Below are 111,554 nucleotides of genomic sequence, written 5' to 3'. Positions count from 1 at the left end.
GATGAGTGAATGAATGAATGAATGAATGAGCAATTGAAAGTGAACTTCAAAAGTAATTTATTTCTGGGGCCGGAGCAATAGCACAGCCGGTAGGGCATTTGCCTTGCACGCGGCCGACCTGGGTTCAATCCCCGGCATCCCATATGGTTCCCCCAAGCACCGCCAGGAGGAATTCCTGAGTGCAGAGCCAGGAGGAACCCCTGAGCATTGCTGGGTGTGACCCAAAAAGCAAAATTTAAAAAAAGTAATTTATTTCTTAAAGATTAATTCCACTTATTCTGCTTGTAAAGTGTTACATATAAATATTTTAAATATCTAACTTATATATTCCAACTTAATCATTAAAATCTGCTTCCAAACCTTCTAGCTATAATGCCTTTTTGTTACAGAATTATCCATAATTGCCTCTCCATTTTGAGTCTGGGAAGATACAATTCACATTTCATGTCTTGTGTTGTAATCACACACACATGCGCACGCATGCACACACACACATACACACATGCTTGCACGCACACATGCCTTCTTTCACCTTACACACATTATTGTGACTCCAAGTTAACAAACTAAAACCTTTACCAAAGTACTAGCCACATTCTAACATTTATAGGCATTAGTTCCGCTCCTTGTTGCACTATTATCATGCCACCCTGTTGCATGGTCAAGTATAATTCTCTGTCACCAGGATAGTGATCTGTCGGGAACAATTTTTTTTATGGTACTGTCTGGCTAAGGAATGGAAGAAAATGGAGAAGAAGATGATTCTGGAAACCAAAAAAAAAAAAAGCTAATTAGAAGGTAATTAAACAATATGAACATGTAATACCAAGAGTAATGGGTATTGGGTATCATAAAAATGGCAGTAAAACCTGGACAGGAGGGGTTGGAGTGATAGCACAGCGAGTAGGGCGTTTGCATTGCATGCAGCCGACCCAGATTCAATTCCCAGCACCCCATATGGTCCCCTGGGCACCGCCAGGATTAATTCCTTAGTGCAGAGCCAGGAGTAATCCCTGTGCATCACCGGTGTGACCCCCCCCCCCCAAAAAAAAAAGAAACCTGGGCAGGACTCTTGTATCTCAGTTTTCTAAGCAATAAAATGAAATAATGGTATCTGCTTCATTTTCTGGCTGGAAAACTTAACTGAGAAAGTGTATGTAAATTCTTAGACTTCTATAGACCAAAAAGATAATCTTCAAGGCCCCAAATCACAATGCAAAAAGATATTTGCACTCCTATATTCATTGCAGCACTATATACAAGAGCCAAAATAGGCCACACACAGATGACTGAATATAGAAACGATGGTACATATACACAATGGTATATACTCGGGCTACAAGAAAAGATAAGGTCATGCAATTTACTGCAACATGGATAGATTTGGAGAGTATCACACTAAGTGAAATCAGTCAGAGGCAAAGGAACACAATCAGAACGTTCTTTCTCATATGTGGAATATTAAGAAACTTTGTAGGGGAATATCAAATGCCCGATGGCAACACAAACAGAGAGCAGGAGACCTGGTCATGGTAGGAATCTTGCCACTAGGGAAGAAGTGAGGAATAAGTTAGGGAAGGGGACACTAGGACAATCGGGTGGAGGGGGCCACGTGCCTGCCACAGAGGCAGGCTGAGGGGAGGAAGGGAAACTGGGGACATTGACAGAGAGAAGTGGATACTGATAAAGAGATTAATGTTGGAACATTGTATGCTTGAAACCCAATCATAAATATCTTTGTAATTCACAGTGATTCAATTTTTTTTAAAGATAATCTTCAAGATCCTGACCCCAATATACACACACCTACCTTCACTTATTCAATCAAGTACTAATAAGCAACTAGTAAAAATGAGATGATTTTGCACATGAAATAAAGGTCCCAAATAAGTTGACACAGTAAAAGAAAACTGTCTAGGCAAGTTTGATATAATCAGAGGGGAAAAAAAGAGAGGGTTTTTCCTGGCTAGCCTAAATTTCAGAGATCAAACAGATCTAAGTTGAATAAGCTTGAAGGCAGATTTTCCCCCAGAGCACCTGCAAAAGAACTCAGCCTACCTCATACTTGATTTTAACCTTCTGATACCTGATGTACAGAGCAGAGAATACAATCACACCATGACACATTTGGGGCGCCACACCCTGAGGTGCTCAGAGCTTAATTCTGGCTCTGCACTCAGGGATCAGTCTCTGTGGTGCTCAGGAAACCATATGTGTGCCAGGAATCACACCTGGATCAGCCACAACCAAGGCAGGTGCCTTACGTACTGGGCTATGTTGCTGGCCCTATGATAGATGTCTGATCCAGTAATCTCTGAGCTAATAAATAGGTGACATTTGTTCATCATTAAATTGACAGTACTTTCTTATGTATCAATAATAAGCTAGTATACCATATATATGAGTTTATATATACATGCATATGTATATATATTTACATATGTTATTGAGGAATGGAAGAAATGTCAACATGGAATCATGGATTAGCTATAGGGGTGAGAGAGAAGAAAAAGCCAAAGTGGTCTCCAAAAGTCAGAGGGGATTCTGGCAGTAAGAGAGCATAATAAACTGCAATGAAACAAGGTGCCAAGAAAGCAAGAAGTGGACAGTGGATATCATTGCTCATAAGAGTCATTAAAAGAACTAGTTAAAGAACAATGCTACGTGGTTTTCACCCTTGGAGGGATTTCGATTCCACGGGTTGTTTATGATCTGACTCTGTCCTGATGACTCTAAACTCATGTACAGATCCCTAACTTTTTAAAACAGAAGTCACCAATGTAAGACAAAATTTTTTAGATTTCCTCCCTTCCTTTGTCATAGTTGCAATAATGAGGGCGGGAGTCTGCAACCTGTTTGTGGTGCTCGTTGGGGATCCCACTCTTTTAGTAGTGATACTGCTGCACATTCTGGTTATAGTGCCCATGGAAGGTAGCACTACTCAATGTGTAGTTCCATGTGGATGACACCAAAAATGAAACTCCCAGTCTCACACTTGCAAGGCAGGAACTTTTTATGGCACTGAACCATTTAGAGTTACTCAGATTTTTAAGTCTGATGAGACAAAACCTTGACACACCCACCATGGAGATTTAACAATATTGTACAAGTTGTGAGTCAGACCATCCCCTAAGGACTGTGGTTCAATGTGACTTTCATATTCTCTACTCTTCAAGCTTAAGTATGTTTTTTGGGTTTTTTGTTGTTGTTGTTGTTTTGGGGGGTGGGGAAGGAGGCTTTTTGGGTCACACCTGGCGATGTACAGAGGTTACTCCTGGCCTATGCACTCAGGGATTACTCCTGGTAGTGCTCGGTGGACCATATGGGATGCTGGGAACTCGGGTCAGCCTCATGCAAGGCAAACGCTCTAACCACTGTGCTATCATACCAGCCCCATGTCAAGTTTAAGTATGTTGCAGGATAAATATTTAGTGGCATTTGAGACTTCGCCCAACTCATTAATTCCAGTACTTTGAAGTGCCAAATACCAAAAGAAAGATGGTTTTGATCATGCAATATTCTATCGACATTGAAACAACTAGATATGACTTCTGGTTTAAAAGATTAGTGGGGCCTGGAGCCATAGTACAGCATATAGGGAGTTCGCCTTGCACATGGCCAACCTGGTTTTTTATCCCCAGCATCCCATATAGTCCCCTCTGCTCCACCATGAGTGATTCCTAAGAACAGAGTCAGGAGTAACCCAGAGTACTGCTGGGCGTGACTTGATAGCCAAAAGAAAAGATTAGAGCAAGAAGGCCGGTTTGAGTTGAAAAAAGGGAAGCCCTGCAGATAAAAAGGATGGACATGTTGCAATAACAGAGGGCTTCTCAGGGTTCCACATCAGGTTTTTTGACTTCCTACCTGTTTCTCTTACCTGCAATCCTGCTTTTTCACCCAAATCTAGGATTATGGGCCTGATCCTGGCATACACCAACTACAATTCTTCAGCCCATCTCAGGCCACTGATAGGACAATTAGGGGTCGGTCTCACTTCTGATTCCCTTCCTGACAGTTTAAGTTCTGGACATTCCTCAAGGACCTCTTCTCTTTCATTGTCAAAGAAATGAGATTCAATTTTCACCTCAAAAAATTATAATTTTTTTTACCTTCCAGGGAACCAACACAGAGTCCAAAGATTAACTCCAGTGTTAGTGGAGCAATTATACCCATAGCAATTATACCTATGCTGAGGGTTAAGAAAAATTTAAAAAATAGGGTGAAAACATCAGCATTAAAAAATATCATCACAGGGGCTGGAGTGATAGCACAGCGGGTAGGGTGTTTGCCTTGCACGCAGCCAACATGGCCGACCCAGGTTCGATTCCCAGCATCCCATATGGTCCCCCGAGCACGGCCAGGAGTGATTCCTGAGTGCATGAGCCAGGAGTAACCCCTGAGCATCGCCGGGTGTGACCCCAAAAGAAAAAAATATATCATCACAATTTGTTCCTAAAACAGAAAATGTAAAAATCAACTTACAAAAAGAAGAAAAAGAAAGTAGTGGGGAAGTGGGGAGAAGGGGGGTAAGGGACGTGACAGGGAGAAAAGAGAGGGGAAGGGAGTGTGACAAAGAAAAGGAGGGAAAAACAGGGAGGGAAGCAGGAGATGGAAAAGAAGGGGAGGGAGCATGAGGGAGAAAAAGGAGGAGGACGGGAAGAAGAAAGGGAGTGAGGAAGAGCAAAAGAGCAAGAGAGAGATGTGTAGAATTTTTTTAAGCATTACCACTAGGTCTCCCAGCTAGACACGTACAAGGAGTGAGATGCCAGGGGCAGGACTCACTTCCTGATATTGCACAGAGAACTGCCTACTCCTGGTGCTAACAGAGGATTCTGGGAACCAGGCCCTCAGACCACCAACACACAGAAGCCCAAAGACTCAGAGTGAGACAATAGTCAGCAGCACTGAGCCAGAACAGAGCAAAATGTAAGACAAAAGCCTTTGGTGGACAAGGACAGTCTGTGAGCCAAGGTTGGAGCAGGGTGCCTGTATGGGTTCCCTCTCTCAGAGGGCTAACAAAGGCAACAGTGATTATTGTGCTCGCCTACACATTGCCTCTCTTATTTTCCCAACAGAGCCAGATGACTGACACTGGTTTGCCTGTAAAAACTAAAATCATATTAAGCTTTTGTCCTTACTGCTGATGATTACTTTATATATTTTTGTTTCACTCATCTCTGAAAGTCTTTTTTCCCTCCCTCCATCCCTCCCTCCCTTCTTTACACTTTTTACTGGATTATAAAATATACAGAGAAAAGCACACAAATTATTGAGTAGGGTTTGGTGAATTTCAGCAAACTACATGAATCCTTTTAACCAGATCCGTAAAGGAAACATGACCATCTCGAAGCAGATGCCCTCATGCCACCCCAGGCTCCCCAAGACATCACCGGCAAATGGCACCTATCTACTATGGAAAGAGATGGGGGAGGGGAGAAGCAAAAAAAAAAAAAAGGATCTACCCCAGTTTGCCACTCAATGCCTCTTTTGCAGACCACAACACCCAAAAGGAGAGAGAGAACACAAGGGATTGCCCTGCCACAGAGGCAGGGTGGGATGGGGGGGATGGGGTGGGAGGGATACTGGAACCCGTGGTGGTGGAAAATGGGCACTGGTGGAGGGATGGGTATTTGATCATTGTATAATCGAAACCCAAGCACAAAAAATTGTAAATCTACAACTGTAACTCATGGTGTTTCACTAATAATAATTTAAAAAATGTAAAGAATAAAAAAAAAAAAAGGATCTACCCCAGACCCAATAGAGTTCAGGAACTAACTTGCAAATTGCCAGGAACATGGTTCCTGTACATTATAATCCCCAAACCAACTCTGAAATTGGAGGTTCAAAGGAAATTTTATTTAGTGGCAAAAAAAGAGAGCATTTGGTTTCAAGCTAGACTGATTTATTTGTGGATTACACCTTTCATCTAAAATTAGAGTCAGACTTTCTAACCTGTTTGACTGCATTTTCTTATCTAAATGTCTTTAAAAAAATAAAAAAAATGTCTTTAAAGAGTCTGATTGGTTTTCTCCAGGTATTAACCACAAGGAAATATTTTGATTCCATCTGCAATGAGGGCATTCATGATGTAATCACTCCCAGCCTGTCTATATATGAAAGCCTTATATGGAAACTCTCATTTAGCAATAGATGCCAGTGAGAGCCCAGAAATAAGTCCAAATAAGGATAATTAACAACAAATGAGTCAAGATCAGATACTGGAAAGAGCATAGCCTCTTCAATAAATGTTGTTTAAAAAAAACCTGAAAAAACCACCACAAACAATTAAACCAGTTCATAATCTCACACCACACATGAGCCTTCATTCAAAACGCACTAAAGACATGACCTGAGCCATAACATACAGAGAAGAAAGTATGGGACATGCATTCCCTAACAATGGTCTAAGTGATTGCTTTGCAGATTTGACACCAATACCACACTATATTACTGTGTCACTGTCATACCATTATCGATTTACTGGAGCGGGTGCCAGTAACATCTCTATTAGTCCCAGCCCTGAGATTTTAGCAGACTCTCTTTACTTGTCTTTCCCAACAACTGGAGGCTCTTCCAGGGTCAAGGGAATGAGACCTGTTATAGTTACTGTTTTTGGCATATCAAATACACCATGGGAGCTTACCAGGCTCTGCACTTGTGGGTGGGATACTCTTGGTAGCTTACCGGTCTCTCCGAGAGGCATATATATATATATATATATATATATATATATATATATATATATTTCTCTCTATGATTTGTTGCCTACTGTCTGAACTCCATCAAACATGGTGCAGTAATTATGGAAAATGGGTAGGAAGTATTTGCAGCCACCAGGGTCCAGAAAGCGGCCTGGAGCATGGCGGCGGTTGGGTAGTGGAGATTGGCTACCTGGGATGGTCCCTTGGGGCGGGGAGAGCTCTCACCTGTCCCCCTCTAGGGCGCCCCGAGTGAAAACAGACTGGTGTGGAGTCCGGTGGGATGGTTATGGGAACCTCATTTTATGTTCTCTTCCGGGAGAAGCAGCCGTGAGTTCTGGAGGTGGCTGATGAGAAGATTATCTGGTGCTGGCAGGGAGTGGCTTAAGGGTGTGACTCCTGGGTTGCTGGAGACTGGGGGAAGCAGGCAGAGGATCTCTGCTCCTTCAAACCTGTTGGGCCCAGAGTTCAAGGTCACAACGTTCCGCATTACCTGGGTTCCGTGGAACTTCATTCATGCGTGAGACTCAGTCAGAGTGTCTGGAAAGTGGCCTGGATTGTGGCAGCAGTTGGGTAGTGGTTGGCACCAATACCAAAGGGGAAAAAAGCAAAAATAAAGAACTTGGATTATATAAAACTAAAAATATTCTGCACAGCAGAAGAAACCACCTTCAAAATTAAAAGACAACCTACTGAATGGAGGAAATATTTGCACATCACAAAAGTGGCTGATACTCAATATATATATATATGTGTATATATATAAAGACTCATACTACTCAACATAACAATAAATCTGATTAATAATAAAAATAAAGGATCTGAATAGATATGTCTCCAAAGAAAGCATGCGAATAATCAGAGGAACATCAAAAGATGTTGATAATCACTTATAGTGAGATGTAAATCAAAGCACAACAATAAGATCTCTTCACAACTGTTGGAATGGCTATGATCAAAAAGACAACAACATGGCAAGTGCTGGCAAGGATGTAAGTCTCACTCCTAGTGAGATTGTAAACTTAAGCAAAGACTTGGAAAACAGTATGACACAGCTAGCCCACTTCCGGGTATTTATCCACAGAGTATAAAAGATACATCCACCCCTATGCTCATTACATCATTATTTACAATAGTCAAGTTATAGAAACAAGCTAATGCTCATCAACAGGTAATTAAATAAACAAGTATGGCATATATAAACAACAAATACTACTCAGTTATAATTTTTTTAAAAAGATGCAATCTTGGCATTTGCAACAACATGAATGGACTGGAGGATATTATGGTGAGTGAAATCAGTCTGAGAATGACAAATACCCATGACTTCACATATGTGAAATGTACTGAAACAAAGCAAACGAACAAAAGGAAACGTACTCTTGGATATAGACAATAAACAGGTAGCTACCAGGGGGGAAGATGGGTGATGTGTGGAATAAAAGAGAGGAAATGGGTTCTTTGTATAATGGTGGGTGGTGAAACTTGTGATTCAGTGTAGTGTATAGATTCCTTATTATGATGATGCCACACAGCTGAAATTTATATATGTCAAAACCCAATGTTACCTCAATAAAAATTTATTATTTCAATTAAAAAATAAACCCTGGGGGAAAAGCTCAAAGGGCTGGAGTTCATGCTTGCATGTGCTACTTCCCCGGTTTAATACCTGGTACCACATGAACTATGGGACCCTACCTGTTCCCCTTAGCACTTTGAGGCACAGCCATTGTGACCCCCAGAAGCATCAAATAATCAGCGCCAGCAGAGAACCATCAGGCTGTACTTGCTAAGATGCATATAGTCAGAAGTAGCCCTAAGGTGCCCTGTACACTGCTTTGAATTACCCAACCCCCACAAAAGTAAATTAAGATTTAAAAGATGCCAGGCCAGGCTCCAGGTCTCTGAAAGTAGCTCCACTGGGAAGCAGGGACACCAACGAAGTAGCTCCACAAGCATCCTTATTATCTGATCCCGTTAGGAAGCAAGCAGAGGTGGGTCTGCAGGGCCTACCAGGAAGTATCCTCAGAAGAAGAGCAACAACTGAAGAGTAAATACTTCTTGTTGGTTCTGTGCTTGCAACTGAACTTTCCAGTAATATCCGAAAGGAATGTTAGGAAAAAACAATGAGAGATGGCAGTTCTGCCATCTGGCTCAGAAAAAATACGAAGCTCAAGGACATATGAATAGAGGAAGTAGAGGGAAACAGAAGGGTCTAGGCAAAGCCTGGAGTAACTATGGAGCTGCAGTACAAACAACCAGAATCATAAGTTTTGTGTTTTATTTTAAGTTTTTGCAGTGCTGGGGATGAAGCCAGACCCTCACAAATGTGATGAATATGCTTTACCAGTGAGCCACATCCCCAGGACCTCGGAGAGTTTTTCAGTGACAGGGACTATAAATCTATTTTCTGAAAATTCTACCTAAAATCTTGAGCCTAGAGCTGACTTCATTGTTTTAATTCAATTATGAGTTCCCAAGAGATGCAGAGAATAAACCACCCTGAGGAACGGAAAATAGCAAAACCGGCATGTAGATTTCAGAAGTGACTATTTGTGTACAACTGCAATGAAGGAGGAGAGTTATAGGTAGCTGAGGAACCTGTAAGGACTGAAAAAGAAAAACCAACTGATCACCATATACAGGCATTATTTGCATCATGATTCTGTGTAAGATGATGAAACTATAAAATAATGAAAACTGAAACTTTTAAAAATGTAAAAAATTATAAATGATCACATTTAAAAATTATTAAATTTTAATGATTATTAAATTATTAGGTTTGGAAAATTATACTTATCTTTTTAAGACCTCTTAATCTTTTAGGGCAGAGATTTTAGAACTTTAGTATCAGAATCACCTGGACAACTTGATAAAACACAGATAACTGGGCCCAATACCCAGAGTTTCTACTTATGCCAGACGCTACATAAAAGTTTTCAACAAGCTGGGTGATAATGGGTATAGGAAGATTATTATTATTCTGTCTACTACTGTTAGGTTTGAAAATATATTATTAAAGGATGTGCCGCCAGCAGGTCAACATGTGCCCACAGAGTGAGTGCATCAACAGCCTGATGGTGCCTTCACAGGCTTCCTGATACCCCCAAATTTCTGCTGTGCCTCTGACTGGACTCCAACAACTCAGAACCAAGTTTCTGGAGAAATTAAATGGCCAAAAGTTAGGTATGTGGGAACTACGCCCACAAACCACCTCCAGCTCAGCTATACAAGCTCATTTATGGGCCTTGCTTCAGAGACTCATAAATAAATCTCGAAAGAGATCAAAAGCCGCAGTTAATCTCAGACCTGCACAAGGCTGAACAGACCAGGGTAAATCTGAGGGAGATTGGTCAGCCTGGTGTCCGCCCAAGGCGAGTCCCCTGCAGCTACTTGCTCCCACAGTCTAAAATCTCTGCCATGCCCCTGGCTGGATTCCACCATCTCAGTACAGACCTCACGAAGATACTAACCTGTTGAAAATTCAAATATGTGCATTTTGTGACTGAAATCTCCAGGTTTTTGGGGGGTCAGGAGAGGTTATTCTCCCCACCTCTTTGTACTTCTGGAAATCTTGGCAGTCATGTCCTTACCCCAAAGCTGTCACCCATTTAAAAAAGTTACTCTTGAGGCTGGAGAGATAGCACAGAGGGTAGGGCGTTTGCCTTGCACGCGGCTGACCTGGGTTTGATTCCCAGCATCCCATATGGTCCCCTGAGCACCGCCAGGAGTAACTCCTGAGCACAGTGTCAGGAGTAACCCCGGTGCATCGCCAGGTGTGATCCGAAAAGCAAAAAAAAAAAAAAAAAGTTACTCTAGCCTATCTTCCCGATAAAAATACTGAATGCCCTGAACAAATACTATCCCCTCTTTCTACCAATATTGCAAACCATAATAGCACAGCGGTAGGGCGTTTGCCTTGCACGCAGCCAACATGGCCCACCCGAGTTCGATTCCTCCACCCCTCTTAGAGAGCCTGGCAAGCTACCAAGAGTATCTCGCCCACACAGCAGAGCCTGGCAAGCTACCCATGACGTATTCGATATGCCAAACACAGTAACAACAAAGTCTCCAATGGAGACATTACTGGGCCCGCTCGAGCAATGCACAAAAGGAGAGAGGGAGAGAAGGAAGGGTGCCTGCCATAGAGGCAGGCTGGGGGTGAGGTTGGGTAGAGGAATGGTGGGAGGGATACAGGGGGGACATTTGTGATAGGAGGTGTGCACTAGTGGAGGAATGGGTGTTGGAACATTGTGTGTGAAACCAAATCATGAACAGCTTTATTTATATTGTTTCACAGATATTCTTTATTTATAATTGTTTCACAGATATTCTCTAAAAATTTCAAAAATTAATATATATATATATTCCAAAATTTAGGTGAGGGAAAAGTGGATGGGGGAGATAGCTCAAGGGGCTGGAGCACATACTTTGCCCAGAAGACCTGGGCAAATACCCCAGCACCACATGGTCTCTTTACAGTGCAAGGAAATACCCTTCAAGCAACTGGCCAGGAATAAATAGCTCTCAGGAACTGCTGGCTATGACTCAAAAAAACAAAAAGAAAAAGATAAGGGAAAGAAAAAAATATATAAAAACATTTCAAAATATCCAACATTCACTCCAGATTTTAAAAAATAATAAACCCTAATAAATTTGGTAATAAAATAGAGGTTCCTCAACTTATTAATGAGAAATTATGAAAACCCTACGCTAAACTAACTTTGTTAAAGTAAAAACAAAAAACTGAATGTATTCTACGATCTAAGTGAAAAACAAAACACTGAATGTATTCTAAGATCAGACTAGAGATCTTATCAGCTCTTGTCATTCCTAGCTAACATTTTACTGGAGGTTGTAGCAAGACAAATAAGGTAAGAAAAAGTGTCCACTTTGCAAAAAATAAGACAAATAACTTTTATTGCAATATGCAAGAAAACTATGCAAACAGATATGCAAACAACTGTCTATATGCAAACAATTATGATCTATGTGAAAAACCAACTATTAGAATAAATGAGAAAATCTTGCAATAATAGGGCCCAGGATAACTACTCCAGCAAGGTAGGACTGAATGGGAGTCGGGACAAAGCTCGAAGTGTATGTTTCCCTTCTGAGCTTGCATCCTGTCAGAACCTAGTGATCTCTGTTTCTGCTGTTGCTTTTCTTCCTGCTAGAAATGGGAGTGTGACTACTTATTCCTTACTTAATCCTATTTTCACATGAAAACTTCTTAGCAGATCAGATCTCAAGTGTGTGTACACAATGGAATCACTTGAGAACTCAGATTTCACCTCCACAGACGGTGATTTTAGAGTTTGGGGAAATGGCCTCGACATGTGATCTTCTCACTCCAGCCTGAGAACTGCTACCCTCGAGGAATCTATCTGGCCTTATAATGTCTCTGCCCAGTGAGTTTAGGAGGGAAAGTACATAAACATGACTCAAGTCTCACAGGACTTTCTGTGGATCAACCTATTTACCAATTCTGCTCACCCAGAGTCATAAATTTTACTATGACAGGCACTGTGGTAAGAGTTGGAGGGGAAGGAGGTGGGAAAAATTGGCTCTGCCCAGGCTTGGCTACGACAAACTATCTAACCTACGTATGAGGAAGTATTACCAGTCAGTCAACAGGCCTAAATGTCATCTTCTTCCAATCACTTACTTTATTTGGAAAAATTTCAAGCCTCCAAACATATTTCCAAAAGTCCAGAGACATCAATATACTTTCCGCCTACTTTACTATCTAATTAATATTGTACTCATTTGCTATCTCTATTTCTTTTCCCTGCTTTACTCTTTCGTCAAGCTAACGAGAGTATTTCTCCCACATGGCAAAGCCTGGCAAGCTACCTATGATGTATTCGATATGCCAAACACAATAACAAGTGTCACAATGGAGACATGAGTGGGCCCACTCGAGCAAATCGATCGATGAACAACGGGAAGACAGTGACAGTGACAGTGACTCTTTTGTCACACACACACACACACACACACACACACACACACACACTTGTATCTTCCACCCATGAACATGTATTTTCATAGGTATCATCTAAGAAAACAAAATTTTTTCAGCTAACTCACAATACCATGCTACCATCAGAAAGTGTAACATTGATAGATCAATAATACATCATTTAAAATCTTCAAATTTTCCCAATTTACCTCAGATTTTTCTGGATAGAGCCAGAGAGCTAGCTCCACAGGAAAGGATTGCATGCTCAAAGTCCTATCCTGTCCCACATGGTCCCCAGGCAGCCCAGGAGCCAACCCTCAGCTGAGTAGCCTGAGCACTGTGGGGTGTGGTCCCCAAACCAAACAAATGAAATCAATATAAATTGTTTTCTGGTGTAGCTATTTTAAGGGTCACACATTGCATTTTGTTGCCAACTCCTTATTTTCCACACATCAGAATAATCCCCCTCCTTTCCCTAAGCACTGACAAATTGGAAAAGTCCAGCCTACATCTTAGAACGTCCAACTGAGACTTGCTTAGAATTCACTCCGGCTTTAATAGTCAGGAATAAAACTTGGCTGTTGTGTGTTTCTAATTACACCACTCAGGGTGAGAGGACATGCTCCAGGATTGAGCCTTGCGAGCTAAATTCATAAATTCTCTCCCTAGGACGCAGGGAGAGGAAAGACTCTCACCATGCAATTGTAAACACAAAAGGCTCTCTCTGTGTGAGTAAATCAAAGGACTCCTCTGTACAGAGAAGCACAGCAGACCGCTTCAAAACAGCCTCAGCAACTTGCTCCACGGCAGCGTCCAACCGCCCAGAGAAGACGTTTTGCTGGGATGACTAAGCTTGTAGCATGTTTTTCTTGCACAAGCTTGTCTGCTTCTTTATGTAACCACCTGCCTTGTTTTGCATAGATAAACCCTCTCCCCCTCCCTCTGTTCTTAGGCACGGAGACCTATATCCTTCTCTCCCTTGAAGAGTCATCTCTTATTTCATCATGGTATCTTATCAATTATTAGTATCTTATCAAGTATCTTATCTTACCTTATTTCATCCATGCTATCTTATCAATTTCCCATCTGGCTTAATTTCTCACCTCTTTATCAGGAAAACCTGAATATCAGTTCATCTATCATCTCTGGTACTCAGTTTATTCCCTTGATCAAGACAGTGCCCACGTCTCTTCATTTGATTTACTTTTATTTTTTTTTCTTTATTGAAACACCATGAAATAAAGCATAACAAAGCTAGTCATGACTGGGTTTCAGTCATACAAAGTTCCAATGGGGCCAGAGTGATAGTACAAGGGGTAGGGCATTTGCCTTGCACGCAATCTACCTGGGTTTGATTCTAGTCATCCCATTCCTGAGCACCATCAGGAATAATTCCTGAGTACAGAGCCAGGAGTAACCCCTGAGCATTACTGGGTAGAGCCCAAAAAGGGAAAAAACAATGCTGGGATATGTACATTGGTGGACGGGCGGGTGTTGGAACATCTCTTCATTTTAAAGATGTCTTCTTCCTTTGTGTTCTCCAACAAACTAATATTACAGGCCTTTCACACTGGCTTATGATCTTCACATTTGTCAGTCATCACAATAGTGCTTGCAAATGATAACTCTGAGTAGCATTCTTTTACAAAGTAGTGACTTCCTCTCTTCCCCTCCATGGTTTGCTCCATTTCTTAAGGATTTTTTTAAAAAATTATTATTGGGGCTGGAGTGATAGCACAACGGGTAGGGCATTTGCCTTGCATGCAGCCAACCCAGGTTTGATTCCCAGCATCCCATATGGTCCCCCGAGCACTGTCAGGAGTAATTCCTGAGTGCATGAACCAGGAGTAACCCCTGTGCATCCCTGGGTGTGACCCAAAAAGAAAAAAATTATTATTAAGGAAACTTCCTGTTTAAAAAAAAAAAGCGGGGGGGCTGGAGTAATAGCACAGCTAGTAGGGCATTTGTCTTAGCACACAGCTGACCCAGGCTCTATCCCCAGCACCACATATGGTCCCCTAAGTCCACCAGGAGTGATTCCTGAACCAAACCCAGAAATAAGCCCTTGGGCATCACTGATTGTGATCCCCAAACCAAAAATAAATGAACAAATAAATTATAAACTGCCTTTAAAAATTATTGTGAATGCATGAGTTCTTTGTTTAATGAATTACGTCCATTATCATCGCCTTCTTAAAACCACTTTGGTGTTCTTTCAATATATTAGTCTTTCAGTAGTGTCTTAATTTCTACAACAGGGCGTTTCAAACTCATCTTGTGAATTTTCTTCTGCTTATTTCAAATCAACCATTCCTCGCAAGAGCCCCCATTTCCTCTTAGTAGAAGGCCCTTTTCCTTCTTTTTCAGTAGGTGTCACCCTCAGTGGTGCTGGGCTGGGGAGCATGTCAGCCAGGGCTCTAATGCAGGCTGCTGACAAGGCTAGGACGATGTCCACCTCTGGAGCTAACTTCTGACTCCATGGTGAAGCTTTTACCTTTACTTGCCTGGCTCCTGCATCTACCTCCCAAGTTCATTCCAAGCTTGGGTAAAGAAAAATCAACCTGCTATGAACCAACCTGCTATGAACCAGAGCCTGACACCTCAAAACCTGACCCAGTGTGACACAGAACAGATTCCTATCTTATCTTGACATTCTGATATTGGTTCAACCAATAGTTTTGGGTGCTTATGAAATAGAGGGTTATGCCAAACTCCCAGGACAAAATTTAAAGACAAGCATATACAGTTCTGGTATTCACGAAGCTTATGGTCTAGTGAGGAGAGCAAACCTAAATTATATAAACTCATAAAAATTTAGCCAATGGTGTTTTTTTTTAAAAAAATAGGCCCTCTAAAAGAGAGAGAGTAAGAGCGAGAGCGAGAGAGAGAAAGAGAGAGGGGGAGGGAGGGAGAGAAAGAGAGAGAGAGAGAGAGAGAGAGAGAGAGAGAGAGAGAGAAGAGAGAGAGAAGAAAAGTGTCTGCTATAGGGCAGGTTGGGTGGCGGTGGAGTTTGGCGGGATGAAAACTGGGGACATTGGTGGTGGGAAATGTACACTGGTGAAGGAATGGGTGTTGGAACACTGTATGACTGAAACCCAAACATCAAACATAAACAACTTTGTAACTGTAAATCTATATCTCATGGTGATCCAATTGGAAAAAAAAAAAAAAGGTCCACTCAGTTGCGAGCATACAACAGGGAGTGTGAACCTCTCTGGGTAGTTGGGAAGGTTTTCATAAAATTATGAACTCAGAGTTCATAACTGAAAAAATCAGTGAAAACTCCTCTATTTCAGAATTCTGGGGGCTTGTTGGGATCATGGTGGTGAAGGTTAAAGAGGGGAGTAGCATCCTGCAAGTTCCAAACAGAAACAAGAACACTTAATACATTTGGGAACTAAATGAATGTTGTTGTCCTTACTCAGCCGTATTGTGATGGAAAGAAGTTGGGGCAGATGCTGACTCCTTCCAGCCCGAAGGGCAGTTTAAATGATTTTAGTTTTTATCTCCTAAGTAATGGTAGCTTGTTTAAAGGGCTTAAGCACCAGACAGACAGAATTAAATCTATATTTTAAATAAACGGTGGTTAATACAGAAAAGATTGGCCGTTGCATGGGTGCATATGAACTTCCTAGCTGGAAGGTTCTGTGCGGTGGAGTATTAAGAACTGGCAAGTAACACTTTCTGGGCGGTGACTTCCTGTCACTGAAGCAGGCACACACCCTTTTGTGGCTCTCTAAAGATTTCTACAGACAATGCACTTGATGAGTTCCTCCCTAATCCCTCTCCCAACCTCCCCACTCCCTTTTGTGTTCCCTTTCTATTTTTTTTTATATAACTGGCAGAGAAAAAGTGAGATTGGAATTGAAAATGAAGGTCTCTGGAGAAAAGGAAAGAAATGGGATCGGAGCTGAACCTTGGCTTGGATCATTTGGCAGCAGAAAGAAATAAGAATGAGAGGGAAATGGCAGGATATACCTACACTCTTCCTTAACTGCAGAGATGCTGCTCTTTTGCCTCCCTAGGATATGACACCAGCGCACTCTGGCCTGTCCCAATCCTGGGAACAGTGTGAAACAGAGACAAGGGGTCTTGCTAAATGTACAGCAGGAACAACTATGGTCTGAAGTAGGGGTAAGTAACAGGTGAGAGATGGAGACTTTTAGCAGACAGGAAAGGAGTCCAGAGAATAACCCAGTTACTTTTTTTAAAACTATGCACACATCAAATAGTATGTGAGTTGTTTACACAGAGATATTCAAAGAATCATTTTCCAACTCTTTCTACAGTGCCAACATAACAAGCACCATGTCTGAAAGGCACAGTGAATGCAGAGGCAGGAGTAACTTACAAAACATCACCTTGCCATTGGCAAGTGTACATTGAAGCAATGTTAAGTACAACCTCATTGTGCAACCAATCTCCAGAACTCTTTTCATCTTGCAAAACTGAAACTCTCTACCCACAAAATAATAACTCCTCACTCCTCCCTTCCTCCAGGCCCTTGCAACCAGCCTTATATTTTCTGTCTCTAAGAATTTGACAGCAGGCACCCCATAAGAATGGAATCATGCAATATTTGTCTTTTTCTGAGTGTCTTATCTTATTTAGCAAAATGTCCTCAAGATTCAGCTATATTTGTGTCTGAAGTTCCTTTTTAAGGCTGAATATAAAGCCTTTGTGTGTATTCCACATTTTGCTTATCCATTTATTTTTATTTGCATATATATATTCAAATATATATATAAGTGTGTGGCGGGGGGGGAGGGGGCACCTGAGCTCCCAAATCCCAGGACCTCACCCAATTGTCCAGTGCTGAGCTACATCTCTAGAATATTTATCCATTTATCTGCTAATAAAAATCTTTGGGCTGCTTTTACCTTTGGCTATCATGAATATCGCTGCTATGAGCATGCACACTTTTTTTTTAATCAGCCATTCTTATTTTATTTTTTTGCTTTTTTTTTGGCTAAAACCCGGCAATGCACAGGGGTTACTCCTGACTCATGCACTCAGGAATTATTCCTGGCGGTGTTCAGGGGACCGTATGGAATACTGGGAATCGAACCCGGGTTGGTCGCATGTAAGGCAAATGCCCTACCCACTGTGCCCCAGCACATACTCTTTCAAGTCTCTTCTTTCGATTGATTTGGTTATATTCCCCAAAGCAAACTTATTAAAACATGATAAAATCTATTTAAAAAATATTTTTAAGAAACTCCATACTGTTTTTTTTTGAGGAAGCACAATTTCCTACCTGTAACTGAGTGCACACAAATTCCTGTTTTTTTTCACACCCTCCCCACTTATTTTATGCTTTGTTTTTGTCTTGTTTTTAAATAGTAACTATTCTAATGTGTGAGTGTTTGGGGGCTTGTTCTTAATTGTAACACCATCTATTTGTTGTGCAAATCAAAGCTATAGAAAAATAAAAACATATGAAGGATCAAAGTAAAATGTTAAGCACTATTCAGTATTCACTTTTAAATAAAAAATCAGGGCCAGGGGTGCAGATTATTGGTGCAGCTCATGTCTGACATGAGGGCTTGGGTCAATTCTTAATACCACCAAAATAATCAATATAATTATGATAATATTAATAATAATAGTCAAAAATTGCTATAGAAACAGAACAAAAGCCTTTGCTTGAAAAATGCAAAGACAAGATAAATTAAAATAAGGGGGGATAAGACTGAAGTGGCTCTAGTGACCCAGCAACCTACTAAAGCAATTGAAAATCTAAATTGATAATCTCTACCTCTAAATTCTCAGAGGTGACAAAAACAAAAACACCAAGGACAACTAACCACGGCCATCCAGGGAGGAGTTCAGCTCCAGTGTTCATTGGCTTTTTTACTTCTGCACGTTGTTTCAGTGGCATCCCTGTCCTGACCATGAATGGCTTCAGCCTCTTCTAGTTTGGGAAGCCTCATTTGGAAAGAACTTTAATATGTCTCAGTTCATCCCCTAACAGACATCAAGAGAAAAATGGACTGAGGACAGGTACAGAAAAGATAGCCAGAGATGAAAGAGAAGAGGTCAGTACTTATGGAAAGGGCTGGAATAGGCTTTGGAGAGAAGGGAAGTCCACGTCTCTGCCTACTTGCAGCCAGAAGGCTGAGAAAGGGAAGGGCCTCTTGAGGCTCTCCAGCTAAGGGGTGTCAAATGATTTCATTGATGCTCTGCAAAGACCATAACCCCAATCATCTTGTTTATTTAATGCAAGGAAAAGGATGTTGGGCGGCCAGAGGCAACATTTCTCTCCCTGATATGGAAGGGAACTGAGCACTTAATTCTAATACCACAAATGAGAGAGAGCCATTTGAAACAAATATTTTTGTTTCAGAGAAAGAATGCTGGAGCTATTTTGGCAAAGCAGTGGGAAGATTAAAGTGCCTGCTCAGACGACAATGCAAACAAAGATTGGATTGCACACAAGATAACCAAGCGCTGAGAGCACAGCATCCCACTGGCGAATCCTACAGTTGAACAATTTCCAATGAAATCTGAAGCTACTGAGGTTACATTATGGTTTTAGAAGCTCTTCAAGTCCTTTCAAACATCTCCTGTTTAGATGCAGGCTCTGGTTCATCTCCTACTGGGAATTCAATGGACCTGGGACTGTACCCCTCAACAGAGCACAATAGAAGTGAGGCGCTGTCACTTCTAAAATGAAAACATGAAAGTCTTGTAGTTTCTGCCAATTTTCTTGAATTGAACTGGGAGCAGCTACATGCAAAGCAAGTGCCTTAATCACTCTAGTCCTGACGGAAATGTTTTTATGGGTGAAAATAATAATGGGATTGGGAAATGAATCATTCTTGAATGTATATCCAATTTCCCCCAGTCATCAAAGTGCCTGCGTTTTATGAGGATTTTGCCAGAGTACTTAATAACAAAGAGGGGGTCTTGTAGGAATCCCCCAGGTATAGAGGTTATCTGATCCTAGAGGCTCCCTTAGACAGTAGCTCGGAAGAGATAATGCCTCCTTAAGTCCCTTGGATGGAGTGGCAGAGGGAGTGCAGTGAGGTCAGGGACACAGATCCACTCTAATGCTGTCACTACTGAGAGGTGATCTCTTGGTGTTTAGCAGAAGAACGGATGGGCTGGTTTCAGTGCCACCAAAACCCTGGGATTCTGTAGGTGGCAAACAGGGAAGATGAAGATGGCATCCTGGGTGGGATAGAGAGGCTCATTGGGTGATTCTGAAACACCTTTCACATATTTGTCTAGGTGTATTACTGGAAGCACATGAACCAAAATATACATCAGGAGTATAAATAAAAACTGATGGCTCACTGGAAGGGTATGAAAACTAGATCATGTCCATGAAGGATAAGAGGGAAGTTTATGACTGAACATCATCTACTACCATATATTACTACTATTATTATTGCTACAGCACTAGCCAGATCTTGAAGGACTGGTATTAAAGAATATTGATGGTTAAAACACTATTCCAGTTACAAATTGAAATTGTCGTGTAACTTTTTATTTACTATAATGGGGGGTTAGGGACCCTACTTGGTGCTGTTCGGCGGCTGTTCCTGGCACTGTGCTGAATACTCAGGGGAACACATACAATGTTGGGAATTGAATAAGGATCAGCCAAAATGGCCACGCATAAGGCAAGTGCTGTACCATCTCTCTGGTCTAATTTTTTAATTACATACGAGAGGAGAGAACAGTGTAACAACCACACAGTTTCAAAAATGATTTACTACTGGCCAACGTTGCTTCTCCTATGGCACTTTCCACTTTTCTCACCCCAATTTATACATGCAACATACCATTTCACTGGGAAACAACAGTCCTCTTCAGCTCTTCAATCTCTCCATCTGGAGTCACAAAATAAAAATCTTTGTAGATCTCTCAGCCCAGTCCTGTTGCTTGGATCAAAACCCCCGGTTAGTCCAACCAACCCACTGATTCCTGAATGGAAAAATAAATATTTGTTTTTATAAATTACTGAGATTTGGAGGTTGATTGTTATGGAGTATTCTTTCACAAGTGTTATCTGAAACTTAAAATATTAGCAGTGGCTCTCTTAGGATGGGGCAAAATAGTAGGTTTTTAATTTTTCACTTATGTTTTTAGATTTTCTGCTATTAGCTTATGTTATCTCTTACACTGGGGTGGTAAAATATAATTTTAAAAGAGGATTAGAAGAAAATTAAAACAGTGAAATTCTTCGAGATACAAAAACTTAGAATGAAATTGTTTACTTTCAGTAGTGCATGCAAAGTTATAATCATTCAAGTATTACGAGTTTTTGCATTGCAAACAGCATACTTTTGTACTTTTTATTTTATTATTATTATTATTATTACTTTTTGCTTTTATGGTTGCACCCGGCGATGCACAGGGGTAACTCCTGACTCTGTACTCAGGAATCACTTCTGGCAGTGCTGGAGGACCATATGGGATGCTGGGAATCAAACCCGGGTTGGCTGCGTGCCAGGCAAACACCCTACCTGCTGTACTATCACTCCAGCCCCTTTTGTACTTTTTAAAAACTTTTTATTGATTGAGGTTCTGTGATTTACAATACCATTAATGTTGGTTTCCCATGCACATAATTCCTAAACAGTATATATATATATTTTTTTTTTTAAATAGGGGCAGGGCAGATGTTTCAGAAGGCTGGAACACATATTTTGCATGTAGGAGTCTAGGAATTGATCCTGGGCACTGCCTGGTACCCCACCAGGCAGGGAGCTTTTCTCTCACCTAGCATCACACAGAGAGTAGACCCAGCCACTGTTGGTGTGGTTCCAAAACCAACAAAAAAATAGTGTGTGATCCTAATCATACAGTCATTGAATGTTTGACTTGGTTACAGGAGTCCTTTGCTTTGAAGGCTTTCCTAATGAGAAAGATTAACAGCTTCTTTTGCCGTCCTTCTCCTCCTCTAAACATGTAAATCATGTGTTTTTGCCTTATACTACAAACACCTGCCCTTTGTTTACATTATAAAAATAAGGGAAGGGGAAATAGTGAAGGTACAATATGTATTTCAAACATCAACTCATTAGGGGAAAAGAACTGTAGTTCTTGCAATATTGAAGAATCCCACCCTTCTGTCTGCTTTCTTTTTTAACTGGGGTGTGTTGGGGTGGGTGGGGGGGGGGGTAAAACTCAGGCCTCACACAAGCAAGGCAAATGCTCTATCACTGAGTTGTGGCCCTACTTTTTACTTGTCTGTTTATAGACGAGGCTCTGTTGTATTTCTTCACACATCAGAGTAAAAAGTTATTTATATCCATACAGTTCATATCTTTTTCCATTTGACCTATCTCTGATAATCAGAATAACTATCTAACACATGTTTGCCAACAGGGTGTATAAAGCTATAAAAGCATTTCCTTTAGGAAACATCTTAAAAATTAATGTATCAAAGAACATTCATTCTGCAAGCTGACGCTACTAAAACGTTTTAGAGTAGCAGAACTTGTGTTCTTCAATTTACGCTTCTTATATACAAGAGACATTAATTTTTATTAAAAGTTCCTAACAGTGTAGCCAAAGTACTTAAATATATCTGCAGTGTGTATTTGATAATACTAGAATTTCAAAGAAACTCGATGAAAAAAAATACGGATATTGTTTACTGCATCATACCCTGTTAAAGGAAAAAAAAACACATACACACACAAAGTAGACACTAATGTTTTAAAAGAGAGAATCAGCTTACTTTGAAAAATAACAATTTGATTATATGAATCGGATTAGATTCCAAGAGGAATCTTCATGATTAGCTTATAGCAGTAGTAGGAGTTCAGAAGAAAGGACACAATTGTTTAAGTACAGAAGGTCACTAAAAAAGAAAAACAATCATACACTATACAAACCTCACCAAGACCATCCTCCCCACCATCACCATGACCACAATTACTACTACTATCAATTTCATCGCCAACACACCTACCATGATGGCCATCATCAGCACCATGTCTGTCACCTTTACCACCACCACAATCACCATTACTACTCCCATCACCACAATCTTCAACAACACTCTGACCACCATGAGAAGCACCGTATCTGCCACCATCACCCTCACCACCACCAATACTTACCACTATCATCACCAACACATCTGCCGTTATGACTTTTATCACCACACATCTGCCACCATCACCACTACCACCATTATTACCATTACCATCATTACCACCACGAACACAACTACTACCACAGCCATCACCACCGTATCTGCCACCATCACTCTCACCACCACCACCATCATCATCACTATTACTTCCCACATCATATCAACCACTAAATCACCACTATTGCTACCACCTTCACCATCATTTTCCACACATCAATTATGATTATCACCTGGCATCAGCACTCAGCTACGGATTCTGAGCACTGATCTACTTTCCCTTCTCCCCTTTAATTAGGGGGAATTAGCCGCTACAACAAATCTTAATAAGTCCTTTGTTTGACTAAATAAAAACATATTGTATTTTTAATGCAAAAGTGTTCTTCAGTGAAATAAAATGACAAAGGGTCAGGCTTCAAATGAGAGACTGCTGTGCTGGGCTACATTGCCTATAAATATGAAACGGATATATAGTCTTAAAATCACTGTCCCAAAGCTGCTTTCTAGGCAACTGCGATTACTCTTAAATGATAGTAGGATTATGGCAAACATTTCTCTTGATTTATTTCACCATTCGTTCGTGGAATAAAACTGGAGAGTTACTTATACAATACACAGGTGCAAAATACATAATAATAAATAGCATAATGTAAAAAGTGACATTTAACATTTTACTCTGTGTGACAACACAGAGCTATCAATTGAAACTAAAATAAACTGCATCAATTTGTGAATCAGAACTGAATGCTAATTCAGTGACCTCCAAGATATGAGATCCCTGAGTAGTTGGTTTCAATTCGTGGAGAGAATAACAGCAACTTCTCTGTTAGGATTACAGGCAATTTTACCTCCACATGTCAAGTATGCATCTTAGTTCACAAACTCATCACTCCAAGAAGATAACTTAACATTTTTATAATCCAAATTATTTCCCATTTCTGACCATTATTCTGACTGACTTGGTTCTATTTAATTCATTGACTCCTGTGGGCTCTGGCAAGTACATAGATATATTTACCTGTTAGAGGAACACGACTTCTTTTAGGTGCTTATTGTTGCAGTTTGTAGGGATTATTGGGTCATATGTTCACAACAGCCTACCCTGAACCAGCTGTCAACAAAATCCATAGCCCCCTAATAGTAAGAGTCCTTTAGTCTCTCTGGGGCAGCCTGGCATGCACCACAAGCTGTGCAAAAAGCCTGTTCCTTCCTAGATGCCTGCATGTGTTGGAAACAGGGATGTCTGCCCTCAAGTTTCCTCCCCCAAAATCACAGACCTCATTCCACCTGAGGCTGCCAAAGATGCACCTTCCTGATTACACAACTCAAATTTAGTTAATCTACATTCTCTGTGCCTATGTGTTTTATATTTTTACCAATTACTGTAAAGGGCTTTTAAATATATGGTCTCATTTAAGTCCTGCAATAAGCCAGCAAGGAGGACCTATACTATTATTTTACCAGTAAAGAAACAAGCTGAGAGAGGGTAACTGGCTTGTCCAAATTGGCAATGAACACACATGCTCAGAGCTTCAGGTTGAGGCTATTTTCATACCATCACACTGCTTCTCAGAAGCCTCTGACACCATCCATCCTTGATCAATCAGCTGTCAGACCCCAGTCTCCCACTGAAGGCTCTCACACACTCTGGCTCTCTTCACTTCACCCTAAGTCAACTAATTCTGTTTCAGGACCACAACTCACTAACTATAAGACTATTTAAGATACCATATGCAGTTTCTTCTCTCTCAGCAGAATGTTCTCTGTGCCTGGAGAATTAAGTACTGAGGCTGGAGTAGCAGGTCCCCAAGATCAGAGCCCTCCTTCCTTACTGACCTACTATCCACTGACAGAAAGCTTCAATCTTATTTGGTCCACTGATCATTCTCCAATATTTCTAAAACTTTCTTCCTGTAGGTGTTGCCTTTTAAAAACTTTCTACTGAGTATCTTGTCAACACTCTACCACTGATTTTGATATTCTGTGTAAAGACTCCTCAAAGTTAAATATCTTCATGAATCCTTCCTTGAAGCAATAGGACTTTCATATACATGGCACCTATAATGCATAATATCCTTTATTCTTTTTGTGTTATTGGGAGGAGGGCATACATGACAGTGCTCAGGGGAACTCCTGTTTGCTCAGGGCACAAAGGTCATTTAGGGCAATGTCTAGGGAACATATATGTCAGGGATTGAGTGAGTGTCAGCCACATGCAAGGCAAGTGTTTTAACTTCTATGCAATCTCTCTGTTCCCCTACATCCTTTAACATCATTCAGTTCCAGGAGTCATAGGCATCTTTGCATTGCTTTACTTTCCAGCACAGTGCCCAGGACATAGCAAATGGACAACAAAAGTGTAAACTACTTAAGTTAAATGCATATTCAGGTGAAAAACCATCTACCCATACAAACGTTTGCAGTTCGATTCCAAAAGAAAAGATACACACGTATATTTGACACCACAAGTTTATTTTATTTATTTTTTGTTTCGGGGCCACATTCAAGGGCTCTTAGGACTTACTTCAGGCTCTGCACTCAGGGATTACTCCTCGTGGGCTTGGGGACCATAATGGATGCTGCGGATAGAACTTGGGTTGGTCATGTTCAAGGCAAGTGCCCTATCTCCTGTACTACACGTTGGCCTCATGACAAAACAAATTTATTATGATACACAAATAAAAACAAACTCAAGCTCTGGCGGTATCGATGGCATTTTGCAGTTCTTAATTTTTGAACACAGTAATTGAGGGAATGTAACTTCAGGGTTTTGTAATTTATATGGCAACATCATCTACTCCATAAAATGGGAATGACCTATAAGTATTTAAATTTTTAATATGTGATTTATTCAGGCTGGAGCGATAGCATAGCGGGTAAGGCGTTTTCCTTGCACGCGGCCAACTCGGCCAACCAGAGTTCGATTCCTCTGCTCTTCTTGGAGAGCCCGGCAAAATACAGAGAGTATCTCGCCTGCAAGGCAAAGCCTGGCAGGCTACTCATGAAGTATTTGATTTGATATGCCAAACACAGTAACAACAGGTCTCACAAATGTTACTGGGCCTGCTCAAGCAAATCGATGAACAACAGGAGGACAGTGACAGTGACAGTGATTTATTCATAGCGTAGACATAAATTCTCAAGGATTTAAAAATCACTTGTCATAAACTAGATTTTATTGACTAAACAAATTCAAAGGCAATAAAGTCCTGAAAAGCAGGGTGAGATCCCAAGTGAAACTGTCCAGTCATAATCATGATGCGCTACTAAGTTACATGGAGGATACTTCTTTTCATGTAACATCCAAGTTCTCCACTTCTAATCATGTCATATCATCTGTGGTTCCATCACACGTTGCTACTTATTCACAAACTTATTTGGATGGGGTGGAGCAGGGGTCTGGACCATACCTGGTGGACTCAGGGATCCCTCCTTATGGTGCTCTATGAAGAATATATGGTTCCAGGTGATTGAACCGGAATTGGCATGTGTAGGGTGAATGTCTTAACCCTGTACTGTGTCTAGACTTCAAGTCAAAGTTGGTGGCAAGTTAGGAGAGGTGGTTTGATGCAAACTGAAAATTATGCAAAGGAAGGGAGGGAGGAAGGGAGGGAGGAAGGAAGGAAGGAAGGAAGGAAGGAAGGAAGGAAGGAAGGAAGGAAAAGAAAAGCAAGCAAACTCCTTTGTCTTCTTTCACTTTTACTTCCTTTTGGTCTTTACCCTGCTTGGATTTTTGGGAATGCTATGCTTGTTTAACAACATCTATCCCATTTTCTCATTTTAGCAAAGACTAGATTTAAAGACCCTCCTCTCTCCACAAAGAAAATTCTTGGGAACCATGCAAACCTCACAAAACAATAAGACAAAGCTGCTTTTTAACTTTGCTCTTCTGTTCTTTTTTCCTTTATTTAAATAACCATGAAATTCCCCTTATTTATCAAGCTTCATCTTCTCACAATGCAAGCAAGTAAAATCAGTAATGGCAACATAAAGGCAAATAATTACAAATCTGGTAAGTGTGAAGAGAGGGGTTGTGGTACAGATGAGCAAACTGGGAGGCACAAAATTAAAGGATGTGACAGCAAATAAAGCCACGTGATTTGCTGGACAAGAAGCATCATTGTGTGTTACATAACTGAGGTCCATAAGAACTCATTACTGAGTCAGATGAGCATGACAGGTCTTAAAAGCTGAGTATAAATATCCACGGTCCACGGTCCTCCCGTTGTTCATCTATTTGCTTGAGCGGGCCCAGTAACGTCTCCATCGTGAGACTTCTTGTTACTGTGTTTGGCATATCGAATACCTCACGGGGAGCTTGCCAGGCTCTGCCATGCCGGCGAGATACTCTCGGTAGCTTGCCGGGCTCTCCGAGAGGGGCTAAGGAATCGAACTCGGGTCAGCCATGTTGGCTGAGTGCAAGGCAAACGCCCTACCGCTGTGCTATTGCTCCAGCCCGAGTATAAATATAACAAGAAAATTTTTACAAAAAAGTTAGAATGGTTCAAATAGTGTTCTTTCTTGGACAAAATTGTATTAACCAGCAGTTTTTGTTCTCCAACAAGAACTATAAAAACAAAATATTATAAAATAATTTTTAAGAACGAAACCCTTTCTAAGATAAATTTTAGTACTTTATTAATGAAAAAATTTAGGCTGTCAATTCATATTTCTGGAATAATTTTTTTACATAGTGCATCTGAAACAACTATGATGTAGTACCCTTCTCTCTGTTTGGGGCCAAACCCGGCAGTGCTAAGAGGTTGGTAATTAGTCCTGGTCTGGTGCTCAGGGGCTTCTGGTAATGTTGGGGCAGGGGATGCCACACTGGGCCAGGGATCAACCCTGGGTCTGACATGCAAAGTATGTGCTTTCAATTCCCTGACCCTTTCTTTCTCTTTGTAAAGAGATCTTTATATAAACGAATATTCCCTAGATAATCCCCATACCACCTGTGCCTGCAATCCATTTCACAAACTACTCTTCCAACCCATCTCTGCATACCAGATGATTGAAAATCATTTACGACATTAGGGTTCATGCAGCATGCTAATGATATGAATATCTTCATATCTAACAACATATATGTATTATATAACCAAGATGATTCTTTATACCAGGACAAATCCAAGACATTACAGCAGACAACGTAGATTCACCACTGAACAACAGAGTTCTTTTCCATTGACAGATTCACCTCTTTCCAGAAACAGACAGGAAGTTACAAAACACAATTAACAAAGTGTTCATAAATCATCAGAACAAATCATCTTGTTTTCACAATATTACCTTAACTTTTGTGTCAAGTGCATTAAGTATTAGCTCAAGTGCTAACTGGAAGGGGTGTCACTTTTAAGTTTATACAACAAAAGTGTTACGAGAAAGTCTTAACAGCAGGACTAGTGGCAGCTACTCAAGAGATTATTAAAAATTATTGCTGGGGGCCAGGGAAACAGTTCAGAGGACAGTGCATGCCTCACAATCATGAGGAACTGTGATCAATTCCTGGTATCGCCTCACAGAATTGTTATTAGTGATTTTACATGACAGCTTATTGGAAATTTACTTGTTGCTCATCTGTGTTAGATCTTGGAAGGAAATTTAACTTGACCACAGTCAATGAGCAGCAAAGCCAAAGCTCACAGCTCGAGGTTATCAGACCCAGTGGAAGGAATCTACTGTACTTAGATCTCTGTCCGTGATCAAAATATCTACTGATATTTCTCATCTAGACCGGACTTCTTTGAAGAGTACTATACTTCTCACATCTTCCTTCAGTGTAACAAAATGTACTGAACAAAACCTCTGTAAGTAGACTTATAAAGCAGCTGAAAAACTGGCTGCTTCAGGCTCAAATTATCAGAAGATTCTGTTATCTGGGAGCTTCGGACTCTCAGAAACCCTAATGACTGATCATAAAAATACAAGCATTTGGTTTTGAAAAATATACAAAAAGCACTGCACATGGAAATACCTGTTGATTGTCAAGGATGACAAAATAGCAGTCTAATTCATGGATTCATGTGTTTGGACTTCAGTGATCTTTGCTTTTGTAGACTCCATTTTTCACAGTTTTGGGCAGCCTCTGACCTTTGGTGTAGGCACGATACCAAAAATGGAGAAAGAGGAGCAGAAAGATACATCCATAGCTCATAATGACGTACAGAAAGATGGGGTACTGGTACTTGCAATCCTCCATGAAAAAGAACTGGCCTATGTGGATGGTGACAATAATGAACTGGACCTAAAAGATGAAAGTTTTTTTTAAGTTCATATTTGAAAGCTCACAATGAAGCAATTCTCTAATGCATTCTTCAACGCCTTGTTCAAGCCCCCTCCAGTTACAAGCAGCTACTGTGGGCAGCGAATTTGATCTTTCAGTCTAGTCTCTCCCTATGGGAGTTAGAGTGGGAGGAACAGGGTCAGAATCCAGATGGGAATTTGGAAACGCCATTTAGCCTGGCCCTCCTGCCAGTTCTGCGACTCCCCATTTCAGTCAGTGGTTTCAGAACCATAATACTGCCACTCCCAGGGCACCCACAGAGACCCTAACTGGTGAGATCTCATAGGACTACTATGTTTAGGCTACATTTTCCATGATCATTCCAATTTCAGATATTCTGACTTGTTGGTAGGCCAGGTATTTCACTTTCAAATTATAGCCCCTGTAGCTTGACAGGAACCAAAGCATCTTTGAGTCATCCTATCTATCCCTTGTCTACCGTTTTCAGAGGTAAAAGTTCACCAGAGGTCACAGAGGACCTGGAGAAGGGAGACGGCATGAGTGATCACTTGGTGACAGCCATGAGCTCTGTACAGTATTACTCAGGCTGACACTTTCCAAGCGTACTTAGAGATTTTTCTAAGCTGCACTATTTGGGGCAATATCTTTTCTCCTTCTGACTTAAAGGCAACATGTGGACATTTTAGATTGGTAAAAATAAATTAAGATGTTAATTACTCACAAATGATCAATAAGCTATAACTATAGTTAAGATTTTCACACTTTTCTTTCATTATCATCAGTACCTTTCCTGGCCTTGTCTTAGGAACTTTCATGACATGTCCTGTGCAATAGCTATGCTTATTCTTCTCATCTTTTAGATGAGAAAATGGAACCACAGAAAAGCTAAACAACAACCTCAATAATGAGCGAAGTATGTTTTTGTTTCATTGAAATGATCTGCATTTTTCCACATCATTATACTTTTTAGCAACATTTAAAAGTAGTAATAGTGTGTTACTTAAATAATAAATTATATCAGAAATGAATCACTAAAAAAGAATAAAATAAACTAAGTTGTTCTTATTTGCTTAAAGAAAAAAAAGAATTTTAAAGTCCTGACACAGGGGCTAGGGAGACAGTTGATTGGTAGCGCACATGCTCTCAGCAATACCAGATTTGGCTCTTATGTTATTTATCATTTTTTGTTTCTTTTAGGACCACACCTGGCTTTGCTTGAGGCTTAATCCTCGCTCTGTTCTCAAGGAACACTCCTAGCAGGGCTCGGGGGACCATGTGGAGTTCCAGGGATTGAACTTGGGTCAGCAACATGCAAGTTAAACATCTTACCCACTGTACTATATTACTCTTGCCCCATCGATCATATATTTAAAAGCCTAATACAAAATTGTGTTATACAATACAAATCATGCAAAAGATACATACATTGGTGCACAAAAGAGAAAAACCATGTGAGAATAAAATTAAAATATCCATACTGATTGTCCATGAGTCATGGGATTTTTATTTCGTTTTCTTTCTCTTAAATCAATGTTCTGATTCCTATGCAACAAACTTGTTTTATTTCACAATCAGAAAAAAAATACTTGGACAGCAACTGAAATTTCCCTTGCTTCCTTCTCTTTCACAGCATGCACTAAAATAGAGGCTGGAGAGCTATCTTTTTCCTTGCACGTGGCCAACCAGGGTTCAATCCCCTGCATGCCATATGGTCCCTTGAGCACCGCCAGGAATAACCCTGAGTATAGAGTCAGGAGTAATCCTGATCATTGCCAGGTGTGGCCACAAAACAATGAAACAATTGAATTAAAATAATTTATTTTACCATTTTCTAGGATTAATCAGGGTATTGTCAATTTTTTATACAATTATTAACTATAAGGGTGTCAGGAGAGAGTATGAGGTTAAGGTGTTTACCCTGGCCAACCCTGATTCAATCCCTGGCACCATACGGCTGATCACCTGACATCTTCCAAGTGTAACCCTGGAGGCTGCTGGTTATCACTGGATATGACTCTGGTGGTCCCTAACAAGGCTAGGTTTGACCTGGTAGTCTCCATCACCACAGGGTCCTTGCACTGAACCACTGACCTAATAGGTCAAGAAGGCTGGGAAGGGTCCCAGAGCTTTCTGAGCACTGCTGGGGAGAGCACCACCCCTGACACCAAAAAAAAAAAAAAACCATACCCAAAACCCAAGAGAATATCCTTCTGATATGAGTGGATATCCTCACAGTCTAATATATCAATCCCTCACGTTGGAGAGAATGCATTATATACACATACCAAATTTTACTTCAGCTATAATATTTTCTGAAATGAAACTATTTTTTCATTTATCTTATTTCAAAAAATAAAAATATTTTCAGAAATAAAACTCAGTAGGCTGTCTACTAGATTTATATTCTCCATAGGATTAAGGCAGAATGTGGCACCAAGTTATACATTCTAAAAAATGAAGATCACAGAATTCTTTTTTAACAAAAAGAATACAACCTAAAGAAAGTTATCATATCAAACATAAGGTTGACTCTAAAAATAAAGCCATATATTTTATGATTAATGCTTGGAAAATATTATTAAACCTGTCTCAATAAAAACCTGTTCTTTTGAAAATTATTTACTAGAGGACAGAATTCAAATTTACATAGCAATTTGTGTACAGATGTACACATCTATAAGTATTTTGGTTTGCCAATATATACATATTCCATAGTAGTTTGGCTAAGTAAGGAAGAACATACTACTATATATTAGCACTAGAAAAATAGGCACCCATGAAGCTCAAGATCATAGGCACTCAAGATCATTGAGTGTATAGGAAATTATGAACTACAGAAAAATAGAATAGGACCATATGAATTTCTCAGTAATGATTTAAAATATATCTGGTGAGGTTTGCAAATCTTTGAGGGTTATTTTGTTCACATATATAAATGAAAAATACATATGTGCATACATATATATGCATATATATACAAATATAAAATATACATCTGTATCTATCTATATCTGTCTATATCTATATTTATATAGATATATAAATATATCAGTGCTGGGGATCTCCATGCCTTACCATAGGTGCTAGAAGAGCAGCATGCAGTGCTGACTCAGAGCTACCTATCTTACATATCTATTTTAAGTGTATAAACTAGCATAAAGGTTGCATAGAAATATATATGCTGTTTTGTCCGAGTGTTTTAGCTATTCCATAAGTATTGCTTTCAATAAAACTCCCATGGAAGTCCAAATAATTTAGAAAGGATAATGATGGGATGCTAGGTGAGGCCAGACATTGTATGCCTTTCTTGTTTTCTAAACATGATCCTTTATTTAGTTAGTATCCTCAAACACAGGGAAGATAAAGGACTAAGTTTAGCTGATTATTACTTGGGGATGGGGGAGGGCTTCTGGGTGATACCCAGCAGTATTCAGAGGCTCTTGCTTCTAGGCTCTGTGCTCAGGAGTGATCCCTGGCAGTGCATGGGATGGCCACACGCAAGGCAAGTGCTTAACTCCTAGGCTATCCATTCAGCCTTCCAGTTAGGTTTGACATCTGGCAAGTGCCTTAACCCCTATGCGATCTATCCATTCACACCGCTCCCTCCCCCACCCAGTTAGGTTTTTCATGTGATTTCAAAGTCAGGTAATTACTCACAAGCTGTAATGTTGTCAAATATTTTTTCCACCACAGGTATTTCTGATAGGCCGGTCCCATCGCACTCAGTCCATAGTAAGAATACATGACCACATGTACTGCTGTATTCAGGAAGGCGTGGAACGTCCCCAAGCCACCTGCAAAATAAAATTATAGAAAAACATTCCTTATGGTTGAGCTAATATTTTTTTTTCTTTTTGGGTCACACCCAGCTATGCTCAGGGATTATTCCTGGCTCTGCACTCAGGAATTACTCCTGGCGGTGCTTGGGGGACTATATGGGATGCCGGGGATCGAACCCAGGTCAGCAGCATGCAAGGCAAACACCCTACCCTCTGTGCTATCGCTCCGGCCCCGAGCTAATATTTTTAACTGAAGTTTTAATACAATGATTTTTTTTAACTTTAGTAGAGAAGATGCATATAAAATATCAATTTTGGCATTTAAGTAGTCAAGAAATTAGAGAGGGTTTGATAAAACATTTAGTGAAACAGAAGAAACGAATCTGAGAAAATAAATCAGCATGTTTATTCTGTTATGATTTAACCCTGGCAATCTTGTGATGCAGGTTTATGTTAGCAAATTAACTTACTTTTTAAACATGATACACTGCTGACTAATGCTAATCAAATTCACTTTTTAGTGAGGGTTAATATAAAGTTCACAAATTACATTAATCTCAGATGGATGACTTAATTTTTGACAAATGTATATAACTACTACCAGGTTCAATCATTATTTCCAGCACCACATCATTAGGTAACAGCATTCCTTCCAGGAATATATATACTCCTCACACTATAAGTTTGATTCTTTTGAGGGTGGAGTGAACCCCAAGAGTGCCGGGGAGTCCAGAGGCCACTTACAGCAATATTCAGCCCAACTGTGAGGGATGGAAGCCTAGACTCAAGCCCAGCACATGATGCTACTTAGACCCCAAAATTCTGGGGCCACCAGGGTTCTCTGTCATGCTCAGGGGACTCTACAATGCAGGGGATCAAACTCTGGGCCTCTGCATCCAAAGCAAACTCCAGCTTTTTAAGCTGTTTCCTCAGTTCCTATGACCATTATTCTGACATTTAGCAACTATTCATTTTCCCTGTTGACCAACTTATGAATTACATGAGATATACTCTTTTGTGCTAAACTTCTTCAATCAACAGAATACTTTCAAATTTTATCCATGTCTTATAAATGTGTATATTAGAGCTTGCATTGCCTGATAAACCTAGTAAAGTTGATTTATAAGTTATATGTATTCTTCAAATGTACCATTTTCTTTATTCTTATATTATCCAACTCCAGCAATAAAGAAGAGATGGGTATTTGATCGTGGTATGACCGAGATCCAAGCACAAAAATTTGTAAATCTACAACTGTACCTCATGGTGTTTCACTAATAAAAAAATAAATAAATAAATAAAGAAGAGACTGCCTTTCCCGGCCCCTCCTTCCCCGCTCCCGTTGGCAAGGTGGCCGCAGTCTCAGAGCTTACTGGAAAGCCAGGTATAAGCCAGTGGTGATGGGGCAACTGCAGTCTCATGGGAAGGGGGACGGTACCAGCTCGTCCTTCACACCCTACCGAGGTCACGAGTTGCCCCCCAGAGCGGCTCTCCGGCATGGCTATGACTCCAGAGGCAAAAGGACTTAATCCAGAGCCCTGCAGCTTGCGGCAGAAAAGTGAATGGTCCATGCATTAAACTCCATGCCATGCCTCCCCGGGAGGGAAAGGGTGTGGCTCCCTTCCGCCTTCCCCCTGTAGTAAGGTGGCCAACGCGCCTCAGAGCTTATTGGAAAGCCGGGTATGAGCCAGCGGTGATGGGGCAACTGCAGTCTCATGGGAAGGGGGACGGTACTGCCTCATCCTTCACGCCCTACCAAGGTCACGAGTTGCCCCCCACGAGTGGCTCTCTGGCACAGCCATAACACCAGACGCACAGAAACCAATCTCGTAATTTTCTGGCTCTTTGCAGAAATCCAAAATTGTCAGCCACGCCACATTATATGATTCTCATACCAGCTACAGAAAACAAAGTATTTCACAATGCCTTTTCAGCAATTCTGATTGTTGGGGGGGAAATTCTAAACAATAATGGTGCATCTTTTGTCAAAACAATGAATGTTATCAACGTAGAGAGAGAGTTAAGTAGAAATCATCTGCCTCACAGGCATTGGGAGGGGTGGGAGGGGGGTATATTGGGGTTCTTAGTGGTGAAAAATGAGTACTGGTGAAGGGAGAGGTGTTTGATCATTGTATGACTGAGACTTAAACCTGAAAGCTTTGTAACTTTTCCCACAATGATTCAATAAATAAATATAAGAAGAAAAATTAAAAAAAAAGAGAGACTCACAAATCTTGACTAATTAGGGTAAAGGAAGAATGAAATCATATACACTATGAATTCAGAAAACTGAAAGAAAATATAAATTTAAAATCTTCATGTCTTCTAAAAACAAACGTCATAAGTATTGTTGCACAGTAGACACTATTTTTAATAATCATTCAGAAATGCACCAATTGTAGATACCTGGAGAAACAACCACTGCTAAAGTACCTCCCTAAAATAGCTTGTTTCAAGTAATCTAAATATTTCCCTAAGTCTCACTGAAGTTGCACTGTGCTTTATAAACTTCTCTCTCTGAAAGTAAATAAACTTTGAGTGTATCCTCCAGTTATCACAAATTTTAAAGAAGAAATTAAATTAATGAAGCTTGTAACAATCTCCCAGACTTTTTGTTTACATCTTATTAGTCTTATTTCCCAAAAGAAATGTATTTGAGCAAATACATTAAAGTGGTGGGAAAATGCCTTTTCTAGGTAATTTTAAAACAACAGTTGCCTGTTTTATCATAGAGGAATTAAAATGCTTACTGTGAACCCAAACTAAATATCACTTAAGTTCATTTGTGTCTCACTATTATATATATACTCTGTGAAATGAACTACACCACAGGCTTTCTTACTAAGACACCTCCACCTTATTTACTTATTTATTTTTTGTAGAAAGCATCTATTATCTGTTTGGAAACTTCTACCTTATAAATATTCCAAAATAAGAATTCTGTGGGTAGAATTTTGACAAAGCATTAGTGTGGCTGATAATGTTTATTTAGGAAGAGTCGCAAATCTAAATTAATTATCAAAATTGCCTTGCTAAGTTTTTATAGTTATTATTTTCTGATGCTCGTCTAATATTTGCTCACAACAATCATTTTAATCAGCAATATTTTCATATCTTCTTTGGTGGACTTTTCTAATAAGGCATTTTCTAAGATTGGTTTTTTCTTTATGAAACAAGTTTGGAAGAACAAACATTCAGAATCAATTACAAACAATACCATAAGATGTTATACCTTTGGTTTGGTTAAAAAAAAAAAAAGGAACCACCTGGGTAATTATCACGATTCTCTGTACCTTTGGAAGGGAGTTATACATAATTAATAAAACCTGCCACTAACATTTTTATTCTCAAAAGAAAAACTGGACTGCTTTTATCCCATAGAGGAGAAATACAATAGGCAAACAGGAAATTAAATATGATATTGAGATCAGCTGTACTCAAATGGTTGAAAGAACAGTTGAGAATGGGCAGTTTCAACCTAGGAACAGAAATGCAGGAACCAAATTTCTAGAAGCGCTCAGATCTTGCTGCTCTCTAAGCAAAGACCAGGTGTGCTGACACGCACCCACCAGATCCCACAGGAAAGATGAACCAAAAGGTGAATGCATAGGACAAAGGAGAGAAAAACATTTTTTCCTGTTACTTTATGTTTCATGCTACATGACAAAACCTGGCAAGCTCCCCGTGACGTATTCGATATGCCAAACACAGTAACAAGTGTCACAATGGAGAGGTTACTGGGCCTGCTTGAGCAAATCGATGACCAACGGGAGGACAGTGCAGTGAAGTTTATGTTTCATAAAACAAAATATGAAGGTTCGGATGATGAACACTGCGATGTGCTTGATGTCTACAACACAGTACCATTGGAAAATACTGTGTGTTTAAATTTTCATGATTGAAAACAGTGCTTTATTATTTATTTTTATTTTTTTGCTTTTTGGGTCACACCCGGCAATGCTCAGGGGTTACTCCTGGCTTTGCACTCAGAAATTACTCCTGGTGGTGCTTGGGGGACCATATGGGATGCCGGGGATCGAACCCAGATCAGCTGCGTGCAAGGCAAACGCCCTACCCACTGTACTACCACTCCGGCCCCACTGCTTATTTTTAAATGCCAGCTACACATCTCCGTGCAACCAAAGATGGACATTAGAAAATTGCTTAACTCTAAACTTCAAGGTAATTAATTTTTCTCAGTAGAGATATAAAAGCAAGGAAAATCCTTCTTAATGTCAATATTTCTGCATCACCGTATCCTGAGGCACTACCTTTCAATCCTCACCCTAATTTTAACTTTTATTGTTGTGATATGGTCTTCTGATATCTTGAGAGACATCTAAATAAGTAAGCCATAGGGGCTGGAGAGGTTGTACAGCAGGTAGGGAGCTCGTCTTGCATGCAACTGACCTAAGTTCAATGCCCAGCATCCCATATGGCTTCCCACACACCACCAGGGGTAATTTCTGAGTGCAGAGATAGGACTAACCCCTGAGCATCTCCAGGTGTGGCCCAAATCAATGAAAATAATAATAAGAGTAATGAATAAATAGTAGGAGTGTGAAAGCACCTTTTCTGGTATACTCCAAAAATAGAAGTGATCTACTTGACAACTGCTGAGTTAAGCTGCTTTACAGAATAGCTAAATTGTTACCAGTATCATTTGCATTTCACAATTATATACACAAGAAATAATAATTATTTTGTCAGTGGAGATTTAGGCATTATCCAAAAATAGTTTTTTGGGGCGAAAGGGCACACCCAGTGTTACTCAGGGCTTACTCCTGGTTCTGTGCTCAGACATCACTCCTGGCTGGCAGAGTGCAAGACAAGCACCTTATTCACTAACTATTTAGCCCAATTTATTCAGTTTATCTTTTAACCAACATAAATAAAGTGCCAATAAATATCACTATAGAAAGGACCAGAAGGTACAATATGTATTTGAGAGAAAACAGAAACAGAAAATAAAGATTGGTAAGTCACAGAGAACAAACAATCCCAGCTATCCTAGATTTATGGAATGAAAATAGATGAGGTTAATTTTCTATGAGTTAAACTTTCATGTGAACATGTGTTATTAGGAAAAATAAAGTACATTACTATAAAAATCCCAAGCAAATGGTAATTGGGGGCAACAGAATAGGATGTCCCTTAGAACAGCCTTCAGCTTCCTCTAGACTCCTCTAGACTCTCCTTCCTGCCACTGTCTTATTCACATCCTGTGACGATCAGATGCCTGCAGGTTTCCCCCCATGTCAAAAGAATCTAATGCTCGTGCATCAATTGTGATTCTTCTCTTCTCTTAGTCTTATTGGAAATAAGGTAAGCTGAGATGGGCTACAGAACCTACTGGAGGGCTTCTTAAATTTGAAAAGGTGAATTGGGTCACACCCAGTGGTACTCAGGAGATACCCCTGAATCTGTATTCAGAGTTCATTCCTGGATATCTTATATTCAACCAGGGATCGAACCAGCAGCCAGATGCAAGGCAAGCACCTTATACCCTTTACTGTCTCTCTGAACCCAAGACTTCCTAAATTTAAGAAACTAGCTTTAGTAAGCTCTCTAACCAACTTCTGCTAATGTCTTGGGGGGATATGCTACTCATAACTTGATGATAGGGCACATTTTCTTAAACTTTTGATTTTTCTGATCAATGCTTCAGAAGCACAAACCCAAAACCACACCAAAGAGATAATCTGTCAGGTTTTTTAATTAAACTATTATTGCCTTAAAAACAGTATCCTAAGGCCAGAGTGATAGTACAGCAGGTAGTACTTGCCCCTGGCCAAAACAGGTTCGATCCCCAGCATCACATACAGTCGTACGAGCACCTTCAGGAGTGATCCCTGAGTGCAGAGCCTGGGTGTGGCCCCCCAAAAAAAAATATATCAAAACATACTTTAGACATAGGATGGTTAGAGACACTGAGACAACTGCAATTTAACCTTTTTTAAGAGTTGTTAGGGGTTGGAGTGGGTATCTATTATAAGAAGTTTGAAAGCTAAGAAGAAATGGAACTGAAGATAAAACGTTATCGTACCTAGAATCATAAAAGAAATACATAACCTAACTGTATTCCAATAAAGGCAATATTTTTACCAGTTTCTTTTTATTACTTGATGTCATTTAATTGAATTCTATAGAAAAGAATAAATTCCAAACAAAACAACTAAAGACCAGACAGATGTAGAAGACGGAACCGCAAAGCAATACATACTAAAGAAGAGCAGGTAGGGAAGAATCTAAGTTAGATTCCTACATTTCTTTGTCAACTAATAATAAAGGTAATAAATATGACCCTAGCAATTGGTGTTTTGAGTTTCTTTTAAACCTCACTTAAAAACAGAATTTATGCTTCTAATATAAGGAAATGTTCTCATTTACAACCCATGATCCCAACTTTCCCTTGGCTACCTGCAGCAAATTTGACTCCAAACCACCAGGTCCATGGCATGATGGTATGATGGAAGACATGCAGGAAAGTCACTTGGCTATTTTTCTTACGCAGAACAAAAAAGATCTGAAATAATTTAAGGAAAATCATGTTCACATAAAATTCAATTATCTATCCAGTATAACAAAAATATTGGCAAAGCACAATCTATATTATATATTCACTTTGAAAGCACTGCGTTACAGAGAGAGAGTCCATTCTCCATGGGGTTGCTCAAAGCTAATTAGGAAGAAGGAACTCATGTATGAGGCCTAGTCATTAAAGAATTGATAAAAGAGTAAAAGGAAATTATATGTAGATATCAAAATCACAGCTATACAGTGAAGAAGGCCTGGCCAAAAATTATTCAATGAAATGGTACTGGTTAAAAATACCCAAATGGGTTTTTGAAATACACAGAAAATCAGAAGAATCTTAATTCTTAGGACAAAAATTATTTTACATTTCTCTTAATACATCCAACCAATTTAGATAAGTGATACAGCAAACTGACAAAGAACTTGCAGCACATAAAAAGTCAGCAGACAGAAAGAAAAAAAGACAGAAAGAAAGAAAGAAAGAAAGAAAGAAAGAAAGAAAGAAAGAAGATAAAAATTGAATTAAATTAAAGAAAGGTGAAAATCCAGGAGAAAGCTCAAAGAGCTGAGGTTCTAGCTCTAAAAGTGAGGGCCCAGGTTTGGTGCCCAGAACCACAGGGGTTACCCTGGTCCAGCCCACCTGGAGCAGCCCCTTAGTAGAGCTGGGTGTGGTCCCCAAACAAAAATAAATAAGTAGGGAAAAGCTGAAGAGTTCGTTTGAGAAATGAGATGGAAGCAAAGCTATTCTGTGGAAGAAACAGAGCACCCTCCAGTCTGAAGGACATTGGGGTCTGCAGCAACTCTGCAAACAGAGCAAGGGTATAAACAGCAAGGTGTTGGGGGATTTTTTTAAAAAAAAAACATTCAATAGAAAACCATGGTGCTTAGAAATACTCAAAATTCAAAATGCCAGTCATGAGTTAGACATGTAAATAATATGTAACTTGAGTAGCTGAAACAGAAGCATTCAAGGAGTTTAGGGAAAGACACAGGCAGTTCCCTTATGGAAGATGGAACTGAGAACTTGCAAAGTAGAAACAAGGAAGCCAGAAGCACTTGCTTATTTGTGCACATGGTAGAAGGTGACATGGTCTAACAAAAACCAAAACATCAACCAGGGATCTGGAGCTCTACTTCTCCTCAGGAGCGGTACTCTTTTGAGTAAGAAGAAACTTAATTTTTCTTGACTTCATTTTCAGACTGAAAGTGGTGGATTGATGAATGGTTTTCAGCCCTGGCTGAAGAGTCTAAACTGGTTTGCTAAAATAGCCATACCTGGTCACTGATCCAAGCCATCTGACACAAAATATTTGTAAGAGCCTAGGTTTTTACTCTTCTTAATGTAATTAAGTTGACTGAATCTGAGAGCCGAGAAACACTTTGCACTACCACAGATATTTTCATAGTGTGGCATGTGGACCAACCATAGTAGTATCACTTGAGAACTTGCTAGAAATGTAAATTCTTGAGACCAACTCAAGAACCACTCTATCAAAAACTCTAGAGGCAAGTTCCAGACGTCAGTGTGCTTCAGGAGTCTTCCAGATGGTTCTAAGGTGTGCGAAAGTTGGACAACCACCAGAGTCTATGCTCACCTCAGTCCTTTCCAATTCTAACTTTTCCCATAGTCAACTGAGAAGGTGAAGTATATGGATTCATAAAGTATATATTTTGGTAATGGAGTACTCTTGTCAGGCTTTGAGTGAGAATCATCCCCAAAACTAAGAGTCACATGCCACAAAGATACACCAGCTTTCTAAGGTGCCCTGATCACTAAGATGCAATGCTTTCTCCTCTTGCCATAGTCCTCATTGCTGGCTTTGGATTCTCTGATGGCCTACTCTGACACTCAGCATTCATGCTCAGGGACAGGGGACTCAGTAATTGTAGACTTCAAAAATGCAAATGGATGGGGCTGGAGCAATAGCACAGCTGGTAGGGCATTTGCCTTGCAAGCGGCCGACCCGGGTTTGATTCCCAGCATCCCATATGGTCCCCTGAGCATCACCAGGGGTGATTCCTGAGTGTAGAGCCAGGAGTAACCCCTGTGCATCGACAGGTGTGACCCAAAAAGCCCAAAAAAAAGCAAATGGAAAATTTTGGTAACATCAAAAATCCTGGTAATGCCAGGAGTAAACTAAATCCTAGTAAGTTTATGAATTTCAAAGCATTTCTCCTCGAAAGGAGCATGAGTGACAGCACTCTGATATTGAAAGAGTAAAATACATGTGCTCTTGCCTTCCTGAGCTTGTGTCCCTAAAATACTCTCAGTACACTACATAAAGACATAAAATTTTGTGTGCGTATGACAGTTACATGACATGCTAACTGGGCAGAAGATATATTAGAAGACCTCTTAGAATTTGTAAGTGACTAAAAACATAAGTTTTTATCAAAATTGTTGATAATAAAAGTCTACCTGAGAAGGAAAAATAACAAAAGTTATTAGACAACCAATCCTAGTAATTTACTGATTTCATTAGAACATCAAATACTGGCCAAATGTGGTGTGGTTAACTACATACTTACAGTATCTAATAGTTCAATAAATTTGGAGAAGTAATAAAGCCAGCAGGTGCGTACCATCTGCACAAACACACAGAGATATACACGTATTAATTTATTAATTTTAACACAGAAGCAAATTTTATGCTTTTAGATTTTTAGCAAAACAAATACAACATAAAATTTATCACTCTATGGGCCGAAGACATAGTACAGGGTACGGCTCTTGCTCTGCACACAGTCAATCCAGCTTCAATCCCAGCACCCAAGCATTGGTAGGAGCGATGCTTGAATGTAGAGCCAGGAGTAAGCCCAGAACAGAAGGGTGGATGTGGCAGATTATCATTAAATCATCTGCTCATTCTAGGTCCATATTCAGAGTTATAGAACAAAAAATCTTAATTTGGGTGCTGAGAAGGCTCAAGGGCCCCTCCTACCAACACTCAGCCCACATGACTCGTGGTTCAGTGGATGCTCTGCAACCCTGTGGTGCTAGGGATGGAACCAGGGCAGACCACATGCAAGACATGTGCTTTAACATCTATACTATCTCTCTGACCCCCAGAGTTCTAGAGTCTTAACACTGATTTTGGTTACAAACTGTTCCAAAGGGAAACTTACCCTCAATGCTGTAGGTGACTGTGAATAGTCAACAATTTCACAACGAAATGAATAACCTGTGCCCCAGCCAGACATCACAAACTGCAAAAGAGCACATGTGAGTTAAAGAAGGGAGCATTCACTTCACGAGTCCAATGAAAGTTGTTTTGGTGGTGGCTCTGTTATGTTCTCAACTGAGTCAGCACTCAATACAGAGGCAAAACAGCTACAACACTTGCAAAAAGAACCTGTCTGGTATCAAAATACAATAATTTTCAAAATTAGAAGCTTATGTATTATTCACATAAAACGTATTTGCACCGAAATGTCCATTTCTTGTGGTAGAAAATAAAATAATGTATGCTATCATTATTTTATTATTAGCTTTTCACATATAGTACACACAAAAATAAAAACATTGGAAGTGGTTTGCCTAAACAACAAACACTGGTAGATGGTTTATCTTCTGTACATTTCCATAAGCCCATGCATATGTATGTGGACTCTAACGGGAACAAGGGTGCACAAATTATTTCCAGTTTTCCCAGTTATTCAATCAGATGGTAGATCAAAATTCCTAAATGTAGTCATAAGATAATAGCCACAGTCACGTTGGAATTTATTTTTGTCACTGGAGTAAGGTAAATGGACATCCCGGGACCTTAAAACCAAGACAAACACAAGATTCATATTCCCATGTGCTCTAGACACTTTTGACAAGAGGAAATGCTAACAAGAGTATCATCTGGCTGGCTTTCATTCCAACACACCCACCAAGTGACCTTAGGCTAGTGGTGAGAAGAAAAACCCTATTGTTCCTAAGACTGCAGCAAAATGCAGAGATATTATTGACATTCTTTAAGTAGGACGGTGGGAAGTTATTTCAGAACAGTAACTGAAAGTGAAAAGCTAAGGGTTCTAATTTTAAATGAATTCACACGCTAGATGGTTATCTAAATTTCAGGTTCTGACAAATTTGAGTAAATTCCTCTCTGATACCGTATTCCCATAAGAGCCAACACCCTACCTAGAAAGCCTTCCTCAGGAGTGTTAATGGCTACACTGCTTTCCACTACTAAGCACATTTTATATTTCTCTTTTTAATTATTATTAAATCTACAGGAAGAGCTTTATAATAACTTCTAAAAGCAAAGGCTATGAGGCATTCTGAGAATGACATCTTTATGGTGTAAAGAAAAACAAAGGAGAACTATTTAGATTTAGAGTTTTTAAAAGGAATATTCTTTTGTGGACCTACTAACTTCATTCACAAGAACTTAACTTGCTAAGTCATGAAACACTGAAGGAATTACATACAATTTGGGCAAGGAAGACATATTTCTTGGGTGAGAAATTTGTCTTATATCTTACAAAAACAAATTAATAAATTTTCTTCAAGGAACAAGACAAAATAGCACAGAGTGACGACATGCTCGTACCTATTGGTGGTGTCTCCATCCTCCCTTGCACATAGACTCACTTTTGATTAATGCAACTAACACTCGGGCCCTTTACAAATTGGTATGATCAATTTTTCGTGTGGCCATACCCAAACAAGCACAACAGTGAAAAGGAGAAGCTGTGTGACTTGGCCTTCTGTGGGGTCTGCACTGGTCTCTGTTAGTGTCAAGTTAGTCACGGAACTAGCACATTCAAACTATCACCACTATTGAACAAGGCATGTTGGACACTTCAGTTTGATATGTTTCTCTTTCACTCTGTTCATATTTGCCCGAATATTCCAAGTTTCGCAGTATCCTGTGTACCAGATAAAGTCTTGCCCCACTCCATGAGCTCTGTTCGCATGTATTCTGGGATGGCATGCTGCTGGAATGTCAAAGTCTTACTACACAGCACAAGTAGCATTTAAAGCTTTCCTGATGTTAAGTTGAAGATTTCTGGAATAAGCCAGAGAGACAGCATAGGATGTAAGATGCTTGCCTTGCATGTTGCCTGGTTTGATCACCAGCACCACACCTGGTCCCTGAACACTTCCAGAGGTCACTCCTGGGCACAGAGCCAGAAATAACCCCCCCCCCCGACCCGAGCACAACTGGGTGTGGCCCCCAAATAAAGAATTTATGGAGATTTCTATATACATATATATATTTCCATATATAATTTATAGCTGCCATTTAATAAGTCCTATAATTGGTATATAAGTAGTGCAACATGTAAGTCGTCACTCTGTGCTACTTTGTCTTGTTCCTTGAAGAAAATTTATTAATTTTTTTGTAAGATATAAGACAAATTTCTCACCCAAGAAATATGTCTTCCTTGCCCAAATTGGCAATGGGAGGCAAACTCTCAAATTCAGATATTTTCAAAACTTCATCTGCATTATAACTGTATAACAGGAACAAAAACTGTCTATAAGTGGATTCTTTAGCTTTATTCCTTAATCCTGACCATTTTATTTGAGTTTTGGAGGAGAGGGTAAGTGCCACACATATCAGTGCTCAGAGAATACTCCTGGCTCAGTGCTCAAGGGTCAATCCTGGCAGTGCTCAGGGTACTACACAGTGACAGGAATTGACCGAGTTTCCTCATGCAAAGCATGTGCTCCAGCCCTTTCAGCCATCTCTCTGGCCCCTTTTCTCGTTTTTGTTTGCTTGCTTCTTAATATTTATATGAGCATCACAATTAATAACACAGCCACTGAACTGAAGAATAGCAGAGCATGAAGGGACCCGAGAGACGATCTGATTCTCTCCTGACTTTATGAAATGAAAGAAACAAAGCCTAGAGAGGTTAAGTGATTTGCACCAAATGAGGTAGCTAGTTCGCAACAAGACTGAACAAACATGCCGCTGGTGTCCTGACTTACAGGTCTGTTCAGAACTCTGCATAATGCTGATCTGTCTCCTATCTCCGATCATGAGCCTAAAACATGTAGTGTCACTGCTTCCCACTGCCTTTCGTCTCTTTCAAGTTCTTTCAAGTTCTCGTGATAAAGAACTGACAGTGTGAAATGAGCTGTGAGTTATTTCTGGAAACAAAGTGGAAGAAATTGGAGGCAGTAACCCCAGTCCTAAAGTCAGACAGGCCAGGGCAGACTTAAGGTGAGCTGATCAAGTAACCGGGTCAGGAAGCAGCTAGGAAGCACACATGTGCTGAAGCCCTGGTGCCAAAGGGAAAATAAGGACCCACAGTGGGCCCTGTTATGTTTTAGTTAGAAGAACACACAGGCTACAGTGCAGGGGAAGTTAGGAAGAAAAGGGTGAGGAACATGCTTGGGGGAAAAAGCAGCTCAGATAGAGAAGGGAACACCAAGTAAAGGATGTTTGGAGGGCCAGCTCAGGAGGGGAGATGCGTGCTGAAAGTAGACTATAGACTGAACATGATGGCCACTTAATACCTGCATTGCAAATCACAACACCCTAAAGGAGGGAGAGAGAGTGAAAGGGATTGTGCCTGCACAGAGGCGGAGGTGCGGGGCTAGGGGTGGAGAATGCACATTGGTGGAGGGATGGGCACTTGATTATTGTATGACTGAAACGTAAGCATGAAAGTTTTTAAGTCTGTAACTGTACCTCATGGTGATTCATCAAAAAAAAATTTTTAAAAAAAGGTGAGGAAGCCAGCCAGTAGGGAAGCAAGGAATTCCAGAAAACTATGCAAGTGAGGTGACGGGATGTGCATGAACAGCAGAGAGGGCGCATTCATCTGGACATGTAGAAACCAAACGTCCCTACACTGCTAATGACAACTTGTTACAGAGTCAGGATGACAGACCCAGGTTCCAGACTTCAGTTCTTTCTTTCCTGATAGGCTGTTATATCAAGTACGGTACTTTCTCTGAGTATCAATTTCCTCGACAGAAATTCCAATGAAATTCTCCTGAGTTAAGAGGCAGAGTAAATATTCCAACACCATCTTCTCTCTCCCTCTGACACCTGTTGGCTCAGCATTGGCTGAACCCAAGCAGAAAGCACTGGGCAGGAGACTGAGCCATGAATAAAGGAACATTTATAGATTCATTCAATCATATTTCAAGGCTACCTATATTCAAGCCCCTGGGATTAATGTTAATTTTTCTCACTATATATGAGATACTTTATGTTAAGAATTCAATATCGGATCTTCGCGTACATTTTTTTTGTGGGAGAGACAAATGCAAGCTTCTAAAATTCCTTGATTCTCTAAAAGTTACTCTAACAGTCACAAGAAGAAACAAATAATGACAGGCAAGCAGGCAAAATTCTATAATCAGGAATAGAGACGATACTTGCCTCATAACACATATATACAGAAAAGAGTACTATGAAAAAATTGTACGTTATCATTGCTTTCTTGAGTTCAAAAGACTTCCTATTTTCCATAAGCTTTGGTCCCAGGGAAGTGACAAAATAGATATAGAGACCCAGGATGATGGTTTGTGGCAGAGGCGAGGACATGAGGAGCCAGTCTTGAACTCTTGGATCTAAGAGAAAGACAAAACAAGATGTAAGTACACATATGGTTAGCCAAAAGATTAACAGCAGCAATGAGCATTTCTATAAACAAGCCTCTGTATTCCAACATGGAGAGTGGACTATCTGAGTTATCACTGCTTGTACATTTGGAAAGGGCCTGTGATAGGGCTAGAAATACTGAGACAATTTCCACCTCAAAACTTTAAAGGGCCCATGGACTAGAGTGATAGTTTAGTGGGTAAGGTGTTTGCCTTGCAGGTGGCTGACCTAGGATACTATATCGTCCTCCAAGCAATGCCAGGAGAGATTCCTGAGCCCAGAACAAGGAGTAACCCCTGAGAATTGCCCAGTATAACCCAACTACCCTCACCCCACCCCAAAATAACCTCAAAGGGCAAAGGAAGGTAGTGGTCATCAGTGCAGGAAGAATCAGAGGAGAAATCCTCCTAGGAAGGTGTTGTGACCTTCAGCTGAGAGATTCCACCAACCCAAGGAAATTCTGTAAGAAAGAGGTCAGAGGAATTCATAGTCCAACACTCTCCTTCTCTCCAGTCTTCTGGAGCTCATCTTTGGCTGAACTGGAACCAGGGACCAGAAGTCGAGGGATTGAGTCATGGAAACAGTCCATATGGTTCACCTCCAGGGCCCAGTTCAGAGTCCATAGTAGACTTGAAGGACAAATTATATCCAGCAATGTTTTGCCATTTTGGGGCTGGAGAGATAACACAGCGGGTAGGGCGTTTGCCTTGCACGCTGCTGACACGGGTTCTATTCCCAGCATCCCATTTGGTCCCCTGAGCACCTCCAGGAGTAATTCCTGAGTGCAAAGCCAGGAGTAGCCCCTGTGCATCGCTGGGTGTGACCCAAAAAGCAAAGAGAAAAAAAAAAGTTCTACCTTTCTTTTACAAAAAACTGGTGACCTTTGAAAGAGTTTCCTCACCAGTGACATACATTTGTGCTTGTCACTTAACACTCCTCTTTTACACAGGAAAACCAGGACATTTCCACATATACTTTATCATATACTATAAAAGAATGTCAGCACCATTTAAATATCTAAAGGGTAGGCTCTAGGAGTGGAAAATGTGGGCTGATCAAGCTGAAATTGTGAGCGAAAATTGTACTAGCCTCACAAATGTACAAAAAGGAACTAAAAAAATAAACAGAAAAGTTCTAATCTGAAGAGTAAAATAAAAATAACTGGCAGCTTTTGTGACCAGAGAGATAGTACAGCGGGTTGGTGCTTGCCTTACACAGAGCCAGCAGGTTTTGTCCTTAGCACTCAGCACCCTTTATCATTCCATGAGCACAGCCAGGAGTAATCCCTGAATACAGTCAGGAGTAAGCCCTGAGCACTGCCAGATGTAAACTCTAAACCAATAAATAATAAATAAATAAATAAATAAAAGCTCAATTGATAATTGCTAATTCTGAGTTAGAAAAAGATGAACAATTAAAAATTGCAATGCAAACTAAAATGTGATTAATTCTATAATATTAAGTAGCTCAGGTATCCCATAAATCCAGAGCAACTATGAAGGTAAGTAAATATGGATTAATTTCTAGGTACATCTGACAAATTTGAATCTTTTCTAATATCTGCATATAGTCAACTGATATCAGTCTTGACTAATACCAGAATATCAAGCAACTGACAGTCAACCAATAATAACTGATAACTTTTATCTGTTTACAAAAAAAAAAAGGGAAAGGGCACTGGGAAGATGGCTCAAAGAGCTGGAGCACATGTTTTCCATATGGGTGCCCTGGCTTTGATCCGAGGCAACTCAAAGTCTTCAAGTACCATTAGGATCGATCCCAGAGCATTAAGGGCTGTGGTGCCAAAGCTTGAAAAAAGAAAAAGGAACTGAGTGAGGCAAGATGGAGTAAGGTGGGGGATAAGCAGTTTTTGCTCATTTAAAGCACTAATGATGTTGCTGAAGAATTCACCGTTGCCACTTGGAGGTTCTAAGGAATGGTTCTGCTATGACAGATCATTTAATTTTCAGTCCATGGACTTCCCTCAAAAGCCCTAACAAATGCACTTTTTTTTTTGCTTTTTGCTTTTTTGGGTCATATCCGGTGATGCACAGGGGTTACTCCTGACTCCGCACTCAGAAATTACTCCTGGCAATGCTCAGGGGACCTTATGGGATGCTGCGAATCGAACCCAGGTTGGCTGGGTGCAAGGCAAATGCCCTACCCATTGTGCTATTGCTCCAGTCCCAAATGCACCCTTTTGAAAACAATAAATAAACCCTGAGTAAACTCTGGAGCTGACCCCAAGATATTTAGGAATTTGATATGACAAAGGATGTCCTATGAACAAGCAGAAAAGAAAGGGCTTATTCAAAATATGCTGATAGCAAACGTGATATCTTAAGAGAGAAATGAATTTTTTCTTCATCTTACCATCAAGTCTAGCATGGCCCAAATTATGCAATTATGCAATGGATGTACAACATTCAGCCTTCTCACAAAAAGAAGGATGAAGTTACTGGGAACAGTAGATTAAACAAACAAGTTACTAGTCCACAGGACTGCTTACTCCTTTATGACCACTGTGAACTGCCAAGATGGAAGCAGAGGTATGCAGCATGCCTCACATGTATTTGGCCATGGAACAACTACTTTTTAATTTACTTTAATGTTTATATTTACTTGTGGGACTAACATTCAGTGGAGCCATTTGGAAAAGACAGATATTGCCAACCAAGGGCAAGATGAATGTTTGGAAGGAGTCAAGTCTCTAGTCTAGCAGAGAGGGAAAGAAAGATGTGGCCACAGAGGGAACTGGGCCCCATAAAAGGAGTCATTGATGCTCCCAGCAGGAACAACAGTAGCAAAAGTTGGGCACAAAAAGGAAATTCAACAAAATCTCCTTGCCAGCATTCATAAAAACCCACGGCTCTCAACATTGGAAAAGTTCATCCTCATGTTAACATTCACTACAGTTTTAACTGATTTTGAAATCAGCTTTCCAAGTACATGTCATCAAAGTCTTTTCTGGCTCCTATGAACCCCCTTCGTTTCCTTCAACAACCCCAGGATGTTGGGGTGTGCAGTGCAATAAAAAGGCCGTAAGGAAATCAACCCACAGATCAATACTTTACTGGAGAGGTCTTCCTCATGAAAAATTATCAGTTAATTGAGGAGCCAGGGACAGAATGAGAACTGATGTGGTTTTATGGATTTCTTAATACATCATCACCATAAATCACAGTAAACATATCTAGTTCTCATCTCCAATAACATAAAGACTTTAAAAAAAGTCCCCACAAAACAATTCTGAAAAGTTATCAACTTTCTCACTTATGCAGGGGCCCAGTAGAAATGATATTCTTTTCTTTATGAAAAATGTTAAAGGTTTCTGTCATTAACAAACTTCATGTGCATAACTGAAAATGGACCCCCCTCACCCCAAGTCTCATTTATATAAGTATCTAAATTAGGGATAGATTTTATTGACCTGGCAGGAAGGCAAAAAAATCAAATGATATCATCTTTCTGTTCTTCCACTGGTAGAAAGCAAACAAGCCAAGAAAAGCTCTCTGGGCTGGCTCAGGAAGCAAAAGAAAATAATTTTAAAACAAATAATTTTTTCCTGCAATTTAACATTTTAAGAACACACCCTTTTTGAAAGTCCTTTCCGTGTCCCTGGAACCACATCTGGCCCTGTGGCACTGCTGGGGGTGACTCCTGAGCATAGAACCAGGAATAGTCCCTAAGCATTGATTGCTGGTTGTAACCCCAACACACACACACACACACACACACACACACACACACACACCCCAATCCTGTCTGTATTTTAAAGCTCTATGGATTAAAGAAACTCATCATATCTGATAAATTTAACTGCATATTTTTACAGCAAATAATCAAACATCAAACCTATTTATTCTACTTCAGTCACGCTCTGCAGTTAGGGGCCTGGGATTTGAACCAAGGTTTTCCATGGACTCATTATGGTACGCTGGATGACTGACTTAACTTTTTTCTGTTTGGTTTTTGGGGGCACACCCCACTGTTTACTCCTGGGTTTACTCCTGGTTCTGCTCAGGGATTACTCCTGGTGGGCTTGGGGGACCATGTGGGGTGCCGGTGATTGAACCTGGGTAGCCACATGAAAGGAAAGTATCCTACCCACTGTAAGAAAGTAAAGTCCAGCCCCTGACTTAATTTTCTATGCTTAGTTTTCTCTTCCATGAACTGAGTATAAAACAGTATCACAAAGAAGAGTTGGTGATAATATGCGAGGAGTCCAGCACAGTCTGCGTCAGACGTTTACAAACTGACTTGGGTACCATACCACTTTCAGAAAAAAACTCACTCAGTAATCACCTGGAAATCCACCTCTTTTAAGCAGAGAAATGGAAAGCACCCCAACCCTTGCCGATTGCTTCAGAAGCTACTTCCATGCTCCTCGGTCACCTCAAGATCTTGGACAAGGCAGTATCTCCCTCTTTGGGTGACTAGTAATCTTGGCTACTGTTATTATGTCAGCTTTCAATTCCATTTGTACAGCAGATCACCCCTGGGGTATTAAGAAATAAATGAGCTCCTAAATAACTCTGATCCAGCTGAATCAGAACCCAGGTTTGGGGCCAGGAGATAGAACAGGTTCAATGACCGGGACACAAAGTTTCCCAAGCATCACTGGGTATGGAACTGAAGGTCCCCAAACCCGCGTGGGTTGCCCAGCTCTCCCTGACACTGTAGGTTCGGAGCAGTTGAAACAATGGTTTGATTGCCTGAAAATTGATGATATGGCCCCCGGGCCTCCTGAATACCCCTAAGGCGGTCTCCCCTTTCTCCTCCACAAAATAAAAAATAAAACCATGGGGTTGGTTCCCGACCACCCATAGTGGGTCAGAGAGTTAGTAACAGTTATAAGGTGTTTTTCTTGCACGTGGCTGACCTGGGTTCGATCTCAGGCACCATATATAGTCCCCTGAGCACTGACAGGGATGACCTGTGAGCACTGCCGGGTGTAGCCCACATCCAACTTCTAATGAATAACAACCAAAAAAGAGCTACCTAGGGTGATTCTGATGAGTCATGAGTTTCAGGAACTGGGGTTCAATGTGCTTCTTATAACTACATTCAGGGTTCCAAGTGTCTCTCACTAGGTCTCTGCGGTCACTTTCTGTGTGGCTTCTCTGACCCTCCATCTGATCTTGCTACATCTGGTCTTCCATTCAATGGTTATATTCATTTCTAAAAGTACAGCTTGTCTCAGATTATTCCTCTGCTTAAGTCAGCTGTCCTGCCTGATCAAATAAAGTTCAGACTCTTTGCTATGTCACACAGGGTTCTGACCTCTGTTCATTTTTTCCTGCCTCCTCTCTTGGCAGTAATTCCATCATTTCAAATAGGGAGCTCAACCCACCTGTGGGAGATGAGGTAAAAGGGTCCCCAGGATAAGATGTCCACAGTCAGAGGGCGACTAGACGGGGAATGGGGGAGGGAATTGCTCAGCAACATTTAAAGTTCATTCTAACTCAGCCCATAATCCCACAATTTACCCAAGTCTCAAGGTAAGGTAAGTTCTGAGTTTCAGAGGCAAAAGACTGCTGAGAGAAGGAGAGCTTCATATACCTTCTACTTGGAGTCAGTACAGAGTGTGAGTAGAGCACAAACGAAAACAGATGATAGGAAGGCAGGTTGCATGAGAGTCCACAAACCAGTAAACACTAAATTTCCAACTTACTACCAGCCTAGCAACTTGTTTATAAGAATGTTCCAGAGAGAGAAAAGAGAGTAGAGAAGTATAAGCATGTAGAATATTAATGAGCTTTCCTTTCCACCAACTTGCAGCATGTACTAACTCAGAGTACATGCCAAATTCCAATAAGAAGAAGCTGAAATGAAAAGCAAGCATGTACCTCTAGGTTTGGGAACAGCAAAAACCTTATACTCCAACAACAATAACAAAAAGATCTCAACTAAATTATAAAATCATAATTATTATCCAAATACAGGGGAAGTTGCTTTTTGAGGAGAGAGGTCATATCTGGCAGTGCTCAGGGTTTACTCCTGGCTCTGTGCTCAGGGATCACTCCTGCTGGGTTGGGGGACCCATATAAGATGCTGGGGATCGAATCTGGGGACGGCTGCATGCAAGGCAAACACCCTACCTGCTGTATTGTTACTCAGGCCCCCAAAATTGCTTTTTATACATTAAAATACCTTCATTTCTCATAGTCCAATGTTATATTATAGTATTATTTAAAAATCAAATATTTCTTATCTGGGAGCCAATAATAATACCCCTTATAGCTTTATTTTCATGGGCTATGTTTTTTTGTTTAATATATTTTTTGTGGTGCCAAAGATGGAACTCAGGGCCTAAAACATGCAAGATGACATCCCTCTTACAGCTTAAGTATTTACTTCCAACATTTTAAATTTGGTAGCTTGGGAATTTTCAAGGTGAAATAACTATTCATCACCACCTCTCTAGCAATAAAAAAAACAGTATGTATCATTGAGATTCCCTAAGGCACTCAAAATTAAGATCAAAGCCAAGAACACACTTGAAATTCTTGGCCCTTGATCATACTACTCTCCAAATTAAACATAGTAAAAGTGAATTAAGATGAATCTCTGGTAACACACATGGTCCCCCAAACCCTGTCCGGAGTGATTCCTGAGTGCAGAGTGAGGAGTAATCCCTGAGTACCACTGGGTGTGGCCCCAAAACCAAACTGTGCAAGTAAAATAAAATAGAACTGGATTAAGATTACCAGAATCTATTCCTGATGCTCTCAGAGATTACTATCACAATAAGCTAAAGCAAAAACTCCTTGGTTATACTTGACAATAGTGTCAGAAAGTTGTACTCTCAATTTAAAACATGGTAACCCTCCATGACTCCAATAAGAAGAAAAGTGATATATAAAAAGCACTTTATGAAAATTCATTATCATACCACCACCATTTGTGTTGAGCTGTTTCCCCAAACACAGTCACTTTAATGCAAATTATCAGTGGCTGAGCTGGTAGGTACTAATATCCCCTTTGTTTTCCTCATCAAGAAACTGAGAATCACTGATGTTAATTTACTCAAAATGACTCAACTACTCTACAGCAGTGTCAGAACTTAAATCAAAGTCTTCTCTTTCCACATCCCCAAACACGTTCTCCTCAGGTCATCCTCTTCCTCTCTTCCCCCTGTGCTGTTTACAACCATTTCCAGGGCTCTCTCTGCCTCTTCCTAACAACCTACTGCTCTCTGTCTTTCCATTTTCCTGACTCAGCTTTTCAAACATGCATAAACTGGAAGTAGAATTCTAAAATGATTCTTTTAAAAGCAAAACATTTAATACTTTTGGCCATAAATATGCATTATAAAATCCATTTGGCTTTTGCATTGGGATATTGATTACCCGAATCTCTTGTGTTCCTGCATTTAAGGCAGGAAACAGCAGGAGTTGAATTGCAAATGACTTGTTCTTCTAAACAGGTCTATTGGAAAAATGATATCCATGGCTCAATGGGCTGGAGTACATACTTTGTCTGTGGGAGCCCAAGTTTGATCCCTGAACACCACCTCAAGCACTGAGTTAGGAGTAGTACTGAGCAGCCCTAGGTGTGGGTTCCTTCCAAATTCTCTAAATAAAAAGAAAATTTAAGAAAATGTTACCAAAATCTACTGTGTTCCCAAATTAAATAGTTTAGATAACAAGTGCTCCTCTGCTTTGAAAATCAATTAAAATATTAGTAATTATATAAACATTCAATTTATAAGAAAATTCTATTCTAAAACATCAGAGAAATATGGTCTCCAAAGAAATGTGTTCTCTACACAATATATAAAGATGATAAGAAAATAGTCACTCTCCATTTCACTTATCAGAATGAAGTCTATATGAATGAGATATTAAAAGAGGTCCTTGGCATTCTTCAGGGGCAAAACTGTTTGAACATTTCTTTTTTTTAAAATTTATTTATTTATTTATTTATTTATTTATTTGTTCCTTCCCGGAGCCCCTTGGAGGGGAGCGGGTTGAGCTTTCCTCCCCGCCCCGACCAGGGCTCCGGCAGCCAAAGACCTCCAGGACCAGCCACCACCATGCTGAGACCACTCTCCGCACACATGAAGGTACTGGCAGAGGGACAAAGCCACGCAGGTTCCGGGGCCGAGACCTCCAAGCCTACTCGAATTGGAGTCGAGCATCTTCCACCCAGATACTCCAAATTCCAGTAGGCGGGGGTCACACCCACCACCTGGCCCCCTGGTGCCGTGTAATCCCATCAGCGGCCAAGACTCAGAGACTATAAAATTCAGATCCCGGAAGCGCGTGGCCGCATTTGCGGCCGCGCGACATCTTATCAGAACTTTTTTTTATGACATCTTATTGTCTCATTACTACTTTGGACAAACTTGCAGGCTATCGAATGTAGCCTGCCCACAGGGCAGAGTCTGGCAAACTCCCCGTGGCCTACCAAATATGCCAGATACCAGTAACAGTGACGGGTCTCATTCTCCTAAATAGCCTTGAATATAATCTCAGGGCTAGGATGAAAGAGACGTTACTGGGGCCTGCTCGAGGCAATCGACGAATAACAGGATGATGAAATGAAATGAAAAAAAAATTATTTATTGAATCGCTGTGGGAAAAATTACAAAGCTTTCAAGTTTAGGTCTCAGTCATGCAAATATCAATCACAATTCCCTTTACCAATACTTATTTTTCACCACGAAGAACCCCAATAAACCTCCCCAACCCCCCCCCATGTCTGTGGGGTAGATGAATTCTAGTTAACACTCTGTCTACTTTGACTAGCTTCATTGTTTTGATAAAAGTTGCACCATTATTATTTAGACTTTACCCACCCCCCCAAACTCAGCCATGCTGAAAAAGCATTGTGAAGTGATCTGCTTTCTACAGCTGGGTTCAAGAATTAAATGATGTCGCGTGGCCGCAATAGTGGCCGCACGGTTTTGGATTTCTGCTATTTTATTTATTAACCCTGCAAGTATTTCTACTGAGAGTCAGATAATTAAGAGATTGGTCTCTGTGCTTCTGGGGCCGTGGCCGTGCCGGAGAGCCGCTCGTGGGGGGCAACTGGTGACCTCGGTCGGGTGTAAAGGACGGGCTGGAGCGCCCCCCGTCCCATGAGGTTTCAGTCGCGCCCCCACCCCCGGCTCAGACCTGCTCTCTACCAGGCTCCCATGCGGTCGCCATCTTTCTTTCCAGAGCTGTTTGAACATTTCTTAGTAAAATAAAACTGTCTTCAACCATCTATTGACAAAAATGACATCACAGAACCAACATATCGTTGCTTTAATCTGAGTAGATGAAACACAGTTCCTGTGTGGCAGTTGCCAAGAGGAGGCATGTTTTCCTCCCCAATTCGATGTGCATGCTCTTCTGGGTGACTAGAACTCATATGAAGTGGTCATGGTGGGGAACACACAACTCTGGGCCTCAGTTTTCTTAGCTATAAACTGAGACGTTAGTGCTGATGATATCTTGACTTTTTAAAAGTTCTAATTCTTTGTCTTAGATTTTTAAAATGTCTTTTATATTTTTAAATGTTTTGTAATAGTTAACGTACTTTTCAGTGATTTTTCTTCCTATTAAGGTATTTTCCTCAACCACCTACTTGATATTCAGGGTGCCCAGAGTCCCTCCCAGTAAGTCTCAGTCAAATGCCTAGTGGTCCAGTGCAAAGACCTCGGACCTGATGCTGCTTGGGCCAATTCAGCTGTGTATAGGTGCCTTCAGGACTGCCACTGAGAGAAGCTTGAGAAACCATGTGGTACCAGGGATTAAACCAGGGTTGGCAATATACAAGACATGTTCCTTAACCCCTGTGTTATCTTTCTGGCCCTTAGGTTCTATCCCCCCCAGAACCATACCTAGAGCTGGGTGCTAAGGCACTCCAGGTGCTGCTTGACTTACAAGTCTGCTGCTTGTAAGGCACCAGAGTTACTCTTTCCAATAGTGCTCTGGGTGTTATATAAATGCTTGGGGTCAAACTTGGAGTCTTACACATGCTAGGTAAGGGCTCTGCCACGTCGCACCATCTGCCTGGCCCATATGTGTGTGATTTATTTTTAAAAAGCAACATACATTTGGTGACTTGAAAAATAAACAGACAGATGTAGATACATAAAGAGAAATTACCCATATTCCTACTACACAGCAACAACTACAAACCCTCACAAAAGAAATATTTTATTTTATGATCTTCTTTCATTTAATATATTTCAAATGTCTTGGCATTAAATGTTTTATTTTAAGATAGGCAAAAGGAGAAAGCAGGTATTTTACAACTACTGTGGAGTGTCTGAGAAACACTCCCCCCACTCCTCTGACTCAGCCCTCCCTCACATAGCCGAAAGAATGATGTCTGTGTTATTCAAGATCATGGTGCAGACAGCTAACTCATTTCCCTTAAGAGCATTAGCGTAGAATCAAGCCTAAGAGCGAGGTCCCTCTGAAATACTTTTAAGAGTTATGAAGTAGGAAGATACCATCATCCATGAACCAATTCCTTTCACTGGACATTAAAGCTAATCACAAACATTGCAATGGACTTCTGTTTAGCACTATCTTTGTACAGATCTCAAATGAAACACCAACTCTTCATTATCAATTAGTAATAAAAAATCAATACTTGTGCTATCTGTGACAAAGGGGAAGACTGCAAAGCCTCTCATTCTGTTTCAATGAAATCCTATTAACTATGTGATTCTGACATAAATAGGAAGAATGAGTCTCTATTGGGAAATCCGGTTACTTACCAGCATCTTTGATCCAATTATCATAGAGAAGCACCGTCCTAGATGTAAACTCACTGAAGGCCATTTTCCACGGGGTTTACTGGATTCTTCAGAAAAAAAAAACAAACAAAAGGAATGCGTTTATGATCTATAAATGCAAATAAAGCCAAGGTCCTAGTGATACAATGTTTAAAATTTTAAAAATTTAATAGGAATAACTGGCAAAACAACAAGCTTTACTGGGGTAAATGCATTAGTGAACCACATTACATCCTGTTGCAGTTGCAAACATTTAAGGGTGATCATCATAAGGACACTGCTTACTTTGCTGAAAAAGACTACATCTATAAGCAGATACAAAAGGAGGGACGAAATCGAAGTACTTTCATGGTGCAATTCCTTTTCATGTAAACCATTCAGAAGTGGACCAAATCTCTCACAGCAATGCTGAGGTAACAAACGCAGAAGAATAAAGGCAAGAAGTTACACAATCTTTCAGAGAAGCTGCTATGATCCGAGACTAAGAGAACTTCAAACCTAGGAAGGTCATCCACCTGCAAATTTTAATCCCAGTTTTCAGCAATTGCATTTGAAGCTGTAGAGATAATAGAGCTGGTGAGGCGCTTGCCTTGTATGCAGTGAACCCAGGTTAAATCTCCACTAACTCATATGGTCCCCCGAGCACCACCAGGAATGATCCCTAAGTGTAGAGCCAGGAATGAGTCCTGAACACAGCCAGATGAGGCTCAAAAACAAAAACAAAAATAACAAGTAAAAAATTTTTATAATTTAGGTAAAAAGGATGTGGAAGTGAAGATTTCTAGAAGTAAAGAAGATCTTCGCCTCCTCCAGAGGAAACCCCGGTGACCATGAGCCTCTACAAGCATAGCTTGCTTATGCAGGAACCAGGACTCTCATGCCAAATTGCTAGGACTGCCCCGGAACCCAGGTAACCTCTGATTCCGGAAGTCATGCCCACAACCTGCCCTCCAGCGCCATCTTTACAGCACACAGCAGCAGAGAAGAAAGGCCGCGGGGGGAGCTTCCACAGCTCCCGGAGAATGCTCCAGGTCCCGAAGAGAGCCGAGATCACCGGGAAGTCCCAGATAGGGTAGGTGCCGCATCCCGCCTTCTCCAGAGGGAACCCCAGTGACCATGAGCCTCTACAAGCATAGCTCGCTTATGCAGGAACCAGGACTCTTACTTCAAACCGCGCGGCCGCTTATGTGGCCGCGCGACATCTCCTTATATATAAAGCAGTCAATGGAAAGTAAATTCTCCAACGTTTCTCCCTGAAAATCAGGCTTAACTCTTTTACAAACCACAACACCCAATAGGAAAGAGAGAACAAAAGGAAATGCCCTGCCACAGAGGCAAGGTTGGGATGGGGATGGAATGGGGGGTGGGAGGGTTACTGGGATCGGTGGTGGTGGGAAATGGTTACTGGTGGAGGGATGGGTATTCAAAATAAAAAAATAAATTTAGTAACAAAAAAAGAAGATCTTTAGGAAAGAAACTGCCAAGTTTACTTTGAGAAATGGACAAAAAAAGAGTTGATGCAGGGGCAGTAATTCTGAAACAGAAGGCCAATGAAGAGAACATAACATGACTATTGAAAGCTGAGGGATGGCTCAAGAGGCCTGGCTTCCATTCCTGGCAATATGTTTCCCCACTGAGGAACCCTCAAGCACCTCGCTAGAGGAGTCTCTGAGCTCCTCTCTATCTGGCCCCCAAACAAACAAGACATTCTAACTATTTAAGTATTAAAGCAGCATGACAACTTGCACACAAAGAGACACTAGCAGAACAGAACCAGCAAAGAATACAGTGAATACATCTGGGAAACTGGAACTGTATTTCTTCAGTACTAAGAGACACTCTCCCACATTTTAAAACATTTTAAAAATTATCCTCTACCTTAGAAATGGGTGGTAAATCATAAAAATGAATGGTGTGTTTGGTTCAAAATCTTATAGCGGGAAGATAAACTTATTCTGGAAAGGGAAGGTAATAACGATGGCACAAGGAAAATGTACTTAATGTCATCAAACTTTACACTTAAAATGTCTGAAGTGGTTAACTTCATAGTGTAAGGTAAAGGTAAAGGCCCTCCCGTTGATCGTCGATTTGCTCGAGCGGGCCCAGTAACGTCTCCATTGGAGACTTTGTTGTTACTGTGTCTGGCATATCGAATACTCTCGGTAGCTTGCCGGGCTCTCCGAGAGGGGCGGAGGAATCGAACTCGGGTCAAAATCCTCTACATTTGCAGGAGAAAAATTTAGAATTTCTTCTAGCATTCTAAAATATCTTTTAAAAATATGCTCATGTGCACATACAAATGTACACGCACATATAAAAGAAACATGCAAAAGTTGCATATAAATCAGGGCACTGAATAAACTATCAGTTATTCAGTAAATGTCATAAAGCTGGATAACAAACTGAAAAAAGTGTGAAGCCAAACACTATACTATGAGGCAATATAAACCACTTAGATGAACGGTTTAAATAAGAAAAACAGAACCATGAAGAATTAGATGATGAAATTGGTAGTTTTTTTTTAATCTAGTACTTTTATAACCTTGGGGCAGAAAAGGCCTTCCTATCTTTAACCTAAAATCCCTTAAGACATAAGAGAAGACTAATTAATTTAATCACATGGAAATCCAGAAGAAAAAGTGCCATCAGGGGCTAGGAGATGGTTCTGTGATGAAAGTACCTGCCCAGCAGGCAGGAAGCTGATGCCAAGCCCTGATGCCACCCGCATATGCAGAGCATGACATTTGCAGCTTGGCTGTCTGTGATTCTCAGCACACAGGCAACTTCTATGCACGCCACAGCCAGATGCATCAGAGACCACAATGCAAACCAAAATGACAGAGCACAGTGAAAAGATATCCTTGGATAATACTGCAACTCAACAAATGCACCAGCACTACATCTAAAATGTACATAAGCACCGTGTCCACATTCAGGAGTGTGACCCCTCAGGGCACCTGTGTGAGCACCACAAGCGAAGGAATGGAGCGCAACCTCTGGCAAGCACAGCAATTAGGGTACCAACACAGCCTGGGGTGCGAGGTTCACTCCCACACATGTGTGTGTGAGCCCCGGGCATCACAACATCATAGAGGGAAAGGAAGGGAAGAAAGGAAAAATGTCAAAAAAAAATAGGAAAAATCGTGTTTAATTTCTATCACAGAAAAGCTCTTCCCTCCCTAATATCTCCTAAAGATGTATAAGAAAAAGACCTAGGCCAAGGGAAAAGTGGGAAATTTTTATTTAAGGAAATACAAATCTTTCATATACACATATTTGTATTTTCAAACTAACAAAATAAAAATATCTCATATATGTATAGTGTTCTCTGAGTGTTCTCTGAACAAGTGATTTCCTGTTTCACTAGCCATAGCATCAGCATCACCTGCCCTCCCGTTGATCATCGATTTGCTCGAGCGGGCCCAGTAACGTCTCCATTGGAGACTTTGTTGTTACTGTGTCTGGCATATCGAATACTCTTGGTAGCTTGCCAGGCTCTCCGAGAGGGGCGGAGGAATCGAACTCGGGTCGGCCATGTTGGCTGCTTGTAAGGCGAAAGCCCTACCGCTGTGCTATTGCTCCAGCAATATATATATATATACATATATACATATATACATATCATATATGTATATATACATAAATATAAATACACATATACATATATGACATGCAAAGTTAATTACTTTTAATCATAGCAAGAAATCTACAACATCTTACCACATTGGATAACTGGACGGACCAAAATACAAATGCTTTATCAAATAGACCTAAATTTTAAGATACGTATTTTCAACTCTGATGTCAAAACTGTGAGTAACCCATAGCTTGCTTATAGGAATGCAAATTAGTAAAAACTTTAGTGAAAGTAGTTTAGTATTATCAGTAAAAATTACAAAAGCCTATTTTTAAAATCTTGCTTTTGTTGGCTGAGGTCTCCCAAGTGGTGCTCAGTGGAGATACCTGGCCAACTGGGAGGCAGCACAGAGCGAGGATGTGGTGCTACTCTGGCCAGTCAGTGCTCTGGAGACCATGTAGTACTGGGGATCATGGCAGCCATATGCAAGGCATGTGCTCTAACTCCCTACTCTATCTCCCAGCTCTCCAGGCACCACTGGGCCACACCCATAGATGCTCAGGGTTTACTCTTGGCTCTGTGCTCAAGGGTCAGTCTTCATGGTGCTCAGGTTACTCCTGGCTCTACACTCAGGAATTACTCCTGGCAGTGCTCGGGGGACCATATGGGAAGCTGGGAATTGAACCCAGGTCGGCCGCATGCAAGGCAAACGCCCTACCTGCTGTGTCACTGCTCCAGCCCGGCACAGAATTTTTTTCCTTTTTTTATAAATTTATTTATTGAATCACCATGAGAGCAGTTACAAAGCTTTCGGGTTTAAGTCTCTTTCAATGATGAAACACTCATCCCTTCACCAGTGCCCATTTTCCACCATTAAAAACTCCAGTATATCCCCCATCCCACACCCTTCCCCTACCTGCGGGGCAGATGATTTCCACATTACTCTGTTTCTACTTTGATTACATTCAATATTTCAACACCAGACCCACCATTATTATTTGGGATTTTACCCCAACACTCAGATCTGCCGAAAAGGCAACCATAGACAATTTGTTTTCTATTGCTGGTTATGAATAACATATAATGTCATGCTGTCACAGTAATGGCCGCACAATTTTGGAATTCCGCAATTTTAACAATAAAATCTGGAGGGATTTCTGCCAAAACCTGATGGGTTCCGAGATTTGATCCTGAGTCTCTGGGATCATGACCATTAAGCAGCTTGATCAGGAGCCAGAGAGGCCTTTCATGGGAGGCGATCCAGGGTCTCATTGGGGCAGGGAGGAAAGGGCCAGCTCCACCTCCATCCCCTGAGGCCCATGTGTCTCCTCACTGCGGGCCCAAACCTGACTGTCCAATGGCCTCTGGAGGATGGCAGCCACCAAGCTGCCAGGGGGAACAGGCCAAGGACAAAACCTATTTCCACCTGGGGTGGCCCCAGCGCCGGTAACCTACTGATGGCACAGAATTTTTATTTGATTTGATTTTTTTTTGTTTTTGGGTCACACCCGGCAATGCACTGGGGCGCACTCAGGAATTACTCCTGGTGGTGCTCAGGGAACCATATGGGATACTGGGAATAGAACTCAGGTCGGCCATGTGCAAGGCAAACATCCCACCCGCTGTGCCATTGCACCAGCCCCCACAGAATTTTTAAAGGGATACTTTTTATATAAAAAAGGAAGTTGGGAACAAGAATATAAATTTACATTTATTTATATTTATTTCCTTTTCAGTGGAAAAGGCACTCTGAAAAGAAATATAGGGAAGGGAATGACACAAACTGTGTTCCAAAACTGCAAGGAAGAGCTAGTGAGTGTTTCCTTAGGTTCATGTATTTGGATCCAAAAATTAGATATTTTAAAGGATAACAAAAAATGGCATTAAATAGTGAACTAGAAGAGAAAGAGATCAAAACGTTTACTCCATTCAAAAACATCAAGTATTGAAATCATCTTAACAAAAGAGGTGAAAGACCTTTACACAAAGAACTCAAGTCACATAATAACAAAATCAAAGACCTTACAAAATGGGAAAAATATTGGAAGAATCAACGTTATCAAAATGACCATCCTTCATGGACAGTATCATGTTAAGTGAAATGAGACAGAAAGAGAGGGACAGACATAGAATGACTGCACTCATTTGTGGAATATAAGATAACATAATATGAGACTGACACCCAAAAACAGTAGACACAAGGGCCAGGAATTTTGCTTCCTAGTTGGAAACCTGTCTCATGAGCTGGGGAGAAAGCAGCTGGAATATGAAGGGATCACTAAGTTAATGACGGTTGGAGGAAATAGTTCAGGATGGGAGATGTGTGCTGAAAGAAGATAAAGGACCAAACATGATAGCTTCTCAGTATCTATATTGCAAACCATAATGCCCAAAAGTAGAGAAAGAGAGTATGGGGAAAATTATCTGCCATGGAGGCAGGGGAAGGGGTGGGAAGGGGGGTATACTGGGGACATTGGTGGTGGAGAACGTGCATTGGTGGAGGAATGGGCATTCAATCATTGTATGACTGAAACTCAAACATGAAAGTTTTGTAACTCTATCTCATGGTGATTCAATAATTTTTTTTAAAAAAATCACCATCCTATGCAAATTATTATATAGAGTCAATGCAATCCCATAAAAATCCCAATGACATTCTTCAAGGACTTGGAACAGTCACTGATAAAATTTGCATAGAACCATAAAACACTCTAAATTGTCAAATTCATTCTGAGAAATAAAAAAACTGAGAGGTATAGTGGTTTCTGAATTGAAAATATACTATGAATCTGTAGTAATCAAAACAGCATGGTACTGCAATAAGGATAGACAATCAGACCAATAGTTAGATAGAATTGAGAACCTGGGACCAGAGAGGTAGTACAGCATGCAAGGTCCCTGCCTTGTATGCCATCAATGTCAACCCAGGTTCAATACCTGGTACTCCATATGGGACCCTGAGACCCCCTAAGGCGATTCCAGAGAGAGTGTAAGTAGTAATCCCTGGACACAGTTGAGTATGGCCTAAAAAAAAAAAATGAAAAAAAAAAAAGAATTAACAACCGTCAGCTAATTTTGACAAAGGAGCTGGATCTGAAGTGGAGGAAAGATAATCTCTTTAACAAACGTTGTTGGTAAAACTGGATAGTTCCATGCAAGAAAGAAAAGAAAAAGGAGAAAAGGAAAGAAACTGAATTCATATTTCACTCACACCTTATACAAAAATCAACTAAAATGTCTCAAAGACCATTTGATTAGACCAGATTCCATTAAAAAACATAAATAAAACACTCAGGAAATATAGGCAGAATGCTCCAGGAATTGGACCTCAAAGGTGTTTCCAAAGATTTTATTCCACTGGCAAAGACAACAGAAACAAGCACAAATAAATGAAACTCTGTCAAATTTTAAAGTTTCCTTATCACAAAATAAACATGGGATAAAATGAAAAGATACCCCACTGAACGGGAGAAAATATTTGCAAACAATACATCAGATAAAGGATTACTATCCCAGATAGGCAAAACACTCACAAATATCAACACCAATAAATCCAATAAATTCATTTAAAAAATGAGAGGAAATGAACAGAGATTTCGCTGAAGAAGACAGACGGATGGCCAGAAGACATATGAAAATTGCTCACTGTCACAGAGTGCAGCTCTAAGAAAGAAAAAATAATGCAATTTTCAGCAACATGAATGGAACTAGAGATTATAAGGAGCAAAGTCAGTCCGAAAGAAATGGAGAGGGCAGTGCGTAAGCGTGTGGCTCGCACACAGCTGATCCGGGCTCAATACCCGGTATACCATATGGTCCCCAAACCCTGCCAGGACTGATCCCTGAGCACAAAGCCGGGAGTAAGCCCTGTACTTACCAGGGTGTGGCCGAAAACAAACAAAAAAGCTGCATTAGCACTGAAATGAAAAGGTCAAGTTCAAATGTGAGCACTTATCTTGTGTCTCTTCCCATGGGGCCAGTCAGGAGACCAGTCCAAGTGCTAAACTGCTTTTGTCAGCACAAGGAACCCAATACCAGGGCTCAGAGCAGGAGCTGAGCACTTTGTCCACTTTGTTCAAATTGGTGCGACATGGCTATTAGAAGGCAGAGCTCACTCCCCGGAAATAACTCTTTTTGGTGGTGCTAAGAATCAAACAGAGCCTGGTACAAGCCAAGCCAGTGCTTCCTTGCTGAGTCACATCCTGGAGCCTCAGAGATGTTCCTGCTGAAAATTCCCTAGGATGGAGATGGGGCCTGAGAGCTGCCTGTAGCTGGGAAGACATGACAGGGGTCAAAAACTTCCAGCCTGGACAACCTTAGTGATTTATCCGAACTTCTAAAGTATGTGAACATCAGGGGAGTAGGTCAGTGGTTGAGCACTTGCCTTGGATATGCAAGATCCTGGGTTCAATCCCCTGTACCACACACACAAAAATAAGATATAGGAGACCCTTTTGCCTGAGGAGAAGGTATGGCAGAGTCAGGATATAGCCTTATCTAGAACTCACTGAGGACCAGGAGCACAGCCAGAGGGTTTTCCTTTGTTCATAGGTGTCTGAGAGTCTGGGCTCGCCACTGATCTCAGCCTTGGAGGTCAGACATCAGAGACAAACTTGCAGGAACAGAGTTGATTCGCACAGAGAATACTCAGACTCAGACCCTGACTCTAGGACAGGGACCTTGTAAAGGTACTGCCACTAGAAAGATGGGGCAAGAGCAAGACAACTAACTGCCTCAAAAGTCAAGTTGGCCCTCCTGTGAGACGAGAGGAGAAGGGGGAACCGGGAATGACACGCAATTCCATGGCTTATGGGAACACTGATAAGGTAAACTGCTTTCCTCAGTGGGGAGCAGGGAGGGGCAGTGTGGAATGCAAAAGAAAAGGGCAATGAACCCTGACTCCTAAGAGAGACACACAGGGAACGCTCAGCAGTACCTCAGAGGTGGGGCTGGAGCTATAGTACAGCGGATAAGGCATTTGCTTTGCACGCGGCTGACCCAGGTTCAATCCCCAGCATCCCTTATGGTCCCCTGAGTGCAGAGCCAGGAGTAACCCCTGTGCATCACTGGGTGTGGCCCGAAAAGAAAAAAAATAAGTAAATACCTCAGAGGGGATGTGCAAGACAAGCCCATTAGAGAGGACCTCAGACCTCTCTCCAAGGTTGGCCCTAGGAAAGCCAAGTTCAGACAGAGTTTCAATTGAAGCCCTCTTGGGGAAAAGGAATTTCTGAGTCTGGGCTCCATGCTGATCTCTGAGTTGGAAGTCAGACACCAGGCAAAACCTTCAGGAATGAGTTGATTCACAAAGAGGTTTCTCCAGGAAGAATTCAAAGATCCTGGGCTGCTGAGTACAAAAAAGGTAAAGGTAAAGGCCCTTCCGTTGATCATCGATTTGCTCGAGCGGGCCCAGTAACGTCTCCATTGGAGACTGTGTTGTTACTGTGTCTGGCATATCGAATTGGCCGCATGCAAGGCAAACGCCCTACCCGCTGTGCTATCTCTCCAGCCTGAGTAACAAATCCCTGGAAAACAAAGACTCTCCCGCATACTGCCTGGGGTCACTCCTTAGCACAGAGCCAGGAATCTATGCTGAGAATTGCTGGGTCTGTCCCTGAAACAAGCAAACACACAATTCACAGACCATGAGGGCAATTTCACCTAGCTATCAATTCATCAGTCCAGGCCTTTCCTGTACATTCTCCTTTCCAGGTGCCAGAGGAAGAGTTCCCACCTCCACCACCACCATCTTCCCATCCCTCTTGGTAAGACACCAAGCCAAAAGCAGAAGCCAGAGTTTGAGTGCAGAACCAATAGTCTTGTTTTTTTGCCTTGCACAAAGCCAACCCAAGTTCGATTCCTCCGCCCCGCTTGGAGAGCCTGGCAAGCTACAGAGAGTACCCAGCCTGCACGGCAGAGCCTGGCAAGCTCCCCATGTTGTATTCGATATGGCAAAAACAGTAACAACAGGTCTCACAATTTGTTGTAAGACTTTACTGGTGCCCGCTCCAGCAAATCGATGAACAACAGGAGGACAGTGCTACAGTAATTTTTTTATTGAATCACTATGAAATACGTTACGAAGCTTTCATGATTGAATTTCAGTCATATAATAATCGAACACCTATCCCTCCACCAGTGTGCACTTTTCATTACCAATGTCTCCAATATCCCTCCCACCACCCCCACTCCACCCCATCCTGCTGCCTCTATGGCAGGCACCTTCCTTCTTTCTCTCTTTCTACTTTTAGGAGTCATGGTGTGCAATGCAGATAGATACTGAGAGGCCATCGTGTTTGAGGACCAATATTCTTGAGGATACCCCATCCCAGGGACTTAGTAATTAGTAATCGGGTTGGGGAAAGGTGATCTGAAACTGAAGTTTAGTACAATGAGTAGGGATGTCTCTGGAGTAGCCATTTGTTTAAACTATGATTTCTCAACCATGGCCACTTCAACATGTTGAACCAGATAATACTTAGCTGTGGAGATGTTCTGGGCATTTCTTTAAAGGACTTCATCAATAACCCTCTTCCCTGTTTTTTGTTTGTTTTGTTTTGTACTGCCCCTCTCTTTTTAACAACTAGTTTGTGCAAATTACCCCAAGAATGAAAACTGGAGCAGAAGGCTAGAGGAGCAGACCTGTTTATCCGAGCTTTTGAGTTACAAAACTGCAGGCATCTAGCCGTTACACAAGAACTCAACGGCAAAGACAAGAGGTTTATGAAGAAGCATTCGGGGTTTCCATGCCTCCAAGTCCAGAGGAACTCAGTCCAGGTTTCAGGGAAGAGAGAGGGAAAGCAATTAGGGCAGTTCTGAGAGAGAGAGGGTCAATAGCTCTTGGTCAGAGGCCAGGGAGGTTACGGGAAGAGAGGGCAAGAGGGTCAGGTCTGTTGTTCACACAGGGCAGGAAGAGGGGTGATGAGGCCCAAGGCAGCCCTGAGAGCTACTTTTGCTCCAGTGTAGGAGGAGAGTAGCAGAAAGGTTGTTGCAGAAGAGCTGTAGCAAACAGACTCTCGCATAGACCCAAAGGGACAAGCGGACAAAGATCTAATAGAGCACTGGCTGTCCCAGGGAATGGCACTGCAGGCAGACATCCAGGATGCAAGGGCTCCTCTTCCTAATTGGCTTGCTATTGCAAAGCTAAAACGTTTTTTAACTTGCTGGGAGGCGGACAGAAAAGAATGCTCACAGAGGAGAATTGACTAAGAGAGATTCCAACGACCCTAAAGAATAAAGTGGTGGAGGGCTGGGTACTCGATCATTGTATAACTGAAACCCAAGCACAAAAATTTGTAAGTCTGTAACTGTACCTCATGGTGTTTCACTAATAAAAAAATTAAAAATTTTAAAAAAAGAATAAAAGAACTAAAGAGTGCAGTGGAGAGGGCACTTGTCTTGAATGCAGTCAACCTGTGTTCTGTCTCTAGCATCACAGATGGTCCCCTGAACCCCACCAGGAGTGATCCCTGAGTACAGAGCTAGGAGTGAGACCAGAACCGTGCTGGGTGTGACCCAACACAACAAACAAAAAATGGATAAAGAGTGAAATAACAGAGGTACCCATGAATGATGACCATATAAAGACAATGTGGGATATATACCCATTGAAATACGGCTCAGCTATATTTTTTAAAAAAAGGATTAGGTGCTGTCATTGGCAACAACAGGGCTGGAGCTAGAGTCTTGCTCTTCAACCTATGTTCACAGAACAGCCATAGTCCGAGGTATCTCGCACCACAGGAAGTCAAAGCAGCAGCAGAAGATGTCACTCAAGTTGGAAACTGTGAGTTCATAACACTGGATTTCATAATTACTATCTACATTGGCTATAAACATCAGTGGGCCCACAAAGTGTCTCTCCTGGTATATTTTATCCACAGGTACAAAAAGTTGAAGCACGTTTATCTGCAAGCTATGGTGCTTAATGAGACAGAGCTAGAAAGATAAACACCTGTGACTTCACTCATATGTAGTACAGAGAGAAACTAAAATGGATATGCTAAATAATATTAAACTTTTAGTCTATAAGACAAGTGGGAGTTTCCAGAGAAAGCATGGTGGGTAAACTGGAGGAAAGGGGACAACTCTGTGGTGCAGGATAGAACTGGAACTCCACTGGATTGGTGCAGTTTATACAGATATTGGTTTTTAATGAGGCACATCTACAACTCATAAATGCTTAATGCAATATTAAAGGTAAAAGGCCCTCCCGTTGATCGTCGATTTGCTCGAGCGGGCCCAGTAACGTCTCCATTGGAGACTTTGTTGTTACTGTGTCTGGCATATCGAATACTCTCGGTAGCTTGCCGGGCTCTCCGAGAGGGGCGGAGGAATCGAACTCGGGTCGGCCGTGTTGGCCGCTTGTAAGGCGAACGCCCTACCCGCTGTGCTATCGCTCCAGCCAATGCAATATTACTTCAATTAAAATAAATTTTGAAAACAAAATATCAAGTTATAAAGATACATGTTTGTATTTATTTTCTTTGGCTTTTTGGGGTCAAACCTGGTAGTGCTCAGGGATTACTCCTGGCTCTGCACTCAGGAATTACTCTTGTGGAGCTTGGGAGACCATTTGGGATTCCAGCAATCGAACCTAGGTTGGCCGTGTGAAAAGCAAATACTCCATCCACTGTACCATGGCTCTAGCCCTGTGTTTGTTCTTATATATCTGACTTTGTCTAGTGAGAGTTGAAGCAATCTGCTTTAATATGGACTGACAGTGCTGCTAGGGGGCATACACAGTTCATTGCTTGGGGATCACTCCTGACTGTCCTGAGAGGACCATATGGGACTGGGAATGGATATGGGCCTCCTAGGGCTGGAGTGATAGCACAGCGGGTAGGGCGTCTGCCTTGCATGCAGCTAACATGGCCGACCCGAGTTCGATTCCTCTGCCCCTCTCGGAGAGCCCGGCAAGCTACCGAGAGTATTCGATATGCCAGACACAGTAACAACAAAGTCTCCAATGGAGATGTTACTGGGCCCGCTCGAGCAAATCGACGATCAATGGGAGGGCCTTTACTTTACTACTTTTACAAGCAAAGCATGTGCTCCAGCAGTTTGAGCTTCTGCCTGGTCCCCGGTGGCATTTCATTCTCTTCTATAACCCTAAATAAGTGGCTGCCAGAACTGAGTGCTAGGCAGAAATACCCAGAGAAAGATCTGGACCCTGTAAGGTGTAGGAGATCCTGGTGATATGGCAGTTCTGGAACCTCTAGTTATCACTACATAAGCCATTCCCAGCATGGCGACACCGACAATACGAGGAACAGCCTAACATTCTGCATAGACGATTTTGTTAATAAAAGTCTCCTAGAAATGATGAGGCCTCTGGGTCACCAAGGGGAGGAACAGGAGCACAATCGATATAGGAAAATATTTCTTAGGTGATTCAAAACAACTCACAAGAGACAGCAGATCTTTGAGTTAGAATATATGCACAGGATATAAGGAAACTAAACACCTGCTTTGGAAGAAAAATAAATTTGAGGTTCTCACACATCTGTGAAAGAGAAAAATGGCACTACATATTTAGGTCTCAGTAAATTACAGAAAATTAAAAATAAGTTCTTTGTCTTTAGGAAAACAAGACCGATCAAGCAAATATCAAATAAAGGCACTAAACACCAAACTTCCTATCATTTAAATGGGATTGTTACAGTATCACAAAGATGCTTTGATCTACAAGTAACAAAACAGTCAACTGATAGGTCATAGCAAGGGAATGCATTATCTAAGAAGTCCAAACATAGGATATTTTCTTCTGAGTTTTGCTACTCATCTGTCATTTTTAAGGAAAAACATGGCGAGAACCCTTCGATGATCCCACAGTCACACCACATAAAATGCATGGTTCCATGAAAGAAGGATAAGCATAAAATAAGGACGAAGAGCAGGTGGCACAGGAAGAACAGTTAGGTTGGAGACACAAGGCCCGCTGTCCCACTTCCTTGAGAGCTGACCCTACGGGGACATCTCCAATAAAGACTGATGTTCTGACAGTCTGAGCACATCCACCCATGTGCCAATGGTTGTCTCGTAATTTTTGCATATGATGAACTTTTTTTTTAGTGAATAAAGATTTTTTTTATTGAATAAAACTGACTTAGAGAGATGTGGGGAGGGAGGGGAGCAAGGAATACTACACAGTCACAAGTGAAAATGAAATCATGCAGTCCCCGATAACTTGAATGGGACTGGGTTTCAATCATGCTGAATGAAATAAGCCAGAGGCAGAAAGACAAATACTGAATGATCTCACTTATTTGTGGTATAGAGAAAAAAAAACAAGGGTATAGGTAATATCAATTGATAATAAACTATGGGTACTGGATTACAAACCTAAGAATAACAGATTTGTGGGTATGGGGAGAAGGAAGGAAAATGAATGACATTCTATATGCATGACCCATAGAGGGAGAGAGGAGGGAGGGAGGGAGGGAGGGAGGGAGGGAGGGAGGGAGTCAGGAAGGAAGGAAGGAAGGAAGGAAGGAAGGGAGGGAGGGAGGGAGGGAGGGAGGGAGGAAGGGAGGGAGGGTGGGAGGGAGGGAGGGAGGGAGCCAGGAAGGAAGGAAGGAAGGAAGGAAGGAAGGAAGGAAGGAAGGAAGGAAGGGAGGGAGGGAGGGAGGGAGGGAGGGAGGGAGGGAGGGAGGGAGGGAGGGAGGGAGGAGTCCTAGAAACCAGCATCAGTAACAGGCCCCACTAGGAATTACAATTTAAGCCAAACTTTAGCATAACACTAAATCTGCACTCTACTGGGTTTTCAAGCATCAGTTGAGAGGACCTCCCAATGTAAGCAGAGCAAAGGAGTGCTTGTTTCTGGTCCCAGTTCTACAGTCTAGAATCAGAGAGACAAGGCAAATTTAAAGAGCGAGAGAACCCTAAGGGCAAAGGGTCTGCTCCAATCACAAGAAGACCTAAAAGTTAATGCTGGGCAGTAAATGACAGGAGTCTCAGGCAGCCTCAACATCTACAGAGATTCTTAAAAAATGGTGTAAGTCTGGGGGCTAGAGAGATAGCACAGCGGGTAGGGCATTTGCCTTGCATGCGGCAGACCCAGGTTCGATTCCCAGCATCCCATACGGTCCCCTGAGCACCGCCAGGAGTAACTCCTGAGTGTAGAGCCAGGAGTAACCCCTGTGCGTCGCCGGCTGTGACCCAAAAAGCAAAAAAAAAAAAAAAGGTGTAAGTCTGACAAAGAAGGGCATTTGGCAACTTGGACAGATAGTGCCCATAAGGTCGATGGGTAGTATTGATAATGAAAATAATGGTAAGTACCTGAAGGGCATCTACTTGCCATTTATAAGTTAGTCCTACAACAATGCTTTGGATAAAACAGATGTTCAATAAATATCTGCTAAAATAACTTTAAAATACAAACTCCAATAAACAAAGCAAAGATAGGAGTCCAGACTACCTACTCCATTCCTTAGTTGCCTTCACTTTTCCACCAAAGAACACAGAACTCTTCTCATTTTCTTTTCAATTGACAAAGGGTATTGGTTTTAGCATCTAGTATTTTCACAAAAAAGTGCTCAGTAGTATACGAAATTATTTTTTAACAAGAGTCCCTGAATTCAAGCAACTTTCAATTTGGCATGGAAAAAAAAAAAAGAATGCCTACACTGATTTCTAACACATAGGATACAAAAGACTTTAGAACCAAAGTTTCTATCTGGCACATGTGATTCAGAATAAAAAGCATAATGGATGAAAGATACATGAGCTTAAACTTGAAAGCAATATTTTAAGAAATAAAATGTGCGCATCTGGGAGAGATAAAAGAAAAGATAACCATTATAAACAGAGGGACCTCTGAGTAAAAAATTCATTCATTTGTTTATTCAACCAATATTCTCACTTATGTTTTGCCAAGTACTGCTTTTGGTGACGTGATAGCAAGAGAAAAAAGAAAATCTGCCTTCATGAAATTACAGAATAGCTCCAGGCAAGTTCCCAGGATTTCTGTTAGTCTGCTCTGATAATAAATCCTAAGAGAAGAATGAAAGAACCCTAAAGGCAAACAAAGGACCTGCTCAAATGAAGGAGGTGAAACAATGGAAAGCTAAAAACTGGAAAGAGAGATGCCAGTGGTAGTAACTTGGCTTTGGAGGACCAAAAAAACCAGGCCAATGAGTGTTTTTGGACTCAGTTCTGTTAACAAGGAGGAGTCATTATAGGTTTCTCAACTAGGGAGTGTCTTATTCAAAGTGGTGCTTGGAAAGATTAACTGGGTGGTAGAGTCTAGGGCTGGATGACTGAGGGTGTGGCTTGGAAGCCGAGTGAACACAGGCAATGACTGTGTCCTACTGGGAAGGATTTAGCATCTCTTCCTCTGCCATAACATTGCAGATTCCATCACTCACTACTAGGTGCCATTAAGGTGTCCTCCTAACAATTTGTCTCATCTCTGACAGCACCTATTGCGTGATATTGCACCCCACTGAGAGTTGATTCGTATCTTTTTATTCATCAGAGGGAGAGACTGTGTGTCATGATCTTTGTGTTCCCAGTACCGAGACTAGTGTCTTACATGTATCAGAACATATTTGTGGGGTGAGTAAACAATCAAGTGTTTGGGGTTGAATTGTGTCCTCTCAGAGTTCATGGGTTGAAGTCCTCACCTTAAGAATATGTTCTCATTTGGACTAAGGGTCTCTAGAGGGATAATCAAATTACAATGAAGTCACCATGGGGCCCCAACTCCAGTGTGTTTGGTGTCCTCATGAAGCAGGAAATTTAAAGACAGACATGCAATAAGAAGAATGCAACGTAAATATGAGCAGGACCATCTACAAGCCTAGAGGTTTACCGATTCTCCCTTTACAGCCCTCAGAAGGAACACTCCCGCCAACCTCTTCAAACTTTCAGCCTCCAAAATGGCACGGTAATGATTTTCTTCATTTATACCCTAGTTTCTTAAACTGTGGGTCAATCCCATAAGGGATCATGAACTAACTGTGGGGTCATGGAAAATTTGGCAATGATAACAGGCTTCTGAATGAGCAACACTTAATTCAAAATGAAACGTACAGTGAATTTTAGGTCTTTCTGACACCTACGCTGCCTTTTCCAGCAAAAAGTGTTTGAGCATGCTTGAGTAAGAAGAGGCTGTAAGTACACAAACAAAGTTTAAAAAACCCTGGTTTAGGGCCAAGGAGATAGCACACTGAGTTGAGTGCATGCTCTGAGTGTGGAAGCCTAGATTCAGTCCCTGATACTGCCTGGTGCTCCAGCACTGCTAGAAGCAACCCCCAAATACAGAAGAACTAAGCATAGCCCTCAAGCAGCATTGGGTGAGGTCCCAAACTAAAATAAGCAAAAAAAAATCCTTACTTAAACCAACCAGTTGGTGATACCTTGTATTAGGAGGACTAGCCAGCTAATAGAACTAAAAATGTTCAAATGAACTTGGAGAAACATCCAGAATCAGAGTCTGGGACTGAGATCATTATTAGTGAAAACAAAGAGAGGTGATAAGACCCAACAAAATTGTAGGGAGAGACACGGCAAAGAACAACATATTAAATTTTAAAGTGACCCAGAAAGACTTTGGCGTGGAGCCGTTACAGAGAAAAATTCCTTTTCCAAACTGGTCTCTCCCAGAAACACGACTGATGTTGTAAAATAGTCTGGAAAGAATTCTCACAAATATCTGGAAATCTGAAGACATACCGGTGGATTAACAATCACAATGTTTTCAGGACAGGTTGCGATGATGAAGGGTTCACACTTTGCTGGTGAACAGATGCCTTTCAAACAGAGAATACCTCTGAGGGAGACTTTTTTTTTTTTGCTTTTTGGGTCACACCTGGCGATGCACAGGAGTTACTCCTGGCTCTGCACTCAGGAGTTACTCCTGGCGGTGCTCAGGGGACCGTATGGGATGCTGGGAATCGAACCCAGGTTGGCCGCATGCAAGGCAAACGCCCTACCCGCTGTGCTATCTCTCCAGCCCCAGAGGGAGTGACTCTTGACGTGTGATTTTTTTTGATTGGGATCACACCCAGCAGAGCTTGGGGACAAGGGCCACTCCCACTAATGTTGGATCTGCAATGCAGGGCTGCCTGGGCAGGCCACCAAGACCACCCCACCCAATGGTGCTCACGACCACCAAGGTTATGTGGTGCTCAAGGGACCATTAGATGTTGGCGGGGGGGTGGGGGGGCATAAAGTCCATGCTAGTTATCAAATTCAAGGTCTCTCAGAAATATCTTCCTTGAGTGAGAACGAAACTTTGGTACCACCTTGATTAAATTATCTTTCTTTTCAATTTTCTTACCTTCAAGTTACAGAATTCAACATAAAGAGAGTTGCTATTTGTTTTAAATTTTTCCCAATAGTGCTGGGGGTCAACAAAGCACAGGACCTGCATATCTGTAGGATCATCTCAGTACCTAAGGGCAGTACCAGGCTCTGAACTCCTACACCTGCATCCACAAACCCAGAAACTTCTGTAGGTTCAATTCAATTTCTTTTGTTGCCTATTAAAGTGGAGTGGCTGGAGTGATAGCACAGCGGTAGGGCGTTCGCCTTACAAGCAGCCAACATGGCCGACCCGAGTTCGATTCCTCTGCCCCTCTCGGAGAGCCCGGCAAGCTACCGAGAGTATTCGATATGCCAGACACAGTAACAACAAAGTCTCCAATGGAGACGTTACTGGGCCCGCTCGAGCAAATCGACGATCAACGGGAGGGCCTTTACCTTTACCTTTAAAGTTATTTGGACCAAGTAATATGAAATAAATTTAGTATATGCCTGCCGATGAGGCAAAAAAAAACAAACCCAAACCCAAAAGCCTCATTTATGATAGAAAAAATATGATGATTACTGCAATAAGGTTCCAGTACAAAATAAAGCTTAATGCAATACGTTTTAGATGCCAGAGTTGGAAACTTAGTTATGTAAATGAGAATAGGCAGTATACTATATTGTATCAAATGATTTGAATTTTCTTATTTTCATATGTTAAAATTATATAGCAATTAATCATTATAAATGGACTTGCTGATTTATCTTTTGACAAATCCATTTTCCATTTCTTTAAGTTTCGTTGGTGCAAGAAATATGAAAGAAGTTTGTTATGTGCCTGCACAGGAGGGCAGGCTGGAGGATGTCAGGGACTAGAGTCACTGATGGTAGAATTGCTGTCACAACACTGCATGCCTGAAACAACTCTATTACAAACAGCTTTGTAAATCAGAGTCTTAATTTAAAAAAAAAAGTACCATGGACATACATAATTGTTGTACTCAAGGATTCTTGTCAGGCTGCAAAGACTGAAGCTTTTGGGGGGTTTGTTTTTGGACCACATCCAGCAGTACTCAGGACTTACTCCTGACTCTGTGCTCAAGGATCACTTCTGGTGGGACTCGGGGTAACATGTGCAGTGCCAGGGGTAAGACTGAAGCGTAATAATGATTTTCCAAGGGGGAGTTGAACTTTGTTCAACTGACTTCTGAGTTCTCTCCCATTCTGTGTTCCTGTTACTCAAGATAATTATTTCTAGGCGGAAGGGAAAATGTAAGTGAGCTGAAACAGATTTATTTCAAAGATGAAACAATACTAAACATTTGTAGAACTAGAAAAGCAGAGGATGGAGAGAGGTTGGCACAAGAAGAGTATTACTTATACGCCTAAAACAAAATCTCTGCTTTCCCAAGTCAGAAAAAGCAGGGAAATAATGAAAGCAAGTGAAGGTCTCCACAACTGCAAGGAAAGCAAGCAAGATTGAGAGGGAGGGGGAGGAAAACTATCAGTTCACTCGATCAGAGGACAGGTGAGAAGAACGGAAAAGATAGGTTAGGGAGAAAAGATGAGGAATAGAAACAAAAACTTGTATTGAGGGCAAAGGAAAACACAAGCAATACTAAGAGGTTTCTCCCAGCTCTGGGCTGAGTTTGCTCCTGGTGGTACTCAGCGGACCATGCAAGGCTGGGGTCAAAGACCAAGCTCTTGCAATGCAAACATGTTGCTCTTACACACTATGCACTGGGATAGTCAGGTCAAATTTTCATGGCTGGCACTCCATCTGATGGGCTGGGTCCAATGATACACCTATTATTTATTTTAATCAGTCCTTCCTATTTCTCAATATTTTATACTTATCATACTGCATATTAGTTTATTTGTCGGCATGCATGAACAATTTAAACTAAGTTTGAGTGGAGTAGGATGGGAGTGTCATACACAAAATTACATCTTACACAGAACAAACCAAAGGAAGGGAAGGCCAAAAAGTAAATGCCCGTGGTATAAATCGTCAATCAACAAAGGATGTGATCATAGCTGGTGATAAAATTTTGCTTAACTAGCTAGTAAGAAGGCTACATTTGGTCAACATCAAAGTTAAAATCATAAGCAAACTGATAGCAAGGAACTCATATCTCAAGGTCAACGTCTCAACTATTTGCTCTTTAATTTGATTCTACTCTGTTCTTGCTTTTACTGAGCGTTTGTACTTGATCTGATCTTCTCAAAAGATTTTCTTTAACGGGATTGGATTCTAAAAAACTTAAGGAATGTGATTTTTTTTTTTAATTAGTGAAACGCCATGAGGTACAGTTGTAAACTTACAAACTTTTGTGCTTGGGTTTCAGTTATACAATGATCGAGTACCCATCCCTTCACCAGTACCCATTTTCCACCACCACGGGTCCCAGTAGCTCTCCCACTCCCCCCAGCCCATCCCCTCACCCCACGGCACCTCTGTGGCAGGATATTCTCCTTTTGCTCTCTCTTTCCTTTAGGGTGTTATTAAAGGTCAATTGTACTTGTTTTTCAACTCTAGAAATAATATTAGGTGGATTTTATCGATTGAATTGTAACCATATAGTCAAGTCTTAAAGATACACAACACTTGGGGCTACAAGTGTAAAATTGTATTTATGTGACAGTTTGTATGATATTGTATAAAAGCTAATTGTATCAAAACTAAAAGAGGTTCGGGGAGATAGCCCAAGTGGTAGAACACATGCCTGACATACGAAGGCCCTGTGTTTGATTCTGGGCATCACTGGATGCGGCCTCTACAAATAAAAAAATGTGAAAATAATGCGATAACAAAACAAACAAAAGTTAATGTATTTAAATTAGTTTACTGAAAATTCAAAGTTCATCTTTTTCAATTTAGTCTTTCTTCTTTTAATTTGGTGCCTGAATTGTCTGATAATTAGTCTTTAGTTTTGTCTTTTTCACTAAACTTTGCTAAAGGTCTAATGAATAATGAAATACCAAGAATAAAGACTAGAAATTGAGAAACCGAGGTCTGAATAATCCACACGTAGTCAATCAATCTTTATTTCCATTTAGACTTCAATTATGAGGTTTGCTTGCCAAAAGACAAAGCATTAAAGATACCAAAATTCAGTATTGTTACAGATACATATACAATATTACTAATATAGAGTGCTTGGAGGTTTTACATTTTTATAATAGTAAACAGAAAAAAGTATGAAAAGCCTGATAAATTCATAGTTGGTCAAATTGTACAATTTTCCCTTATCCTTTTTACTGCATAATTACTAATTTGATCAAATATAAATCAAGTACATATCTAAGCTTTTAAAGCCAAAATCAAATATATGAAGAAATTGGCATATATCAGGCTGGAGTAATCGTAGTGGGTAGGCATATGCTTTGTATGTGGTTGATCCAGGTTCAATCCTTGGCATCCAATATTCTGGTCCTGCCAAAAGTGATCCCTGAGTACAGAGCCAGGGGTAAGCCCTGAGCATCACTGCATATAGAGGAGGAGAGGGGGAAGAAGAGGAAGAAGGAGGAAAAGGGGGAGGGGAAGAAGAGGAAGAGGAAGATGAGGAGGAGGAGGAGGAGGAGGAGGAGGAGAAGGAGGAAGAGGTGAAGGAGAAGGTAGAAAAGGAGGAGGAGGAAGAAGAGGAGAAGGAGGAACAGGAACAGGAGGAGGAGGAGGAGGAGGAGGAGGAGGAGGAGGAGGAGGAGGAGGAGTTGTTGGCACAAAAATCAGTGACAAAATCTGCAGAATAGTTCAGGCCATATAGTATCTCTTCAGAATAGCTTGCTACAGAGACAATTACCTAATAAACTCCCAATTTTCTGATACCCAATATAGTTAGCAGCACTACATTTTTTGCCACTTGGAAATTCTTTTTTTTTATCTCCCCCAGTAAAGTTTTTATATAAAGGAAAAGGAAAATAGCAAAGATACTCCTGACAAGTACAGGGAGTAAGGGCCTGAGGAAAACACCCTCCCCTGGAAATCTGGACAAAACTTAATATATAAGATTACCCATCATTGCATGAAGATCCAATCCTACCACTAAATCACACCATTTAAATAACAAAGGATTTCACCTTCCATTTTATACCTTTTCCTGTTCTAAGATATGCACTGTTGGATTTCTTCTAACCTGTCTTCTGTGTTGTTTTGTTTATGAGTCTTTCAAGAAAAATTTAGCAATATAATCTTGAATCTTGTTTGCATTAAGTATGTTGATCTTCTGTCTCTGAAGGCTAAGCCATAGTTGTTTTTTTGTATATGCCACACCCAATAGTGCTCAGGGACATTTCTTGGCTCTGCTTAGGAGTGAATCTTATCAGTGCTCAGAAGACTATATGAGGTTATGGGGACTTAACCACGGTTGACTGCATGAAAGGCAAATACAACTGACCTCTAGTACTATTTCTTCATCCCCAAGTGATAATTTCAAGGGTAGTCACAATTCGATCTTACTTTTATCTGTAAAATTCCTTCAATTCATCACTGTTAGTCTACCCTAATGACCCTCATTCTTTATTCTCCTGTTTTATTTTCTGCTAGGAATGCTTCTCTATTTGCCTAAAGTCAATATAAATCAAAGACAGTTTCCTAGAAAAAATAAAGTATGAGAAATATAAACAAAAACTCATCTTTAAAGGTAAGAAAAGAGTAAAACAACCAATATGTTAGCCATTGTTACTGATTGGTACATATTTATCAGAAAACATGCTCTGTAATGGGGAAAATATTTAACTGGTTGTGTCCTCTGTTTCTAAATCAATATAACAATAGTGTCAAACCTCTCATCAGGCTGGAGCAGGTAGGTGTTAGTTCCAAATAAGAAAAATAAGGAATAGGCATCTCATCATGAAATCAAGGAGGGAGTTATTCTTGAGTGGATGCAGTATTGTGAGAAGTTGCAACTTTTGCATCTCTGAAGAGGTACTTGATGGAGGCTGTGACTGTCCTTGAATAATCATAACACTTGGTTAATAGTGTCCTTTCCCATAGCACAATGGGCTAAGTTTGTTGTGCATGTACAAAGCCCAGGTTTAATTCTGGCACCACATGGTCCCCCAAGGGTGACCCCCAAACACAGAGTCATGAGTATTCCCCAAGCTCCAACACTGAAACAAAAGCGTCCTCACCCAGTGGGACTGACACAAAGATTAGGAATCACCCTCTTGCCTTCAGTTCTTGCCTACCCAGCCTTCCCAGCTTTGCCGTCCTTCCTGAAGTCTGGCCATGGCTTTCAGAGTACTGCACTCTTCTAATTGGCCCCATCCCATCCTTTCTATCATTAAGTCCTTAATCACTTTGTTTTGCTGATGTTTTTATACATAGTCCTGCACTGGAGGTACTCCCCTCAGTACCTGAAACTTTTTTTAAAAATCTATTTGTTCCTAGTGTTATGTTAAGGACTCCCAATTCTACACGTCGGACCCTAATCTTCTACCCATGCCAGAGTTTCAATCGCCAAAATACATCATAATGTGGATTTTCTAGTCTCACAGGTAACCTAACTAATCCCTAAAGGAATTTATCTTGCCCAATTTCTGTCTTCTACCAACTGGCTTTGTTATCCAACACTTCTATCAAGATATTAATTATGATGCCTGATTTTTCTTCTGATCTTAGAACAGTGTGATCATCTTTCACCCCTCATCTATGAGCTGTTACAAATTACTCTGACATTCTTTTTTCCCAGACTATTGTCACTGTTTTCAACCAGAGCCCCTCTTCACAACTGTATTACTTACTATGGCTGGGACTTACCTCCCACTTTTAATTCTTACCTCCACTTTTGTCCTCTTTAAACACATACTAGAAAAGAAATTATCTCAAAATAAAATTTTACCATTTTCCCCTTCTGGGTTTCCACAATAACACCCTATTACATAGATCACATAAAATCTCAAGTTCTCAGTACCACTGTGTGACACTACTGCCCATTTAAATCTCTTCCCACCACTCCCAACCACCTCCAATGTGGAAACCTAATGTTTATTTCCTGGTAAGCTATTTCTCACTGGTTCCTTCTCTCCCTCCCAATTCTCAGTCATCAACTGCTGGAGATATATATATATATATATATATACATACATATATGTGTATATATATATACATACATACACATATATATTTTTATTAACAAAAATGGGAAAGTGAAAACTTCAGGGACTATTTGTTAAAACACAATTACCTAAAGGCTTTAAAGAGAAAAACAGGTAAAATGGTAGATTGGAATTCTCTAATGACAATACCTAAGGGCAAGGGCAACTGTGTCCCATTTATTTCTCTTACAGACTCAGCTTTCAGGTAGATACACTGAAACAATCATGGAACCATAGTGAAGAACAAACAACCAAGACAAAAATATCAAGGTCTCCCTTGTGACCTCTATGAGTGAGATTTTAACAGAACAAACACTTCCTGCTGTGGGAACACACCACTGTGTGTCTCAGATGAAAGAAGTTCCTCTGCTTTCATAAATCAACCAAAAAGTTCAAAAGCAAGGCAGCCATGAGTGCTTTCGAGTGGGCTAAGCCCGTTCCATGACAAAGGTCGGAAAGACTGATCTCAGTCACTCAAATCAACACATACCAATCTAGGATCCTCATTATTGGGGATTTTCGAAATTTAAAAAGGTGTCTTTTTTTCCATTTTTTATAATTTTATTTATTGAATCACCATGAGAGCAGTTACAAAGCTTTTGGGTCTAAGTCTCGGTCATACAATGAAACACCTGTACCTTCACCAGTGCCCATTATCCACCCCCAAAAAAGTTGTCTTTTTTTTTTACTTGACATAAAATTGGTTTGTAAGATCTGTACATCTAGTTTTCCATTTTTTTTCTTAGTTTTCCATCTTAAGCTGTACATCTAGCTTTTAAAAGGCTCCTTGACTCAAGTCTTAATAAGTGGTTTTTCTGGAAAGAAAACCATTCTAATAATGAGTAAATATAAGTAGCTAACTCTGTAAAATGGGTCACTTAAAACATAAAGATAAAATTATGAAGGAGAAATTAACACAGATGAAAATCATCTTTTTTATGAATTTTCAGTGGTCAGTCATCTTATAGGATTGTTCAAAAATGGAAGAGGTGTTAACCAGTTCTCTGAAGATTTGCAGATTTCCTGAAGAAAGAAAGCTGACCCAGAGATTAGAGCAATGCAAGCAGGAAAGTGCTGCCTTTTCTAGCAGAATATCAATAGAGCAGGTTGTACCCAGGTTATCCAAGAGGAAAACAGCAAAGCCCACTTACCCAGAGCTGTGGATCAGGTACTAGGCTGGGTGTTTCATTCCAGTGTCCATTAAATCCTCATAGCAACTCAATGAAAGGGGTATCATTATCTGTTCCACAGATAAGGAAACTGAAGCTCAAAGTTAAGTAACTTGCTCTTGATCATATAATTACTATGTTGCAGAGCAGGTGTTCAAGGTTTCTAGTCTATGCTTGTCCACTACATCCTACAGCTTTCTAGTGTGGGGGGTTTTAAGAGGAACAAGGAGCTCAAAATGACTTAGTCAATTAACCAACATTTGTTAAGACTACTGTGAGCAGTTCCTATACTGGGCACTCAGTCTCAGTGGTGGAACAGATGAGCACTTCACCTCTCCAGAGTGGTTAATAAAAAGAGACAAACAACAATTCAAGAGAATGGCGAGGCATATAAATCCGAACACTTGGGCAGTGCTACTGGGATTACAAAATGTTACCGCCATTGTAAAAAAGTTTGGCAGTCATTAGAATATGAACTACATAGTTACCACATAACCCAGAAATTGTACTACTAAGGTAAAGAACTAAAATTATGTGTCCACACAAAAACTTGTATATAAATGTTCATAGTACATTATTACACTTAGAAAATAACCAAACAGTCCAAAAGTTCATCAATAAATAAGCCAATAAATATGTGACATATCCTTATAATGAAATACAATAAATTAATAAAAATGAAATGCTAATTCATGCTACAAAGTGGAATAACTTTAAAAACACACTGTTCAGAAGCAAGTCACAAAAAATCATATTTTAATGTGATATATATGATTATAATATATGCATGAAATATGCAGAATAGATATGAAATTCTTCATAGAGACCAAGAATATTACATGAAATGTTCAGAACAGGTAAAATCCATAGAGATCAAGAGGCCATAGAAACCAAACCAAAACCGGCTGGTGGTTTTCTAAAGCTGGAAAGTTAGAGGATCAAGAAAGGAATGACTGCTAATGGGTGTTGGGTTTTTCTTTGAGGTGATGAGATGTTCAACAGTTAATTGTAGTACTAGCTGTACAATTCTATGAACATATTAAAAATCACTGGATTCTGTATTCTAAGTATATGAATGGTGATATATGTGAATAAAGCTTTTTTTTAAAATGTGAACTTGACAGAGTACTTGCCACCTTGTAGTTCGTAGATAAGTAAATTATGACATATCGCATATACTCTACAATACCAATAAACCTAGGGTACTTAAATAACCAAGGGCTGAGTTTTTGGACTAGTGTCAGAAGCAGAAATCAAGGGAATATTTCTGAAATAAAATCTAACACCTTTCAAGGCATGCATGGGTGCCAGTGTAAAAAGAACATGATATGGGAATATACAATAAGAGAAATTTAAAATAATCTATTCTAGTTGGTGAGTCCAATAATTAGACTGACTTATAAACCTGAAATGGTTTATGGTTCACAATATTGATAATCTCCATAGTCTATCATGCAAAAAGACTCAAAAAGGAGCAAAGAATATGTTCCGTGATAGAAAGTTCAGGATACCTAGTAGAATAAATCTCCAAATTTAGGGACAAAGTCTCAAAGTCCCAAGTACTGTTTTTCACAGACTAAGGGAAATAGAGTTCAGGGTCGTTGCATGAAGAGGTCTATTTATCCTATGGCCTGGCAGCAAAAGACAGCGAGATTACTGGGAACAATTAGGTAATCCCCCTTCACATAAAAAAAATCATTCAAATTTTCAATAGTAAATCAATTTTGCCATTTATTCCATGACAGTTCTGCTAAAATTAGGGCAAAACTGAATCAAACTCAAAACCTCCAGCAGAGACTCAAAGCACAGCACTAACCTGGGTTTCCTAGAACTGAATAGAGCATGCTGTGAATCAAAGTTTTAAAAGACAGAATCATCTCTAGAGAGAGCAGGACCAGTCAAGTTCTTTTAGCTTTAATTTTACCCAATGATCTTCTCACCTAGCCCTGGATCCTCTGAGCAGAACCTCCAGCTTGTACACTGGCTCAACAGTGGCTTTGTCTACATATATAAGCAATTTTAAGTTAATGACTTGAGATTCTGGTTTATGAACCAGTTTCTTGGGTGTGGCTAGCCTTAGATGAACTCACTAGACCCTAAGGACACACTCGTCCCCGTCAAAAACACTAACTTATCTAGAAATCCAAATTGGTCTCTTTGAGGGCTGTGTGCATGGAGTAAGATTCCATAACAAACAGGAAAAAGTTATCTTGCTGTCATAATCATTTATTTTTATTTTTTTTTATTATGCAACCATGATTTACAAAGCTGTTCATAACCAGGTTTCAAGCATACAATATTCCAAGACACAATACTTCTTAATAGAAAATTTCAGAGCAGGAGACTCTTCACTTTACTCTGAAAACCCCTAGCCCAGGGGTCAGAGAGAGACAGAAAGAGAGTTCATGGGTTAAGGCACATGACTGCATGTGGCTGATCCAGGTTCTATCCCCAGCACTCCACAAGGTCTCAGATGCTTGTATTGAACCATGGCCAATTTGGGAGAGGCCTCATGGCATCTTTCGCACCACTGGGAGACTCAAAATAAACAAAAATGAAACCAAACCCAAAACTCTATCCAGTGACAAAAATCAAGGGAAGTAGAATGCAAAAAAAATTTGAAAACTCTGTGAGTTCCTCACTGGGGTGCAAACTGATCCACTTAACCTGAATGCAGCTGAATCTTAACCAGGATGTGGTGATGCTCCGGCCCTGGGCTGTCAGGGAATAAGTGCACCACCCAAGTAGTGATCATACTTAGGGGACCTTGTGCTGGTAGGAATCAAACTGGGATTGGCAAATGTACCTTAACCCCTGTACTATATCTCTCCAGGGACCACAAGCAGAATTTAAAGTGGAAGCTTTAAATAGATGCTAGCAAACAAATATAATAAGCTGAAAATATAAGACTGAAGACTATTATATTACAGAACCACGAATCTACATGACTTCTAACAGTTGTGATTTTCTTCCTTCCTTCCTTCCTTCCCTCCCTCCCTCCTTCCCTTCTTTCCTTCCCTGTTTTTTTTTTTTTGTATCACACCTAGCAATGTTCAGGGGTTACTCCTGGCTCTGCACTCAGTACTCCTGGCAGTACTTGTGGGGCTATATGGGATGCTGGGGATGGAAACTGATCATCTGATGCAAGGCAAATGCCTTACCCACTGTACTATCACTCCAGCCCCAGATGTGATTTTTAATTAAAGAATTTACAGCCTTGTTGGCTCTAAATAACACGGATGAAAATATGTGTCATCCTTTAAATGCTTCTGTTTACTCCTTCCTATATGAGAACATAAAAGTATTGGGAAACTAGCAAGATGAATATATATATATATATACATGTGTATAGTTATATATTACATGTACCATAAAATACTAGCAGGACAATATTCATTTCTAGCTCAAGTTTCTAGACTCATGCAGCAGAAAAATAATTCAAGAATTAACTTAATCTATGCCCTAAAACACAAATAACTAAATAAATAGGTGAGTATTTTATTTTTTCACTTTGTCACTGCTTAAAATCAACAAAAACCTGGGAGAAGTCATTTGTCTTTGCTTAACCTTTTTGTTGAAAATCAGGAACTAATAATGGCAAAAGCTTTAGGTTTGGTAAAACCGAGAACAGTGCAGGTAAGTCGTGAGCCAGAAGGGACACAGTGTTTCTTAGGTCAATGGCGTGAAGACACCTTGGGAAATCTGAGCCATGTTCTAGGAGATGATGGGGTAAAGATAATCACAGGGCTAGAACCTGAGTCTGCTCTGCCAGCTTTCTCTATGACCTGATTGATGCGTGGGCAACTTTCATCTTTCTGTGTCTCTACTTCCAACCTCCAAAAGTGGATAGTATCTCTCCCTCAAAATGATGTATGAATTGCACAGATAACCTAAGCACTAGATGATCTAAAGGCTTCTCCCCCTAATAGATTGGGATCAATAAACTAAGATCAACTCCTGGATTTCTGAGGATGAATGTCAGTCACTTATTCCCAAGCATACACCACATCAAAAGTCAATTCTAGATGAACAAAGCCAAATTCTACCAGGAAGCTTCTGAAATAAGACCAGTACTCATTACCCCTACATGCAGTGCTTACATATCCACTAATATTTTGTTTAAAGTCAAAGGCAAAATATAAATTGTCCACAAATAATGTTAGGACAAAAATGCACTGGAATCCACATCTCATCTTTTAGCAAAATAAACTTCAAAGTTGAAGTTTATAAAAACGATATGGTACTTCAGAAAAACTAAATACATGGGATCTCTGTGTTCTAACTTTGCAATTTCCTATAATTTCCTGTGACTATACTTATTTCAGATTCTATCACCGTCACTATCCTCCCGTTGGTCATTGATTTGCTCCAGCGGGCCCAGTAACGTCTCCATTGTGAGACTTGTTACTGTGTTTGGCATATCGAATACGTCACGGGTAGCTTGCCAGGCTTTGCCGTGAGGGCGAGATACTCTCGGTAGCTTGCCGGGCTCTGCGAGAGGGGCAGAGGAATCAAACTCAGGTTGGCCATGTTGGCTGCGTGCAAGGCAAACGCCCTTATTTCAGATTAAAACATTTAAAAATACTTAGTGAAACCCGAGATAATCACTTTGCTTGTGTGTGTGTGTGTGTGTGAGTGTGTGTGTGTGTGTGTGCGTGTGTGTGTCCTGGTGGTGCTTCAGGAGTTACTCTTGGCTAGATGGTCAAAAGTATGCTGCGTTCATACCACTGTTCGAAGACTCTCTGGGGATTAACAATTTCTCCAGCATATAAACCCTGTGCACTGGCAGTCTGAGCCACCCCTGTCCCAAGAAACTCTTTTTTCATAATGTTAAAATGAAGGCCTTTCCAAAAATGACACAACACAGAAGCCATAAAAGTAGAGATTAACCAAATGTGATCTCCTAGACATTTATGCATATCAGAATTCTCATTAAACAAAATCAAGATAAGTCAATGAAAGGAAAAGTATGTGTCTCTCTTATCCCTAAGGGAGAATGTCCTTAATTTGAAGGAAAAAAATACTGAGGAAAAGAAAAAGTCCAGCAACCTGTTAGAGAAATGGATAAAAGTTATGATCAGTCTAGTCTAGGATTAATAAACTGAAAACAAAATAAAATAAGAATAACTCTAAAATGTGTACATAAATTTATCCAAAAAGATGTCCACTCTTACTCAGTACTGTGATAAATACATATTTAAAATTGAGAAGTACCATTTTGGCCTGTCAGACTGGCAAATATCATAGTTTTCATAAGGAATTGTGAAGACCAAAGTGTGGGGTAACACTTTTTATAATCATTTCTAAAGGAAAGATTACTTAAAACATTATGCAGGCTTCAGATATAGAACCTTATAAAAATGTTGATAACAGGTACTTATACATTTCTGGGTAGAAACAAATTAATAAATATCTAGGGGAGTAACTTGGAAAAATCTTTAAACTTCACAGTTATGTGAAAGATACATACAAGATTGTCTTTACTTTGAGAATATTTTAAATATAAAGGAAATGAAAATGCTCCATATGTTTACCAATATAAGACTTGTTAACAAATTGGTATATATATATATATATATATGTATGTATATATATTAGATGAAGCTACGTATCTGTTAGGAGAAATGAAATACCTGTGTTGTTAAAGAATAATCAATCACTAAACTAGGCAATGAAGTACCAGATAACTAATTCCTTGCATATGCACTGAATGTCCGTGAGTATATCAATAAGTGATAATATTGGTTCCTTATTGAACTAAAGTTTAAAATATGAAGAAAACCAATAACATATATATATACACTAATGTTCCCTAAATCTTATGTTTGCCCATAGAAACGAGTACACAAAGCAATAAGTATCTTAGCACTGTAGCACTGTCCTTTCGCTGTTCATAGATTTGCTTGAGCGGGCACCAGCAACGTCTCCATTGTGAGACTTGTTGTTACTGTTTTTGGCATATCAAATACGCCACAGGGAGCTTGCCAGGCTCTGCCATGCAGGCGGGATACTCTCGGTAGCTTGCCAGGCTCTCCGAGAGGGACGGAGGAATCGAACCCAGGGCGGCCACATACAAGGCAAACGCCCTACCCACTTTGCTACTGCTTCAACCCAATAAGTATCTTAAATCACATAAATACTCGAATACAAATATCTTAAATACTGAGTCTGAGGTAAAGGATCTGAAGCTACTGTCTACTGAAAGCAAAGCATTTACTGGGCAGAAAAGCAAACATTATCAACACAAGTCAGGTGCATCACAGATGTGACATGGATTAAGAAAATCTGATGTAGGGCCCAGAGATAGCTCAGGGCTAGAGCACGGGGCTAGAACATGCAAGTTCTGAATTTAAACTAGCATCAACTGTGCCCAAACCCCCAGCAGAGCTGGAGTGGCCAGATGGCTCCCACATTGCAGGGTCTGAGCACCCAGTATCATCAGAATTAGCCCTGGGCCCCTCTCCTCACAGAACCACTGGGGGCGGGGATAGCCCTAGTTAGGAAAGAAAGAAAGAAAATTCAATGTAGTCATGAAAATAAAATTATCAGTATTTAAAATATTTATAACTATCTTCATCTCCCAAGGCATGTACTCTAATGTTTATGAATCAATGAATGACTGAATGAATGAAAAAATAGATGAAATAGATAAACAGAGGGAATAAATAAATGGATGGATATTTTAAAAGACTGGCAATTGAAAAGTGTATTTGTCCTTGGTTCCATTTCCTTTTGTCACTGGGTAAGCCATTATATTATGTCCTTGTCCTTGCTTACCTGTGCAAATGGAAGGTGCTAGAATATATAAAGATTTAAGAACCATGATCACATTCCATATAATGAGTGTCATGGTTGACAAAATGACACCCTCTCTTGAAATGTCCACGCCAAAATCCCTAGAAATGATGACTATTGAGTGCTTAAGGGGACTCTAAAGACGTCGTTAGGGACTGGAACGATAGTACAGAGGGTAGGCTGTTTGCCTTGCACGTGGCCAACCCAAGTTCCATCCCTGGCATTCCATGTGGTTCCCTGCCACCCCCAGCACTTCCAGGAGTAATTTCCTGAGTGCAGAGCCAGGAGTAAACCTTAGCACCTCTGGGTGTGACCCAAAGGGCAAAAAAAAAAAAAAAAGGATGTAGTTAAAGCTTCAGAGCTTGATGTGGGTAAATTAGCTTGGATCAAACAGATGCAATCACGTGAATCTTTACTTTTATTTATTTATTTATTTTTGCTTTTTTGGTCACACCTGGCTATGAACAGGGGTTACTCTTGGCTCTGCACTCAGGAATTATCCCTGGTGGTGCTCAGGGGACTATATGGGATGCAAGGAATTGAACCTGGGTCGACCACGTGCAAGGCAAATGCCCTACCCGCTGTGCTATTGCTTCAGCACTCACGTGAACCTTTAAAAGCAGAGTCATTGTCTCCAACTAGAAGAAGAGAAAGACAGGGAAGTGAGGCTGAGAAGAGGGAGGGAGATTAATCTGAGCACTGTAGCACTGCCTCCCGTTGTTCATCGATTTGCTCAAGCAGGCACCAGTAACGTCTCCATTGTGAGATTTGTTGTTACTGTTTCTGGCATATCGAATATGCCACAGGGAGCTTGCCAGGCTCTACCATGTAGACAGCATACTTTCGATAGCTTGCCGGGCTCTCTGAGAGGAACAGAGGAATCAAACCCGGGTTGGCAGCATTCAAGGCAAACACCCTACCCGCTGTGCTATTCACCTGAGCATTCTAGATAATCCCATTAAAGGGACAGGAGAAGGGAGTACAGTGCTACCAGCAGGTCAATCTGTACCTGCAGAGTGAGTGCATCAGCAGCCTGTTGGTGCTTTTAGGCTCTCTGATACCGCAAAATTGCCTCTGTGCCATTGACTGGACCTCAACAACTTGGGACCATTTATTTTTACCAAGAAAATAAATGGCCAAAAGTTAGGTATGTGAGAGCCATTCCCACAAACCACCTCCAGCTCAGTTATACAAGCTCATTTATTGGTCTGATTTCAGAGACCCATAAGTGAATCTTGAAAGAGATCAAAAACTGCATTTAATCTCAGACCTGCGCATGGCTGAACAGACGGGGGTGGGGGCAAGACTCAAGCAGAGACCCTGGCAGCCGTTTGGTTCCACGATCCAAAATCGCGGCCATACCCTTGGCCTGACTCCACCATCTCAGGACGGACCTCACAGAGACATCATCTGCTGAAAATTCTGGTGTGAGGGTCTGAAACCTCCAGGCTTTCTCGGGGGTCTGGATGGGCTACTTCCCCCCCACCTCCCTGTACTTCCAGAAGCATTGTCAGTCACATCCCCCAAAGCTGCCACCCACTTAAAAAGCTACTCCAGTCTTATCATCCTTATAAAAATGTCCTGAACAAACACCATGATCTCTTAGTACCTGTATTGCAAACCATAATGCACAAAAGGAAAGGGAGAGAGAGAGAAAGAGAGAGAGAGAGAGAGAGAGAGAGAGAGAGAGAGAGCAAGAAAGAAAGTGCCTCCCATAGAGGGAGGCTGGGGGTGGGGTGTTGGGGGATGGTAGGAGGGAAACAGGGGACATTGGTGGTGGGAGATTTACATTGGTGGAGGGATGGGTGCTGGATCATTGTATGTCTGAAACCCAATTATGAACAGCTTTTGATGGTCTAGCCAACGAATACTCAGTTAAAAAAATTTTTAAATAAAAAGTAATGTGGAGTTAGTTCATGCCCACTTCAATCAGCTTAATAAATGGTTGAATAAATGGCAGTACTCCCGTAGTACTCCCGTTGTTCATCAATTTTACTCAAGCAGGCACCAGTAACGTCTCCATTGTGAGACTTGTTACTGTTTTTGGCATATCGAATACATCATGGATAGCTTGCCACGCTCTACCGTGTAGGCAGGATACTCTCAGTAGCTTACTGGGCTCTCCGAGAGGGGCGGAGGAATCAAACCCGGGTTGGCTGCATGCAAGGCAAAAGCCCTACCTCCTGTGCTATCGCTCCAGGCAGTACTCCTACATTTAATAATTTAAAAATGGGAGGGAGGGTGGGGACAGGAGATCGGCTCCTTGAAGCCAAAGGTAGCCATATGCCAATAGTCAGTGAGGACACTGGGACTTCAGTTCTTCAGTGACAAGGAACTAGATTCTACCAGCAATCTGAAAGCCACTAGATAAGCTTCTTTACAGAATCTCCTGATAATAAAAGCACAGTCGGCCACCTCCTTATGAAATAGAGCAATTACCCTTGCCAACCTGAACTTCTGACCTATAGGGCTGTGAAGACACTTTTGTTACTTTAGTTCACTAAATGTATTCTAATTTGTTATGGCAGCAATAGAAAACCAGTTGACTCCCCATTGTTCAGTTTAATAACTATCTGTTGAACCCATGCCATGGCAAGTGTTTGTGTTAGAAAACGGGGGACAGGTTATCAAACTGCTCACAAGCACAGGCTGACTGGCAACCATTTGCACAAAGCACCAGAAGAGCACAGACAAGAGGTGCCCAACTGGTGACACTCCCTCACAGACATTCTTCTTTACTTCCAGTGCTGAGCAGGGAACCCAGTGTCTGCAGAAGCACTCTTCCTCTTCCTCTGAGTTTTCACTTACCATTTCTCTAGTCCCTTTTCCTCTATGTGCCCTTTCCCAAGGAACGGAATCATCAACCTTTTGAAGTGAGAAACTGCAAGGCACCTTAAGCTCCAGTGACCCCCTCAAGACCTTTAGGTCATCCTAATAACATTTCTCCTGAAATCATATTTTTGCCTTTCTCTTTCCTTCACCCCCACTCCCTTCTTCTATCCTTGAGAACTCTTTCAGGCTCTTGCCACATCTTACCTAGATTACTATAATTATTCCAAACCAGTTTTATTACCAGAAGTTTATTTCTAAGGGTTAAAGTCGATCATGTTGTACATTAGTCCAAAATCCTTCCAAATCTTCCTGGACTACAAGTCTAATCTTTTGGCTACTGTGAGCAACCCATCAAAGTCCACTAAAGCAGAGTCTGCCTCTTCTCAGCTTCTAATCACAGTTACCAACAAAGGATCTGGCTTATAGTTGATTGTTGAAATATATTCCTTGAATGCACAAAATCAACCCCACCTGATTCTCCAAGCCTCATGTCTTCCACTATATTTCTGGTGCTCTCTTCTGTATAGTCCAGTATTTCTCTATGACTAAAAAGACCTGTCTCCTGGCTAATAAGTAAATCTAGTTTTTATAAGATTTCACCCTCCTCTAATAAGACTTTTTATAGTTCAACCACGCAGACAAACAGTCAAGTCTTCTGAGCTCCTGATAAAAAGCTGTTTCTCTTCTACCAAAACTTCTACAGGAAACTCTCTTACAAAGGTGGCTTGTGGTGCTGATGTACAAACAGCTGATTGTCAGGCTAAGGTTGGTCTAGAAATCGAGCACATATAGTCACATTTTGGCAATGTCATACTGCTGTGACATTTCAGTATGTGATACCTGTTGAACAAGATTTAGGTATTGACCAGTTGGGTGTTGTTGAATCAGGGTGGTGAGTCACAAGTGGTACAAACTTCATTTTAATTAGATGAAATAGGACCACCTGTTGGTCCAAGAGAGCGTGAAAACAAGCCAAACAACTCAACTGGTCCATCAGGCCAGACATCCACTGCTCTAACAGACTCAACTAGGTGCATCTTCTACCTTGCAGCTTTTTTTGCTGCCTGAGACAATACAGTTGTCTAGTAAATATCAGAGGACAATTTTTCAAGTTCTGAACAAAAGCCAGGAGGATATTAAAAGAGATAAGGAGCTTGCCCTGCACACGCTGACCCAGTTTGATCCCTGACACTGCATATATGAGCCTCCAAACATGGTCAGGAGTGGCCCCTGAGCACTGCAGGGTGTGCCCCCACAATAAGTTAAAGAAATAAATACATAAATAAATAAATAAATAAGTTAAAGAAATACATTTTGGGAATGATGAAAGCTTTTCTAAAACACATGCGATCTGACTTACCTGACTGGACTGGTACAAAGTAAGAACTCTGGAGTCACAGGATGGACAAATGCATGAGCAGGTGTACAGGCGAGGAACAGTAATGTACATGTGAGGAACTGGTAATGGCAAAGGGAAAATTTCAAAAGGCCCTACTTAGGATAGAATAAACAAGTGCAAAGAAAGAAAGAAAAACTCTGGCCCTTTCAAATACCAGCTCAACATCCACAAATAGTACAAATAACTCGAGATTAAAACAAAGAGCGCCCTGTATACGTGAATATAGTAAGCTTTCACAAAGGTCTTTGTAGATAAACAAACACATTTTCATGCTATCCAGCTGTCCATGAGCTGTTTATATAATTTCTATGTATTTTTTTCCTCCTGCTGGGAGAGGAGAGTCAAGAGATAAATTTAAATCGCCCGGACTTCATTTACCACTATGACTATTTGATCTTAATAATTTCTAAATCTCAAATGCCCCATTGTACAGGAAGTGACTACTTTGGTTTAAAAAAAAAGCTTCATACAAAGGAGAATGCAATTTGTCACTTGAATGTACAATTATTTACAAGGAAAAGAAATGAAAGAAATTTTTAATCTCTCAACCAGAACATTGCCCTAAACCTGTTTCTCCAAGGTCAATTTTCTGTTTCTTCTTTGGGCCATACCCAGCAGTGCTCAGGGCTATTCCTGGCTCTCTGCTCAGGGGTCTCTTCAGGTGGTGCTCAGAAAACCACGACGTGCTGGGAATCAAAACTGGGCTTCCAGGGTGCAAAGCAAACTACGTTTATCCTTTGAGCTTTCTCCCTAGCCCAGCTCCAAGATCAATTTTGCCATCACAACCTGCTCAAGTTTCCAGGCTTCAAATCTTGACCTCCTTCATCCAGACTCTTTTTCTCTCTTAGCCTTCTAATTCCCATCTATCCAGCCAAGTATCCATTTATTCATCTATCCATGGAGGCTCTGTGATGAGCCAAGAGTCACAATCCCCTATTTCACAGCCTAGTTTCCACTGACAATATCTCATCCCCCAGCTCGCAGCAACTTCTATCACACCTTCTCTTTCCAGGCCTGGCCATAGCCTGCACTGGATTTCAGGCCTGTGGCAATTCCTCACCCCGGGTATCATCAAGCCTATTCTCGTCCCAACCCTCCTGCTCCTGCTTGCTGATATCTTCCCAATTTACTGTTGTCATATATTCATAATGACTATAGCAGGAATTCACTGTTCAGAATTTTACTTCATTTTTGAAACTTTGGAGTTAAGTATAAAATCTGGAAAGAATTTGTTATAGAGTATTTGGAATATATACATGTGACATTATTTTAATAGCCCTCCCTTGATCTCCCAAAACCACAAATCTCACATCCATGATATTACAAAATCTCAGGTCAGAATAGAAGATACTTATAAGTATGTAGCATATACAAATTTTAAACCTTGGTTTGTTTTTAGTTTAGTCAATTACATTGGAGGCACTGGTAGAGTTAGAGTGGGTCAATCTGCCAGCAGAGGGAACAGTTGAATGACTCATGTGAGATACTAACAGGAAGAAAATTTGTCCGTCAAAGTCCAAATTCCTGGTACCTCAGATGAGTATTTGCACATAGATCTTAAACACTCGTTAAATGAAGTTTTAAGTACTGCCTAAACCAAAATGATTGGTCACTATAAAAGTATCACACTGTCACCATATCACTGTCATCCTGTCGTTCATCAATTTCCTCAAGCAGGCATCAGTAACATCTCCATTTGTCCTACTTAATTCCAAAGTTCGTTGAATTTGTTTTCTTTTGAGTTATTCCATTTATCACCTGTACACTTAGGTGCCCTCTCAGAGAACTCGGCAAGCTACTGAGAGTATCCCACCCACACGGCAGCCTGGCAAGCTCCCCGTGGCATATTTGATATGCCAAAAACAGTAACAACAGTAACAACAAGTCTCACAATGGAAACGTTACTGGTGCCTGCAAGCAAATCGATGAACAACGGGAGGACAATGCTACAGTGCTACGGTGCTTCATTTTTGAAAATATCATGTACCTTCAAGAACAGTGATAGTACAAAAGGGAGGACATGTGTCTTGCACACAGTCAATCTGGGTTGATCCCCAGCATCCCATCCTGTCTGCTGAGCACTACTAGGAGTAATCGCTGGGGGCAGAGCCAGAAGTAAGCATTGAGCACTGCCAGGTGTGACCCCAAACCAAAACAAAACAGGACACAAAAATTATTTCCACTACTGAAATCGAGAATCAATGGACTTTCTCATCTTTATTTAACAGCGTATATGGCTCCTATTGTCTCACTGTGATTCTGTGTCAGGGAAATTATTTATAGCTTTCGGAAATGTTGAAGTGTACCACAGCATGGCACCACTCAAACTGCTGGCCTCTGCCCACCCTGCTCCCTCTTCCCTTCAGAAGATGCAGAGGAGAGTTTTAAAAAGTAATTTAGTATCAGTGGATATTGTATTTTTTTTTATTTTTATTTTTTTTTGGATATTGTATTTTAAATGAAACACTAAAAATAAAATGATAACACAGCTATTTAAAAAATTCAAATTGAGGCTTTTAGTATTTTTTAAGAAAGAAAAATAATAAAGGCCCTTTGTCCATGTTCAACATTCTCTCCCCAGTCTTCCCCTCAGGGAATCTGTATTCGTTGTAGGTGTCCACTGGTTTGTTTTTATTTTGTTCTTGATAAACATGGATTTTGATCCTGATAAGCATTTTTTATTGATAAAGAAGGGTGAAATCATCCTTTTTCTTCTAACTTATTGTCGGATTGCTCAATAAGATATTAATATTTGGGGCCAGAGCAATAGAACAGTAGGTAGGGCACTTGCCTTGCACACAACCAATCCCGGTTCAATTCCCAGCATCCCATATGGTTCTCTGAGCACTGCCAGGAATAATTCCTGAGTGCAGAGCCAGGAGTAATCCCGGAGCCACACATACACACATAACATACATATATACATATACATGCATATATATATATATAAATGTTTATCCCCCCCAAAAAAGCAATACTAAGTAAATTTATTGTTTTTAATCTTTCCTTCTGACTTTATAAGATTCATTCAGGTGACTGAATATCATCTTCTTTTCCAAAAAAATCTCTACACTATTATCCACTTAGTCATAATTCAATTTGTGTATTATTTTCAGGTTCATTAGATCTTTGATGTCATTAATAGGTTATTTTAAAATTTTTAGACACAGTGATGATATTGTGGTAATTTTTAAAGTCTATCTTTCAGAGATATACTGAAATATTTATAGATGAAATGAGATTAACTATGGTCCTGAGTCACATGTACATCTGGTTCTCCATACTATTCTCTTTTTTATAAATGTTTGGAAATTTCCATAGTATGAGATTTCTCTATAAAAATATTTCCATATTGAAAATATTTATAACATTTTAAATATATGCATATATGTGTATGCATATATATATATATAAACATTTACCTTAAAATCCTTCTTGATCTCCAACTAAAAATTTTCTAAATTGGGGGCTGGAGCAATAGCCCAGTGGGTAGGGTGTTTGCCTTGCATGTGGCCGACCTGGGTTCTATTTCCAGCATCCCATATGGTCCCCTGAGCACCACCAGGAGTAATTCCTGAGTGCATGAGCCAGGAGTAACCCCTGTGTATGGCCGGGTGTGACCCAAAAAGAAAAAAATAAAAAACAAAAAAAATTTTCTAAAATTGTTCCCCAAGAAAAATTTTAATACCTTTTCCAAAAATGCCTATAAGGGGCAGAATGATAGTATAGCACATAGGGTCCTTGCCTTGCACACTGCTAAAACAGGTTCACTCACCAGCATCCCATATGATCCTCCAAGCCCCACCAGGAGTCATCCCCGAGTCCTGAGCCAGGAGTAAGTCCTGAGTACTGCTGGGTGTGACCCCAAAACCAAAACCAATAAAAAATTAAAAGTGCCTATGAGAGGATATAAAATATTGTAAACAGTAATTTCTGGTTGGAAGCATTTTAGATGATATTGCTTTAAATTTCTGTTTCATTTTTTATTTTTCAAATTTTCCATACTTCTAAATCAGCATGAGTTAAAAATATTCTGATTTTCCTATTTACACAGAAATATAATGTTTCATGCAGAAAAAATCTAAATAATAAATCTCCATGCCTTGTTGTATTAACTTGAAAAATATTAATAAAAAAGGTAAAGTCACAAAACAACCTGAAGTAGGATTAAAAACGGTAAGCTTTGAACTTTACTAGGAAAATGCCTGCTAGAATAGGTCATTCTGGAAGGACTGAAAGATTAGTAAAATTTGGCTCTCATTTTGGCAAGACAGTCTTGTTACCTACTGCTGCTCATAATGGGCCCTGTAAGAGCCAATGTTCCAGAGGAACAGAGGTCCCCAAGGAAACAGGCATTTGTGGGAATACGATACTTATACAATTCTCATTTTAAGCTTTGCTTGGGTGGTGGGGCCAGGGGTTCATTTCTGGATACTATGTAGATAATATGTAGCTCTATGTTTGTTTTCTTTTGTTTTTCTTTTAGATGGATGGGAAGTGGGTGAAAAAATTGGGTGCTTTTATTCTTTCATCCCAATACCATTCTCTCTTTTTTTCCTCCCCCTTTTCTTTCCTGTCTTTATGAGTGGGATGAATGAGCAGTTTATAGTGACAGAGCTGGGGACCAAACCCAGGGCCTCACATGAGTAACGCAAGTGATCTACCACTAAGCCACTTGCCCGGCTATCATCCTCTTTCCCTTCTCCTTTCTCACATGATTTTGGGGTGGACACCATTATCACTTGTCGGTGACACTGAGACTCAGTATCAGAAACTTCAAGGTTCTTGGGGAAGCCATCAAGGTCTCCCACTGATTAATTCATAGCCTCAACTATGTAACCTTATGACACTAAGGCAACAGCAAGAACTCTGTCCTCATAGAGCTTACATGCTTGTAGGAGGTGGCAAGGAAATAAAGACACACACACACACACACACACACACACACACACACACACAAATAGTGGCCAGCATTAAGAAGAAAATAAAACATGGCATGGTGAAGTCAGAGAGTCAGCAGGGGCAGAAGGCTACAATAGCAGAAGAGTCATCAGAACATTATTTGAGATCTGATCCCAGTGAGTGGTCATAGAGGTACCAACAGCAAGGACAAAAGCCTGGAGGCAGGAATGAATGCATTTGTGTCAGAGGACTGGAAAGCAGAATACAAGGAAGAGAGTGATTCTGAGGGGTTGAGGAAAGTGGGTCTCTTTGGTCTTGAGCCCTCAATTAAAATGCTGGGGTTGGTAAGATGCTTAACTTATATGCAGTCAATCGGGGTTTAATCCCTGACACACCAGGAGTGATACTTGAGTACAAAGCCAGGACTAAACCCTGAGCACAGCTGGGTGTGGCCCTGAAACCAATAAGTAAATAAATTAAATAAATAAAACACTAAGGTTTTATTCTGGGAGCCCTGAGAGGCTTGCTGGTAGTGGTAGTACAACTACACCATTTCTGTAATTCTGGCAAGACATACATACAAATGAAATTTAACATCAGCCATCTTTGGAGTACTTTTCAGTGGTAATAAGTACACTGCCATCCGCTCTCTCGAGAACTCTTTACATCTTGCAAAACGAAACTCTTGTGAGAGGGTTTTATATGAAGCAGGGGCATGATTGGACTTAACGTTTTTAAAAATTCATTTGCTTGCACAGTACAACATTGAGTGTAAGGAGACAGTAGGATTGAAAATGTTTATCTAAGTAGATGGATTCGTGATACAATTTATGCACATAACTGACACAACAGCTGCTAATTTGTTTCTGCTTGAGGGTTTGTGTATAGGTCATACCTCTGTGGTACTCAGGGAAAAGTTCTGGCTTGTGCTTGGGAGTGATCCCCAGCAGCACTCTGGGAACAGGGGATCAGACCAGAGCCTCTTGCATACAAAACATGAGTCCACTGAGTCATTTTTGCATCCAGCCAGATAGCTGCTGATTTTTATGTGGGCATGAAATACAGAGAGAAATGAAAAAATTAGGTGAATTCTTGATTTTCAGATCTCCATTATAGAGCACATTAAATATATAGCAAATTGGCAAGCTTCCTTAGATAAATGAGTTAATTAAGTTCATTAGATAAATGATAAAACACTAAAAAGGATTTGTCCTTTCCCAGGTGTTGGGAGCAAAATTTGGAACATGCCTTATGTGGTGCTGGGATCCAATGGAGGGCAGCTGCATGCAAGGCATGCAAGGTGCATGCCTTAACCTCCTTTCTATCTCTCCAGCCCAAAGGTAGAGAGGCCTTTCTTCCCAGAGGATGACAGAAATGAAAACTACAATGCATACAGATGGCTTCCTTTCCTCTGGTCTATCCATACTAATTCTGTCCCAAGACCACATTTGTTCCGGTGGTGGTCTACACAGTTGGTTCACATCACTGTTTTACACCTAATCCCGATGCTAATATTAAATGATGATCCTGCCATCATATGTACACAGTTTTATTTTATATAAAGCATTCCATAATTATTATCTGTGCCTGTCTTATGCCAGCAGCTTTGAAGTTGGGAGGTTATGGCACTATGGACCTCCTTCCCAGAACTGACCTGTTGACACAAGTGTACTGTTTACAAGTTTATGGCCCATCCATAGACAAACCTCAGGTTTCAAAGCTTTAAAATCCCTGCTCCATACAGTGTGAGATGTCACTGTTTATCCTCATGAGAACCTATCAGACTTGCCACAGATACTGGAGCAGACACCTAAAGGGGTGCTAAGGATGGAAGACGCAGGAAGGGGGGATTTGGCAGAGGTAATGACAAGGCTTGGGTTGGATGTTTTGTTTAGCTTTGCTATGCTAATATGTTTTCCTTCCTTCACATTCTCAGTTGTGGTTCAGGGCTAGGCTTTATAACACATGTGCCCTGGGGCATACCATGGTGCTACTCTGAGTTTCGGTTTTCCCTCCTGTAACATGGGAGGTTTTCCTAAATTGCCCCTTCTCTTGCCCATGAAGTCCACAGGAGTAATTAATGCTATTACTTATGGTCAAGAAAGGGGCAATTTAGGATTGTCAAAATTTCAGTAGTAAAGCTATCTTTAGCACTAAGGCTAATGAAGAGAAATAATTATTAAGTTAGTAAAGCACTTCGATTCTAATCAGAATTGCATCTGGTCTGGCATGCAAAGTAGGTCTGTGGACTTGACTTGACCTTGCTGTACCTCAATTTTCTTATGTAAATGAGCAAACTGGACCAAGAAAACTTTTGTTTGTAACCCTTTATTTATTTATTTATTTATGGCTTTTTAGGTAACACCCGGCAATGCACAGGGGTTCCTCCTGGCTCTGCGCTCAGGAATTACCCCTGGCGGTGCTCAGGGGACCATATGGGATGCTGGGAATTGAACCCGGGTCGGCCGCGTGCAAGGCAAACGCCCTCCCCACTGTGTTATTGCTCCAGCCCCTGTTTGTAACCCTTTAATATTTCTTTAAAAACTTATACACAGTCTCAGATCTCAGTCAAGATGTCTCTTCTGTGGCCTTCAGGTGGGAAAAATCTGAGGCATGATCTAGCAGGTATGAGCCCCAGACATGCACAGAAAAGCATCTTCATGAACACACACTCTCCTGGTCACCTGCCTTCCCCGTTTCTGCTGGCACTGCCTAGGGTCAAATTGGAAGGAACGGAGGGGAGGAGGGAAAGTAGGAAGACCAGTATGACAAATCCTGATAACAGGATAAAACTACTAAGTACTAGGTTATAAAATGGCAAAAGTATGGGTATTCGGGGATTGGTGTTCTGACTGAACTGGGCTGATTCCCAGTCCTGTGACTCACTAATCACTGACCTTGGGCAAGCGAAGGAGTTTTCACATGCATCGGCTTTCTCAACAACATCCCTTTCCCGGTAGAGGAAGATTCCGTGAAATACGGCATATGTCAAATTTAGCACAATGACCAAAATACAGCAAGTACTCAACAAGTGTGATTATTATCAAATGTAATTTTATTTTCCTAATTTTATAAGTTTGTTTTTGAACATTAACTTGGAATGTTTCAGGAAATAATTATTATGCTGCTGCAATTTACTTGAGTCTAGAAAAAGTTATACTTTAACCCATTCAACTTGTCACCTTAGTAGCATTAAAAACATTTATCAAGTCTAATAGACTATAGATAATGAGATAGTATGTATCTACTTTATGGTAGTCATTTAAAGGAAGTAGGAACCAGATGCAAGTTCTGTGTATTTTTCCACATTTATTAAATTCAATGTTAAGTGAATGCTAAAAACCTAGTTTTTAAAAAGTAGGAGTTGGGTATGTACCAGTAGCACACAGTACACTAAACAAAATTCATGCATAGTCCAATGTTTCACATTCACAGTGACAGTTTCATTTTGTTTTCATTTTTTATTTTATTTATTTATTTTTGGCAGAGAGTGACTTCTCAAGTGGTGCTGGAGAGGGGGCGGTTACACTCACCAACACTTGACCAACTGGGCTGAGTTCGGTGCTAAGTCTGAGAATGTGCCAGGTCCACCAGGGCCACCCCCACCGTGTTGCTCAGGGGACCTCTAGGGACACACTCAATGATGCTCAATAGTCACTTTGCTTTCCTTAATTCAGGCGCACTGAATAACCACAGAGGCAAAACTTCTGACCATTGACAATTCTATAGCAAAAGCTACGATAATCGATAATCAGACCACAACAGCAGCAATCCTGACCAATTACTTCTTAAAGAATGATTCTAGTGGGTCCCAGAGAAATAGCATGGTGGCTCTGACATAAAAGCATATGACTGTGAGTTTTGATTCCGGGTGCCCACATGCACGGCTCTCACCTGGAAGCTCTGCTGTGTTTGTGTTGTCTCTGTTGACCCCAGACAACAACACAAACGCTCTCTGACTGCAGTGCAGCCAGGTGTGTGTAAGCACCACAGAAAGAGGTGCAAACCCCAGCTACTAAACCACCACAAAAACAAAGTGTGAGCCCCACAGTCAGGATGTGTGGGCCTACTGGGCACCACAACCATAACTGTGTGCCTCAACTACGTGTGTCACCCTAGCAAGTCTGGCTACAAGCACCCCAACCAAAAGCGTGCACAACGCCAAGTGTCTGAGCACTATAACCTGATGTATGACTCCTGCAAGCTGATGTTCAGAATGTCACAGAATAGAAATACGCGAACTGAGGCTTCGAAGCTAGCTGAAATATTTGGAGCATGCATTTTACATGTGGCAGGCCCCAGGTTCAATCCCTGGCACTATAGTTCCCACAGCAGAAGCCTCTAGCTCTGGATCAGTGTTCCCCGACACCATCAGTGTGACCCTCCAAACCAAAAACAACCCCTCCAAATGTGCAAGCAATACAAAGAGGCATGGGTGATTCCCGGTCACTGCAACATTAACAACTACAGAGCGAAGAGGGTAGGGGAAGAATTTCTTTAAATGTTAACAGTGTATGGGGGCTGGAGTGATAGCACAGCAGGTGGGGCGTCTGCCTTGCACGCGGCCAACCCAGGTTCGATTCCCAGCATCCCATATGATCCCCTGAGCACCGCCAGGAGTAATTCCTGAGTGCAGAGAGAGGAGCAACCCCTGAGCATTGCCAGGCGTGACCCAAAAAGCAAAAAAATGTTAACAGTGAAGAATATATACATTATGTACAGGGGCCATGGAGACTGTGCAGGGTGACGTACATGCACCTGACCCAGGTTTGGTCATACACACCACACGGACTCCTGATTGAGCACTGCCAGGTGTGGACCTGGAGGTCACTGAGAACCACCAAGCATGTCCCTAGAAGTGCCCAGCATGGGAGGGCTCTGGTTAACTCCACCAATTAACTTTGTTTCCCAAGTTCACTCTGAGTAGCTTCCAGGACCTAGGAGAAGCACTTTGGAGCCTCCCTCAAAAAAAAAAATTATAGACATACCATAAGAATTTACCTTCTGTTATATAAAAGTCCCCAATGTTTCCACACTATTCCTTAAGGAATAATTCTTCCCCAGTATTTTTCTTATGTAAACAATATGCAGAATTTATTTCTATAATTTCCCTGTTATTTATTTATTTTTGGGTGGGGGGCAGGGGTTGGCCCACACCTGGCAGTGCTCAGGGGCTATTCCTGGCTCTGCACTTAGAAGTCACTCCTGGCAGTACTTGGGAAACCATATGCTATGTTAGGGGTCAAACCAGGGTCATCTGCATGCATAGCAACAGAGCTACCCCTGTACTATCTGTCTGCCCCTCTTCTAGCAGGAAATTGAAATATGAGGTCAGTCTCTGTTTGGTTATTTGCTTCTGAGACATAAATCCTTGTGGTTCATAGTATGTAACACAGTGCTATCTCCCTATAGGCAAGGAAAAGACAGTGAAGAAGGACCATGAAAATGCAAACAAACCCTGAGACCTGATCAACAGACTAGGAAATGAGGGGTCTGGGGAACAAAGGGGTGGGGACAAGGATAATGGGGGGAGGTTCTTGAAACATTGGTGGAGGTACTGGAGTAGTAGCTCTGCAACTGGAAGGCGACTTTACTAGTGCTGTAAACTATGATACCCAAATAAAAATGTATTTAAATAAACTGGCACGCAACATAAAGGCTACTGTTTCCCTAGGGACTAATTAAAACTTATTTAAAACATAAAACTGAGTTTTGTAAGCCATGGTGCCTAAAATAATATTTAAAACATATATGTAACATCTTATATATTTAAAAAAATGATTGATAATAAAACACTCAAAGCAGTCTACAATGTTACATGTGGGAAAACAAGAAAGAGAAGGGGAGTGGGTTTAGGAGCCTCCAGATAGATTCAGGATAAAATCACCCTATATTTAAGTATTGAAGCACATGCCGTATGCAGCAAGTGGAGGTTCAGTCCCAGCACTGCTTGGCTCTGGAGCAGCATCAGAGCACAGTGAGCCCAGTCCAAGTGTGACCCCAAGCAAGAGCAAACCAACAACGCTGCCCACATGTTCTCCCAGCACTTCAACCGTACCACCTCTCACATGTCTGCACCCACTTGCATGCATACGGCACAGGCCTTGATGACTTCAGAGGACTCTGGAGAAAACGCACGTAAAGGGACTCAGTGAAGCCACTACTGCACTGTCACTGTTGTTCATCGATTTTTGCCCGAGCGGGCACCAGTAACGTCTCAATTGTGAGACTTGTTACTGCTTTTGGCATATCAAATACGCCCTGGGAGCTTACCAGCCTCTGCTGTGCAGGTGGGATATTCTCGGTAGCTTGCTGGGCTCTCCGAGACGGGCGGAAGAATCGAACCCGGATCGGATCGGCCACGTGCAAGGCAAACACTCTATGGGCTATGCTATCGCTCCAGCCCAGCTACTACTGATAGGTTAAGAAATGCTAAATGATTGTCAACAGAAGACTCAGGACCTCAGTGCAGGCTTGGGTTTTCCAGAAACACAGGGCACAGAGGATGGCCAGGAAGTTTATTGTTCATTGCTAAATTCTTATGTAAACTGAGTTTAATCTAGGTGTCTAATGTAAACAAGGCAGCTGCCCTTTCCAGAACAGAGAGAGGAGAGACAAGAAAGATGGGAGAGACATGAGACAGAGCACCCAACATGGGCAGGAAGGTCTGAAAGTAAAGCTACAGGCGCCAGAGACGTAAATATCAATCCTAACAGTCTACACCTGTCACCCCCAAAGGTTTCCACCAACTCCCTATTGACTTTATGATAAAATTTAAAAGACTGGTCAAACTGGACTCTCAGTACCAGGTGCCCCAACTTACCTAGAAAGCTGCTCTCACACTCCCACCTCTCTCTATACTCACTTTACAGTGTTTTCAATTCTCTTCCTGCACCTCTATTCTCTCTACCTGATGTTGGTCTCCTCACCACCCCATCATTCTCCCGCCCTAACTCCTACCCTTCTTTCCTCTCAGGTTGAATCCCCAGCTCTGCAGAAATGACCTCTGAGCACAAAGTCAGGAGGAATAAGCTTCCTGGGTACAGGCACTGTAGCTCCCAAAACAAAAACACATTTCGCCCCCAAAAGTCTTCCACCCTCAACAGATCCATCTACCTGTGCTATCTTCACACAGGCTGCATCATATTTTGCAGTTATCAAACAACTACTTAGTTGTAAGCCTGAAGATTTAATGTCCTAAATTATGCAAATTCTCTTTGTGGAAGCCAAACATTTGCAAAAGAAGACAACCAACAAGAGAAAATGACATTTGACAAGTGATAAATGAGTGCTCCAGGGTGGGAAAAGGGGAGACAGTTGAAGATGGGGAGAGAGACCAGACACCGGGCTGAAGGTGAACAGAAGAAATTGCAGGATGGGGTGAGAGGGGACATGAAACAGGGTTGCTGAGCGGGACAGCCTGGTGACTAGGTGGTGGGGCCCCCAACAGCAATGAGGTCAGTTAGAAATGCATTGGGGTCGAGTCCAAATGCAATGCGACAGCATCATATATTAAATGAGATGCTTTGCTACGACTGAATGAGACAGTGACTAGAAAACACTAGATAAGCAAAGGATGGTAGAAGGAGGGAGGGAGAGAGGGAGGGAGGGAGGGATAGGGAAGGAAGGAAGGAAGGAGGGAGGGAGGGAGGGAAGGAGGGAGGGAGGAAGGAGGGAGGAAGGAAGGAGGGAGGTAGAGAGGGAAGGAGGAAGAGGGAGGGAGGGAGGGAGGGAGGGAGGAAGGAAGGAAGGAAGGAAGGAAGGAAGGAAGGAAGGAAGGAAGGAGGGAAGGAGGGAGGGAAGGAGGGAGGGAGGAAGGAGGGAGGAAGGAAGGAGGGAGGTAGAGAGGGAAAGAGGAAGAGGGAGGGAGGGAGGGAGGGAGGGAGGGAGGAAGGAAGGAAGGAAGGAAGGAAGGAAGGAAGGAAGGAACGAAGGAAGGACAAATCTTTAACAAAACCAAAAGCTGGGGCAATGCCACACAAGAAAGGTAAGGAGCTGGGAATGAGAGACCGGCAAAGTTTGACCCTGCACAGATGCTTCAGGCATCTATGGAGGAAGAGGAGGGCGCGGGGTGCTCAGTGGGCAATGCATTGCTTCTGGGCAGAGAACCTGGGGCTACCTTAGGGGTGCGCGACCTCGGACCAGTCCCATGCCTTGGTTTCCCCCATCAGTGAGATTGACAAAACTTTTATCTTCTACCCATCTGCGAGCATTAAAAGTTTCAGGCAGAGAAGGGAGCACCAAATAAAGGGTGTTGGGAGGTTCCTCTCAGGATGGGAAGTGCGTGATGAGAGTAGACTATAGACTGAACAAGATTGCCACTCAATGTCTCTTTTGCAAACCACAGCATTCAAAAGGAGAGAGATAACAAAAGGGAGTGCCCTGCCACAGAGGTAGGGTGGGATGGGGGTTGGGGGGTGGGAGGGATACTGGGACTGGTGGTGGTGGAGGATGGGCACTGGTGGAGGGATGGGTATTCGATCATTGTATAACTGAAACCCAAGCACAAAAATTTGTAAGTCTACAACTGTACCTCATGGTGTCTCGCTAATAAAAATTAGAAAAATAAAGTTTCAGGCAGGTCCTGAAACTCGACAGACTCTGCCACTGGTGGGGAGATTCCGGTCGCCGGCGACCTTGAGGAATCTCCCGTTTCTCGCCGGGAGCAGGAGCAGAAGGTCTCTAGGGAAGGGAATTCCGAAGCAAGCGGCTGGGAGAGAGAAAGTGGAGCGGGCGCCGCGCCCCGAGGCCTCTTCCGACTGAGAACCGGAGGCGTGAGCGCCAGAGCACCCGAGAGCAGAAGAGTCTCGGCTGAAGGGGAGGGGGGACGTCCCGGGCAGTGGGCGCTTTCCGGCACGAGCTAGGCTGGCCCCGGCTACCGTCCGGTGGGACCTGCAGTTCCCAACAGGGGCTCTTGGAAGACCCACCCCGGCTTGGGTCCCCCGCGGGGTCGCAAAGCCCCCTTCCTCCGCAGCTCAGCCGGCGCTGCAGGGCGGCGCAGCGAGACCCCTTTCCTCCCGCACGGTGCACCCACGGGCCTTCCCCTCTCCCACCTCCTGCACAACCTGTTCGACGACTCTGCTCATCACTCGGCCGAGAGGCAGCGCCGGGTGGCAGAGCGGCACCCGGAGTTCATTCGGGGCTGCAGGAAACCCGGGCAGGGGCGCGGGGGGCAGGATGGGAGGACCCCGAGGCAGGGGCGCGGGGGGCAGGATGGGAGGACCCCGAAAGCCAGGGGCGGGCTGGCCGGAATCGCGCGGGAAGGCGCCCTCGGCGGCCAAGGTCGAGCAGGTCCCAGTCCCCGCCGGCCGCACCGCGGGGTCCGCTCGGGGGTTGGGGGGCTGCCCCGACCCCCTTGGGACGCCGGGATCTCCAGGCGGCGCCCAGAGTAGCCGCCGCCGCCGCAGGCCGAGGGGCTCTTGGAAGTTCCCCAGCGTTTCCCCGGAACCCCAGGGGCGCCGGGTCGGGCTCCGGATGCCCGTCCCGAGCTCCTGCCAGCCGAGCTGCGCCCAACGCCGCTGCCCACCCGCCCGCCCGTCCGGTGCGCGCCCGGGGAAAGTTTGCAACGGGGGCCGCGAGCCCCGAACTCACCGCGCGGGCAGCGGCTCCGGAGCGCCCGGCTGCGCACAGCGGCCCCTGCTGCCCTCGCTGCCCCGGCCGCCGGCCAGTGCGGGAGGGAGGCGGCCGCGGGGTGGCACCTGCCGCCGCCCCCACCCCGGCGCGTGACGCCACGCGGCGCCGCCCCCGGCCGCCAGGTACCCGCGAGGGGCCGGAGGAGGAGCCGGGAGCGGCCGCCCGCGCCCCACCCCGCCGCGCCCGCGCCCCCGCGCCCGGCGCTCCCCATCACCCGTGCCCGGCCGAGGCCGCTGCCAGCTGCCCGGGAAGCGGGTGTGCGGCGCCGTCCCGCGCGTCTCCGGCGGGAATCGAGAGATTCGGGAAGGGGGGAAACGGGGAAGACCCTGCCCCCGTCCCCCCCAAAGACTGCCTGGAGGGTGCGTGGGTCTGGGCAGAAATAGAGCCCAGAGGCACTGGGGAGGGAGGGGTGCAGCCCGGAAGCCCGGCTGAGGTCAGCGCCTGCTTATTAAGGAATTCAGATGAAGAACTTCAAATATTGGGCAGAGTCTGGCAAACTCCCTGTGTCGTACCCAATATGCCAAATACCAGTAACAAGGATGGGTCTCATTCTCCTAAAGAGCCTTGAATATAATCTCAGGCTGGGATGAAGGAGACGTTACTAGGGCCTGCCCGAGGCAATCCACGAATGACAGGATGATTTGTGATTGTGATTGTGAAATATTGGGGAAGCCAGGGGTTTAGAACAGACTGGCGCTAGTCAACTTTTTTTTTTTTTCCCTTTTACTAGTTGGAAAAAACTGCCGCAGGAAATCTATCAGAGCAAGGGATTTATTTTTCCTGCTGTGTGGGAAGGGGTGAGGATGGATAGAAGGAGAGCATCGCAAGTCATATCAACCTTAACTTATCTGCTGTCTGATTAGGGTCCTCATAATCTCATAGCCCGGGGACAGGGGAGAGAGAGAGAGAGAGAGAGAGAGAGAGAGAGAGAGAGAGAGAGAGAGAGAGAGAGACAGAGAGAGAGAGAGACAGAGAGAGAGACAGACAGACAGACAGAGACAGAGAGAGAGACAGACAGACAGACAGAGACAGAGACAGAGATACGGAGAGAGACAGACGTCACTTAAGAAGCAGAAATGAAGATTTATTAGGACTGGCTTCCAGAAAAAAAGAAAAATAACCTGAGGATTGTATCCGTGAGCCAAGCTCTTCATTCAGCTTGTGAGATCCTGCTGGGTTTTCTTTTAAGGCCAAGTTTAGGACAGAAGGAAGTTTAACCTCTTACAGGTTTTTGCCTTCCTGGCCTCATCCTACCTCCTGCCAGAGGTTTTGAATGTTTTGTGTAAACCTTTGAGAACCCACATACCAAGTGGGCATCAAAAGGAAAGCCAGCAAGCATGAAAATGAGAAAAAATAATCTCAAGAACCAGTAAAGCTTGAATTTAAGAGAATCTTGGATTCTAAGAAACTAAAAAATCTCCTTCTTATTCAGATAAATTATACTCTCATATTTAAAGGGGAGGTGGGTTTAATAGATTTTGGAAATTCTTTAGGCAATAGATACAACTGTTTGTATTTGCCTTTGAATCAGTCATTGTCTATATCTACTTATGAAATTTCAAATATAAAGGTCACAGAGAGGAATTATTTTGAGTAGTACTATGTTCCAAGCCTTCAACAAACAACAAATCAGAGAAAAAAAATTCTCTGTTCTTGCATGTTTTCAGTTCTTTTTTTTTTTTTCCTCAGTTGCAGCTGACAAGCCACAGATACTGAAACAAAATAAGGAGTGCCTGTTGGGTGACAGGGGTTTGAAGGGAAGGATTGTAAGGGATGGAGAGTGGAGAGTTGCAGTGTTAAAAGAGGTCAAAGAAGATCCCAATGAAAAGCGATACTTGAGCCCAAACTTGAACTTGCCTCTGAATCTATCCAAGAGCATTCCAACTTTTTCCAGCATTCCAGGGAGCAGCAGAAGCTAAAGGCCCCGGGGCATAAACATACCTGAGATGTTCATGCTCGTAAACCAGCAAGAAGCCTGGATTTCGCGCAAAGGGTTGGCTACATACTTTGCCTTTTGAACAACTGCACTGCCAAACAGTGAACCCAAGCACTGAGATGGGAGTCGCCTCTGAGCAACGCCTGGTGTGGCCCCAAATAACTCAAAACAAATAGACAAGCAAAAGACATAAAACAGCAAGGATGCCAGCGTGGTTGAATGGGACAGTGAGTGAGGATTGTCAGGATAAATGAAGTCAAAGGAAGCGTTTGGGGTCGGGGAGGGGGCACTGCAAAAAGTGCAGAAGGTGAGGTGCTGCCTTGCTTGCAACCAACCCAGACTTGTTCTCTGGCACAGCATATGGTCCCAAGAACACCTCCAGGAGTGATACCTGAACACAGAATCAGGAGTAGACCCTGAGCACCACCAGGTGTGTCTCCAAAGCAACAAAAAAATTATATTACTTGTAAATCAAATCCTTATGCTATATATACATCTTAAACTTGTACGGTAATATATGCCAATTACGTAACACTAAAACTAGGCGAAACCGTTTTTCTAAAAATGGAGACTGGAAAGATAGCTCGACAGGCTACATACATACTCTCATGCAGGAGGATCAGGTTTGGTCTTCGGCACCACATATGGTCCCCCGAGCACCTCCAGGAGTGACCCAGAACATTGAACGACAGGTGTGGTCCCAAAACAGGAGAGCAAAGGGAAGGGTTTGGGGGAGAGACGTGACATCATCGACTGAACTTTTTTTGAAGGAGAACTCTGGCAGCTTTTTTTTTGAGAATTAACTGATGAGTAGTTGGAGAAAGGCAGAAATAAATTAATCACTAGGAGGCTCCTACAAAATCCATGTAAGAAACAAAAGTGATGTGAACCAGGTTGGAGTAGTGAAAGGTGGTCGGATCTTTAAAATCTATTCTGAATGGAATCTTGACAGAATTGTCTGAGTTTCTGATGTGGGTGTGAGAGAAGGAAATGGAGTGAAGACAGAATCCAGGGGCTTGTCTTGAACCTTTGGAAGGAGAAAATAGCCATGTAGTAAGAAGAGGCAGATGTGAGGGGCGGAAAGGTGGGAAGGGAGGTAGCGAGGCGTTGTTGGGGGCAACTGAATTCATCTAAGACACTGCCTAGAAATCCCAGTGGACAGAGCAGGTAGGCCAGTGGTTACAGCAGTGGACCAGGAGGGCAGTATATATCTGAGAGTGGTCAGCCTCCTGATAATTTTTTTTTTTGAGTCACACTCAGCGATACACAGGGGTTACTCCTGGCTCTTCACTCAGGAATTACTCCTGGCGGTGCTTGGGGGACCACAT

The 111,554-nt window shown here is 41.5% G+C and overlaps 1 protein-coding gene across 1 annotated transcript; it reads right to left on the bottom strand.

The window, feature by feature from the left end:
- Positions 1-27,613: 27,613 nt before the first annotated feature.
- ELOVL7 (ELOVL fatty acid elongase 7) lies at positions 27,614-108,319 on the bottom strand. The gene is made up of 8 exons (XM_056112182.1): positions 108,249-108,319; positions 57,617-57,702; positions 46,675-46,865; positions 42,464-42,544; positions 41,867-41,923; positions 39,221-39,326; positions 32,679-32,815; positions 27,614-29,021 (listed from the first exon to the last, which is right to left on the bottom strand). The coding sequence occupies exons 2-8, from the start codon at positions 57,678-57,680 to the stop codon at positions 28,812-28,814; spliced, it is 846 nt and encodes a 281-aa protein (XP_055968157.1). The 5' UTR covers positions 57,681-57,702; positions 108,249-108,319; the 3' UTR covers positions 27,614-28,811.
- Positions 108,320-111,554: the final 3,235 nt, after the last annotated feature.

Source organism: Sorex fumeus, unplaced genomic scaffold, assembly GCF_029834395.1.
Source record: "Sorex fumeus unplaced genomic scaffold, SorFum_2.1 ptg000015l, whole genome shotgun sequence".
NCBI classification, from domain to species: domain Eukaryota; kingdom Metazoa; phylum Chordata; class Mammalia; order Eulipotyphla; family Soricidae; genus Sorex; species Sorex fumeus.
Note: the sequence above shows the minus strand (reverse complement) of the source record. Positions and strands in the feature narration are given on the sequence as shown.

What these genes read in the sequence shown, in the direction of transcription:
- ELOVL7 (XM_056112182.1), bottom strand. Translation starts at nt 57,680, where the DNA reads ATGGCCTTCAGTGAGTTTACATCTAGGACGGTGCTTCTCTATGATAAT. An exon ending in CTGTATATATGTGTTATGAG is followed by an intron (nt 42,545 to 46,674) that starts GCAAGTATCGTC and finishes GCTCTTTTGCAG; the next exon opens with TTTGTGATGTCTGGCTGGGG. An exon ending in AGTCACCTACAGCATTGAGG is followed by an intron (nt 41,924 to 42,463) that starts GTAAGTTTCCCT and finishes GTGTTTGTGCAG; the next exon opens with ATGGTACGCACCTGCTGGCT.